Genomic DNA, 127,629 nt, shown 5'->3' with positions numbered 1-127,629 from the left:
TACTGGCGATTCCGTCCCCACCTCACACCGCCCTAGGCATCAGGTGGGCTCCTGGGCCCTGCTCTGGGCCACACATAGTGTCCTGGGCCCTGGCACAGTCACTGTCCCCCAGGGAGCTCACAGGCCAGAGACCCTGCACAGGAGGAAGGGGCTGCCAAGGCCAGCTCAGGGGGCAGGAGGAGGCAGGACAGCGGGGGAAGGGAGGGGGCAGAGGGGAGGCTGGCAGGGGCCCGTCCCAGAGAGCCTGGGAGCCCCAATTGGGAGTTGGATTTTTACTTGAAGGCCAGAGGGAAGTGTTGGGAAAGGGTGGTGTGCCTGGACTCATGTACCTGCAGAGAAGCACAGGTCCCGAAGGAACAGAGTGGGGCCTGGCCAGGCATGGGTGGGGGGAGGCTGGGCTGCTCCAGAGCGGCCTGAGGGGCTGCAGACCGCGACGGGGGGAGACATGGAAGAGGCAGCGGCACTCTGTGGTTAGCTGGGTCCCATTCGGGTTGGATGTACAGAAAAATCCCTCTTTCCTCAGTGCTCGCCTGGGCAGTCCCCCAGCACCCGCACTGGCCCCGCTCCCTGCCCAGGAGGTCCTGCTAACTCCTGGGGCTGAGTGCTCAGCTATGTCATAGGCCACAGAGAGCATCCAAAGTCCTGGCTGGCACCCACGTCACAGGGCCTCTCAGAGAGGGGCAGCAGCGTCACGCACCGAGAGGGAAGTCAGCCCTCAGGACCCCTGGGCGAGGCCTGGTGCCCCGAGCTGCTGGACAGAGGTCAGGGGCCACACTGAGCTCTGGGGGCCGCTCGGGACCGAGGGTGACCCTGGGCCAGGCACTACCCCTCAGGGCCTCATTTTCTGCAAGGCAGCAAATCTGAATCGGCACCTTGCAGAGCTTTGGTGATAACGTTGCAGTTGAAAGGCCCCTAGGAGTGGCCACACTGTGGAGGAAGCCCTGACCCCACCAAGTCACGTCCTTTGAAAGCAATATTAAGTTGACTGGGACAGACACTGTCCATGGTGGCATCCAACCCAGAGTCTCTTCCATCGACTCAGCCACCCACTCCTCCCTCAGACTCCCTCTCCTCATCCACCCATCCCTTCATCCACCCATTACTCCATCCATCCACTCATCCACCCATCCATCCATCCACTCCTTCACCCATCCACCCATCCACCCATTCCTTCCGACTCATCCTTCCCCCGATGCCCCCCTCACAGACCCCCACCCACACAAACACCCTGTATGGGGCCACAGAGACCCTTTGGGGCTGCAGCCATTGATGATAAGGAAGGAGGCGTTCTCGGCTCATGTAGGGTCTTCAGTGAAGACAACAGGTAGGAGAGGTGAGAAGCCTGTTTCTTTAATTGATTCCAGAGAGAGGGGAAGGGAGGGAGAAAGACAGGTAGAAAAACATTGGTTGCCTGTTGCACACACCACAAGTGGGGACCAAACCCACAACCCAGGCGTTTGCCCTGACCTTGAATCAAACCCATGACCTTTTGGTCTGCAGGACGACACCCAGCCCGCTGAACCACACCGGCTGGGGAGGGAAGCCTGTTTTTAGGATTCGAGTTAAAGTGGTGTTAACAGGGAAAATGCATTCCTGGTGTGAGACCTGCCTGGAGTTCTGGAAGCTAGTGAACAAACACCCTGTGCTCCTCGCAGATGTGGGAGCTGCTGACTTCGGCTGGCCCGCTGGGCATGTCACTGTCCGGGGCCCCAGTGGCTGGTGTGAGTCACTGTCCTTCAGAGTCCACGTTTGAAGGGAGAGAGACCCCTTTACTCTCCAGCTGGAGCCGGAGGCGGCAGAGTGTGCCCCAAAGCACGTGTGGGTGTGGGGTATCAGAAGGAGCTACTGCAGGGCTGAGGGAGGAACTCACAAGAGCCCCAGGAGAGAGAGAATCGAGGGGCTTGGAAAGCGACAGGGCAGCCTCCGTGAAGGTGCAGTGAGCCAGGGTGGGTGAGGCTCCCAGGGGGCCATATTGGCCCTGCTCCAGGACCCTGGGACCCCGGGACCCTGGGGCCCCTCCTGAGTCCATCAGAGATGCTTTTGTGCAGCTGGGCCAGCAAGCGTGGTCCCCTTGGAAAGGTCTGCCCTTCTTCCCAAGACAGAGGGCCTGGCCCCCTAGGCACAGCCGAGTACCACGGCCCCTCCTGCGGCCCCCCAGGGATGGAAATGACAGGACAGATTGCTACTAAACCCTGGGCTTTAGTGTGTGGGGTCAGCTCCGCACAGGGCCCACTTCGGGGTGGCTGTGAGTACGTCGCTATGGGGGTGGGGCCGTGGTCTGGAGTCGGGGCTGGGATACCCGCCCCCCACCTGGCAGGTGGCTCCTCCCAGCCCAAGTGTCTTCCAGTCCTGAGCAGCACCGGGCCTGGGAAGAGACCCAGGGGATCTTGCAAAGGTCATCAATGTTCTGAGCTATGTTTCTTCCAACTGGGAGGATGAGAGATCCACGCCCCCCAACCCCACCACAGTTAGGGAAACAGCACCGGCGGCACCTCCAATCCATGGGTGGTGGGTCCCCACCCAAGCCCAGGCTGACACATGTAAACTGGACCTAACTGTGCAGGACATGGCTTGGCCAGCACAGCCACTCAGAGTAGGGGACCCCGTGAAGCCTCACCGGAGGCTCCGGGGGACACTCCCCTGAACCTGAACCTTCACTGCTTGTATCCCCGAGAAAGACAGCTCTCTGAAAACACAGGCTTTCAGTCTGCCTTGCGGTGAAGCCAGGCTGGGCAGCTCTCCAGTCACGTTCACCAGGGTCCCCCCAGCAAATACCACGTGAACGGCACCAGACCCTGGCCCCGCCCCCCAAGGCAGGGCTCTGGTCAGGGAAGGGGCAGAAGGAAGTGCTCCCCGAGCCAGATCAATATTGACCCAAGTGAAGGAAGAGGACACGCTGGTGACACTGCCCAGGGCCCCGGGGCCCGGATAACCGAGCTATGAGGAAGAGGAAGGAGCTGAGGTGGGTGCTGGCAAAGTCATTGTGTGACCCCCGAGCAGGGCACCAGCTCTGCACCTGGCAGGTGAGCCCAGCCGCCCTCCCGTGCCGGCCCTGACCCTGGCCTGCTCCCCTCAGAGCCACGTGCAGGCTCCCCAGAGAGCCCTGGACATGCCCGCGGGCCCGCCTGTCCGTCCCCGTGGTGATGGCTCCTGGCTGGAGGGTGGGTCTCCTCTTGGCTGCTGTGCTCCTAGGACTTCCTGGGAGGGTGGCCATATGGCTGGGGCTCTCCCAGACGAGCTACTGGGGGGCTCTCTTCAGGCTGCCCACCCGTGGCACGAGGGGGCTGTTTCTGGCCTGGGTGGGCCCCGGCCACGCAGGCTGGAACAGGAGCAGGTAATGCTTGAGCGACACCACAGACGCATACCAAACCCCAGACCGTCCCGCTGCACGGGGGTCCAGCTTGAGTGGCTGCAAGGGGCCCACACAACGACGAGTTACAGAGCGGGCAGCAGGAGGGTCTCCAGGACCCCGGAGAACTCCGATGATGCTCGGTAGCCAAGCTGATCGCCAGGACCTGGGGCCCACATGTGTGGCCCAGAGTGGCCACATCCTCACTCAGAGGGGAACTGGGGTCCTCAGCCGCAGAGAGGACTCAGAAGCGGGGATGCGGGTCTGGCAGGGAGACAGAGAAGAGGCCAGGGAGCTCCCAGGACCTGGGGGTGCTGTGCCTGGTGGCCCCAGGCAGACACAAAGGGTTTGCTGGCCTTGCTGCCTGTGTCACGGAGTGGGGACAATTGCCACACACCCTCTGAAGGTGTCTGCTGACGTCAGAGCCACAGGAGAGGCCCAGGCTTCAGCTGCTGGCACAGGCCTTGGCCACACCCAGCCTGGGCGCCGGCTCCCAGGGCCCGTGAGCCCTGTGGCCCTTCCACAGCTCAGTTTGGTGTTGGGCCCATACCCCGGGGCCATTGATGTTCTATTCCACCTCCAGCACCTCATTCCCAGAGGGACAAGCCAGGAGCTGGTGTTTGCTTTGGCACCAAGGAGGCCCTGCAAACACTGCCCAGGACAGGCTGGCTGAGAATCTGCAGGAGGGCACCTCGGGGTCAGCCCAGCCTCTCCCCAGTGGAGGGAAGTGAGCAGCAGGGGCTGGGGCCCCCCCCGTGGCTGCTCACGGCCACTGCCCTCCCTACACCTGCTCCCGGCATTGGCTGGTGCTGACACCCACCCACTGGCCTGGAACAGGAGGAAGCCACCCAAGCTTGGGCTGTGGTGGGTTTAGGAGCACCCTACAGCTATCCAGGACCGAACTCCTGAACCTGTGGATGCCACCATTAGCGGACAGAGTCTCGGCAGAGGTGATGCAGTAATTTATCTGGAGGTGAGGTTATAGCCTCGATTATCTGGCGTGCCCTGAATGCAACCACATGCGATCGCATAGAGGCTGAGAGAGGTTTCAGAGAAGGGGAGGTGGAGACGGCAGTGATGCAGCCACAGCCACGCGGAGCGGCTTCCACCAGGGGCTCTGGCTCTCTGCTCGTGGAGCAGAGAGCCAGAGCCCCTGGTGGAAGCCGAGCCTGACAGCCCCCTCAGTTCCAGCCCGGTGACACTGGCCTCTGGTTGCAGCGCTGTGAGCAAGGAAGTGTGTTTATGTTCAGCCCCCGAGCGTGTGGTCAGTCGTTGGCTGCCCCAGGACACAACTGCAGAGGTGTCCCTGGCCCACGAGGCTGGCTGCCGGGCTCGGCCTGCCCCTCAGCTGCCCCCAACCCTGCTGCACGTGGTCCAAAGCCAAAGGGGCAGCATGGAGGCCCGGTGTGGAGCGAGGGGCTGGGCCGGGCTGAACTGAGTCCTGACCTTGACCATTAGGACTCAGGAGCCAGAGACAAGTCCCTTAGTCTCCTTGGTGGAGAAACGGGGACACAATGAGACACACTTTGCTGGGTAACTGGGGGTGAGGGGGGGGGGGCATACTGTGGAATTAGACATTCGTCCTGGCCTCTGGCTCCATCCCGGTCTGATCCCATCTGCTCAGTGGCAGGTGCCCCAGGTCGGCTCCCAGCGCCCTCCTGCACTGATTGCTTGGGCCCCAGTGTTCAGGGGCTCGGGCCCAGGCAGGGCTTGATCCGGAGGGGAGCAGCCCCACCCAGCACACCGCCCCCGCCCCCTCCCCCCGTGGTTCACTGAAGAATGTCTGACTCTGGTCCCCACAATGAAAGGAGACCCCAGGGGTCTGAGGTCTGTCAGCTACATCACTGGGAACTGCCTGTGCCTCCCCCCAACCTCACACTGGCAGGGATCCCGCCCCTTGCAAGGACCCCTGTCCCCAAATTTCAAAGGGATAAGAGGACAAAGGAGACCATTCCGGCACCCTCCCCCACCTGCACGCAGCCCCACTTAGGAAACTTACTGACAATTCGCAACTGCCCCAGCAGCTTCTCCAGGAGGGACCGCAGCGCAGGGCCTGCTAGCCCTGCAGCCCTGTGTCCAGCCGAGGATGCTGAGACCTGTGGTGCCACAGGCAGGGGCAGGGGGCAGACACTGTCTCCTGGGTTCTCCCTGAGAAGAGCTGCTCGGCTGCATCCACTTTGTCCTTACCCCTCTTGTGCTGACGTCTTGCCCCCACTCTCCCCCAACAGCTCCACCCTGGGGAGCCCTGCCACCGCCGCGGGGCCACAGCGAAACCCTTCCGGCCCTCCCCAGGCTCCGGGGCCCCCGCCTGTGGGGGAGGCAGCCCACAAGGCTGGCTCGGGCTTTTCGGGAGGGCGCAGGCCAGAGCAGCATCCTTCAGCAAGTGCTCCCGCAGAGGACGGGGCCGGGCACTGTGGGTGAGGCCGCCAGGCAGCGGGCCCCCACCCTGCCGCACACACCATGGCCGCACCCTGGCCTTGCCTGGCGAGCAGCCTTCCCCAGACAAAATCCCTGGGAAGGTGAATTTTTTTTTTTGATGCAGGAAGGTGAATTTTTACGAGTTGAAATGCGTGTCCTATTAAAACTACCTCCACAATGGCCAACAAAACACATATTTATAACGCAGGCCTCCCAACCCACTCATGGACAAATGGACGAGAGGAACGGAGCCTGCATGCACAAGCACACGCGTAATCCGGCTGCTGGTCAGCTGCACCCTGTGCAGGAGGGAGAGCTGGGAGCCCTGCAGCACCAGGGGGTGCTGGAGACCCCTGGGGACCCGGGTTGGGGTGTTCGGGACTCTCCCTGAGAAGGCGCACCCCCTGGTGAACCGCCTCACGGGTTAAGTGTGTTTTGCTCTGGAGGTGACAGATGTGTGCAACTCACGTCAGGACTGATTTCAGCCCTGGCCGGGAGGCTCAGTTGGTTACAGCGTCATCCTGTTAGGCCAAGGTTGTACGTTCGATCCCCATCAGGGCACATACAGGAATCAACGAAAGAGTGTATAAGTAAGTGGGAAAACAAATCGACATTTCTCTCTCTCTCCCAAAAATCAATCAAGCAAAAAAAAAAGACAACTTTCAAAGATGGAAAATGTCCCAGGCCTTACTGTTGACACTGACAGCTGCCCGTGGCCCCACCAGAGAGGTGGCCAGGGGGGCTGACCACCCCACCTGCCTGGTCTCGCCAGGACCAGCAGGAGCCGGGAGACCCCATCACATGACGCTCCCAGGCCCTGGGAACAGGGAGGGCCTGGGGTCACAGCCCTGTCCCTTCCTCCGCCACCCCCGCCCCAGACTGCAGAGGCCAGGTGGGGCCAGGCCAGGAAGCTCACGGGCAGGGCAGAGGCCTGGGTGGGCCTGGTGTAGACAAAGCCGATCCTCGCTGCTGCACTCACAGAGGGCCCAGCCAAGAGGAAGTCCCACACCCTGGGCAGGTGAGGGGCACGAACTTCCCAGGGCCCACCAGCCTGAGCAGGAAGTTGGCCAGGGTTTTGCCTATTAGCTGAGCAAACAACACTTTTCTCAGGAGGACCAGGTGGGGGAGGCCCGGCCCTGGGGAGGGGTGAAGGTGGGTATATGAAGCCCAGGGCGCCAGGCTCTGGGCAGCTCGTCTTCAGTTCCTGTGAGCCCCCGGCGCCATGAAGCCCACCGCCGCCTGCCTGGTGCTCTGCGTGGCCCTGCTCAGTCACTGCAGTGAGTATCCTTGGGCCCTAGTCCCCACCTGCCACAGGCCCAGCAGTGGCTCTGCAGTCCCCAGTCCAGCCAGTCTTGACCCTGTTGCCTCTGCACCACGGGCACCAGGCCCCTCAGGCCATTCCTGTGGGGTCCCAGGCCTGAGCCCTCCGGCCTCCTCTCAGGTCCCTGCCTGCCCCAGTTCCTCCCCGACTACAGGCTCTCCCAGCCTTGGGCTGGTGTGAGCACTGGCCCGGGCGGAGAACATCTCTGCATCCTCCTCCAAGGCACAGCCCGGGCGCCCCTCCTCAGGAAGCCTGCCCAGGCCCCCCTCAGGTGGCCTCGGACCCTGTGTCCAGCCAGCTCCTTGCTGGGCCACAGTTCTCTGCAGTCATTGAGTGAGGGAGTGGGTGGCCAGGGGTGCTGGCAGGTCTCAAAGGCCCCAGTCACCTCCTGGAGGACAGGGGCCCTCAGCAGTTCCCCCGGGGGCATGGGCACGCACAGGTGAGTGACTCTCCCCTCTTGTGTTTGCAGCCGCAGCCTTCTTCATGAGCTCCAGGATCAAGCCTGAGATCCCTGCTGTGCCGGTCCTCACCCCTGCCCTGGAGGCTGGGGCGGGGGCCCTGGAGGCTGGGGCAGGAGCCCTGGAGGCTGGGGCCGGGGCCCTGGCTGGGGAACTGCCCGTTCCCTCCCTCAACAGCTTCAGCCCCCTCGTGCTCCTGAAGCTCTTGCTGACCAGTCTGGGCATCCCGGTGCATCACCTGGTGGAGGGCTCCAGGAAGTGTGTGACTGAGCTGGGCCCCGAGGCTGTGGGGGCCCTGCAGTCACTGCTGGTAAAGGGGGCACCTGCCACCCCGCTGTGTGCTCCGCCCTCCCCTGTGGAGGCATGTCCTCCACTCCTGTAAACCCACCACAGGACCACCTTTTCCCCACCCCTGGGAGCTCGGTGGCCTCAAGGGGAACTGGGCGGACCAACCATATCTGAACGTTGTGGCACTGCAGAGGGCCCAAGGGGGTCAGGTGGGGATGCACCTGTCAAGGGGACGCCACCCATGCCTGCCCCAGCACAGCAGGCAGCCTGACCCACACAGAAACCCGGCCAGAGCATCAGCGGTGCCTTCCCCCACAGCCCCCGGCTGCACGGGCCTCCCTGCTCTGGGGACACGCTCACTCTTGGCTTCTCCTTCCAGGGAGCCCTGACGTTCTTGGGCTGAGCAGCGGCTGCGTATCCCTGCCTTGGGACAAGATGCTGCCACTTTCAGGCCGGGCACCTGCACCAGCGCCAGCCCTGCACCCTTTCGTCCTCTCAATAAACAGTTACGAGCAGTTCTGGGCTGATGTCTTCTTGCTTTCACGCCAGTCCTGTTCTGCCCCTGCTGTGAGCCACTGTGCGGCTGGAAGCCTGGGCCCGGACTAGGGAGGGGTGGAGACGGCCCTTACTCCTCAGGAGGGCCGAGAGCCTGGTCTGTGTGTGCATGACAGAGAGAGAGAGGGCCGGGGGGTGGGGGGAGGGAGAGAGAGAGAGAGAGGGAAAGAGAGAGAGAGGGAGAGGAAACCACTGACATCGGCATGGGCAGAGCTAGCAGTTGGAGGAGACAGACTGGGCCAGTATCAAGTTAGACTGGATTTAAAAACTAAATCGAGAACTTTTTTGCCGTTATGGTCTGTAATGGTTTATGAAGCGCGGGAGTTATCTAACTTTTGAAGAGTGGCAAGAACTCTCCCAACAAACAAAGCCGTTTGTTGCTAATGTTTCAAAGTGTTTTCCTCCCTGACTCCTGATTTCTCTGCTGGCAGGGGCAGGGCTGACGGCCGCGGGAAGTCTACTGAGGGTTTGCATCGCTGTGGTTCAGGGACAAGGCCCCTGGCTGCCACCCCTCTGCTCTGCCACAGGGCTGACTGACCCTGGTGCCGGTGGGGTGCCCAGACACGGGGGTCTGTCTCGGGGAGCACGTCCCAGCCAACACCGGTGTCACTGACAAATGACAGCCCTGTGAGAAGCACGTGTCCATTTCAGGTTTCCTGGGAAGGCCCCTCCCTGTCTTGCCTCTCAACCCCTGAGGTCAAACTGAATTCATTTTCATCTATTTTACATTAAACCATGGGTCTGACCATTTTCTGTTCTTATTTTGACAAAAAAAATGCAGGGATTTAGTTTGTGGCCATTTTGACGTATTCATAGTCAAGCTACAACAGGGAGGCCACTTGAATCCAGATTAAGTCTAAATCTCAAAGTAACATGAAATAAAATTAATTTCACTGTCACACGTTGCCCTGAGACTCGAGGGTCCTGAGTGTGCAGAGCTGTGGTCCGGACAACGATGCAGCAGGTGTTGGACAGGTCGCTGTGCACCCCTGGGGAAGAAGGTGGCGGGACAGGACCTGGCCCGTCCATCGCGCCCAAGGCGACACATCCAGGCTCTCGGCAGGTCGTCTGGTAGGAGTGGCACAGTTAACACAGAGTGAAAACACTCGGCGGAATCAGTGAAGCACACTGTCCGCTGCAGGAACTGCTGAGACTGCCGGTGGGCTTGGGGCCTAGAGGAAGGTCCCACCCTGAGACAGCCCGGCTACCGCCCACCTGGGGAGCCTTCCCAGGAAAACCCTAGAGGGGAAATCTGCCTGCCTCCAACAGGAGGAAGACCAGGGGTATGGTTTGAAGCCTCAAGGCTACCTGCCACTGTTCACATCTCACAGTCGGCAGATTCCCGAGGAGATGAGACCAATCATGACCATGGGGAAGGGGAGATATGGGGAAGAGAAAGCTATTTAAATACCTTATTTTGCCACCCTGGCCAGGTGATTCGATCAGTTAAAACCTCATCCTGGGCACCAAAAGGTTTCAGGTTTCATCCCCATTGGGGGCGTGTGTGGGAGGCAGCTGATCAATGTTTCCCTCGCAAATCAATTTTTAAAAAAGTCCCTGGGTTAGGATTAAAAAGAAATACCTTATTTTGCTAATTACACTTAGTAACCATGTAATGATTGTATATGATATAAAAGACCAAATAGACTTCCGGCCAAGATGGAGGAACAGGCAGACACATGGTGACCCCTTGCACAACCAAAAGGACAACAACAAATTTAAAAACAAAAAACAATCAGAACTGACAGAAAATCGAACTGTAGGGAAGTCCGACAAGCAAGGAGTTAAAGAAGAAACACTCATCCAGACCAGTAGGAGGGGTGGAGACGGGCAGCCGGGTGGAGAGGACTCGTGGCAGGCAGCACCTGGCAGACTGGATGGCCCCACATTCGCATGCAGATAAACCAGGGGGAACAACTGGGGAGCAAGACAGACCCACAACCCAGGGCTCCAGTGGGGAAATAAAGCCTCAACCTCTGACTGAAAACACCTGTGGGAGCTGAGGCAGCAGCGGGAGAAACTCCCAGCCTCACAGGAGAGTTGGTTGGAGAGACCCACAGGGGCCTAGAACTTACACAAACCCACCCACCCGGGAATCAGCACCAGAAGGGCCCCGTTTGCTTGTGGGTAGTGGAGGAAGTGACTGAAATCTGGCAGAGAGCGGAGCAAGTGGCATTGTTCCCTCTCGGACCCTCCCCCATGTACAGCGTCACAACACAGCCATGAGGGTTGCCCCACCCTGGTGAACACCTAAGGCCCCGCCCCTTACTACATAACAGGCACACTGAGACCAAAATATATATATATATATATATATATATATATATATACATATATATATATAGCCCAAATGAAAGATCAGATCAAAGCTCCAGAAAAAATACAACTAAGCGATGAAGAGATAGCCAACCTATCAGATGAACAGTTCAAAACACTGGTAATCAAGAAGCTCACAGAATAGGTTGAACATGGTCACAAATTAGAGGAAAAAACGAAGGCTGTGAAAAGTGAAATAAAGGAAAATGTACAGGGCATCAACAATGATGGGAAGGAAACTGGGACTCAAATCAATGGTGTGGACCAGAAGAAACATTCCACCAGAACAGATTGAAGAAATAAAAATTCAAAAAAATTAGGAGAGGCTTAGGAACCTCCAGGACAACTTTAAACATTCCAACATCTGAATCATAGGGGTGCCAGAAGGAGAAGAGAAAGAGCAAGAAATTAAAAACTTATTTGAACAAATAATGAAGGAGAACTTCCCTAGTCTGGCAAAGGAAATAGACTTTCAGGAAGTCCAAGAAGCTCAGAGAGTCCCAAAGAAGTTGGACCCGAGGAAGCACACACCAAGGCACATCATAATTACATTAGCCAAGATTAAAGAGAAGGAGAGAATCTTAGAAGCAGCAAGAGAAAAGGAGACAGTTATCTACAAAGGAGTTCCCATAAGACTGTCAGCTGATTTCTCAAAAGAAACCTTACAGGCAAGAAAGGGCTGGAAAGAAGTATTCCAAGTCATGAAAGGCAAGGACCTATATCCAAGATTACTCTATCCAGCAAAGCTTTCATTTAGAATGGAAGGGCAGATAAAGTGCTTCCCAGATAAGGTCAAGTTAAAGGAATTCATCATCACCAAGCCCTTATTCTATGAAATGTTAAAGGGACTTACATAAGAAAAAGAAAAAAAATATGAACAGTAAAAAGGCAACAAACTCAGTTATTAACAACCACACCTAAAACAAAAACAAAAGCAAACTAAGCAAACAACTAGAACAGGAAGAGAACCACAGAAATGGAGATCACATGGAGGGTTATCAGCGGGGGAGTGGGTGGGGAGAGGGGGGAAAAGGTACAGAGAAGTAGCATAAATGGTAGGTAGAAGATAGATGGGGAGGTTAAGAATAGGAAGTGTAGAAGCCAAAGGACTTATATGTATGACCCATGGACATGAACTATAGGGGGGGAATGCGGGTGGGATGGGGTGCGCAGGGTGGAGGGGAATAAAGGGAGGAAAATCAGACAACTGTAATACCATAATCAATAAAATATATTTAAATAAATAAATAAATAAAAGACCAAATAAAAAATGTTAAAGCAATGGCCAGTTCCAGGTCTGGAGCAGCGAATGTGAAAGATGAACCTGGGCCATTTCTTCACACCAGAAGAGAAGGAAGCCCTCCATTCTGTGCTTGAAAGACGCAGGGACCAGTTTCAATCAAGCTCCCACTGGCCAGTGATGGGTAATTTGAACATAATAAGGCAAATCCTTTACCCATAGTTCATCAAATATGATTAAATATCATGTTTTTTAATACCATGTTTTTAATACAAGGAAAAAAACCCTGTATGGTAATTTTTAGAGAACGCAAGGAATCAACCCATTATTTTGAAAACTGGTAAATATATTTTTAAAGAACGCTTAGCACTTTGAAATACACACGGATATATTTACAGATGAAACGACAGGACGTCTGGACTTTGCTTCACAATAGCCCAGCGCGGGCACCACGGAGGGCCCAGCGAATCGAGGGGGGGCCACTTGGTGGGAACCCGGGAATCACCAGGAAGTCGTTCTCTGAACTCTGGCATATGTCAGAGACACTTCCAAGTGCAACGTTTAAAAAGCATGAAAAGAAAACTCACACGGGCATGATAAGGGACAAGTAGTCCGAGAATGTAAAGAATTAGGAGTCAAATGGAAAAAAGTAAAATCCTCAAGAGGCATAAAATCATAAGGAAAACCTGAAAGAGCCAAAAAAAAAAGTGCCTTTTATCAATAAGGGTAATATACATTGAAACCATAATGAAATACTATTGTACCCACCAGATTACCAAAACTTAAGTCGGGAAAAAAAAAAAAGCATTGGCAAAGTTGTGGAACAATAAAAAAAAAGTCCCAAGAACTGCTGGGGGGGGGGGGGAGAGCAAGGGCAACGCGCACTGGGGCGCGGGTGAAGCAATCCAACACAGCACCCCCCGCTCCAGCAAGCCCCGCCCTCCCGCTCACACCCCAGAGAAGCCCTCCCTCCGCGCCTACCAGGGCCTTCCCAGCAGAATCATGTGTAGAGGGGCAGGGGCATAGGGAGAATGGCTAGATATATTTGGGAATATTGATACAATGCAATATGACACTAGAAAGAAAATAAATTAACTACAACGATGACAACGTCGTGCATTTACGTGAATGAATCTCAACATATTGACCAAATAATTCAAGCCCCCACAAAAATGATGCACGAGATTTCGTTTGCCTGTGCTCTTTCGTACTTTATATACCATTAAAGCCACCTCTTCAAATTGAGTTTAGAGGTTTTTAGACTATTCAATGCGGTACAGCCGTCATCACTGTCTAATTTAGGACATTTTTTATCACCCCAGGAAGAAAGTCCATCCCCGTTATTAGTCACCCTTCTCTGGAGAACTCGCATACTGCACCCACTTTTTTAAGCGGGGTTATCTGTCTTTCCATCGTTGAATTATGAGTTCTTTACGTATTCTGGAGGCTGGCTTATCAGAGAGATGACCTGCAAGTATCTTCTCCCGTTCTAGGAGCCGTCATTTTGCCTTTGAAGCACAGGTTTTCAGTTTGCTACTAACTTTATTGGGGTGACATTGGTTAATAGGATCACACAGGTTTCAGACGCCCATTTCTACGGTACATGATCTGCGTGTTACGTTGGGCGCCCACCCCCCCCCCCAAAATCAAGTCCTCCTCCATCACCATCTGTGTGGCCCCGTTTACCCTGTATTGCCCGCCACCCCCTTCCCTCTGGCAACCAGCATCCGCTCGTCTGTGTCTTTTGAGTTCCAGTCTCAAATCCCAAACGCGAGTGAAATCGCCAGGGTTCTTAGCTTTTCCTGCCCGGCTGCGCTTCGCCCGGCGTCATGCCCGCAGCAAGCCCCTCCACGCCGCGCACATGGCAGGGTTTTGTCTCGTCTCAGGGATGAGGAGTATCCCGCTTGCATATGTCCATCTTCCCACCCAGTCCCCTCTCCGAGGGCACTCTGGCCGGCTGCATGGCTTGTCTCGGCCGCGCGAAGAACGCGGCAATGAACACAGGGGCGCGCAAATCTCTGTGAATACGTGCTTTCGAGCGTTTTGGGTAGATACCCAGGACAGGGATTGTTGGGTCACGTGGTAACTCTGTTCTGAATTTCTTTAGAAACTTGCCACGGTGTTTTCCATAGTGGCCGGACCAGTCTACATTGCTACCGGCAGTGAAAATGAGGGCTCTTTTCTTTTTCTCCACCACCTGTCCAACTCTCATTATTACCTGTCTCGTTGGTAACAGCCATTCTAACAGGTGTGAGGTGGTATCTCATCTGCATTTCCCTAATAGCTCGTGAAGCTGAACATCTTTTCACGTATCCGTCTGTTGGCCATTTGTATGTCTTCTTGGGAGAAGTGTCTGTTCAGGTCCCCCGCCCATTTCTCCATTGGATTGTTTGGTGTAGATGTGGGTAAGTTCTTCATATATTTCGGGTATTAGCCCCTTGTTGGAACTGTGGCCAATGCCACCTCCCACTCAGTAGCTTGTGCTGTGCAGAGGCTTTTTAGTTGGACAGAGTCCTGTTTGTTTACTTTTGCTTTCCTTCCCTTGCCCTTGGGGTCAAGTTCATAAAACGTCCTCTATGACCAAGGTCCTTAAGTTTGAGCTGTTTTCTTCTATGTAACTTATTGTTTCAGGTCTTATATTTAGTCCTTTGATCCATTTTGAATTAATTTTTGCTCACGGGGTCAAACCGTAGTCTAGTTTCATTCTTCTGCATGTGGCTTTCCAATTCCCCGGCACCATTTATTGAAGAGGCTTTCTTTCTTCCATTGTGTATTTCTGGCAAAAAATTATTCACCCATATGCATGTGGTTTTATTTTCTGGGATCTCAATTCTCCATCGGTCTGTTTTCCGGCCGATACCATGCTGTTTTGACTAGTGTAGCTCTGTGATGTAATTTGAAGTCAAGTACTGTGATCCCTCCAGGTTTGTTCTTTTTCCCCTCAGGATTGCTTTGGCTATTCAGGGTCTTTTGTGGTTCCATTCGAGTCGGATGACTTTTTGTTCTATTTCTTCAGAAGATCACATTGCGATTCTGATGGGGATTGCATTAAATCTGTATTTTGTTTTGGATAATACGGCCACTGTAACTATGACTCTTCCAATCCATAACACAGAATATCCTTCCATTTTATTGTGTCTTTTTCAATCTTTTTAAATAGTGCCTAATTAATCTAGCCTTTTCCTTTGGTTGCTTATGCTTTAAGATGTCTTATCTAAGAAACTACTGCCTAAACCAAGGTCATGAAAAATTTATATCTATGCATTTTTCTAAGGATTTTAACATTTTAGCTCTTTAATTTGGATCTTTGATTCATTTTGAATTAATTTGTATATATGGTGTGAGGTAGGGGTCCAGCTTCACTCTTCTGCTTGCGGAGTTCCAGCTGTCCGGCACCATTTGTTGAAGACACTACTCCTTCCCCTACTGAAGTGTCTTGGTACCTTCGTCACGAGTACAGTGGCCGAAATATAAGGGTTTATTTCTGGGCCCCCAGTTCACTGCCATGGATCCATGTGACCTCCTTATGCCACCACACACGGTCATGTAACACCGCGGCTTTTTAATACATTCTAAAACCAATAAGTTTAAGTCCTCCAACTTTGCTTTTTCAGAATTTGGCTATTTGGGGGAAGGGCTATGAATTTTAACAGCAGCTTGTCGATTTCTGCCACGCACGGAAGACCAGCTGGCTTCCGAAAGGTGTTGCACTGAATCTGCAGATCGTTGGGGCCACTTCAGTGTCTTAACAGTGTTAAGCGTTTCAATCCATGAACTTGAAATGTCTCCCTGTTCATTTACATCTTCTTTCAACGTTCTATTCTTTTTCAGGGTGCAAGGTGTGTTTTCTTTTGTTAAATTTATTTCCAAGTACTTATTCTGTTATTGCAAGTAAAATCGTTTTCTTAATTTTTTTTGGGGGGGGGGTTGGTTTGTTCATTGCTAGTGAATGATTGATTTCTATGGATTGATCTTGTATGCCCTGATCCTGCTGAACTCGCCTATCAGTCCTAACAGGTTTTCTGGTGAATGGATTACTTAGAGTTTTCTAGGTACAAGGTCATGTCATCTGCAAACAGTTTTACTTCTTCCTCTCCCAGCTGGATACCTTTTGTTTCACTTTCTGGCCAATTTCCCTGGCTGAACTTCCAGTGCAGGGCCGAATAGAAGCGGCTGGTGCTGTGTCCGTTTTCAGACCTCAGGGCAAATCCTAGTCTTTCACCAGTAAGTAGGCTGTTAGCTGTGGGTTCTTTGTAAATGGCCTGTATCAGGTTGAAGTTCTTTCACTCCTAGCTTGGTGTTTTTGTTATCGTTAAGTGAAGGATTGTAGACTTTGCCAAGCAGCCCTATCAATTGACAATGGGGTACTGAAGTGTCCAACTGTCCGTTTCTTCCCTTCATTGTCAGTTTCTACCTCACGGAGTTCAGGGCTACTTATTTAGCGCTGGTCACCATTATAAAATGTCCCTTTAACTCTGGTAACACTTTGTTTTCAAGTCTACTTTGTCTATCAGTATAGTCACTCAAACTTTGTAAGAGCATGAAAGCTTCCTCCACCCCTTTACGAGCAACCTATTTGTATGTTTGAATGTCGAGCACCTCCTGTACCCAGCACACAGTGGGACTGCTTTTTATTCATTCCGGTCTTTTTATTGGACCGTTAATCTGCTCACATTGAATGTTATTGGATTTATGCCTGCTATTTTACGTTTTTCAATGTCTTTTGTTTCTCTATTCCTTCTTTCTACTGTTCTTTGCATTAATAGTTTCTAGTGTAACATTTTTTAAAAAGATTTTATTTACAGAGAGGGAGAGGGAGGGAGAGAGAGGGAGAGAAACATCAATGTGTGGCTGTCTCTCACACACCCCCACTGGGGACCTGGCCCACATCCCAGGCAGGTGCCCTGACCAGGAAATGAACCGGCAACTCTTTGGTTCGAAGGCAGGCGCTCAAGCCACTGAGCCACACCAGCTAGGGCTCTAGTGTAACATTTTAATTTCTTTATAATTTTCACACTCAATTTAATAAAATATAATGAAAAAGTAGATTCATATACCTTAACTGTTCCAAATGTACTCGTTTTCCCATAATGGAATTAAATCCTCAAAAATCATTAAAAAAAATTTTGGATCCATATCAAGAAAACGTCTCCTGTTTAGATGAATCTATTTAACTTTGTAACAAAAACTTACCAATTTCTCTCCAAATTAACAACTTTTCTAACCAAGTACTGACTGTCAACTCTAGATTAACATCAAAGGGGGCACTTACATAACTTGAAAAGCAACTCTAAACTTACCAAGTGTTCTTCAAACTTTTCTCGTACACTTTGCAGTCGATTTACAAAATGCTGGTAAGTTAAAGTCTGTGTTAGAAAATGTGTAATAGTATTTATGACGAAGTTTTAACTCAAATTCTCCTGTCTGTCTGCGGAAGTGACAAAGGAGCTTCCCCATTCTCTGGAGCGTCCGTTTTAGTTCCTATGCAGAGCGACAGCGGTAGGAACACGTGTTATCCCACCCACACGTTTTGCTTTTCACTACTGGTGCTCGGCAGGCAATCCTTTTGTTTCGAGATAAACTTAAACTGGAATTGGGAACAAAAAGAGGGCCACAGACCAAACCTATAAAGCTGAGGAGGCCTGTGCGGCGACCTTATAAACTCAGCCACCAGAAGTAGCCACACAGGGTGGCCCGCACGGAAGGACGTCGAACTGAAGTACGTGGCAGTCACGTCCTCAGCCTGCGGCTTCCTGGCAAAGGTCAATCCTCACCTGAAGTGAGCCGATTGTCTTTTTGCATCTAAGACAACATACCTTTGAAATGTCAAGAGTCACCTCCTTTTCAGACCCCTCACTGTTATCTGCTCCCTGCATGTCGTCACTATGTGCTGTAAAATAACTATCCTGTACCCACAAATGTTAAAAGTAGTTATGTTTCTCCTTTTTACCTTTTACCCAATTCTTGAGCGCTCCCCACTTGGCTCTCTCCTGCCGCCGGTGGGTTTCAGTAACCCAACCTTAGGTCTCCTCCTTCGACTCCGATGGATAACACAAGCCGCAGACCCGCTACTCTTGGGAGGAGTCTCTCACTCCATGGAGATCTCGCTTTCCGGTAACTGCCATCAGTTGACGCAAATAAACCTACAAATTCTCTACAGGTTTGGATGTTTTTTACCTTGACAGACAGTAAGCCACTGTTAAAATTCCTTCAAATCCCACCAGTGAGCATTAGTGCAAAGGACAAAATCGTTAAATTTGTCTTTCATTTCTATTCCTCTGAGCAGTTTCCACAAACTGGTGGTGGTCCTTGATTTAAACCTACACACACTGAACAATGCTAACAACTGTGGCACTTATCAAAGAGTCTGTTTCTGAAAACGGAGTGCATCTATTTTCAATAAGCATCATGAGGCTTTTAAAAAAGGGTGGGGGTAGGGGATGCAGTCTCCTTTAAACATCCCGGTCACTCAGACCTTGTTACCTAACATGGCTGGAGCACTATCCGTAGTGAGAATATTTTTTTCCATATCGAGCAGAAATTCTTTGGCAGATGTGAAATATGCAAAATACTTGTCTTAGTCAGGGGTGTCAAACTCATTGTCACCAGGGGCCACATCAGCCTCGTTGCCTTCAAAGGGCGGAATGTAATTTTAGGACGGTGTAAACGTAACTTCTCCTTAACAGTTAAGTGAGAACTCGGCGCTCCCCCCAGGGTAGAAACAAGGTGGAGGGCCGGATTTGGCCTGTGGGCCTTGTGTTTGCCACCTGTGTCTTCAGTTAAATTGCTTTAGGGTCAGAATTCACATTGCTTTGTAAACTTGGAAGTCCTTTAAGACAAAATATATACCAAGTACTAACCGGAGAGTGTCTTTTATATCACAGCGCCTTTTAGCTCACTCACCTAAAGCTAACAAGTACTTTCAACTGTTAGCTTAACTGAAGAAATTTAGTCTTTTCCTTCCGATTTTCTAACAAAATTCCCATAATACTTAAAAAAACCCCGTCTCCATTAAATTTTTTCTGTACAAGAACACAAGCCAAATATATAAGCTCATATCCTGTTATTAATTGTTTAAAAGCTTTGTTGGACATTTCAGTAATTAATTTCATTTATTCTTTTGAGGAAACAGTCATTTGTTCTTTTGCTCTGGTGCAGCAAATGGCAGTGGTCACTCACCATTACCAACTTCCAGTCTTTTCCAGTTGTGGTACTGACACAGTTCTGCATCAGAACTGACTTCCGATTGAGTCATTTGTCCATCCTTATCTCACACAGGTAGAGTTAACTGATGCTGCTTGCAGCAAGTATTCAACCCACACATTGTAACGTTACCTCGGTAAGTAACACATTGTTAGAGTGGAATCAACTATTTGACATCAACTGGTGACGTTTATGTGGAATACGAACAAGCAGTACACTAGTCCCACAATGCAACAGATAAAGCAAAATGTGGTCCTACGAAAACAATGTTTCATTTAACAGGAAACACTTTACAGTTCCAGTCATACCAGCCATATTTCAAGTACTCAAACTCCACGTGTGGCTGAAGGCGACCACACCGAACACCAGTCTCATCTGTCGCACGAGGGGAACTTAACTGGTTTTGGAGTTCTTGGGTCTTTCCCATTTGTTCTGTGTTGCTTTATTAAAGTACCTTGTAATGCCTAGTCTTACCTAGTAACCTCTGAAAGGCAGTCTTTGTACACTTAAATCACTTTCAAGAATATAAAAGAGTATACAGGAAACAGGTTAAAAAATTAAAGTAGCGTCAAATACTGTCTTTTATTGTTTTCTGGATTTACTCCACTGTTTGGTAGAGGCACACTGGATCTGTTTTGCAGACTAGAATCTGAATGGAAAAAAAAGGGAAATAAAGTTAAAATGCAGCTTGGGAAACAAAATTCTCTGACTGAATGTTTTTGTAAGCTCAGCAACGGAAAAACGAAGGCCTTCCTGGTAAAGATGTGGAATGCTGAGCCAGCCTGCCTGACAGAGACAGCGCTCACGTTCCAGTCTTTTCTCGCACCAGCGCACGGGCAGGAACCAAGGTTCCCATTGATCCTATCTCCTAAACATTTCAAATGCCCTTCCTTTCTACTCACTGCCCTGCAAGCTGCTCTCAGCTTGTCTTCTCCCAACGGACACACGCCAGCACCCAGCCGACCAGTCTCATTCTTTTCATCTGTCCTCCGTAGTGCTGCTAGAGAGATTGGGACCTTCCTAAAAGGCACACCTGGTAATGCTACTTACGTTCCAAACCCAGTGTGGCTCTTTACCGCCCCCTACAGGACGAAGCTCCAACTTCAGCACGTGGTTCAAAGTTCCGCAGCGCTCCAGCCACTCTAGTGACTCCCCGCCAGAAACCACGCCACTCACAGGCGCACACGTTTCCTATATCCATCATTTGCACCGCTGCCGGAGAGCCGGCCACGTGCATCAGTGTGAACGTTAAACAAGCAGCAAGCCCCCAGTTTTGCAGATTTCTTCTACCTGGCTTTGGTCGCACCGCTGTATCCACTTTCAGTGTATTTCACGGACCAGGCTCTCAAGAGTCAGGTCAACTCAGGACACAGAGAGCACCAGCGGGACTGCTCTGCAGGGGAGACACAGCAGTCCGCAGGGCCTCGGGCCGGCGGGGAGAAGCCACCGACTAAAGGAGGAGGCAGCCTCCGGCCCCGAAGCCCCGCAGGCGAGGCCTCGCGCCAAGTTCCTCGTGGCAGGCCCAGAAAATTTTCATGCGCTTTTGAGATTAGAATGACTTTAAGTTTGCAGTTCAAAGAAAATGAGAAAACTGGTATCTCCTTACTCATTTGATTAAAAATGTAAAGGTTGCTAAGGAAACATAGAAACTGATCTTCAAGGCACCTTGCAATCCAGGCATTTTCCCAATTCCCAGCTTTAGACTAGTTGGTTAGTCATCTGGAGAACAATTTACGTAGAACGTGTTGTCTTTTATTACATGGAGGAAGTTCACTTACAGGAATATTCCTCAAATTCTTGTGAAATTCTAGATTCTTCTAATATATAACTTGGATATGCTAAAATGGTCTTTACGGTATTTGTGAATTATTTCAAAACTCATTTTAGATTTGAATACCTAAATACTACTCCAAAAAGAGAATTCTCAGTATATACAACATTGTTAATGTTTCCTTAGGTATTTGTTCCTCTAAAGAACATTAACTAGGAGTTTATAAAGTAATATAGACATATTTCATTAATTTTAAATGTATTTTTTGACAGTTATAAGGTGGGACACGACTTCTGTTATAGGTAGAGGTGAAATTATATATTAAGGTATAGGTAGAAAATGCCTACTTTAAAAACCGGACATCTCAGCAAACATTAATTTTATCTAAATTGTCTCCTGATTTGAAATAAGTTTTCCAGCCTCTACATAAAAATTTACATTTATTTGTTATAGAAGTAGTTTCTATAAAGCAAATGGAGATAATATCTTGAAGAGTTGGGAAGTCACATATTTTAAAAGTTTTTATACAACAAAACATACATGTAACAAGTAAAACATTTAAAGTATTAGTATAATCCCACCAACACAATGTTCGCTACTATATTTAAAAGCATTTATTTAAAATGTCAACCTCCTTCCAAAAGATGGAAGACTTACGAGCTCATTATGAGGTATATGGTAACAACAACAACCCTAAATGCAGAAGGACCATCGGCTGCCTAAATATAAAGCTGAACTTTGGCAAAGATAGAGGTGCTAACACAGAGTAACAGCCATTAAGGAAATCTTTACGCTTACACCATTTCTACAGTATTATGGCCTGACCCAGACCACTCTTCCCTTTCGAAGGGTGAGTTGTAACCCTGTCCCAGATGACTTCGCATTTTAAGTATGTGGTCTGCGGATCAACATTTTTCTCAAACCTCAGTACTACCGCTATACAAATTACACTTAAAATATTTGAAACAGATATTGAATTTATTGGTCGGCTATGAGTAGGAAAATACATCGGTAAAGAAAAGAGACCCTGTATATAAATATAATACTAGCTAGTTACAATTTGACCTAGGAGGTTCCGCTGAAAAGAACAGTACAAGCCCTTGTTGCCTCCGGCCCACAGGTACATGCTCAGTTCCCCACCGCCCCATCGAAGGGCTGCCGAGGCAAACGCGACATTCTTTGAGCTTTAGTGCAGATAATGTGCTGGGTTTTGTTACATGGATGGTAAACAAAGGTCAGTCCAGTGCATTACACAACATAATGTACTGCGAATAAAAACTAGACACTCTACTCTTGGATACCACTTCAACATACTGGCTGTTAACATTTACGTAACCAGCGAGCAGAGCAGAGTGGACACCCTGAAACAGGGTGTGTGAGCGGGAGGAACACTTGCTAAAGGTGTCCTGCGAAGGGTCTGCAGCATTTGTTCCGGGCACTCTGACCAGTTCCTGGAGAGAACAGACTGCTGTGACTGCTTTGCCTCGGGTGGCTTTGTCCCTACATGACATGACCCCAAAACCTTAAAAATCACTATGGAAACAAATCCCATGAGTTTAAATAGTGAAAAGTGGAACACTAAAACTGAAATTTATTAGTGAAAACCTGCATATTAGAAGAGCTTTGAAATTTTAATTTCAACATTTAGAAGTGCATTCACCCTATAAGAGCGTCCTCAGGTTTCAAAGTGCTAACTCAGAACAAGTCTTCCTGGCTGCCACCGAGTCAGGGAAAAACAGAAACACACGCTGCTTGGAGACGCTCCTTGCCTATCTTCTAGGGTGATTACAGTTGCAACCAACACTTTATATCTACAACTTTCGTTTAAATTATGCCATAAATTAACTCTTATGAACATAATTTAAATTCGCAAAGTATAAATAATTACCACTAACAGGGTGACCTGTACTTCAAGAGATTTACAGCAAGGAACTGAGCGCCTCCAAATTTCTGATCGTCAAAACAGAAAACGCAGCCCAAGTCTTCTGTAAAACATTCATCAGATGGATTCATCCAGCAAGGACAATGAACCTGCAGTGTGGCGGCACCACATTAAACGTACTTGTTACAGAATCTTTGAAAAAAATCTGGACTGTGACAACATACTTGTTTTTCATTGCATTTTAGGGAGTATGGACTACCGGAAATTATTCAGGACGTAGAAATATTTAAAACACAAAACTCTGCTTAACAAAAGTATCACAATCTATTTTGGTGTTACTGTTTATTCCCTACAGACCCAAAATATTTCTTTCTCTTTTGAAGGTTCTAGTTGTAAATCTACACTCTTGGTTCAACTCAGCACTATCTCGGTAAGGTGGAGCGCTGTTCAAACTGACCCACAGAATGCAGTGCCCAAAAGAGGCAAGAACACATATTTTCAAGACATAACAGGCCATTGTATCTTACCATCCTGCCCCCCAACTCAAATATATTGAAGACAGTAACAAATACAGATGAAAACATTTTCCGTACAGCTCAAGCCTTTAGCATCTAACAAGTGCACTCTAGTTCCAGCATCTATGAAAAGAATACATCCTCCGTGAACAAACACAAAATGAGGAAGTGCCGCTCCCCACGCCTTCCACAAAGCTCTCTGGACCTGTTACTACATAATGCAGACCAGAGGGAAAGCAGTCTCCTTTGTCTTCTCAGTCCGACCAGCTCCAGCTCCAGCTCTGGCTCGCCCTTGCTGGACATCGCCATGATGCACATTACAACACAGTGTTTAGGAAAAATGAGTAAACACACCTTTATTCACACTTCATAAAAAAATAAAACAAAAAACCCATAAAAAGTTATGCACTGGTTTTACATCAATAATACCAACTATTAATGTACTGATTATAAACTGGACATGTTTGGTGTCAGCACAACTTAAACAAAAAGCAAAAAGAAAAAAGAAAAAAATCCATCACAACAAAATCTTTAAAAAACCTTAAAGGAGAAACCAGGTCCCAAAGATTCAAGATCAACAGTTTTAGGAGAACTTTTTTTAAAGAAAAAAAATTTCATTTATTTAAACAGTATGTAAATTTTATTTTCTCTTAAAAACAGAATAAGCACATTTAAGTGCTAAACATTTTTTCATAAAATTTTAAGTCATTATCCAAAATGACTCATTCTCTTGTAAAAATTGTTAATTAACATCCTACAATTTTTCCTTAGCGCTCACATGGTGGCCTTTTGCTGCTCCCTTGCCTGCGGCTGAAACAGAAGCAGGTGGAGCAACTTCCCGCTGAATTCATTTGATTTTTGAGCAAAAATAAATGAATGAGACCGGAATATATACAAGTTACTTTTGCAAAATTAGAGCTGGCTTCCATCTCTAATGTACTAATGGCACTATGGGCAAAATACACAGGGTGCAGTATAACTTTCGTCTTGGTTGACATATTAAAATGACGCAGTCACTTAAAAAATGATCTGAAGAACTGTCTTAAGGACCTGCTTTGAAAATACATCTTATTTATACTGCTTCATAAATGGAAAATTACTTAAGAAAAAAAGGAATGATTAAGAAAACAAAACGTGGAGACCAAAGGACCACACGGACAACAAGGAGAGCGCACATGATAGCAGTTCCCCGGCGGCGCTGCGCAGCGACAGCAAGACGCAGTGCGTGAGTCTGGGGAGCCGGGCCCAGGGGTTCACCCCTCGAGCACATTCCAGAACGCGATACTCGATGCTTCACAACGGGAAGAAAGTCACAGCTCGTACAAAAGCATTTTCATGGAATTCTCACGAATGTTCAACGGTATTAGAAACTGTAAAAGAGGACGCACAGGTTCTCTCTGCATGCACAGGCAGTGTCTGGTGAGGACGATTCGGGCAGGCACGGTGGGGACAGACAGGAGGTGTCTCGTGTCTCAAAAAGGAGTTAAAAAGCTGTACCTAAGCAGCTGTAAGTTTTTAACTTAAAAAAGTTAAAGGTTTAAAAATATCAGAATGTACAAATATCAGCCATTACATTCAGTCCATAAATGCCTACAGACCATCACCACTCAGCTCAGCTGTCCTGGTAGATAGTTTTTGTAAAAACCCAGGAATTCACAAATAAGGTTACCTCTGGTCCGAAAAAATGTCCTAAGCTTTAAACAGGTTTAAAAAGCAATGTTCTCCATTTAAAAACAAAGTAGTACAAAAGGGCCAAGAAAACCCCGACAGTGCAAATCATCAGCAGAGAAAGTCTGTTGCAACTTCTTTTACAAGCTGGCCTTTAAAATACATGAAAACAGGTAAAAAACAGAAACAAAAAAACGCCCAAAAACAAAACCAAAAAAACACCTTAGCCTTAGTTTACAATACAATCATTTCCAAATCTGATTTTTTAGTACAAAATTTCATAAATCAGGTCTTCTGTGGATCATATACAATCATAAAGGCTAAATTCAAATTCTGCATTTTACAAACGTCTGAAAAAGGAGGGAGTAAAGTATGGACCAATTGGTCTCTGGGTGGTATTACTGGCCTCAAAAAAGTAGTGCTACAGATTTCTGTGCAAAGAGAACATGCTGTTCAAACATTTTCCTATTTCAAGGCATGAAAATATTATTTTGGATAGAAGAAACAGGAAAATTACCTGTAACAAATTAAAGATAGGTGCAGACACACCAATCCCTGTCTAACAGTGTATAAAGCATACTGGGCTCAGAATTTGTCCATTGCTAGCACCTGGCTTTCATACTATGACCTTATGAAATAATCAGACTGAGAACTCAAATCATCATTAAGAAAAAAATCCCTAGAGGCCATACCTCACTCCCCTATATTCAGATTTTGTATAAGTTTACAAGTGAAATTGAGGTCATCTTCTGAAGGTACTTGACTACCTCCTGCTGGGAAGGTGAATGCCGTTAACTTGGGGCAGGAAAGGCAGTAAGAGCTCCAGTTGTGCAAAAAGTGAGAAGTGGTCGGAAGGGATGAGTGGGTGCGGGCAGCCGCTGATATTATTCTCAACTAGCCAATGGTGGTCCAGAGGTCCCAGGATGCCTAATGTGTTCAGCTGAGGCTTAGAATAGAAGATGTAGTCAATTATACCCTGAAAATCAGAAGGAAATAAAAAATAAGACCCCACGTAAGACAACTCTGAAATACTGAAGGCTCTCAAAACATACCCTTATGGTCATGTTTGGTAAACAAAGAAACTCAGCAATGTGTGGGAGTGGGCAGTACTACACTACCTAACACAAATGGTCCCCCCGACGTCAAATCCCACAAAACGCAGACCGCTTAGGCATGGCAACAATGCATTCTTCCTCCTATCTGGGTCCTTCAGAGTTTTTAATGAGACCTAAAGGATCTTTCATGATATGGTCTATGCTTCTTTTTGCTCACTTAATCGATGCCACTTTCCCTTGCTCACTACTGCTTTTTGGGGGGTGAGGGTGGGGGAGGGATTATGAACTGGGGCACATTTTCCACACATGCCAGTCTCCTTCCTGCCCAGGGCTTTGACACGTGCTGCACCCTGCCTCAGACACTTTTTCTATTTGTCACCTGGTTAATTCCTTCTCAACCTTCAAGTGCCAAGCTCAATCACTTTCCAAAGACCTTCGTCACCCACTTAGTACCTCCTACCACCTCCAACTCTCTTCCCTTGCTCAGGTGCACCCCACTACACATTCATTTACGTGGGTGAGACTGGGCTGTCCCTGCCCTGCGAGTCCTCGGCGGCACCAGGCAAACACAGCCCAGCACCTCTTGGTTTGCCCTGGTCTCCCTGTAACTTACTCCTCCTGCTACACGTTCTTGGCCAAAAGTATGTAAGCACATTTAAATGTCCCCTTTCTATCTCTACACCATCAACAGGAAAAAGAGAAAGAAAGAACAAACCCCAATCTCTCCCACCTTCTGGTTACCACCCTTACCTCCTAAGGACCTCCAAGTCGGTTGTTACTACTTCATCACTCAGTTACCTTTCAGGTCCCGCATGCTAGTCTTTCTGCCCAGCTCTCCAGGAAAATCTCTCTCACCCACATCTTTCTGAAGCTTACCCCTCACTCGTCTTTCCAAGAAAGGCCTTATTTCCTTGGCGGTTAAACTCCTACAGTCCTGGTTTTGCTCCTCTCTGGTTACTGTCATTTACGTGCCAGTTTTTCCGGGTCTACTCCAGCCTCTTCAACTTGACACACTCATCTGTTCCCAGCACTCAATCATTTTCTAGAGTACTGGGGATCCCCCAAAGTCAAATTAAAAAACCATCAATTTTCAAAAATTTTTAGAGTCTAAAAAGCCCTCCCCTCTAAAATTAAGACCTGGTCAACACTAGTTACCTGCAGTCTAGTAGACAATTGAACCCGAACGGTTCTGGTTCCGGCAGGTTGGAAGTGGAAAAACTAGCACTGAAGAAAGCAGAAATGCAAAAGCAGCTAAAAAGGACAAATAAGCCCTGAACAACTGCTGGTACCAAAAATGAGAAGACTCACTAATGAAAGGCTTCACACTGTAGGCTGTTAACTGTAAGAAGGCCTATAAATATATTCTAGCAACTTAAAAACGGCCAAAAAGCCAAATTTTCTCACTCAAGGAGTAGGTTCCAGTTAAATTAACATTACAGACCAAACACACCACCCTAACTGGCACCAACTTAGATACAGTGAGTCCACACATGACGGCCTGATGGGTCCTGTGACGTGAAGCAAAATGGCACGTGATGAAACCAATTTTAGCACAGGCTAGTCGATGTAAACCACAGCGAGGCTCCTGTGGCATCTCACCAGCACGGTAACGAAGTGATGCCGAGAGCCCTGAAGCTCTCTGGGACCTGCTGTGCAAACCCAGCTGTCAGCACTGAGTCTGTGGGAAACACAACCGCCCCCAAAGGTGAGACAGTTAACTCAGGACCTACTATGACTGTTTCATCTGATTTCTTACCCTGGAGATGATTCTAACACACACTAACTCGAAACGGCCTGATCTGAACACACATTCACATTTGAAAGACATGATGAAGTAGCAAGACTCTCCTTAAAAAAACGGAGGTTTAAAAGTTCATTGATGTCGAAAAGCGCACCTTGAAATCAAACGTGTAGTTCGTGTAAGGCATCAGGCCGCTCTCATAGGCACTCTTCAACTTGAAACCGTGCGTGATCCTCCCATTGGTCGTCCCGTTTTTCCCATTACAGCTGAAGTTTGTAAGACTTTCATTATATCTCAGTTCCTTGAAGTCCTTATGATTGGTTTCTACTCCACCAGTGCTCAAATATTCCACAACACCTGGAATGAAAATAAATGGACTTTTCCATCGGCAAGTATAACACTGTACAAAACATAACTACTTAAAAACATAATTACACATAAAACATTCCCACTTTCTAACATGGATTTATACGTTTGCCAGACTTGTCTAAATCCATTTTACATAGCTTAGTAACAGTATACTGAATATTTTACGCTTTGCTTTACTGTTTCACATGAACTTATGTGTCCTCTCAATCACCTTTTTAAAATGGTTGCACAATACTACAGGCGGGGCTGGTGTATAACATTTGTTAAACTAGTTCCTCATTTTCTTAAAAACAAAAACAAAACTCAGGCTGTTTCTACTTTTTAAAAAGAGTTAATACCACAATCAACATCTTAATATGTAGATTTCTACTTAAGCTAAATTATTTGCTTGCTACAATGCACCAAGCTCAGGCTCCACTGTCCCACTATATAAAGGCAGCGATGGCAGAGAACGCCACCCGCTGGTAACAGAGCACGTTCACCATCCCCGAACACTATCTTCCCAATCCCCAAACACAACCATCCAGGGAGAAATACTCAAGAATAAAGCTTTCTGTATTCTCCTACTTTGTGATAAAAACAAAAATCTGATTTTTTAAAAAGTCACTCGCCTGATTTGAGTAAATGAAGGATTTCAATTTCCACCTGAGGTGGATTTTTCTAATGAAGACCACCCAAATTTGAAATTCTGTAGTATATGGTTAAATTTAAGCTGGATATCGCACGCTGGAATACCAAAGAAGCGGTCTGAAAACCCTTGCAGTCTGGACCACACGCATATACAGGGGTGGGCAAAAGTTTACAGTGTGAGTACATGCAAAAGTTCATTCTTGTATAATTTACTAATTATGTTACTTTCCATATGAACAAATGTAAACCAACTTTTGCCAACCCCTACATAATGTGGGCATAACGAAACCTAATCATATGTCCTTTAGTGAGTTTTCTCATTACCTATGTGTTAATCAAAGATGATTAACGCCCTTCCTCCTGAGATTTCATGACGCCCTTTCATTTTCAAAATGTAACCCCTGCTCCACACAAAAAATTTTAAATCTGATTCCTGGCTGCCACTACAAACTGAATTTGTTTTCACTAACTTTGGGATTATCAGAAACAAGACATTATAAAAACATTCACATCTAAAAGCATTCTACATAAACTAACATTCTGCCCTGACCAGTGTGGCTCAGTTGGTCGGGCATCGTCTTGCAAAGCAAAGGGTTGTCAGTTTGATTCCTGGTCGGGGCACACACCTGGGTTGTGGGTTTGGTCCGGGGGGCAGGCAGACGGTAGGAGAGGTAACCAATCGATGTTGTTTCTTACATTGATGTTTCGCTAGTTCTTTTTCTCCCTTCCTTCCCCTCTCTCTAAAAATAAATAAACTCTTTAAAAAAATAAAAATGACATTTTCTTCTTACCAGAGTCTGGCAAAGAATTGAGATCTGCACACAACACTAGTGGAATATTTCCAAATTCTCCCAATACACTGGACTGGAGGCTTCGTGAGGCTTTATCAATAATGTTTTTCACTTCTGAGAGAAACATCATGGTTTGAACCAACTTCACATCAGAGTATTCAGGGTCCCAATGCATATGAGCATTAGCCACAAGAATAAGTTGTTTTTCTGTTCCAAGATGTGGCTTTCCAGCTACAGTAGATAGAAAGAAAACAGACAGAACCTGTCTATGAGCCCACATACTCCCAGAGTCTGAGAGCAAGCAGTATCTCAAGAGTCTTAGGGGTCAAAAAAGGACCCTAAAATTTACTTAACAATCTCTCAGCTGAGGACTGATTCGACCCCACGACAAACCTGAGCAATACACATCGAACTTCAGCGTGTGTACTTCTGGCCCTGAGCGTTCATTACTTAATCAAAGACAGCTCATTCCACTTGGGACAGCTCGTTTTTAAACAGCTGCGTCTCCTGGAAGCTTCTGATCTTGGCTCAGACGTACCAATCGACCCTCAGAAAAGTGGATCTCACCCCTTCCCTTAGCTCTATTTAGAATGGCCACTGAGCTCCACTTTCATCTTTTCTATCCTTCAGGTTAAACAGCCCCAGTGCCAACTGTTCCCAGGGTGACAGAAATTTCAGTTCTCAGCATGACAATCACTCTAAATAATCCTTTGTCATTTGAAGTAAGTGGTTGATTTCTCCAAAACTTGAGACCTTTAAAATAATGATTACAAGTAGGTCAGGAAGAGAAGTTAGTTTATAGAATGTCCTTGTTGCCAAGAAATTACAGAAAGTGCACGAAGTTCTCTCTGAGCAGTTATTTTAACAAATCATTATTTTGACTTTTCTTTTATGTGAAAAATTCTTGGGAACAAAAGAACTGTTTTTTTTCTTTGGCTTTCTGCCTTTCAGGGTTTGAAATACTTCTCTTGGCAATGTTTTCTCATCTTGAGCTTTTTGGTAGAGAAAATGGGATACGATATTTCAGAAAAGATTTACATTCTCACTGAGTTTCTTCAGGTGTTAGACAAGACTATTACTACACAGCAAGCTCTTTTTCCATTACGTTTCAGAGGTCAGTTTCATAGGAGGTGAAAGGTCACTCACAGGACACGTCAATCAGCTCCTTCCGAAGCTCCAGCAGCACCGCAACTCCAATGTTGTCCTTTGTCATGACCCTGTTCAGCATGGCTTCCGACCCCTCTGAGTTCGCCATTGCCAGCTGGTTGAACTCCACAGTGTGTTTCTGAACCAAAGTAAACCTAAAACACACACATACCCACACACACACACAAAAAAAAAAAATTGGGAAAGCCAGGGTATCAGCTTTGTGAGAAATGCAGATTTCTCACATTTCCTTAACAGATACATAATGGCATGTGCTCACATTATGGAAAACCCTCCATACTAAAACCGACTTCCCACACCCATTTACAGTTCTTCTCAGTCTGTGACTGATACAAATAACATCTTGATTGCAACTTTTACAACTTAATGTAGTCATCTTCTGTTTAGGCTTTGTGCTGGAATATTTCACCTTGTAATTTTTAAACATTCTTTTCCAAAGTACGGGTTTAAGAATTCCTCTACCATTCTGGAGGGAAGGTGGATTGCAAGGTGTTTCAATTAACAACTGGAGTTAAATCCTACTAAACACCTGAAGAAACAGCAGTACTTCCAGCATGTCTCCAAAACAAGATTATTTCTGATGATTCAAAACAAAAAGTATTGTCTAAGTCAAAAGCATCGTTTCCTTACGAGATGATACGATGCCTCATTCTCTTACTCTCCAACTCATTTCCACACTCTCGGTCCCCACCTTGCAAAGAAAATTTTCTGTTTTAAAAACTAAATGACTTACTTTTCTGTCTTGAAGAATATTGCACATCCATCAACATGCTTTCTTTCTTGTTCTGACATTGTCCTAGCTCTAGATTTAGGACTAAAGAATCCATTATAGCCACGTTCTTTCAGTTCTACCAGAAAAAAACTATAATACTGTTCTGTTTCAACCTCCTGAAAAATTGTAAACAGCAAAGTTATTTCATAAGACAAAATCAGTCACATGCATTAACTTTATACAGGTGGTGACGGAAAATCATTTCAAAATACTGATCTGCAGAGTGAAGAATGAAGTACTATCTTCTCAATTTAATTTATCTGAAACCAGTCAGAACACCTACTTGTCCATTTGACAGACAGCAGTTGATAAAGTCAAACCTTTGTTGTTTAGGAGTAAAGATCGGAAAGACACACACCTTTATGCATGTGTATTCCCTTATTTCGTAGGGCTGATGTGGAACAAGGATCAGAGGGGTAGAAGGAACTTTGTGGACATTAATTTCAGGCCACAGGGAGAGAGGGACTGTAAGGTCATGGAAGTTAGGAGATGGACCAAGAGCCCAAAGTTACTGTGCACCCAGGTTTAATGCTCTTTCCACTTCGCCCTAATTATTCCATTATCACTGGTAATAAAACAAAATCATACCTCAACAATGTCACCGGTTCAGTAACACTGCCACCCACTTCGAAAACAGTGTGCAGGGGTATTGGGGAGGGAAAGGTGAGTACTTAGCTGTCATAGCAAATGCTTAAAACCCAGCTTAACCCATCTGCTTAATCTGGCAACACAGTGCTGCAGAACAAAGCAGGCAGGGAATGCTCCCAGAATTCACTGAAAACAGAAAAAGCCACTATTTTAAGAATTGCTGCCCTGGCTGGTATGGCTCAGTGAGTTCAGTACCAGCCTGCCAAGCAAAGGGTAGCCAGATTGATTCCTGGTCAGGGCACATGCCTGCAATGCAGGACAGGCCCCCCAAGTTGGGGGCGTGCGAGAGGCAACCATTTGATGTTTCTCTCCCTCTCTTTCTCCCTCCCTTCCCCTCTTTCTAAAAATTAACAAAATCTTTTAAAAAGGAAAAAAGAATTGCTAAGGTGGGACTTCAAATGCGTCAATGTAACACACTCCCAGGATGCTCCTTGCCTTAATCAATGTTGGGGCATTCGTGCCGTCTAAACAAACACTCTTACGATGACTTACCTGAAGACTTATGATGTCAGCATTGCAGCTCAAAATTTCTTGAATAATGGCCTTTTTCCTGTAATCCCAATTTAGTGCCCATGATGGACAGTAGCCGTATAACTGGCGGGTCGCATATTTGTCACAGAGAACATTATAGCACATGACGGAAAACAAAGCTGTAGGAAAGATAACTTTACTTATTCAACACTGGCAGGAAAAAAAGCACACAATTACTTTTTAACAGTCTTCACTTAAATGCTAAGTTTGACTTTATTCATTCAATATATATTCATTGAAAAACTACTATATGCCAGACACGGTGGATATAAATAAAGCCGAATGAGGAAGGAGAGATGCACGAACATACTACGAAACGGTGTGTTACTGCCAGAGGCACGTACGAAAGGTTCAGAAGCTAAGAGACAAAGATCTCGAGCCCTCAGCCTCTGGCCCAGGGCCCCTCATTTCCATGCTCACTCCACCACCTCAGCCACCATTCACACAGAATGTGGCAATCTGACCGGTATTTTGCTCAATAAAGGGTAAGAGTATCAGAGACCAAATCTTGTTATACTTATCACACAAGCTCCCAAATGATTTTCACACAATTTAAGTTAAAAGGAGATTAAAGGTCATTAATTCAACTTCTCTCTCAAGTAAGTGCTGTGGCTACCCTACAATTCTGTAGTACCAAACACATTCGGAACCTTCCAGGTTTTAGAAACTTCCAAAGTAAAAAGATTTTTGTATCGTCACTGTAACTGAATTGATCAATCCTTTACTGGGGTCTCGACAGAGGCACTACCGGCACCATGGGCGGGTGAACTCTGTGTTGTGGGGGTTATGCTGTGCATTGTAGGGTGCTTTGGAGCGTCTCTGAATGCCAGGAGCACTTCCCCAGTTGTGCCAATCAAAAAACGTTTCCGGCTAGTGCCAAATGTCCCCTGGGGAAGAGTCACCTCTGGCTGAGGAGCACTGCTTTGCAGCACACTTTCCACAGCACAGCAGAGAGGCTGAGTGCAAAAATCCAGTCTTTCCCACTATCTCCCAAACAGCGCAACTGTAAGCACCCCACTGCCACACTGACCATCATCCAAAAGCGCGCCAACAATACCGTTCTGTTTATAAAGATCAAGCAAAAAAGTAAAAAAAATAAGGCTACCAACCAGTTGGCCTTGTTCTGTCTGGTTCTTGTAACATAATCCAAGATCTTGGAGGTGGTTGTTCTGTTGAAACTAGTTGAATATAAAACACAAAATTAAGCAACATTCTTACATGTCTTCCTAAAAACATGGTTTAAACAAGTGACCACTTACTTCTTTTTGCAGTACCTGCCAAATTATCAAGCAAATAGTTTAGTAGCCTTTTTGTTCCATCTGGTTCCAGATAGAGGTTCAATATATCCTGGGTAAGTGGATTTCCTGGAAATATTTTTAAAATAGGTAAAATGAAACCAAGTACCAAAATATTTCGAAATTGAAAAATACACCAAAGTTATCACATCATTCATAACAATGTATATAGTTCCTAGTAACATAGTAGGGAAAATACTTTTTCTGTTTTGATGTGGAGCGTGAAAATGACTTACACTCTGTTCCACAGAGTGTCCCAAAACGGCCATCACCGGGCGATGCCGATGCAGGAGGGCCCTCAGCGCCCCACCTCGGCGCTCTCACAGTGACCCCAAGCGAGTGGACCGGAGGGGAAGGAGCAGAGAAGGACTGTGCACAATAAAGATAACAGCCAGTGGGGTAGGTCAGAGAATCTAAATTTAGGAACCCAACAAAGCTTACAAGAAGTCTTCCTAAATAACAAATGTAGTCTAGTACTTAGATTTTTAAAAAGTTCTACTGAATAAACTAACAAGATGGGGCAGACTTGGTTTAAGAATAAGTCACTAAAGAAGGGGGAAAAAACCCGGGGCTGTGACCCACCTATAAATTCAGTAACTGTTTCTTACTCGCCAAAAATAAAGTAAAAGAAACGATTTCTGTGTACAAGCCCCAATCCTCTCAGAAGAACTTCTCACGCACAGGAGAAAAAACACCACGCGGTACTGTTTTTACCCACACTGTACTGTTGACGGGAGCTCCCACTCACACCACACAAATGGTGCCGTAGTTCAACTTAAAGACTAATAAATTCTACAGATGGAAGGCAGCTGAATTGACAGAACATCTTAACCATGCTAAATGAAAAACAACAACAGGATGTGGAATATCAGAATGATCACAGCCCAGAGAGAAAAGGTTTTTATTTTCTCTTCTTCTGTGAAAGACTAGACTCAAATGGCAGAATGAGGACCAAGGGAAAGGACCTAACAGGAAGCCAGCTCGGAATAGAGGCGGCTGGTAAACATGGGAACTATCTAAGAAGAAGAACCCTGCTCTGGGAGGTAGCGGAGCAGCCTTTGTAACAGCTGAACTACATGGAAGGGAAGAAGTTTCTGAGAAATATGAAGGTACGAATGTGCTCCTACAGGTGCAGAGCACGTCTCTGCAGGAAGAGAATTATAAAAGCACCATTCCTCGTATGTGCACAGTTCCTGACAGCTAATGAAGCCCTGAGTTTTTATGTAGTCACTGTCCCAACCTGCGAGTTGAGAGGACCACCTGTTAAAGAGAGCCTGAGAAAATGAAGTCAACTACAAACTTCTTAGCACCAGGTACTCAGCCCATTCTAACCAGACCTGTATTAATGTTATCTTTTTGCTACTCTCTAGTGCAAAAATATTTAGAGGCGACCACTGACTACTTGTGATTATGTGACCCTCCCTTCTAAGACCTTTCTTTATAAACTACAAACCACTCCCCAACACTAGCATCTATCTACGACTCCATAAACGCAGTTCTTGTCTGTCAGCACAGTATTTTTCAAGTGCTGAAAGAAAAAAAACTGCCAACCCAGAATCCTATACCCAGTGAAAATATCCTTTAGGAACACAGGAAAAAATAAAGACACCCCCAGATGACAATAAAGCCAAGAGAATCTGTTGCCAGTAGATCTACCCTAAAAGAACCATTCATGGAAATTCTCTGAATAGAAAGGAAACGATAAAAGAAGGAACCCTGAAACATTAGGAAGAGAGATAAAAATAATATGGTTAAAAAGGGGCAGGGTGGCAAATATAATAGGCTTTACTTATCTTAAATTTTCTAAATCATCATTGGTAATTAAAATTTATTTGTAACACTCATTTGTTTCTAAGTGTATGTAGAGAAAACATTTAAGACAAGAGTATCATAAATAGAGAGGAAATATTATAGAAGGTCATAAAGATTACAGAAGGTCATAAAGACATTTAAGGTGTCTGCACTTCAAACTAGCAATAACTCTAGCGGACTACAGTAAGTTGTATATGCATATAAAGCAATACATACAGCAACTACTAAAGAAAGATTACAAGTATGTATTTCAAACACACTACAGACAAACAAAATGGAAATGTAAAGGATATTTAAATAATCCACAGAGAGGTAAAAAACAAAATGAAACAACAAAAAAAGGGAGAACAACTAGAAAACAATATATGTATAGTGCAGACAAAAGTCCTAACATATCAATAATTACATTAAGTGTAAATCGTGCAAATATACCAATTAAAAACAAAGATTGGCAGAGTGGATTTAAAAACATGACCCAATATATTCTGTCCATAAGAAACTTAGTTCAAGTATAATAATATAAGTGAGCTGAAAGGAAAAAAGTGGAAAAATATATAAATCAACAAAAAAGATACAACTCGTACAAATACTAATTAGAAAAGGTAGAAGTGGTTACATTAACATAAAAAAGTGGATTGCAGAGGAAGTAAAGTTACCAGTGACGGAGCGCCGTCACGCAATGTTAAAAGAACACACAGCAACTCGAAAAGTGTGTTCACCAAAGAGCAGAATTACAAAACATTTTAGACAAAAACTGACAACTGAAAGGACAATTATAATGGTAGATTTTTTCTAACCCTCTCTAAACGATTGATAGAACTAAACAAAAAAGTCCATGACACCATTCTATCCATTAAGAGGCAAATACACATTCTTGTCCAGTGCTCAAGGGACAAACGCTGGGATAGACCATGTCCTGGGTCATAAACGTAACAGAGCTGAAATTCTATAGAAGACATTCAACCACAGCAGAACCACACTAAACACTGACAACCAAGAGACAACAGGAGAATCTGCAAACACTTTGAAAATCCTAAATAATCCATGGATCAAAAAGAAATTCTCATGGGAAATTTTAAAATGCACTGAGCTACTGAAAATAAAAATATATCCAAATTGTGGCTGGATATAGCTAAAGCAGCGCTAAGAGGGAAACACATAGCATGAAAATGCATGCATTAGAAGAAAAAAAGTCCCAATTCAATAATCCAAACTCCATCCTAAGAACCAGGGGCAAAAAAGCAAAATAAACCCAAAGCAAAATGAAGGATGAAAACCCTAAAGAGCAGAAATTAATGATGTTGAAAACAGAAAAAGGAGAAAAAAAATTTAAGCCATTTCTTTGAAAAGATCAATAAAACCGACAAACCTGTACCAAGACTGACAAAGAACAAAAGAGGAGACAAAATTTACTAATATCAAAAATGAAAGAGAACCACAGACCTTACAGAAATCAAACAAACAAAGGAATACAACGAACAACTCTACAAAAATAAAGTTAACAACAGAGAAAATGGGCCACTTCTCTGAAAAACACAAACTGTCACAACTCACCCAACAAGATAATTTAAGCAGTCGTTTACCTATTAAATAAATAAATAAATTTGTAATTTTAAAACTACACAAATCTCCAGGCCCAGACTGTTACACTGGAAAATTCCACCAAACATTTAAAGAAGAATTAACTCCAATTCTACAGAATCTCTTCCAGTAAGAAAATGAGGGAACACTTACAACTTCATTCATAAGGCTAATATTAGCATACAAAAGTCAGCAATGAATAAAAAGAATTATACACCATGACTAAGTAGGGCTTATTATTCCAGGAAAGCAAGGCTGGCTCACAATATTTGAAAATCAATTACCAGACTAGAGAAGAAAAGTCACATGATCATATCATCTAATGCAAATGACCATTCATGACTAAAAACTCTCAGAAATGAAGGAATAGAGGAAACTTTCTTAAGTTGAGAAAGAGGATCTACAAAATACCTACTGCTGACATTGTACTTACTAGTGAAGACAACAGTTTCTTTCTAAGTGGAGGACAAAGCAGGGATGTCTGCTGCCACAACTCTCAGTCAACAGAGTGCTAGAAGTTCTAGTCAGTGCATGAGGCAAGAAAAAGAATACGTACTGTAAAGGAACAACAAAATTTAAAATACAGTATCATTTACAATCACTCAAAAAAAACCCCACCGAAAAACTTAGATATAAATATAACAGAACATTTATAGGACTTATGTACCGAAACTGCACAATGATGAAAAAAAGCAAGAGCTAAATATACGGAGAGACAGGCACGTGCATGAACCGGAAGCCTCAGCATAGTAAAAACGTTAATTCTCCACTATTTGACATGCGGGTTTAATACAATTTCAATTGAAATCCCAGGGAAGTTTTTGTAAACATAGACAAGATTATTTTAAATTATATATTGAAAGACAGGAGAACTAGAGCAGCTAAAATCATTTTGAAAAAGAAGACTGTACAGTCGTGCACCGCACAATGACCTGTTCTGAGAAACATGTCCCTAGATGATCCTGTCCCTGTGCGAACAAACACCCTAGTGTGCACTTGTTCCACAGACCCAGACAGTACAGCCAATCACAAACCGAGGCGCAGGGTGACCACCACTGTATACGATGACGTGCTCCGTCACCAACTGAAACATCATCCTGTGGTAGGTGCGTGCCAGCAGTGCAGGAAGTGGCCCATCCTACATCAAGACATTATTTCAAGACTCGCTACCCTGTTTCAAGTTTCAAGTAACCACGAGGCACTCATTTGCAGAGGGACACACATGTAGCTCAACGGAGCAGAATAGAGAATCCAGAAATAGGTCCACACACAAATATGTCCAACTGATTTTTCAAAAAGCTGCAAAAGCAAAACCAATTCAATAGAGGACAGATTTTTCAACAAATGGTGCTGAAGAAATTGGACATCCATCCACAGGCCAGTAGGGAACAAGGACCTTGACGTAAAACTCGCTCCTTTTAACTTAATTTTAACTCAAAATGGTTCACAGACTTAAATGCAAGGCATAAAACCATAAAACTTAATACAAAAGATAGAATCTTTGGGATCTAGAGCTATTCAGAGTTCTCAGACTTGATACCCAAAGCAGGGTCAATAAAAGGAAAAACAGATAAACTGGACTTCCTTGAAATTTTTGTTATGTAAAAGACTCTGTTCAACTGTGATTTTCATAGTAAGAAATATACAGGGGACAGCGGTGTGGGGGGGGGCAGATTTACAGTTGTGAGCGCACAAAACAGACTTCATTCTTATATTGCCTATCACTCACTGTATTAAGTTCCACACAAACTGTAAACCTACTTGAACCCCACCCTATTTGGTCTCCCTCCAGTGTTCCTGGCACAGAGCTCCTAAAACGTTTGAAATTTCCTATGTAGTTCTATAATGTTCTACTTCTTTTGTAATAAAAAACTTGACAAAGTATTAATGGTTAATTCTTGTGGTCAGGATATGGGTATATTTTGTTACATTTATATTTTTATCAGATTTAAAAACAGAACATTTTTCCATTTCATTTGTTTTTGTATTATTATTTATATGACATAAACTTATAGGAATAAAACCTCATTTTAAACTGTATTTTTTAAGAAAGAAGAGTACAATTTGTGAAGACTTCATTATGTGACTTCTAAAAGTAATCAATCATAAAGTAAGCTACAAGCCTGGTGAAGAAATCCATGTGATAAAATGTCTGTAGGTATTCACACATTATAATGTAACTTTTAATCTTGATGGTTTAAAAAATATACTTCCCAACAGTTCTTACTGGATCAAATTTTAATACATTAGGGAAGTCCTAATAAATCAAGTTTTGGAAAAAATGCTCCAATACTTTATTAGCAGGTCCAAATTTTCTACTTACTGTTTTCTATACTTTGTAAGAGTTGCAATTTTTTGAGATTTGAACATAAAAAAGCTGCAGGATGACATAAGTAAAGTACAACCACCGGAATGTAACCAGAACAGAGGCAACTGAAACGAAGGGGAGCACAGCACTGCTGGGCTGGAAGTGACACGGGACACAAAGACCAGCAGACAGTTTACAGGTGGGCAAGAGAGAAAAGCACTCAGTGCACCTAAGAAAGTAATGAAGTTTGGGAAGAGTTAGCCTGTAAATCCCCAGGTAAAAGGATTCCCTCTTCTGGCTTCTTCAGACTCAAAGACATACATACAAACCAAAAGAAGCACAAATATGGGAAGTTATACCTTTCAGGCCTAAAGTCTGCAACTGGAACAGTTTCCCCAGCTCAAAAGGTAGAACTCGTAACAGGTTGTTATTTAAATGGAGTTCCCTGTTGATGTAAAAGTTCCAGAAAGTCAGAAGATGTATTAACCTTTAACTAACAGCTAACATCAACAACATAATTTCTGGGAATATAAGATCCAAAAATTGACAAAATTTTATATTATCTTCCAATGTCTAGTACAGTACTTCTCAAATCACATGTGGTAAAAACACACACAACCCCCCACCCCAAACTTCCGTAAAATGATACATTTGTAAAAAATACAGGGAAACAATGAGTTGCTAGAAAAATGAAATGAGGGAGAAAAAAAGACCAGCAAAATACAAGCCTTAATTTTTTAGAGTATTAGGTCCAACAGACACAAAACCTCTCCCACAGGCTGTATGTGAGCGGGCCCCCTGGCGGTCCACAGGCCCTCCTGAGAGCACAGCTCTCCCCCGCGGGAGTCTGCTGCTGGGCACGTTGAAGAAAGTGAAAATGATAAGCCAGCCTCATGTGCATCGTTAAAAGAGAATGAAAACAATCATGTAATACCAACTGAACACAGCTACTGACAGCTGCACAACTTAAAATTAACACTTCAAAATTACTGGTTTCACTTTAGAAACAATGGCAGCTATATTAACTATTAATGGTGATTGTAATGACTTGTTTTGTACAGATAACCACAATATAAATACCAAAGGACTCTGCAATAAGGGGAAAAAACCCTCGAAGACCCAACATTGAGGTTCTGGCAACTTCCTTCAAGTTGTATTTATCAAATTTTATTTGTGAGTAAGAACTGTCTTTATAATCCTTGGTTCTTGTAATTTAAATAAACCTTGGTTACTAACGAGTAAACAGAGGTTGGTATGGTCATAAAACAAAACAAATAAGAAAAATGTTCTCATTGGTTCCTGTTTATTTCCAAATATAACGCATGGGAAAGACGGTCCTTTAAGTAAATTTGGTTCAGGAGAAATGGTCATAAGACGACACTCAATAATTAAGCCTAAAAATAATGTCAAAGGGCTGGACAAGGAGAGCAACAGAGGTAAAGGGACTGTCGCAGGTCCTTCCTCCTTTTTACTGCACAGCAAAGACAGTGGGACCACCGAGCACAGGCAGGTAACATGAGACGGGGAGAGACTTTCCATTGGGGTTAATATAATAGTCAGAAATTGACTTTATATTCAACTTGAGTAGATCTCATCTACCTTATAAAACACAGTAACAAAAACAACAGTGATTCTATTTATTAAATATAGTATGTGCCAGGCTGGCTGCTAGTTGGTTTTTAGCCATTATCTCAAATACCTTTAATCTCAGCCTTGGCAGGGTAGGTATTACAGCAACTCTACAGATAAGTGAGGTTACAATTGTACTACCTGTAAAGGGCAAAGTCAGGATTCCAATCTGACCTCTGGGCGACTCCACATCCCACCCGCCCCCTGTGCTTCCCCACGACAGCTTCCCCACTCAGTGACTGCTTCCAGCTTTCTTCCAGTCCAGGCTTTGTTACCAGCATGCATATAAGCCCTGGAATGCCCAAAAAGGTTCCACTAACTGGCCGCAGTGTCCAGGACCCTGTGTTAAGGACAGCATGGTGCCCAATTTAGGGGTTAAGGCACCACAACTGTCTGCCACAGGTGAGTGCCTATGTGGGGTTCACACGGGTGCCTTCTATTGGTTTATGTCCACTTTCTCCAGAAATTTTGATTCAAGAAAAGTATATAACACAACAATTCAAGAAAAGTATAACAGCAATAAAACAAATTTTAAGCATTGGATCTACTTGAGTTATTATTTATTAGCTGACATTCAATTTTCTAGGAAACCTTTATAAAGGATATAGTTATGTTTACTTTTGGTCAAATACCATCAAGCTGATAGTGTTGCTTCCTAACAAAGTGAATGCTCTGTTTCATCTAGGGGATATGCAGTTAGATACTAAGCTGAATCTGCGAACCTGAGTGATACCATGTTTCCGAGTTCTGCTGGTAAACTCCGGATTTTGTTTGAAGACAGGTCCAGATACACCAGATTGTGAAGCTTGGCAATATCTGAAGGAATGCGGGACAGGAAATTGTCACTCAAATGCAAAGCTGTCAGGTGAGTTAATGACCACAAAGATGAGCTTAAGCTTCTTACTCTACCTGTAACAAAAGAAAAACAGGGCAAGGATTATAGTATTCTCTACCATTTGGTCCCTGGATCAAAGAATATTTAGGTGTTTCGATGAGTAATAATTTACCATACAACAAATTATGAGAAATGGGTTAACAGGAGAAACCTTACCTGTTCTAGGATAATTCACAACTACGATAAAGTTATAAACTCTATGGTTAGCAGAATGAAAAACCCATTTGAGGCAATATATCAATATTTAGATTGTATCATTATTTTTAAAAGCACAATAGCTAAGACTTTTTAGTGGCTTCAGCTATGACGGGGGTGTCAAACTCATCTTTACCGGGGACCACATCAGCCTCGTGGTTGCCTTCAAAGGGCCGAATGTAATTTCAACTCCTTAACAGTTAAGGAGTTACATTTATACATTCCTAAAACTATTTTGGCCCTTTGAAGGCAACCGCAAGGCTGATATGGCCCCCCGTGAAAATGAGTTTGACAACCCTGAGCTATGACATTAAAAGAAAAAGTATGAATAATTTATACTAATGATAAACCCACTATTTCAACATGGTTGATTTGGATTTATGCAAAAAAGAAAAAAAAATCAAATCCAGCATCTCAGAGGCGGTTCATATCTATACTCTACAACAGGAATTATGTTGGTAAACGAGACACTCTCAGTTGAGCAGTTTTAAGACCAGATTACCCAAGTGATAACTGCATCAAGAACCTTGTAACTAAAATAATGAAGGGTAAAATACTTGCCCAGAAACATTTCAGATATGAAGTCACAGCTATATAATCAATCAGACACAAGAGTCAATGACTAAGAACAGAGTAACTTCTATCAATGCAATATTAAATCCATACTTGGACACTTCACGACGAGATGCCACTCATTCTACAATCTATCTAGGAACTTTCCCCATAAATCTCTTTAAAGGTCTAGGACCTAGTCTGAGAGAAAAACAAACAAACAAATGTAATGAAAATATACTAGTCTTTGAGAACTGATTTCCTCCAGGCTGAAAAGCAATCTTGAGACTTCTAACTTTTAATCAGGATGAAGTAACAGAGACCAAATTTACCATCCCATGTGAATGACAAAATTAGACGATATACAGGAATTAACAAATTCCAGGCATCGGGACATCAACCAGTGCAGGAGAGTGAGCCCTGAAGGAAGGGAAACAGTGTGGGCCCTACAAGGGTCTTGGCTTACTTCCTGACAGCCAGCACAGGGAGGGGGTCTCAGGGGAAACCCAGAGGTTCCTCCACCCCCAACACCAAGTTCAGGAGACAGAGAAGGTCCAGGGAAACAAAGATGGCTAACGTTTACAAAGGCAGAGTACCACCAGAGAGGACAGATAAAAAGACAGAGGGGTCAGGTGATAAGTTTTCAGCAGAGGACTGATCCACGTGTGTAGGTGAGAAACTGCCCGAGAGGGGAAAGAAGGAAACACCCAAAGGGAGTGTAGGCAGCGATCCCCAGACTCTCACAAAACTGAGGCTGGCTGGGGTTGCCCAACGCCAGAGGGAAGATCCTGCAGCTCACACGACATTCAGTGGAACAAAAGTCAGCTATAGACTAAAGGTTACCCTCTCACCCCTAAGAAAGTTTAAGAGCAAGTCTCAAAAAAAATCAAACTGTTTCCAAGTAACTGGATCCCAGAACAAAGCTCAATACTAACTACAGGAATATAAAACTATGCATCACCCCACAAAGATAAAAATGCACACGATCTGGAATCCAGTAAAAAATTACCAGGCAGCAAAGAAACAGGAAGATAACATTCATAATGAAGAGAAAAAATCAATCAAAACCAGTCCAGACAAGATGGCCGTGAAAGTAGTAGACAGACACTCAAAGTCACCATGACTAGAGCCCACACAGTCAGAGGCCAGACGACCAAACGAGTCAAGCAGAGGTACCAGACCGCATATCCCCCCAGTCTGGACTGCTAGAGCCGAACACTATGTCTAAAGTGAGGATATAGTAACAGACCTACCCCAGATGAAACAAAGAAAGAAAACACACTGGAAAAATTACATCAGTGAACCCTTGAACAACTTTAAAGAGTCTAATATATGTATGTGTAACTGGAGTCCCCCAAACAGAGGTGTGTTAGGGACAAAAAAAATCTTAAGAAATAAAGGCAAGAGTCAACTGGCTATATCTACATGCGAAAGAATGAAGATGGACCCCTACCTCACACCATATACAAAAATTAACTCAAAAAGTCTTGGAAGAAAACAGGCACACACACACACACACACACACAGGAAAAAAGAAAAAGAAAAAGAAAAAAAAATCACAGACATAAATTTCTGTGACCCGGGAATAGGCGATGGCTTGTTAGATACAACACTGACAACACGAGCAACAAAAGATAAAACAGATAAATTGTACTTCATTGAAATTCAAACCCTTTGTACCTCAAGAGACACCATTAATAAAGTAAAAAGACAACCCGAAGAAAGGGAAAATATATTTGAAAATCATAAAGCTGATAGGACATTTGTATCCAGAATGTATAAAGAACACTTACAACTCAGTAAGAAAAAGACAAACCAATTTAAAAATAGGCAAAGATCTTACAGAGCTCTCCAAAGACACACAAATGGCCAATAAGGACATGAAAAAAATGCTCCACATCATCAGCCACTAGGGAAATGCAAATCAAAACCACAACGGCACACTACTTCACATCCACTAGCATGACTATAGTCAAAAAGACAGTAACACGTATTGGCCAACGTGGAGAAACTGGAACCCTGACAGGCGGACGGTGGTAGTGTAAAGTGATGCAGCCACTTTGGAGAATAGTAGAGCAGTTCCTTTAAAAGGTTAAACACAGTTACCACAGAGCCAGGAATTCACTCCTAGGTATGTACCCAAAAGAGATGAAAACTTGTCCACATAAAAACTTATACATAAATGTTCATAGAGGAATTATTCTTAGGAGTCTAGAGGTGCAAACAAGCTAAATGTCCATCAAATAATTAATAAAATGTGGTGTAGTCACACAACAGAATATTATAGGGTTACCAGGGGCTGGCTGGTTGAGAGAAAATGGAAAATGACTGCTCATGTGTATAAAACTCTATGAATACACAAGAACCACTGAATGTACATTTTATAGGGAATCGTGTGAATTACATCTCAAGCTGTTACCAAAAAAGAGGTATATAATTTTCACTTAATGAAGTTTACGAATCCACAATGAACCCTAAGCACATGAAAGCTCCAGGAAGAACAAAAAAGAAAAACTACACAAAGACACATTTTAATCGACTTAAAACAAATGACAAAATCTTCAAAGCAGTCAGAGAAAAAATAGATTTCACACAGAAAAACAAAGATAAAATGTGTGTAGATTTCTAGTTGTCACCAGTGTGAGAGAGAAGACAGTGAACAAAATCTTTAATATACTGAAAAAAAAAAAAAATCCCTCCAACTTAGAAACCCAGCAGAAGCACCCTCCAACAAGGAAGGCAGGTCACAAGGCGACAGAAAGCTATGGAGACAGACGGTAGCAATGGATGCCCAACACTATGAATGTATTTGATAAAAACCTCCCACAAAGAGAATTCTAGAACCAGTTGGGTTCACTGGTGAATACTGGCAAACACTTAAGAAGAACTAATACCAATTCTCCAAAAATTCATCCAGAAAACTGAAGACAGGAAGACACTTCCCAACTCCTTCTACGAGGCCAACATCACCCTATTACCCAAACCAGGCAAAACTAGTACGAAAAACCTACAACTCAATATCCCTCACAAACACAAATGCAAAATGTAACAAAATCTTAACAAATCAAATCAAATAATATATTAAGAGGGTAACTACCAGCAAGATTTGTGCCAGGACACAATTGATCAATGTTTTTCTCCCTCCCTTCCCCTCTTACTGAAAATAAATAAAATCTAAAACAGACAAAAACAAAAAATACAAAAAAAGATGTGCCAGGAAATTCAAGGTTCTTTGAACATTTTTAAAAAGTCATTCAAAAATGTTGTTCTTAGATAAGGAAATCATCTAAATAAATGCAGAAAGGGCATTTAACAAAAATTAATACCCATTCCCGATTTAAAAAAAACCCTCGCAGTAAGCTAAGAATGTAAGAGAACTTCCTCAATCTTGATAAAGGATAGCTACAAAAAGCTCAGTGGCAAAGGAATGGCTGCCTTCCCCCCTAAGATCAGCAGCAAAGCAAGAACGTGCATTCACAACTCTCATTCAACATTATACTGGTGATTTAGCCAGACAGGTGACAAGAACAATTAAAAATTGGAAAGGTGGAAGAAGTAAAGCTATTTGGATTTGCAAATGGTACAACCATCCATGTAAAAACCCTATGAAATCTGTAAAAATACTACCAATAAGTGAGTTTAGCAAGGTCATAGGGATAGATCAATATGCAAATATCTATTATATTTTTATACACTAGCCATGAACAATCAGAAATTAAAATTCCAAAATGGCAACATTTACAATACCATCAAATTTATAAACTACTTTAGGGCAAATGTGACCAAAAAACAAAGTGCAGGACTTGTGTATTAATACTTGTCTTCCTGTTTTGCTGTAACAGATTTTCTAAAACGCTTCTAAGGGTAAGAGATTCTAGAAAACATGAGAAAGGTGAGAGTTTTTATAGTTTTAACTGCATGCTTTGCTCTTAAACTTGACTTTCTAAAATGGAAAAGAAAGAGATCATTTTACACTTCCTCCTACCCAACTCATTACATTCAAAAGTTTATGTCATCTCCAAGGAAGACAAACAAATGGCCAATAAAGACACACAAAGATACTTAATGTCATGAACCGCAAGGAAACACAAATCAAAAGCACAATACGATACTTCCTCACACGCACTAAGATGGCCAAATCAAAAAGCGTTGTCGAGAAATTGGAACTCTCATACACACACTGCTGGTTAGAAAGTAAAATGATGCAGAAACTTTGGTTCAGAACAGGCAAATCTTTAGATGTAGAAAGTAAACTACTGGTTACCTAGAGCTGGAGGGTGGGGAGGAAAACAGGGAGTGATTGCTAAGGAATATAGGATTTCTTTTGGGGTGATAAAAATGTTTTAAAAGCAAAGCAATAATGGTTGTACAACTCTTGAGTATAATAAAACCCACTAAATTGCACACTTTGGTGAGTGAATTGTATGGTATATAAATTATTTCTCAATAAAACTGTTACATAAAAAATAAGTTTTAGCGTAACAGAACAAAGGACAAAAATAACATGAAAAACAGTATTTTGCATGTATAAAATAATCAGATGGAACAGAAGATAAGACCCTATTTATAATAAGAACTTGAAGGTAAAATACCTGGGAATGAATGTACTAAGTATATTAGACTTAAGGAAACAAAAAAGAGCAAATAGAAAAACATAAATCATGCCAATTTATAAAATAACATGATTATTTAAAAAATGTCAGGACTAGATATACTGATTCTGAATTTCATTATTAAAAAAAAAACAGCCAAGCCCCAGCTGGTGTAGCTCAGTGGATTGAGTGCAGGCCTGCAAACCAAAGGGTCTCCAGTTCAATTCCCAGTCAGGGCACATGCTTCGGTTGCAGGCCAGGTCCCCAGTTGGGGGCGCGCGAGAGGCAACCACACATTGATGTTTCTCTACCTCTCTTTCTCCTTCCCTTCCCCTCTCTCTAAAAATAAATAAAATCTTTAAAAAAAATAGCCAAATACAGCCAAATATCATCTGTCAAAATTACAAGTGCATATACCCTTTGACCTATAGATACATTAACAGAGATGCAAAATAACCTACGAGGTTACTGTGGCACTGCATGTGGCAGACTAACCATCAACACAGTACCACTGAAATACAGTACACGTAATGACACACGTGACGGAAATATTATAGAGCTTAAAAGTACAGGACATCTGTCTATGTACTTATTTAGAAATCTCTCTAAAATACCATGTTACGTGAAGAAAAAGCTTATCTTTTCACTTAAAAATAAGCTGTGGAGCAAGACTCTGTGTGTGTATTTGTGTATGCACAGGACTCCAGCGAGACGCAAAAGCAACGGGTAACCCTGCGTGTGAGCGCCCAGTGCGTGTGCGAGCTCAGAGCTGGAACGGGCGCTGAGAGAGACTTGCACTGTGTGCTTGTTCACACTCCCACGTGTCCCCTCTTCCTGAGATGTCCGTACCCCACGTCCCCCGGGGTGTGGGGTAATTGGTAGTTTAGCTAAGCTAGGATGCGTTTCCTGACCCCACCAGGCTGGTTAAGACAGTCTTAAAGAAAAGACAACAGTTTTGGTTTTCTGTCCAGCATGTATAATGGTTTTTACCTTCTTTACTTTACCTCTCACAGTCTGAACGGATCCTGAAAACCTGTCCGATGACCCGACCCATCACATCAGAAGTTTCAAAATGAGTAAATGAGGATGTAAATGAGACTTGTAAATGTTTTCCAGTGATGAGCGATGGCCTCAGAACTACCATTCTTGGGTTCACCCCCTTCTCCTGGTTACCCATCCACAACTCTGAACAACTTCCATAAAGCAGACACCAGTGTTATCTGGAGGACGGTCAGCTCCACAAGCTGGTGACACACTTAAAAGTCGACTGACTCAAGTTACACATATCATGATTATCAAAAGAGCCAAATATCTCAGTCCTAAAAAAAAAAGAGGGAGAGAGAGAGAGAGAGAAGAACTTGATCCAGAATTTGAGCTACATGGTCTATTACTCTTCATGGGAAAATATCACAACGTAGAAAAGGCTACAGCCAAGGTACCCGACTCAAAGGTCATTTAATGACTCCCAAGGAGTCCAGACCCACTTCATGGGAAGTGCCTGAGGCGGCCCGGTAGGCACTCCTCTCCCTGGCCCACACTGCCACCTCGAGGGCCCAGAACAAGTGGCTATCCGGGCTACAGACGTACGTGAAAGCAGCAGCCACAGTGCTGCCCCCACACAAAGGGCAACAAGAACAAGATGAAAATGAGAGTTGCTTGTTACCTGCAGAATCTTTTTCTTTTATTTTCTTTTTTAAGATTTTACTTATTTTTAGAGAGAGGGGGAGGGAGAGAGAGAGGGAGAGAAACATCAATGTGTGGTTGCTTTTCACAGGACCCCAACTAGGGACCTGACCTGCAACTCAAGCATGTGCCCGACTGGGAATTGAACCGGTGGTCGTTTGGTTCACAGGCTGGCACTCAGTGTCCTGAGCTACACCACCCAGGGCTGTTACCTGAAGATTCTTAAGCAGAATTTCATAATCTGTACACACATGAACTTTAGCTTCCTGTAACAACAGAGTAATTTGGTGTTGACCAATGATCCCTCTAGAGGAAGAAAAGTAGATAAAAATAGGGGGGAACACACAAAAATGAGGGTGAAAACCTTGGAGAACTACAAAAACAGCACAGATATGAGCAAAAAAGAACTTGATTAAGGGAAGCAAAGAGAGGGTGATAAGCAGGACACATCCACCAGGTCACCTCTGGAAGAACAGGTTTAATCACGAGCAGAGAGGCAGGCAGATGAGGTGGAAACTGCGGCTGAGAGGCTGAGGGGTTGAGCACAACGGTAAGCCCTCTTACACAGCCGGGGAGACACAACGGGAATTCAGGAACCACCAGAGGAGATCCTGGTGAACCGCTGAGGTTCCACCTAGACTGGCAACGGAACAGAGGTGGCCTGGAGTAAGCCAGCCCTCACAACCACTGCTAACCAGACTTAAGAGTGATGAGTCCCTGGTGAGATCAAGGTCACCCACTTCTACCACAATTGCCTGGCGAACACAAAAAGCAACTTCACTCCTAAGGAAGAGAACACCATCTAGGTCATCAACCTAATCTAGCATTTCATATAGAACTGCTATTGTTCAATAAAAATTCTAAAGAACTAAAAATCAGAGAAAAAGAGAAACAACAGAACAGAACCACCAGGAGATTCAGATGTCGTAATTACCATACACAATCCTTTTAAAAACTGCGCTAGAACACTTTCAGCAACATGGAGTGACAGGGACTGAACTTACCCTCCCACCCCAAACAACCGAAAAGCCAGTCAAATACTGTCTATGAAAACGTGGGTTCCAGACATTGGGCACAAGGCCGTACAAGACAGGGACTACTGACAGACGGAAAACAGACAAGGTGAGCCCTAAGACTGGTCAAGCTTGCTGCCCAGAGGGCAGTGCGGGGAGATGGGCAAAACCCAGACCAAGTGTGGCTGCCACGTCAGGTGGAGGAGGTGCGGGTGACAGTCTGGAGATGCCGAGGTAGCTAGAGTTCACACCAGAGTGTAAAAAGGAAAGAGCCGCAGAGACAGAAAGCTCTGGAGATCTGAAGAGGACTCCTCCCCTTGGGTCTTTAGCTGAGTACTAATGAGCAAATACATGTGAGGAACAACCCAAGACCTGGGCGGGGGAGAGCGGAAACACAGAAGAGGCGGGAGGGAACAACACTTGGGACCACTCAGGGCCAGGAACAGTCTGCGTTCCCACCAAAGTGGGAAATCGAACTGGCAGTGAACTCAGAAAGGTATTATTACTGGAAAGCGAGCCTTGAGAGAATCAAACTGTTTCTAAATAATTTAACTGTATCCTAGAACAAAGCTCAAGAGTATAGAAATACAAAAATATCCAGCATCCAAAAAGGTAAAATTCCCAATGTAATGTGTCCAATAAAAAATTAACCAGGCGTGGGGGCAGGTGGGAAGGCGGTGGGGAGAGAGGAGAGAAAGGAGGAGGGGTGGGGAGGACTGCTGTGGGTGAATCAAAGCCAATCAAGAAATGAAAAAAGACAGAGGTAGCAAATAAGACACTAAAAGGTATTAGAACTTTACTGCATTTGCTCAAAAAGGTAAAGGCAAAATGTTAAATAAAGGCACCATGATATAAAAAATACCCACATTTCACTTCTAGCTTTGAAAAATACAGTTACTATATGAGATTAACAGCAAATTAGATATTGCAAAGAAAAGACTAGTGAAGTTGAAGACACAGCAATAAAAACTGTTCAAAATGAAAAAAAGAAAAGACAGACAGGAGTTAAATTAAACAAACCATTAGTGAGCTATGGGGCTTCAAGACAAACAACTGTATTCCCCAGGGAGCTGAGGACTGAGAGGAGCATAAAAAAATTATTTGAATAGTGGCCTAAACTTCAACTTTCAAGAAAGCTATAAATCCACAGATCCAAGAAGCTCAAGAAAAACCTAAGCAAAAGAAAAATGAAAAAAAAAAAAAACCCTCAACGCATATCACAACCACACTGCTAAAGCAGTGATAAAGAGAATATCGTAAAGCAGCCAGAGAGAAGAGCCACACATGAAAGAAACAAGGGGAGGGAGGGAGGACAGCAGACTTCTCATCGGAACAAAGCCAGCAAGAAAGACCGGGGGCAGGACCTTGAAAGTGCCGAAAGGTAAAAACTGTCCACCTAGAATTCCACGTCTAGCAAAAGTGTCTTTCAAAAAACAAGGCAAAATAAACACGCTTTCAGATATAAAATTATACTATATAAAAATCACCAGCATACCTTCATTATAAGAAACATTAAAGGAAATCTTTCAATCAGAAGAAAAAGAACAGAAAGAAACCTGCTCACACACAAAGGAATGAAGTTCATGGATAAAAAAACTTGTCCTACTATACGACTGTTTAAAGGAAAAATAACAATATCGTGTGAGATTTATAACATATGTAGAAGTAAAATATGTGACAGCAACAGCACAAAGTCCAGGAGAAGAGAAACAGAAGTATACTGTCGCTAAAGCTCACACTATACAGGAAGTGGTATAATATTACTGATATATTTTATATTACAATGCCTAAAATAACCATTATTAAAGAGTTACATAAAACTTATTAGTCAACAAAGGAGATAAAATGTAATTTTACAAAAAATAGAAAAAAAAAGGAATAAACAGAAAATACAGTTGACTCTTAAGCAATGTAAGGGTTAGGATTGCCAACCTCCTCAACACAGTTGAAAAGTGCATAAAACTTTCTTTTTCAAAGATTTTATTTACTTATTTGAGAGAGAGGAGAAGGGAGGGAGGAAAACAAAGGAGAGAAACATTGATGCTAGAGAGAAAACCCCGTGGGTGCCTCCCATCCGCGCCCCAAATGGACAAACCCGCAACCCAGGCATGCCACTCCCTGACCAGGAATCAGACTAGCAACCTCTCAGTTTGTGGGGTGATGCCCAACCAACCAAGCCACACCAGGCAGGGCTGAAAACTGAACATAATTTTTGATTCCCTCAAAAACCTAAGTGACCCCCCGGTATCCAGAGGAGTGGGGTGGGGAGGGGTGGTTCCAGGCACCAAAACTGGCACGTGCTCAAGTCCCTGATACGAAATGGTATATAGATCAATGCACAGTCAGCCCTCCACATCTGCAGACTCCCAACTAGAGACTGAAAACAGTACAGGTATTTATTTACTTCTAAAAATCTGTATCAGACACTACTATGCTGTGAGGACGGCACGCCCGGAGAGGGTACCCAGGCTGATCACCCCTCTCCCATAGCTTGCTTGTGCATCTCTTCTACATGGCTGTTCCTGAGATGTATCCTTCATAACAAACCAGTGACAGTAAAGGTAGAAAAAAAATCTGTGTATAAGTGGACGCACACAGTTGAACCCTGTATGTTCCAGTGTTCACTCTAAATCGTGTGACAGTCCACTTAAACCCAACCATATCAATAACACCATTAACTGCAAATCCATCTAAAGGAACTGAAAACAGAGAAAGCAACTAGTGTCCACTGGAAAGCACCAGCCTGAGAACACGGCAAGTGGGAGTTTCGTGCAAGTCAGCAAAAAGTGCCGAGCGTCCACAATAAGCCTGAAAGCAGACTCCGCCCGCAGGACCCTACAAACCCGCCAGAGAAGGCCCACACTGAGGACAAAATTCAAAAAAATAGAATTAAAATTGAGTAGGACAGGAATAAAAGACATGGGGGGGGAAACGGTCCAGATAAAAATAAGAGAACAAAACCAGAGAGTCTCACACACTGCAACAAAACAGAAAAAAAAGAAGCAAAAACTCAAGTAGTTAGAGAACTTTCCTGATCATACCTTCTAGTTCAGAAAACTAAATTTAAAAAAAATAGAAAAGTTCTAAGGTCAAATTTCATAAAAGTTATATATTTTAAGAAGTTATTTTAAGAAAGAAGAATAAAGACCAGAACAACTCCCTACAAACAAAAGCATACCTACCACAAACACCAAAAAACCTATTACAGACATCTTCAAAACAAGCTAAAATGTATTAAGAAAATGATAAAACACTAAAAGAACGGAAGATTTAGAAAAACTCAGTAAAGGAAAATCAAACTACAAAGAAGTTCATAATGAATAACTGTGTAAGAAAATATGCGCGCATGGCCTACGTGCGGGCAGCTGCGACACTGGCGGCGAGACTGGAGGGCTGAGTGAGGGAGAGCTGCCCCGTGCGCTCGGACAGGAGCACCCCTGCCGATAGCTCCCCTTTCAGGCTCCATTCGGTCTATGGACTCAACGCGGTACCAACCCAAACCCAGCAAATGATTTTGGGGATATCAACAAACCAATTCTGAAGTTTATACCGGGGCAATAGACACAAAATAACCAACACAAAAGTGAAGAAGAACAAAGCTGGAGGCCTAACAGCATTCAGTTTCAGACATGTATAAAGCTACAGCCATCGAGACAGCCTATTACTGATGAATGGACAGACACCTCACTGGCAGAACAGAAAGCCCTGACATAAACCCATACAAATATAGTCATCTCATCTTTCAAAATGGATTTTATTTATTTATTTTTAGAGAGGAAGAGAAGGAGAGAAACATCAGTGCCAGAGAGAAACACTGATTGGCTGCCCCTCATATGTGCCCTGACTGGGAATCGAACCTGTGACCCTTTGCTTTGTGGCAGGATGCCAACCAACTGAGCCGTCCTTGTCAGGGCTAGTTACCTGATCTTTGACAAAGGAGTAAAGGCAATAAAATAGAGAAAACAGTCTTTCAACAAATGGTTTCACAACAACTGGACATCCACGTATTTCCTAGCTCTGTCCGGTGAAAAGATCTAGGAAAAAAAATGACCACCCCAGTAGCAATGAGTATCCCTAGCTACAGATATGGTCTGAAATAGCATCTCCAACTTAAAAAACAAAAACAAAAACAAAACCCAAAAAACAGTTTTCTTGGGGAAAAAAATGATATTCCAGTTTTGAAGCAGGAAACATACAAGATGAGCCAAGAAAATCTTGCTATACCAGATAGCGAGACAACTAGAGTGTGTCAAAGAACTCCGAACTCCTTTTTAGCAGCTCTCCTGTTAGCCAACAACAGGCCAACTTAAGCATCAAAACAAGAGTAATTATAATTCACGACACGTGCTTGAAATCCAAATGTTTAAAAACTCTAGTTAATGCGGGAAAGCTTCTCTTTATAGATGCACTATTCCTAATGAAAAGAAATTACAGAATTATAATATCATTATTTCACAATCCTCAAGGAATTAATGGCTCTAGGCAATGAATTATCAGTATTGTCAGAAAACGAGGCATTCACAAACTTTACATGCGTCCCAAAGTGGGGGGCGGGGGAGACACAATACCTCCTACACACCACCACCTTCAGTCCTGCCAAAGGGCTCAAGTCTGATCTGAGCAAGCCTCTACAACCAGCTACTCATTTGCAGAAACGCCGAAGACGAGAAACATGCCAAACTGCATGAGTATCATCAGGTAGCTAAACACGGACTGAGGGAACCAACAGGGCAAACCTCCCCAGCCCACAAAGATTTGTAAAAAAAAAGGATGTGGGGGGCCCTGCAAATTAAGACATACCAAATAAAAAGAAGGGTGGGTACTAAATCATAATACTTAGGCATACATAATTTGCTGTTAAAGGAAGTAGTTACTATAAAAGTCAGGATAATGGTTGCTTGTGGGAACAGAGGGGGGTTGTGATTGGCTGTGGCATACGGAGGGGATTCTACTAAATCTTGACCTGGGTAGTAGTTACAAGGCTTCTGGCCTTACAGTAATCCATTAATATATTTTGTCTGTGTGAATTTCTTTACCTGTGGCTCATTTTACAATTAAAAAGGCTCCCTTAAAAGCAAATGATTAACAGTCACTTGGCTTAACTGGTTACCTCCAAATGGCACAAAGAACTAACCAATCATCCCCCTGGAACCAAAGGAGCGTATGAGATGGTTTCCGGTCCAGGATCGACGACCATAGAATCCTACGACCTTGTAATACAGGACCTTAAGGAACTGATGCTAGAGCAAGTACAGGATGTAACTGCCTCAGCATGAAATGAATTCAGCCTTGACAACTGCTACACACAGGAGCTTATGTATTAAGGACCAAGACTGTAAGGGAACCCTCGTGCACTGCTGGTGGGAATGCAGCGGACTGGGGCAGCCACTGTGGACAGCAGTAGGGCGGGGCCTCAAAACATTAAACATGGAACTGCCTTATGACCCCGCAATTTCACTTCTGGGAATGTATCCGAAGGAACCCAAAACACATATTCAAAAGAATATACAAGAGGAATGTACCCCTATGTTCACTGAAATGGTATTTACAATAGCCAAGATTTAGAAACAGCCTAAGTGCCCATCAGTAAACAAGTGGATAAAAAAGCTATGGTAGGGGGTAGGATTGTGGGTGGGGTGGGGGAAATGGTGGCGGGAAAATGGAGACAACTGTACTTGAACAACAATAAAAAAAATTAAAAAAGAAAAAGCCGTGGTACACTTACACAATAGACTACTCAGCTGTAAAAAAAGGAAATCTTATCTTTTGCGACAGCATGGATGGACCCAGAAAATGTTCTGCTAAGTGAAGTAAGCCAGTCAGGAAAAGACAAGCACCATATGATTTTCACCTTGTGTGGAATCTAATAAACAAAATAAACTAACTAAATAGAAACAGACTCATAGATGCAGAGTGCAGACTGACAGCTGTCAGAAAGGAGGATGGGTGGAGGGCTGGGTGAAAAAGGTGAAGGAATTAAGCAAAAACAAAACAAAACAAACCCTCAGAGACACAAACAGTATGGTAATTTCCAGAGGAAGAAGAGGGTGGGGGAGGCAGAAGAGGGCAATGGGGGGATAAACAGTGATGGAAGGAGACTTGACCTGGGGTGGCGAACACACACCACAATATACACATGATGTATTGGAGAACTGTGCATGTGAAACCTATATATTTTATTAACCAATGACACTCCAATAAATTCAGTAAAAATACTTTTGAAAAGACTACAGAGTGCCCTTCCTGATAGTGGCTTTGTGAACTACAAGGTCCTGTGCCACAGACTAGCCAACCAATAGTTTATCCTCGATTACAGCTGGTAAAGATAGGACTACTTCGCTTAGAGGGATCTCTTCTCTTCCTTCCCATCCTGGATAAAGATTACTTCCCAAAGTCCAGAGTAAACAGAGAACACTAACCCCAAAATCTCCTATTTTCTAGTTTATCCTGATGTTTTAAGGGGAAACTTCCCTACATGCAAAGAACTGCAATTCAAAAACTGCTAATAAGGCTGAAAAAGAGAGAGAGAAACGAAGTTAAATACTGGTCCTGCAGAAATTAAAAGAGCAAAGTGGGAGTAGTGTCTGCCTGAGATCTGAGGGCAACTGGCAAACCCAGAAGTCACAGAGGACAGAAGGGAAAGAAGAGGGAAATGTCACTGTGGTCAGCTTAGTTAAGGCCAGCAGGCCTTAAGGAGATCAGGAGAAGCCAGGAGACCACGCGGGTACCAACCTCTATGGCTGCAGAAGAGGGAGTTTGGGTTTACTAACTCATTAGGTTAACCAGAAATTTTCAGCTGGAAAGGGAAGAATGTTATCATCACTACTTCCTTTTTGCTTCCTATATAGTGCTTTTCTACCTGGCCCTGGCAGTTTCATTTTGTCCGTTAGTTATTCATACTGGTATACTCCCTCTTCTCACCCCTTAACACGCCATAAGCTCCAGAACAACAAGGACTGTGTTTTTTCATTTATGTATCTTCCATATGCCTAGTATAACACCTGGCAAAATGTTTTACACATAGCACCTGTCTGCTTCATTACATTAAGAAAAAAATCAAGGACAGAAAGGGAACACTTTGTATTGTTTCAGGGAAGTATGGGGAGGCATATTAGGCCAACATTACAATGAACCTTGGTTGCTTCAGAAGTAATGTCCCTTCACCACCTCTGGAGCATTAAAAAAGGGCTGTATACCCCCTGGCAGGGATGCTCAGGATATTCTCTGTGGGTCTGGGGATTTACATATTTTCCAAAAAATGTTTAGGGATCACTAAGGGTAGAAGAGAATTTTGAGATCTACTTTGAGATTTTGTGTTTCTGAGTAGGGCTGTCCTCAAAGGCTCAGATCAAAAAGAGCAAACGAAGAAGTGAGGAGAAACAAACCTGCCCCAGAACTTACACCGGAACAAGCAGTCCCCACCCCATTACAAACCCGTAATTTGAAAATGCAAAAGCTCAACCCTACTGCTTCAGAGAATTACCAGAACAAACTGCGCGCACAAGGCATCTCCCGGGGTATTTTCACTTCATCCTCGACACGATTACCCTGATTTTACAACAGGACACTGACGCTGAGAGAACAGCAGTGAATGGATTTGGAACTTTGAGTCAAAACATCTTCTTCCCACTGGACCTTCCTGCTTCGAAGATGGATAAGCACTGGTAAAATACAGCATTGCTTCTGTTGTGTGCCGACACTAGAAACTTAATTTTCTACCACGTCTCAGTCTCCATGCCATAAATTTATGCTTGCGTGTCTTACCACTTATTTCAAGCTCTGCCCAATGTGATCTCTTCCCATTCGCTGCTTCCTCAGAGGACATAATTGTGTACATCCTCCGAGGGTCAGGGGGCTCGTATTTTTCTTTGGGCATGCCTGTTAAATTAAGAAAAGAAACCAATCAGATTATGAAGAATCAAATAACTGAAAATAACAAGATCTATTTAAAGGTAGACACCCACCCTAGCTGGTGTGGCTCAGTGGATTGAGTGCTGGCTTGCAAACCAAAGGGTTGCAGGTTCAATTCCCATTCAGGGCACATGCCTGCGTTGTGGGCCAAGTCCCCGGTAGGGGGGCACGAGAGGTAACCACACACTGATGTTTCTCTCCCCCTCTCTTTCTTCCTCCCTTCCCCTCTCTCTAAAAATAAATAAATAAAGTCTTTTAAAAAAAAGTAGACACCCGTATTATGATCTCTAAATACCCTTCCCATTAGGAGCTTCTTGGAGAAATGAAGGATTGAACAAATTAACCATTAAAAAAATTTCTGAGAATCGGACAAATTTGAAAAACTAAATATATATATAGATATTAAAGGACTATTGTTCATTTCACTTGTTGGCTTAAAAAAAAACCTTATCTGTTATAGACATATTCTGAAATATTTAGGTGGAATGAAATTTCACTCTCTTGCATATTCCCCCAAACCTCTTGCCCAGTCTTATTTTACCTTATTCATTTGGATGAACCACATAACCCACTTAAACCAACTCTCCACCTACTATGAATACCTACACAGCTAAACATAGCTGGAAAAAACCTATCTCCATGTGAATTTAAAGAGAGCTAGTCAGCGACTATTTCCCTCAAATGGACTCTTCATACTGACCAGAAACTGTACTGTAAATTCTCCCAGTCCCTTATCCTACATGACTTCTCCAAATTTCCAACACCCACTCCTCCATCTTCCTGCTCTCCGATTTTCTCATGAAAACAGAAAACCAGAAGAGGCCTTTGTATGCAGTCCGACCTAGCCCATCTCTCTATACAACTCTGTTTCACTCAGGACAAAATGCCTGCCCTCTTTGCACATGATCCCACCCCATCATTTTGCCTATTCAAGGACATTGCCTGGCGATTTTCTCCAACATCAAATTTCCCTTCCCTATTGGATCTTTACCTTCTTTTCACATACATGGTATTACTTTGTCTATTTTTTTTAAAAAAAGTCTTAACCCCATTTCTCTTTCCAGTTACCACACTTCTTTCTCTCATCTCTTTCAAACAAAAACTCAACAGTTGTGCATGCTCCCTGTCTCCTACACCTATTCTCCCAGTTAAACCCATTCACACCAGTACATGCTTTTCACATTCCACCAAAAACTGTCAAGAAGAAAACCAGTGACCTCACATTGTTATAACCCAGAGATTTTTTAAAAACATTTTTAGAGAATGAGGAAGGGAAGGGAGTTGGGGTGGCGCGGGAAAGGGAGAGAAGGGGAGAGAGGGAGGGAGGGAGGGGAAAGAGAGAGAGAGAGGAGGAAAGAGAGAGAGAGAGAGAGAGAGAGAGAGAGAGAGAGAGAGAGAGAGAGAGAGAGAGATTTGTTGTTCCATTTATTTATGCATTCATTGATTGATTCTTGTATGTGCCCTGACTGGGGGTTGAACCTAAGACCTTGGCATATCAGGACAACATACCAACCAACTGAGCTATCCAGCCAGGGCTTTCCCAGTGATTTTCAACCTTTTTCATCCCATGGCCCACACAAACTAATTATTAAATTCTGCAGCACACCAAAAAATATGCTATATTTTTTGCTTATCTGACAAAAAAAATTGGTATAATTTTGACTTAGGCACACTTAATGGCTATTGTTGTGTTGACTATTGTTTTGACAATCGAAGGGAAAAGAGGTCAGAGACCCTGACTAAATAGTCAGGTGTTGCGTGTTTTAAACGTTCTTGCAGCGCACCAGTTGAAAATCGCTGTTATATTCAAAGGTCATTTCTCAGACCGCCTTTTATTTATCCTATGATCAATACTTGATGTAGATGATCACTCCCTCCTAGAAACATTTATTTCACTTGGCTTCCAGGGTATCTTTTCTCTTGGTTTTTCTCGTACTCTCTCTAGATTCGGTCTTTTGCTACTTCTTCCCGCAGAGTTGAAATTAATTCCATTTTACCAAGGGAAAGCTGAACACAAAAAGGTTTAAGCAATTTTACTAGTATTATAACACTGGGAAGTAGCAGAATCAGGCTTTGAATATATCTGATTAAAAGTTAAAGCTACTTTTTAAGTGAAATAAGCCAATCACAAAAAGACAAACACTATATAATTTCACTTATATGAGGTACTCAGAATAGTCAAAATCACAAAGACAGAAAGTAGAATGGAGGTTGCCAGGGCCTGGGAGAGAGGGAATGGGAAGTCACTATTGACTGGGCACGGAGTTTCTTTATTACGAGAAACGTTATAAAGATGGTACGGCTGCACAACATTATGAATGTAATAACAGTGAGCACCACACTTAAAAATGTTGCTAAGATAATAAATTTTATGTTATGTGCATTTTCCCACAATGAAGAAATGGAGAAAAGGTAGTTATTTTGTTCGTGCTGCGCTATCTCCCTACTGATGGGGCGCATGCTGTTTTTCAAACACAGACAGGGGCTCTGACCACGCGGTCAAAACGCAGGAGGAAAGTCATCCTAAAAAGCTGCTTGAAAAAAGAATACAAATGGTGAGAATAATCACGTGTACAAGAAATAACACTATTTTCGGTTTTGTTAAAAACTGTCCTCTTCTAAATACAACAACTGAATTTATAGACCACTACAAAATACCCAACCCGGAGAACTACACAGTCAAGAAATGTCCCCATTCAGTCCAGAGGACAACTGGTCAAAGCCAGTGACCTTTCGGAACACCATGACTACACCAGTAACAACCTAGAAAACACAAAACGCTGTGCAAGGCTACCAGAATTTGAAAACTTTCCTTAAGATCAGCCAAATGCCATTTTTCTGATCGGATTCTACTTACAAAACAACCACTTGCTCTTTATTGCCTTTTCCAAATAGAATTTAATAATGAAGAAATTACTCTGTCCAGCGGAGGTATTTAGGTCCTATTATTAATCAACCTGACTTCTCACTGAAAGTTCAGAAGTCTGATTCACCAATATCATGTGAGCTGAGTGTGAATCAATATCCAGAGTTTGATCGCAGCTCTGAGAACCGATACAAGTGCTACTGAGCTAAGAAATCTGAAAACCAAGCCCTGGACCTGGAGTCATTCCATCAGAGACGTGATTTCTGCCACAGCAGCCAACCACTCCCTTTCTTTGCTTTTTATAACAGAAGATGGGTTGTCTTAAAATTTGAGACACAGGCCATTACTCTAAACTCAAAAGCAGTGAGCTCTTCTCTATTTCCCAAATCTGTGGGGATAAGGATAAGGTGGAGGGACCGGGGACTTGTCAGAATAAAAACGGCAGCGCACCGGACGGGCAAGCTCCTCTGAGGAGCAGTACCAGCAGCACACCCCACCCACTTTCCCGGGAGTGGACACAACACAGCACTGGAGACTAGGCAGAGACAAGGATGTACCAACACATATAATTTAAGATTTCCCCCCAAGGCTTTGAAATCAACAAAGCAGATCTCACTCTCTAAAAAATACAGTATTTCACTGTAGATTGTCATCTACAAAAAAAGAATAAAGGGTTTCCAAAATAGACTTGAAAACTGTCAAGGAGAATTACAAGAGACTTTTTAAAAATAGCTAGGCCAGAGTCAGCAGGTGTATGGCACCTGACTAGTCCACCTCCTACTGCTCCAATCCAGGGCCTGACATCGCTGCTGATCCTGCAGCGTAACACCACCCCCTGCTAGATCTCAGAGAAACAGTTTATTACGCTAGAATCATTACTTGTCTTGAAGAAACAGGACTTTACTTACCAGCATAGAAACATAAGCTTTCATAAATATTTTATGAAATGGATTAAAAATACAGAACCACCCTAGGAAAGTCAGTGTTGCGAAGATGATTTACAAACCATAACACAACAAATAAAGGACGTTTGTTTGTCCTGAAGCATTTAAACTAAGGGTGGACTAACTGCATACCATCAACTTGGAAAAGACTATCCTCTCCCACAGGGAAGAATGCCAGGAACCCACAGTCTCTGCCCATTTCAGAAGTGCCGAGTGTGTGCGTGTGTGTACACAGGCACAATGCGGTGAAGAGCTGGGGCAGGATTCACGGGGGGGTGTAAGGAATTTATCAGACTCTAAGGTAAAGAGGAAAGGTCTAAGACAAGAAGAACTAAGGAAGCAGCCTGGAATGAAGACCTCCACAAAGGCCTGGTGTGAAAAGTTACACCCGACCCCACTACAGCCCCCAAGAGATGAACAGTTCCCGAGTTACAGCCCTTAACTTAAACCTGTTTTAACCATCCTCTGACTAGGAGTAAGTGGAAAGAAAGAGCTGCTGGAGACAGGAACGTATGGAAAGGAGATAGCAGCCTCTGGCCTATATTTCTGTCAGGAGTCAAACTTATGTTCAGTCAAAACTGGGGATAAATAGTTGAACATTTCCCATGGGAAAAGGATATGTAATGACAAACCCAGAGCTGAAATCGCCAATCACAACTGCCCACAGCCAACGCGTGTGCCACGGCCTGCCTCTCACCCACCCCAGGCATACTTAGCCTTCAAAACGAGGTACCTAAGAACCCATCCACACCATTAACTGAATGAGAAGCAAACCAACACAGAGCAGGCAACGTCAAACAAACTTAACACGGCATAATGACTATACAAACATCACTACCAAAAAAACCCCCAAAGTACCACAGAAACAGAAAACTATTTTGCAAAAAAATGTGCTTCTCATGCTAAAGAACATGAAACTCATAAACAAAAACAAGTAAAGTATATGGAACAAGACAAACTGAGACAAAAAGGGAGAGTGTAAACCTAATGGGAAAAGTATAAGTATCTGAATATTAGAATCTCTAAAACAAGACTGAGACCCCCCCCAAAAAAGGGCAAGTCACAGAATATATAAACATATTTCCTTTTAGTAACATAAAAGGCAAAATGACAAAAGCAAAAAAAAAAAAAACGATCAACATAACACTATGATAGTAATTACCTACTCAGTAACTCAGCAAATCTACCCTTCAGTACTGACCCAAAAGAAATAAAAATGTCCACAAAGACATCTATGCAAATGTCAGCCACAACCCCTTTATTCCTACTGCTAAAAACTGAAAACACCCCAGGGTCCATCAGCAGTGAAAGGCTGATCAGATGGCAACGCAGCCACGTACCTGAGTACTGCTCAGCAATAAGCAAGGGCTGCGGATGTGACACACACATATGTGAATCTCAAACATTATACTGAATGAAAGAGACCCAAAAGACATTTAATTTACATGAATTTTGTAGTGATAACAGAGGCGGCCCTTTTCAGGAGTGATGAAAATATTTGGGATCTTAACTGAGGTGTGGTTTATATTGGTCTATATAGTTAATCAAAACTCAAACTGTACATTTGAGATTATACATTTCACGTATATTTTATCTCAACAAAAGAATATTCCAATCTCAAAAAGTTGGTTAAGTGTGAAGACAAACTAAAGGGCGTTTTCAGACAAGCAATTACTAAGAGAACAAACAACCCATGTACTTTTTGTAAATAAGCATTGTTTACAACAAAAAAAATTGCAAAAACCCTAAATCACCATCACAGAGAATATGGGGTGGAATCAGTCACTGGGCAGCCACGCTACGGACGGTGACGAAGCTGTGAGAGGAGGTGTTAATAAACAACTGGTATGACATTGAATTACTTCACATTGTAGGCATAAGCAAGCAAGTACTCAATGATGTTAAGAACCATGATTTTCAGGGTAAGGGAATATTTATAAGTAAATGAAATTAAATGAAAACACCAATACTAAAACTGACTTGAGAATATTAACATAAACTCATGATTTTTTTGTTTGTTTGTTTCTAAGGAGCCACTGAAGGGTTCTAGAAGCAATGTTACCTCTGAAACAATAGCACTCCCAATCCTTGATTTTGATCTCTAATATTAAGAAAGCAAAGAAAGTTCTTTGCAAAATGCCCAATTAGAAGGTCGAGGCGGGAATTTTATAAAATGAGCCTGGGACTTCCTTTAGTGCCGAAGAGCTAAGCCTAATGGGGTTATCATGTCATGTCAACATGGTACAGGAGCCAGCTAGAAGGAGCCCTCACTGGCCAAAGCTGTGACAATTTGAGCAAAAAGAACCATAATGATGATGGAATGAAATACACTAAATCAGTATCTGTGTTGCAGAGAACAGCTGGCAATGATGTAAAAGATGGATTAAGTAACAGAAGACAAGTGTAGTAATCAAGGCAAGAAGAAAAGCAAGAGGGGAGGGAGGGAGTGAAGGGAAGGCCATAAGCACAAATCAGCCACCAAAACTGGGGCAACCATTACACTAAGACAACTGGTAATCTGAGAAAGACTTAAGTGTTTATACTTTTAGCAGGTACTGCACTTCAGAGCAGTCAAATAGCCCCAGTTGAAGGAAAAGTCCTACTTTACAAAAGAAGGACAGCTAATAAAAGAAGAAAGAACTTTTTTTTAAAAAGCAACATCATTTCGTAATTGCTAAGGACCCTCTTTAAAGCAAGGATTATAAACTGGGTTAAAACCATTATATGAATCACTGGTGTAAAGCTGGGGTAACACCACCACCCAGACTGTCTTCTGATCGTAAGGTGGAAAACGCTCGAGGAGAAATAAACTGTTCCCTTCTTCAACAAGCTCTGCAACCGCTACTGGGGGGAGGTCCAGATACTGCTGTCTCTTGATGTGAGGGAATACGAAGTACACACCAACAACGCTTACGATGACACCAAAGAAGCGATCTGACAAAATGAGGATGCAGGACTCTCTGCAGGGTAACTGGTCTGCTGACTTCAGCAAGCCAGTGCCAGGACTATTCTAGGTTTGAAAAAAATCAAGAGATATCATCAGATGTGATGAATAGTCCCTATATAAGATCCACAGATCAGCAATAAAGGACATTTTGTGGACAGTTGAAGAAACATTTCATACTTAGCTCCTATTTACAATATTAATGATTATGCAGTGTTATTTAGGCCATGTACAAAAATGTGTTCGTTAAAAAGCACTCTAAAGTTAAATAACCTATTTTAATTATACTACCCAGATTTTTTTCAAGAGAAATGAGGTTGAGTCACAGCCCATCTCAACTAACAAAATAAAAAGCTATATTTAATCTGTCTTTTCCTTTCCATGCTTTTTATATTCTCTCCTTCATTCCTGTGCTGTACTTCTTTCTCAAACATTAAGGAGACAAAAAGGGGCAGAGGAAGAAGAAAGGGAAGCAAAACTCATGTGCAGAACGACCCTTTTGTTTGACCAGGCTCCTCGCAGAGCTGCAAGTCAGGGCATATATAAAAAGCTAGTGACATTAACCTTGGTACCAATTTACTTCTCCCTATCCAATTTTTCAATAGGTCTTACCTAATTTTTCACTAAATCTGACTGACTTTTTACACCTTCAGGATTTTTAACCCATTTTCTCCATTTTCAAAGCTCCTTTAAGTTAATTTAGACCCTCCTCACTGCTCAGTTTCAAATATAAAACGACTTCCTCTACATCTATCTTCCTGAAGGATGCTCACATCCTTTCCTACTTAATAACCTACAGTGGCCCTTCCTGTCCACCTACCTAATGTCCAAACTTCAAAGTCCTTTACAATCTGGACTTAGCATTTTCTCACTCATCTTCGGCCACTCACATAGCACCCTATGAAGTCCTAAGTTAATTAGAGCAAGCCTACTTCTAAGACACAGTCTTTCAATGTATATGCTAATCCCTTCAGCAAAGACAATTTTTGCACTCAACTCCTACTCACTCTGCAAGACCACTCAGGTCACACTGAGAGCCCTGTAAGTCCTTCTTGACAAAGGCACAACACGCGCTCCCTGTTCTCTCCTCTGCACGTCGTGTATTTACTCACTAGAGCATCTCTTTCCCAAGCAGTTTGTATCTCCTGGGGTCCCATATAAGGCCTAGCACATCACACTCATGAACTGGTCTAAACATTCTCTTTTTCATGACCCAGAATCAGGTTTCCATAGAAGAACAAGCAAGAAAAATCCAAAAACAATTCAATACACCCAAACCTTTTAAGGTAGTTTTCTTTATAGAATCATTAATTCAACAAATATTTACTAAGCACCTTCTATGTGCCAAGCACTCTGCCAAGGTGCTAGGAATAAAGAATAAAAAATTCATGATCCTGGATTTCCATCTACTAGGGAAGCAAAGAAAAAAATCCCACAACCATATAATCACACTACAACTCTTTCTTATTTTAATAGACATCATTCTAATTTAGTACTTCTGTGTTTTAATTTTTTTAGAATCCTCACCCAAGGACATTTTTTCATTATTTTAGAGAGAGGAGGGAGAGAGAGAAACATGATGCCAGAGATAAGCACCAATGTTGTCTCCCATAGGTGCCCAGACTGGATATTGCAGGCGCCCGAACTGGGGATGGTATGCATCCGGACCAGCGATCAAACCTGGAACCTCCACGTGCCCTCACCAGAAACCGAACCTGGTTATGCGATAACACTCCAACCAGCTAAGCGACGCTGGCCAGGGCTAACTTAGGACTTTAGTTCCCTTTTTTCCAACTATTACAATAGCCTCTAATAATTGGTATCTATGCTTTAAGATTATATACACCTAACCTACATACCACTCAAATTATTCTTCATAAAGCCAAGTTCTAATTACTTTACAAAATTCAGAGGAAAAAGAAATCCTTTGTTGAGAGCAGACTTCAGAAAAAAGAATTGAAAAGCTTATCTGAATTACTTCTGGCCTACACCAGCTTTAAAACTATGATTCCATGACCTCCTCTCTCCCCCACCCAACTTACTACTGCTTAGAAAACAAATTTGAATTCAAAATAGCCTGCCTTTCTAGACTTTTGTCCAATATTTTTTTTAAAAAAGATTTTATTTTATTTTTAGACAGAGGGGAAGAGAGGGAGAAAGAGAGGGAGAGAAACATCAATGTGTGGTTGCCTCTAATGCACCACACTGGGGACCTGGCCTGCAACCCAGGCACGTGTCCTGACTGGGAATCGAACCAGCGACTCTTCGGTTCACAGGCCCGCGCTCAATCCACTGAGCCACACAAGCCCGGGTACTTTTCTTTTTCTTTTGCATGCATTTCTTTTTCCAACCTTTTGATGGAACTGGCAGATAAACTGCCACCCTTCAAATAAGTTCCATGTTTCCCTGTCTCCATGCCATTCTCACACAGAAATTCTACCCACACTTCCAAGCTAAGCCCAAAAACTATCCCCTACCAGCACCCACCAAGGCCTCCACAGTGGGCCATACATAAACTGCTCACAAACTGTTTCCAATAGCACTAGACCCAGGAACACCTTTCACAAAGTGAGACCAGACAAAATAATCGTCCATTCCGTGTCCTCCTTCAAAGACCAATCTAAAACCGACAGCTTTCAGCGGATTTAAAAGTACCACATAACTCATGTTTCTAATAATCTGACACCAAGTTTATTACAGCCCATTATTTCATATTTTACAGTGAAGACACACTAATAACTCAATGAAAAAGTCTACAAATTTCAAAACATTAGTTCTGCATCATGCTTTTGATGAACAGGGTAGTAGGAAAATGGTGGTTATTTTAAAACAGAAAAGGAAATATCCAAATAAAATCAAATTCTAAACATGAATTAAAAATAACCTATTTCCCATTACAAAAACACCAAGCCACTACTCTAATGCCACAAAACTCTAATACCACAAATGAAAAAAAAATTATTCCCTCTTTGAATACAACCCAAATGACATTTAGTCACAGGTACACTAAGAAATTCTGTGTAACAACAAACCTGTTGCCACCAAGACATGAAGACATTTGAAATGTCATATAAACATAATAATTTGGTATTTTTAAACAGATGATAATATTCTGGGATTTTTTATTGATTTTTTTTTTAGAATGAGATAAAGGAACTATGAGTGGGGTGGGACAGGAGACAGAAGGGAGGGAGGGAGAGAGGGGAGAGGGAGAGGGAGAGAGTGAGAGGGAGAGAGAGAGAGAGAGGATCTGTCGGCCCACTTGTCTGTGCACTCACGGGTCGATACCTGCATGCGCCCGGACTGGGTTCGATTGAACATCAGCACTAGGTCGACCATCTATAACCAAAGGGGCTGCCCGGCCAGGGCCTGGGATTTTAAATGTATATTAATTATGGCCGAGATGGTATATGTACCTTCTGCTTTGCCAAGTGTGTTAGTTGAATTCTACAAATGAAAACTATGTTGTGGCTCTACTGTAAATAAAAACAGATGGCTCCCCTGGACTCCAGTTCCAAGTCCTTCTTACAACCTCAGTGCAGTTCAGGTACTTGTACATCTCCCTTAAACCCAAATCATCCTTACTCAGTGTCACACCCTTGCTTTCTCCTCTTTCTACCCAGCTTTCCACCACAATTAAATGTTTACATGCATGATTAACCTCATTCCGGAGCTGTCCTTAGTGGCAAAACAAACAAGTATTAAAACTTCTCCAAAAGATGACTACTCATCTAAAAAGCAAAACTTAAATCCTAACTGTGGATTTCTGGACTTTAAGGTTACTATTATAAACAGTCAACGACACTGTGGCAGGTACCTCACAACTCAAGACACCTCTCAAATCCAGGTACCTGAACTGCACCAGATGGGTAGAATAAACAGCTAGTGAAAGAAACAAGATACTGGTTAGATCTTACATAAAAGTGAAACTGTGGTCTTGCTTTTCAATCCTGTCCCTCTTCCTGTAATCACCACCCAGCTTTCCAAACCAGAAATACGAGCATTATCCTTGACTCTTCCCAGCTAACCAAAGCCTTCACATCCAGTCTCTATTCTAGCCCATTTCACCTCCTGAACCGACTATCCACTTTGCCCTGCTTCCCCAGACCCTCACCTGAGCTACTCCACCAGTCTCAGAACCTTCTTCTTTCCTCTACTCTCCCCACTTCAATGCATCCTAGACACTGTCCAAAATGGTCTTCTGAACACCCAGGTTCTCAGCTCGTGGTTCTGAACCCACATCTCCTTCATTTTTGTATCCTTGGACTCTAACAAAGCATGTGACACAGAAGGGGCTCAAATACACGTTGAACTAACTGAACCCAAGCACACCTACCAAACAAAGTGTGCCCACAACCAGGTCCTCGTGTGCCTGCCTCTCCAATTGCATCATCTGGGTCTCCCCCGCTCCCGGTTACCTCTCACAGAGCACCACGCCTCAGCATGTGCTAGTGCTTCTGCCCTCTGTCCCTCTCCCCAAAAACCGTACTCACTAATCATCCTTCAAATGCCAACTCAAGTAACCAGCTTTAAAAGGCCTTTCTTCTTTATCCCTCCCAAATACAGGAGTTTATTATTCCCTGCCTTGGGTTATTCCGAATCTTTAAGATAATTCCTACAGTTCTATTTATTCTTTAATCACAATGTAATTTTTTTTCACATCTCACTTACTGATCCTCTAGTATAGGTATCTTGCACTTTCTCATATTTTAAATACTTTTATGTCTTCAGAGCCTGGCAAATATTAAATACTTGGTGAACACTTAAAACAATTCAAGGGGAGAGGCTGTGATAGGGAAAAAACAGAAGAGGAAACATTTTGCAAGAGACAAGTATGCTTAACAGAAGCAGTGCCTACCTTACCATAAGCAAAAACTCCTATCTAGGCTTCTAATCTTGAAAGCAAAATCCAGAGAAACCATAGAGAAGGATCTCAGTGCCCAAAGGCTGAGAATCTTGGCGCTCGGAGAGCCTGGGGTAAGAAACAAGGGGACAGACCTAAAAGTTAAACTGTGTGGAAGTGATCTCGGTGACATGCTGACAAAACAAGAGCAGACCTCGGGCGAGAGTGACGGTGAGGCTGTGCTGAGTGCCCATCTGCCTCGCCCTGCCCTAGGCACGAGCTAACATTCAGCACTCACCGCCTGGCAGGCCCATCAGGCCCTTCATACGCATTATCACATTTTAATCCTCTGGACTCCAGCAAGTAATTTCTACTTGGTTGGCCAAAAAGTTTGTTTGTTTCTTTCTGTAAGGAGGATCTTAATAGCACTTAGTTGTCTTTAACTTCATTCGAAACAATTTTGTTAGATTGTATTGTGACAGCTGTCATATCAGCATGCATTTAAAAAAATCATTCAAAACAAATTGGTGAATTTTGTGTAGCCATTTTAATATTGAAGACGGAAGAAAATAAGCAACATTTTCAGATATTATGCTTTATTATTTCAAGAAAAGTAAAAATGCAACTGAAATGACAAAAAGAAAAATTTGTGCAGTGTGTGGAGAAGGCACCATGACTGAATGTGTCAAAGGGGGTTTGCGAGGTTTCATACTGGAGAGTTCTCGCTGAAAGATGCACCAGGGTTGGGGAGACCAGCTGAAGTTGATAGCAATCAATTCAAAACACTGAGAACAATCAATGTTATACCACCCAGGACACAGGCAAAACAATCAAAGCAAGTGTTGAAAATCATTCACACCATCTTGGTTATGTTAATTGCTTTGATATTTGGGTTCCACATAAGCAAGAAAAACCTTCTTAACTGTATTTCTACATGCAATTTTCTGCTTAAATGTAACAAAAACATTCCATTATTAAGACAAATTGTGACAGGCGATGAAAAGAGGTGGTACCTTACAATAATGTGGAACAAAGAGATGGTGGGGCAAGCAAAATGAACCTCCAATCACAACGAAAGCCGGTCTTCCTCCAAAGAAGGTGATGTTGTGTATATGGTGGGATTGGAAGGGAGTCCTCTATGATGAGCTCCTTCTGGAAAACCAAATGATTAATTTCAACAAGTCCTGCACCCAATTAGACCAACTGAAAGCAGCACTCGATGAAAAGCATGCAGAATTAGTCAACAGAAAATGCATAACCTTCCATCAGGATAATGCAAGACAGCATGTTTCCTTTATGACCAAGCAAAACTGTGACAGCTTGGCTGGAAAGCTATGATTCATCTGCGTGTTCACCAGACATTGCATCTTCAGATTTCCATTGATTTGGGTCTTTACAAAATTCTCTGAATGGACAAAATTTCAATTCCCTGGAAGACTGCAAAAAGGCACCTAGGACAGTTCTTTGTTCAAAAAGATAAAAACTTTTAGGAAGGTGGAATTATGAAGTTGACTGAAAGATGACAGGAGGCAGTGGAACAAAACGGTGAATGTTGTTCAATAAAGTTATTAGTGAAAATGAAAAATGTGCCTTTTATGTTTATGTAAAGCAAGTGAACTCCTTGGCCAACCCAATATTATTCTCCTTACATAAAGAAAGGGAGGTCCAGAGAATGAGTAATTTGCCTGAGGTCAGATATACAAGGGTCACAATTGTGACTTTTTACCACTCCAATCCAAAGCCTGTGCTTTCACTCACAATGCAATAGTTTACCTGATTATCTCATTTTAATTATCATAGCAACCCGCTGAGGTAGCTGCTATCCTCATTTTATTTCAGTTGAGGAAACTGAGACCTAGGGTTTAAATAACTTGCTCAAGGTCACACACGCTTGGTTAAGTAGCAGAGCTGGGATTTGAACCTGGGACAACTTGAAAAGGGGCAATCTAGCCGCAAAGCTACAGTCTATTACATGTTGCACATCACTGCCTCACACACCTCTCGTATTCTGTCCCTGATAAAACCAAAATTTCACCTTCAGTCTTCCCAAATCACACCACAAGCCCTCTAATTCCCTTTTCAGATGCATCATTCTTTTTCCAAGCTACTCTCCACCTGTGCTCTCCCAAATCCGCCTAATACTCTAAGACAGGAGACCTCAAACTCTGTCATCTCAGGACCCTCGCACATTCTTAAAAATTAATGAGTACCTCAAAGAGCTTCCATTTATGGGATTTTATCGATCAATATTTATCACAGTAGAAATTAGAACTAAGAAATTTTAAGTTATTAACTCTGCAAATATAAATGTTAATAAACATTTGAAAACTATCTATTTGCAAAAACAAAGTAAAATTCTGTGAACAGAATGACATCATCTTACATTTTTGCAAATCTCCTTAATGTATGACAGACTAGAAGACAGCTGGATTCGCTTAAAATTCAATCTGGTCAGACACTACACATTTTGCTTGCCCCTGGAAAGCTCCACCCATACACCTGGAAGTGAATGAGAATGAAGAAGGCAAATAACACTTTGGTAATATGTCTAAGAACTTAAGGTTTCCTAAAAAGTGTGTATTTATGACATCCAAAAATTACCTGCCCCCAAAATATCTCATATCAATTTCCTTAAATCCTTTCCTAAAGTAACACAAAAATAAATTTCAGAAGAAAATGATTTAACTAAGACCTCTGTGACAAGATTTTTAGATTATGGTAAAATACTCTTCCAAACATAGAGCTGAAAGAGCAGGTGTCGTGATAAGACACCGCAACAGGACAATGCGGCACACCCATCTGCACCCACGACGCCCAGCCAGTGTCAGTTTACTAGACTGCTGTTAAAATGCAATTCTACCCACGCACGTGTGCCCAATAACACGAGTGATCATGAAATGCAGTTGGAGGAAGCACAGGATGTAACTGCAACCATCACAGCTTTGAGGGTCAAAAATGGTCAAAACTAGCAATTTCATTAAACCAAATAAATTAAATCAAATACAACCACAGGTCATCCACAATTCCAACTCAAAATAAACAGAAATATTTATTGGCTTAGAAATGTTCATTTTTATATTTTAAGTCAAATATATAGTATAGAGCAAAAAATATTAAGACAGAATTTGTGGACTAATCGGCAAGACCGGGACTGCGCACTACGATTAATCATGATCTGTGTGCTAACACCTCACCAAGACAGCCCTGGCCCGTGGGGCTCAGTCAGTCGGAGCGTCATCCCATAAGCCACGAAGTCGGGTGTCTGATCCCAGCCAGGGCATGTACAAGAGGGTGCAACCAGTCTCTGTTCCCTGCCCCTCTCCCCCCCATCCCCAAAGCAATTAAAAAAAAAAAAAAAAAAAGTCCTTGCGTGAGAATAAAAAACAAAACACATGTGGTGGGAATTTTGGCCTTTTGAGGGAGTCAACATTTATTCTAGCTTCTAATTCACACATAGTCATTTTACCCACTAGTCCTTTCCCCCCGCTCAAACCAAGAAATGAAATTACTCATGAAATGATGACCTTACAAAATTTAAAAAAAAAATCAAGAAGGCTTTAATAACACTAGAATATTGATATAAAGTCTCTTAGGGACGTTTCAGAAGATTTAAGAAAGAAATCTAAAGCAAATGTGTTTTCAAATGCAGTTCTGTTGTGCAGTGCTTTGACTACAGATGTATAGGTGAAATGCTCTAAAACTGGATTTTTGACCAGCAAATAGTATTCTCACATGAACTCTCAGGAGGTTTTTGACCCACGACCAAAGAGAGAATCAACAATATTAAGACACATCCCACCCACTAACTCCACTACGTCTACATGATCAGCTGCTAACGTAAGAGCTTGTACACATGCAGCAGCAACTGGGTCTCCCTGTATTACCGAACCCGCATCAAAGGTCCATTCCAAGGCACAGCGCCATGCAGTGTGTCAGGAGGGAAGAGGGGGGTACGGTACAATGTCATCTAGGACGTAAACTAGAGCCCTGGCTGGTGGACTGTCCCACACACCAAAAGGCTGTAGGTTCGATCCCTGGTCAGAGAGCCTACAAGAGGCAATTAGTTGATATTCCTCTCTCACATTGATGTTTCCCCCCCCCCACCCCAAAAAGCAATGAAAAAAATGTCCTCAGGTGACGACCGAAAAGCACACAAACTAGAGCCAAACAGATCTATCTAAAGTCCCAGTTCTGCAAGCGTGAGTTTCATCTTAGGCTAAGGTTCTCTCATTTACAAAACTCCCACCTGGCAATTTTGGCGTGATGATTAAAGGAGGCAACGCACGTAACGCACGGTGCCTGTGACACCATTACCATTTGACAGTTACATTTTCCTTGTGACTACAAACCCCTAATCTGACTTTCTGTAAATTCCCCTAAAATTAGAAACCAAATGACAACTCTTTAGGTGTCCCAAATAACTATAGTTTCACTTTCAACAACTTTAAATGAAAATACATGAAGCTACTGGTCTGAAACAAGGCAGTTAGCTTCATCGGATACAGCAGTGTTTACATGCAACTATGCACTACCTTAGGGAAGAAAAAAATTTGCCCCCCAGGGAGCTAAGTGCAAATATATTTTTTACTTTATTTTAGTAAGTCTTCATTTCTGTTTGGTCTTTACTTAGTAGGGACTTGAAATATCCCCCACTCAAAATCTAACTAGTTTAAAAAATCTATATGCAACTTCTTGAGGTATCTAGAGAAGCACTGTTTCTAGATGTAAAGACCACTGGCTAATGTTTTTTTTGTTAGATCTCGTTTACTTTGTGAGTATATACTGCTAACAAATAACTTTGAAAGGAAATTACTATGTCTAATGATGCCCTTTTTGGTACTATTTTACATTTTAAAGTGCATCAAATATTTAACTGAACTTTTTGGGAATACAAGCCTAGCACAGGGAATATGAAAAGCAAATTTTATTCTTCTAGCAACTAAAGACTGAAAGTTCTAATAATATGATTTTACATCAACTAATTTCCACCTCCAATGAGTAAGAATTCCCTTTACTGTTTCTAAAATAACAAAAATCCCACAAAGTTTATGTGACCAAATAAAAAGTCAATCATTTCAACCAATATATCAGGGAAAAGTTTGAAGCTTACATATAATACATATTAGAAATTTATTTTCTTAAGTTTTGGACTTAAAGGAAACAGAAGGCTGACAACTAACATAGGTGCTTACCTTCTTTCATGCCTGTCTCCTCTGTAAACTATGACCCTTTTTTCCTTCTCTTCCATTTTAAACTTTTCAAAATATAACCTCCCAGGTGCTCCCAGCCCATCCTGCATGACTTCTACTTCGCTGGTGCCAGAAAATTTGCTCTGCTTATATTTATCTAACTGCCAAATCCTATCAATCAGTTCTCAGAGCTCATCCTACCCTAACTGGGCACCATCTGTCACCACTGACAACTCCCTCCTGCCCAGCACTCTACCTCTCTTAGCATCTCTTTGTAACGTCCTCTCCCGTTCTCTGGCCTCTTTAACCCCTTTACTGCATCGCATCGTATTCCTAAGGGTTCCCTCAGTTCTCTCCTCTTCCTGTATTAACCTGTGGTCCATGAGTAAGTTTGCACCTGTATATACATACTTTCATTCTCTTCAGCAGGGTCCAGAATTCACAACTGATTCTCAGTTGGGGACCCTACGTCCCCCAAAACTGTAAAAAGCATTTGTTCATACACTCTCTCTAAATGATCTCCTAACTTCCAATGCCAATTATTCAATGGCCAAATGTTTTAAAATCCCAACCACCTCTGGTCAGACACATCTACGTAAATATGCAACAGACATGTCAAACACAGTCAAAAATCAAACCATACCCCTTTCCTTGCCAAATCTGCTCTTGGTCTACTATTTCCCAAATGAAATCATACAAGCAGTTCCCTATGCTGAAGAACATCTGAATCCCATCATCTCCTTCCCACTCCATCAGCTCACTGCTTATCTGCCCCTAATTCTGGTATCTTTCACATTTATCCTATGCTTTTTTAGCTCTTATGCTGATGGCCTTGACCTCCCACAAGGACTTAAAATGAATTCTCTGACCCCAGTATCCTGACCCCTTCCATCTAGCCTCCGCATTTTCCCTATGTGTCTTCTAAAGAAAAAGCATGTCACACACACAATTTCCCCACTCCTATCCATCTAAACTCTAAATGTGTCCCCATTAAATACATACAGAAGCCCAACACATTAAGAAAAACCCTGAGTATTTACAAACCGTTTCTGACCCACTCCTCCTGTCTCATCTCCTTGCACCCTAGATTTCACAGCCGAAGTTGTACTTCACATAACTTTGCACATGCTGTTCCTTTTACCTGAAATGCCTTACTCAGCCTGACAAACCTATTCACCCTTCAAAACTCAGTTCAAAGGCCTGAGTCAACTTCTTCAAGCTTCCTAATCAGAAATTTCTTGCTCTTTCCTTAGCTTGCCCCAAACTTTGTATATTCTTTGTTACTATATAGCCTGATGAAGGCTTTATCGGTTCATTTGTCTTTTTCTCTACAACCATTATTAACCTACTTGGGACAAAGACCTTAAGCTCCATAAGGGTAGCAAATCCACATAATGCCTGACACATGAGTGTTCAAGTGTTTCTGGAACTGAGTTTTACAGGACTATTTTAAAATGCTGCATTCAAATATAATCAGGTCTGCTATACTGCTTGTTCTGAGAATTTGAATCTGTTCCAACGTGATTGGTAAATCAGGGAATCTGCATGTGACACAGAATTCCCAACTACTTGTCTGTGAAAAACCCTAGACGAAGGGAGAAAACTGCAACCCAATGAACTGGGCTGCGCACACACACAAAGCAGAGAACTCAAACGCCTGCTGACGGCATCAGTTCTGTGTGTGCGCGCGTGTGCATGTGTGTGAGACTCGCTTACGCGCGTCTGTTGTTGATACAACATTCCACGTGAGTTCAGGTAAACTTCTATCACTTCACAATGACTCATAAGCAGTGAACACTCTTACGACCATTTCCACAGGCAATCCAGGTCTTGTTCAAGGGAAAGTGCCACGTTTACTGTAGTATTTACATACTGCTTAACCATTTAGCATGCAAAACTGTGCCACCATTTTTACCATCAGCTTCCCTTTTTGAAAACAAGTCACTGGCAAAATTGTTGGAGTGTTGGGCCCCAATCCCCTTTTTCCCGTAATACCTGCAGGTTTTCTGCACAATTTTTCATACTGTAACGATACTTAGGAACCTATGTTGCTTTACAGCAGATTTGACTATACAGAATTCGTAGGCTTTAAGGAAGTTTCAAGTATTCTAATTCCAGTAATTTATTGGGGAAAAATTGGCCCCACCCAAACTTCACAAAATGTTTACAGCCCATATCCCACTGACTACAGGGGTAGCCAGAACCTGCGGGCTTGGCAGCTCTCGCTTCCGGTAAGCAGAGGGTTGACTTTCCCACTGTAAGGTCTACAGCCACCCTGAGCCTCACTGGAAGACAAGTTCTGAACGCCTGAACTTTCGCTGTACCATTCTGCGGGCTTCATTGTTCTGACTGCTTTTAACTTCTTCCAAAAAACCCTGGCATTTTCACTGTAAATTGTTCTGTGTTACAGAGCAACTGGGCAGAGCCCTCAGGCCTACTATGAAAGGGGCCACAAGACACTATATCCAAGTTAAAACCGATTCAGTCATTAACTCCATGAGACTCCAATGTGACTTTTTTATATGCAGGGCATCCCCATGATGCTCCACACTAATGCCAAAGTCATCTCTGAATCACCTTATCCCCCTACTAAAGACATTTTGGCTCCCTCCTGTGCTACAGGATAAAGATACAAACCTCCTTTTTAGCTTAGCAAGCAAGGTCCTTCAAAACCGAGGGTGGAGACACTTTCGCAGGTTCATCCCCGCTCACGCTCCACACTCTGGCAAACCCTCCCCACTGACTGGCCTCACTCCCGCGCGTGGCCCCTCGGCGCACCCACCGTTCCTTCGGTTTGAAATGACCTCTCCCCAGTTTGACAAACTCTTCTGTGGCATTTTCTATAAACTGCTTGCACACCTTCCACAGACTTAATCACTCATTCTTCTCCAGAACTTTGTACACCTGACTAAGCCTATAAACTGCAAGGCAGAAACTTGAGTGTCAATTCCAATAAACTACTCCTTCATATGTAGCTTATCAAGAAGATATAAAGGGATTAGGGAGAGGTAGAGCCTGGAGAACAGTAAAGGGAGCCTCAATGAGCCCCCACCTTGGAGGCAAACAACCTTCTCCTCTTTAATTACCAGTTAAAATAATAAAATGCAGTACATTCCATTGTCCTCTAATGCGCACAGGCTATGCATACAGTAAGTCTTACAGTTTAGTTTATACAGCATTTTAAATTTCACACAGTATTTTATTAATCACATTTCGTTGTAACCTTCCTAAAGTGAGTGGCAGGTTAAATAAAACAATACATCAGTAAAAGATTTCGTGGAAGCTAAGGACTTGAAAATTAAGATTGGAACTTTTTCCAAACATTAAGTTCCGATCACAAGAGTGTAAATAGTAGCGTTACATATCCACAAATCCAAGTCTTTCCTGCACTAAAACATGTTCTTCGCTGAACCTATTTGGACTTCCCCGAAGTGACAGTTTGAAAGCGCAGTCTCCCGATCAGGGTGCTGGCACCCGGGAAAGCTGCACGTGTGCTGGAGGAAGACACTGTCCCTCACTCTCCGCAGCCCGAAGCCACCGACAGGAGCAGCCTGGTCCCTGCGGCCCGGTGTGCCGTCACGTCCCTCCCTCTGCGGCACCACACGAGAAAGGTTTACGCCCCAATACAAGAGGGGCCCTGGCGGGTGTTGCTCAGTGGACTGAGTGCCGGCCTGCGAACCAAAGGGTTGCCCGTTCCATTCCCAGTCAGGGCACATGCCTGGGTTGCTGGCCGGGTCCCGGTAGGGGGCGATCCAGAGGCAACCGCACATCGATGTTTCCCTCTGTCCCTCCTTACCCGTCTCTAAAAAATATAATCTTTAAAAAACATATACGAAGGCTAATTTGGGCACAGCAAGATGCCTAAGCATTAACCAAAACGCACATTTACAAGCCAGAAGCACAGCAGTTGGAGTCTCACAATGCCTTTATTTGTGGTCGGGACCCAGTGCTGGAAACGCCTTCACGTCTGCTCAAGAGAAAAGGGTCTGGAATTTCCCAATAACGTTACTTTGCCACCAGGACTCAAGAAACCCAGCGCCGCTCACCCAGGCGCAACTCAAACTGCGCGGAGACCGACTTTCCAGCGAGTCTTCCGAGTCTCCTACGAACATCTGCGTTCGTCACGTCCCGGTTTTGCACGACTCCGTTACGAGTCTGGCTCGTCCGCGGAGACGTGACAACCACCTGGCACAGCTGCTCGCCGCCGCAGCACCCCTCGGCTCGGCCGGGCACCTCCCCACCGGCCACGGGGCACACGAGGCCACTGGCGACGATGCACCAAGGAGGGGGAACAGCCGATGCTTCTCCCTCTCCCTGCCTCTATCAGATCGATCGATCAACCGACCGACCGATCGAACACCCTCCCCAAAGACCTGCACCCCAAAAATCACACGCATGCCGGTCCTCCCCCGTAACCGCAGCGTGTCCCGGCGAGCCCTTGCGACCCCGCGAGGCCTCCGTTCCCTCGCCGGCAACCCCGCAGCCATCCCGTTGAAAGCGGGCTGACTGACCCGCCCAGGTCGCCGGTCAAAAGCTACGGAGCAATTGTCACCCTCAGTCACACATTCTCAAGACCGTGGTTAACTGCTGACAGCAATTACCGGAAAAAAAAAAAAACAAACAAAGTGTGCGGACCTTGCGACCAGCGGCCTCAGCGGCGGGGACGGCGCCACCGCAGGCCGCTCAGCGCCCCGTCCGTCCGCGCCCACTCGCGGCCGCTCCGAAACCGCGCCCCCCGACAGCCGTAACTCAGAGTCCAGCGGCTCCCGGGAACAGCGCCAGCCGAGCGCCGGGCGAGCCCGACGGCGTCCGCGCCGCGGCCGGGCGGCCCGGGGGTCGGGGAAACGTCTCCGGGACAGGATGGGCTTTCGGGGAAAACACGCGTGACTCGGCCACCGGAGGAAACTGCTGTAAGCCGTCGGGGGCCTCAACGTACCTCTGAGTCCTCCGACAGCCATGCCCCCCCCCCAGTCGGCGTTAAACTGAATTTCAAACCCTGGGGGGGAGGGGGCGCAGCCGTGGGCCCCCCGCTCTGCGGTAACTACCGGGTCCCGCACTCCGCAGCCCGCACACACACACGCAGCCACTCCCCCCAGGGGCCGCCATCCCGGCCGCGAGTCCCGGGCAGCCCCCCGACCCGCCCCCGGCCCCCGGCGGGATGGCGACCGCGGCGCGTCGTGGGCCCCCCCAACAGCCGCCGGCTCGGCCCGTCTGCCCGCCCGCCGCCCGCGAGCCGCCCTCGCCGCGCGCGCGACGGGGACACGGCCGAGCGGGGCCCGAGCGCGGCCAGTGCGGGAGCAGCCCGGCAGGCCTCGGGCCGGCTCTCTCACCTCTCGGGGTGCGCCGCCCGCCTCCGCCGCTGCCGCCTCCTCCCTGTGAGTGCAGCGGGGTCTGACCTGTGGAACCACCATACCAGTCCCGCCCGCTGCTGCAGCGCCGCCGCCGCTCCGCGTCGCCTCAGCCGCCGCTCTTTGTTCCCCCTCCGAGCGCCTCCTCCTCAGTCGCCCGCCTCAGCAGCCCCGGCGGGCCGCCGCTACGCCCCCCCGCTCTCTCGACAGCCGGCCTCGCCCCCCTCGCCGCGCCCGCCGCCGCCGCCTTCGCCTCCCCGCCGCCGACGCCGCCGCCACCGACGCCGCCGCCTCCTCCTCCGCGCCCCCCTCGCTTTCATTGAAAGCAAACAAGCATCATGGCGGCGGCCGCCGTCCCCCAGCCAGCAAGTGCCCCCCCGCCGCCGCCCTTCTAACATCCCGGCCGCCCATTGGTCGCCGCCTCCGGGCGCGACCATTCGGCGCCTCGCGCCTCGCACAAGCCCCGCCCCCTCCCCCCGCGCTTGGGTAGTGAGCCGGCCCGGCGCGCCGCGGCCCCGCCCTCCGCGCCGCTTCCCGCTCTCCTGGCTCCGGTCCTGCCAGTCTTGTCTTTTTTCCGCTTCTCAACGTTCATCTGTCTTTGCAGCCCGCTCTCTTTTATTTGACTTGAGCTGTTCACTTTTGTCTCCTCTCTTCCCTTTTTTTCCTTGGTCTTCCTCCCCTTCGCTTTGCCTGTCAATCATGTGGAAACACGGACAAGCTTTCAGAGTTTTGACCTTAGCCAGTATCTTAATTTGCCTTAAAGACCAGACATTCAGTTGCCAACAGTTGCTTGATTCTTCCCGCCTGACATAAGCAGAAAAAATTACTTAATGGCCAGTTGCGGTGCATTAATAGTCAGTCGGTCCCGTAAACTGAGGGACAGTTCTGGTGGTGCCATCCAGTGTCCCATTCAGGTGGTGACTGAAGGTGCTCAGAAGAAGAGCTGGCTGCTGACGGTGTGAGCACCTTGGTGGACTGGGGCCTGGGCTGGGAGGTGAATCGAGCCCTACCCCACCCTGAGCGAGCTCACGCAGTCTAGAGCAAGAGAAACACCCGGCAGACTTGAAACCCATTTGCCAAACCAGAGCACAAGCGCAGCCCTAAGGGAAAGGAGTAGCCGTCCGTCTGCTCACCTGCAAGGCAAACCAGGCTGGGCTCCTTCCTGAAATGTCAACCCTGAAGAAATGAGCGTGAACCGGTTCCAGTCATTAACAACAGCAATAAAGTGAGACAGCCCTTGATGGAAGGCTGTCGGGCGAAAGTACTCGGGAAATGGGTGGCTTCTGCGGCAATGGAGGGCCAGAAGGACAAGGAAGAGATTGAGGGACAAAAGCTCCTTGTGTTCAGTGCTTGTTTCTCCCCGGCGTGGCCCTAGCATGGTCATTGCCTGCCCTTTGCCAAAAACTCAACACGGCAGCCCAGTCCTCCGGTGCCACAGGAGGGCAGCATGGAAGCCCAGCAGGGATAAGGGGCTGACAAGAGAAAGTGCAGACAGCTGCCTGGGCACCCCTCCACATCGCCCGCCCCAGGCCTGCGCCCTGGGGTTGTGCAGCCTGTGCAGTACCTCCAGCTGGGCCTCTGCCTCCTGTGTGAGTGCTGTGTCCTGGCAACCTGTGCTCCCACCTGGAGAGAGGGGTATCTTTTTGTAATTCATCTGCCCAGAGGAAGCTACTTTTTATAATTGGAGGAGGGGTAGTCCAGCTGCATAACAGAAAACTTAGTGGCATAAAGCAAGTTCACTGTATCTCATCATTTGAGTGCCTGGCTAGACAGTTCTGCTGGCCTCACTTGGGATCTCTCAGGCCTCTAGCGAGATGGTCGTTGGAGGCTAGGCGTCTGTGAGGCCTCTCTCTGTGCGGCATCTCATCCTTCACTTTTCTTTGTGGGTTCTCCCTCCAGCAGGTGATCCTGGACATCTTACATGGCGACCCAGGGCTCCCTGAGGGAGGAAGTAGAAGCTTCTAAGCCTTCCAAAGAATGTCACTTTTGGAGTCTGTCAATCGTAGCATCAAAGCCAAGTCCAGATTCAAGACGAGAGGACATAGGCAATGCAGGAGCTGCATGCACAACGGTGTGGGGCAGGCTTGTTTGGGGTCACCTGGGTAGATTTGGGGGTGGCCTCAGGGAGGGTACCAATGGTGGCCCTGCCTGTGCACGTCCTGTTCCTTCTAAATATCTGAAGAATATCCCAGCAAATGCCTCTCAGCTTTCCAGATCCAGATCAACATGCCCCTCATGGCATGCAAGACCTCCTATTGCAAGGTATAAGCCCCCAACTCAAGTAGACCTGATGTAGAAAGCAGTCATTTATGTATTCAGATGTCGCGTAACTGAAAAATTTGGGAGTCATAAGATGCCATCAAGAACCAATCTCACAGCCCTGGCTGGTGTGGCTCGGTGGATTGAGAACCAAAGGGTTGCCAGTTCAATTCCCAGTCAGGGCACATGCCTGGGTTATGGGCCAGATCCCCAGTAGGGGGCACGCAAGAGGCAACCACACATGATGTTTCTCTCCCTCTCTTTCTCTCTCCCTTCCCCTCTCTCTAAAAATAAAGAAAGAAAGAAAGAACCAATCTAACATATGAATTCACATGTATGTGGAATTTAAAGAACAAAATAAGCAATGAAAATAGAAACAGACTCATGGATACAGAGAACAGACTGATGGTTGACAGAGGGGGAGGGGATGGGGAGCTGGGTGAAAAAGGTGAAGGGATCAAGAAGTACAAATCAGTAGTTACAGAGCAGTCACAGAGATGGAAACGACAGCATAGGGAATGTAGTCAATAGTATAACAACTATGCACGAGGCCTGGTGGGTACTGGAAATATCAGGGAGAGTGCACTGTAAAGTACACGATTGTCTAACCACTCTACTGTCCACCTGAAACTGATGCAGAATAATGGTGAATATAACTGAAAATTAAAAAGAACTGATCTCACTCTCCTACAACTTAACTCTGCTCTCCTCCCCGCTGGCTTCTTCGCACAGGCTCTGTGACCAGGGGAGATGGCCACTACCAGCTTCTCCACTTGCGTAGAGAGTCCTTCTTTCCTAATCATCCTAGCAGCAGCTCTCACTGGCCTGGGCAGAGCCCTGTCCCCACCTCTGCAGCAAGGTGTGAGGTCAGCCCCCTATGTACTGAGAGTGGGAGAACTGAGGGTGGGCAGAAGAAGGGAAGCAGATTCCACCTCACCCCCCACCCCTCCTCTGCAAAGGCTTCCCTGGCACGGCTGGTCACTGTCTCCTCAGCCTCCCAGCCCCTTTCCTCCCATCACGGCAGGTTCACTATGCTATCCTGCAACTGATTGAAAAACCATCTCAAACAGCTTTAAAAAAAAAGAAAAAGAAAGAAAGGTATTAGTTGGCTCAAATCACTGTAAAAAGTCAGAAAGAATCCGTGAGCTTCAGGTGTGGCTTGATCTGGGGCAATCCCTGGTCAGGGCAAGAATCAGTTGATGAATCAGATGAATGCATAAACAAGTGGAAAAACAAACCCATGTTTCTCTCTCTCTCTCTCTTTAGTCAATAAATGAAAAAAAATTAAAACAATAGTTTTGGGTCATGGTTTTTAAAAAATTAAGAATAAATAGCAGAAAGGCACGAAGAAGAAAGTGGAGGTGTCATCCCTGGCCCCACCCTAGCCACACCCTCAAAGATTTGAATTAATTATGATGCATTGTTTTTTTCTTTCTTTCTTTCTATTGATTTCAGAGAGAAAGGAAAACAGGGAGAGAAACATCATTTATTTCTTTCCATACATCCATACATCCATTGGCTGCTTCTTGTATGTGCCTTGCCTGGGAATCAAACCCACAACCTTAGAGTATCAGGGCAATTCTCTAACTGAGCTCACCACCCAGCCAGGGCTATGATGCTTGGGTTTTAAATAACCAGCCGAGCAAATAAATCAAACACCTTCAGACATACTGAGTGAGTAAGGGTACTGCCTGACTCCCGTGACAGGAAGTACAAACCTAGGGTAGCCATTAGGGGTGTTTGACTGAAGGCCTATGGGCACATTTGTCACCTCTCCTGGGCAAAAAGTGTTTTGTTACCTTGCTACTCTTTATGGAATATGGGATGTTGGGAGGTGAACAGGATGCTGAACTACAAGGGGAGTTGGAAGAATGTTTCTTATGGAAATTGACCTTAAAAATATGTAGGGAAAGTTGACTCTTGTTTGAGACAGGTAACATGAGGCCTGTAGAGTTTCCAAAAACTGACCTGGTCTGTGGGCCTTCCAGGCGCCCGGGGAACCAGAGCGGATGGTGTTCCTGTAGAGGACGCCCACACGGGCACTGCCCTGGGACTGATGCCCCGCCCCCGGGCGGCTCCTCTGCCTCCGTGGGCATTTTTACCAGCCTACGAGGAACTGTTGAAGTATCATGTTCTTTCATTTACTACTTTGAAAATGTGGCAGACATCAGACTCACCAGTAGGTCTTCTTATTTGATATGCTATTTAAGTGCATATATATTGTTATTATCATAATATTTAAAATACGTTGTTAATTATTTCAATATAACTAGTTTCCTTTGTCCTCCTATGTGTTTTATTTTATGATTTGAAGCAGCACTATTCTGAGCAGGGGTCTGTCAGCTTTGCCAGATTGCGGACAGGGCCCAGGGCGTAAAAAAGTGCCGAGGACCCCTGCGCTGGGCTTCGGAGCCCTCCCCTCGCAGTGCAGAGGGTAGAGGTGGACAGAAGGGACAAGTGCTTCTTAACAGGCTCATCCCAAAGTCACCCTTCACGTGTCTTCTCACACTGCATCGGCAAGAGCTAGTCACTTGCCCCTTCCAAGTGCAAAGAAGACTCGGCAAAGAGTTCCACCAGCTTGGAAATAACTCACTCGATTCTGCTGAGCAGCTGCTCCTCAGCCACAAACTTACACAACGGAAGGAACAGCAGACTTTTGTTGAAGGGGCGACCATCTCTGCCCTGCTCCACCCCTCTGCCTGCCCAGTACCATCATGGACACCTCTTCCAGTAAATGGCACCTCCTCTTCCTGCCCCCAAGGAAGCCTCCATCCATCTATGCCTCTTTCCCCGGGCCCTTCCTCTACCCTCCCACCTGAAGCGTGGACATGCCATCCTGGACCATGGGAATGAGGCCTAAGAGAGCACACTTAAGAGAGGGAGCTGGATGAAGCCTGTCTTCTGAGCACTCGGTGGAGCAGAGATGTAAGGAGGCTACCAGTGGGATCCCACTGCTCGAGGCAACAGGGAAAAACTCTGGAGGAAGAGTTCGGTGAAAAGGGAAAGGAATCTTTTATTCAAAGGCTAAACAGTTTGAAATAATGGCAGGTTTCTGCCTCAAAGCCAGTTTCCTCTAAGATACCCAAAGAACATCGCCCTGCCACCCTCTCCCCACTCAGTTCAAGGCTGAGCCAGGAACTCTTCTCCCACCCAAAAGTACCATCCTTTAGGAAACACACGTGGCTCACCTGGTTTCCAGTCGCTGTCTAGCTTCAGGCATCTTTTGGAGTCTGTGTCCCACACCCTCATCAGGGCGTGCTGTCCTCTTCCTCCGGCCTCCGCCCTCCAGGGCGTCTGTGCGCCTGGCTGGGCGACCCGTGCAGCGCAGCTCCAGGCACCAGCACCACCGAGGCTGCCCCTGCAGGGGAGGAGTGTGGGGCTTGTCACCTGGCCATGCGGCTTCCAGGGCCAGCCGACCCGGGTTTCCTCCCTACCAGCCCAGCACCTGCTGTGTTCCTGGCCAGGCAGGCCATGGGCCACGCAGCCTCCAGGGTGGCCCAGGAACTCAAGCCCCCTCCCCGACAGTGACCGGGAAAGAAGGGGGAACAAAGAGCAGTGACTCCGTGCTCTGTGTATAGTCTGGCTCAAAATCCTCCATGTAATGGAAGCACGTAGGTGGGTATTTCCCTCTATCACATGTGCAGCCCTGCCAGGTCGCTAGGGCGACTGCTCAGGCACAGACCTCAGCGCTTCCCAACCCCTGCCCCATCTGAGTGGGGGCGGGGGTCAGGGTTGGGGCTGTGGGTGGTGTGCAGCCTTTTGTGCTGCTCCTGGGGTCCCTGCTCCCCCTGCCCAGTGATCCAGCCAGAGCCCCCAGCTGCCCTGCCATTGCAGAGACACTCACCAGCTGCGGGATGAGCTCTTCTGGAATCGCGGTCCTGTTGGGCAGGACGGAAGACTGACGAGCAGAAACTGAACTTGTGCTGGCAGAGAGTGGATTGAGGGGGTTGCCTGTCAAACCAAGTTGATTATTTCAAAAATGGCCTCGGATTCATTAATCTGTGAAAGTGGGTGGTGAACAGACCACAAAGACAAATGACCCAAGGATTAAAATTTTAAAATGCTGTCCAGGCAAGATCTTGGGCTGTGGGCACTTTCCCCGGGACCTGGTGGGGTGAGAACAGACTGGAAGCCTACTAGGTTTTGGAGGGAAATGTGAAAGAGACCACCGATATGGCCCACGATTCCATAATTACTTATCCCCCCCCTCCAAGTAACACCCAGTCTCCCAAACCCACGTCAACAAGAAGCACGTGGTCTAATTCCCAAGTCTCCTGTGAGCGTGAAAGGGAGCATGCCTTCCGGAAGGCAGGGACAGAGCCATCAAGGCCAGTGGACGAAGGACGTCAGGCGGGCTGACAAATGAGTTACTCAACCTCCCGAGAAGGGAGCCCCCAGTGTTCCTGCAAAACCAAACAGGTGCGAACCTGTGACTGGTGTGCATCTGCCCCCTCCCACATTCTGAATTCGATTATGTTTCCTGGTTTGCTGCGATGTGCTATTTCTACTGCTGGTTTGTATCTGCCTAGGTTACTGGACCATAGAAAACCATATTGGGAGCTGCTGGCTACTTGAGCTGTGAGGCCCCCTGAAGGCTGGGGCTATATCAGAGGCCAAAGGGCTAAATAGTACCAGGACTGCAGAATACCTCTTCTTCCAGAATAAAGAGGAATCTCCCAATGTCCCTTTACTTGCCAGAATCCTTCGAGCTGAGTAGGAAGAAACATCTAGAAACCCTCTGCTGTACTCTCAGCAGAGAACAAGCCCCTGGCTGGGGGAGGGGCAGGCACCTGGCTGAGTGGGGTGGGGGGTTAGGGTCTGGGGTCTAATTTCTTCTCAGAGAGCTTTCGCCTGTCCTTCATTTTATCCTCCCCACGCTTGCAAAAAAAAAGTGCAACTTAAAGCTGTAGATGTAGCCGATACCAATTTCTGAGACTTTTGAAAGTTTTTTTTTCATTTTTCTCCTTCTCAGGAGTCCTCTTCCCCTTTTTAAAATAATAACTTTTCATTTTGAAATAATTATAGATATACATGGAGTTGCAAAGAAATGTACAGAAAGGTCCCATGTAACCTTCACCCTACTGACTCGGTATTAATATCCTGCATAACTGTAGTACGATATCAAAACCAGAAAATTGACATTAGGTACATGTTGGGAACCGCCCTGCCTGGTTTCAGAAGGTGTAACCCCCCATGGCTAAGGCTTAGTAAAAGACCTTGGGACCATAAGCCACTAAGGAGACAAAGCTTATCTTCCCAGCTGGGACACTGCCTCTGCCTCCTTTACTTCACTCTGCTTGGCCCCAGGCAGATGACTGGTTAACCAATGATGGGTAAGATTCCTCAAGGGAGAGATGACCTAAGACAGGCACGGTCACAATGGGGCCCTCAGGGAAGGACTTAGGGGGCTATAGAAAAAGGGGGTGATGGACCCTCACCCCTCAGCTTTGACACAGCCTGAGTCCTCATTCTGTCTGCAAGAAGTCTCCTAATCTCTTGGCTGCCTTACTTTTCCTGCCTGCCTTAAGCCTGAAACAATGCCAGAAGACGGTGCAACCCTGGGCAGGAACAAGCGGTTCCCCAGGGCGATCAGGCCTAAGAAAGAACGCATACAATCCTGTGAAACCTGCTTTGCTAAGAATGCTCTCAATTTGAATGATAAGGGTCCCAACATGAAATGAGTTTGTTTCCCAAAGTTTTAAGGCCCGTTAGCTAGCTGGCCCTGACTCAGAATAAGCCCTCAGAGTTCTTTGTTATCTATTGTTTGATCCTTACTGCCTGACAGTGATTGATGAGCTTTACCTATATTCTTGTGCAAAATGAACCTAATAAAACCCCACTGAGGAACAGGCTCAAGGCCCTTCTCTGAGAGATGGGCCACCTTTCCACCCCCAGCAGATCACGTCTTGGTGACTTATTTTCATCCATGGTAGACCAGGGGGCTCTGTGGGCGGAGCCCCCCCACAGGTACAAACTATTGAACTTATTCAGATCTCACCAGTTACACATGCTCTGCAATTTTGTCACACATATAGTTTCATGGAACCACCAGTACAATCAAGACATTAACTGTGGAACTTCTCGTCAAGACGGAGGCCTAGGTAGACATGCTTCACCCCCTCACACAACCATAGAAAGAATTACAACCAGATCTCAAAACTAATAATGCCCAGAACCATCAGGAAGTTGAGCTGCATAGAAGTCTGACAACGGAAGACTTAAAGAAGCCACATTCATCCAGACAGGTAGGAGGGGTGGAGTCACAGAGAAGGGTGCAAAGGCGGTGTGGTGCAGAGAGGCGGTGGCAGTGGTGGAAGAGACGGCCCCACGTGCATGTGTGATGGATAAAAATCGGGAGGGATATCTTGGGAGTGAGTGATCCCAGCCTGAGACCAGACCACACAGCCCAGGGTTCCAGCACCGGGAAGATAAATCCCCAGTTAACTCTGGTTGTAAAAACCAGTGGCATTGGGGTGGTGAAAGAAACAGCTGGATTTTCACCACTTAAAGGGCCCACATGGATTTAGAACACATGCAAACCCACTCACTCTGGGTTTCACCACCGGGGCAGCAGCTACAGGAAGTGGGTGAAGTGACTGGAAACGGGGCAAGTGCTGGGCTAACCTCCAGGCAGCATTGCCCCCTCTTGGAGCCCTCCCCACAGAGAGAACCACAAAGTGGTCCCCTGCCCTGGCAATTACCGAAAGCTCCATCCCACACAATTTATAGGTGCCTTTTCTACTTAGGCCACGCTGCTAAGACAGAGAGTAAAAGCAGCACTACCTAACACAAAGAAACAAACACAAAGAGGCCGCCAAATTAAGGGGACAAAGAAATATGGCCCAAATGAAAGGACAGAACAAAACCCCAGAAAAAGAACTAAATGAAATGCAGATAAGCAACCTATCAGATGCAGAGTCCAAACCACTGGTGATCAGGATGCTCAGAGAACTCACTGAGTACAGCAAGATCATAAAGGAAGAAACGAAGGTTACACTAAATAAAATAAAGAAAAATCCACAAGAAACCAACAGTAAAGGGAAGGAGTCTGGAATTCAGATCAATGATTTGGAACATAAGGAAGAAATAAACATTCTACCAGAACAAAATGAGGAAAAAAGAATTCAAAAAAAAAAAATGAGGATAGGCTCAGGAACCTCTGGGATATCTCCAAACATGCCAACATCTGAATCATAGGGATGCCAGGAGAAGAAGAGGAAGAGCAAGAAATTGAAGACTTATTTGAAAAAATAATGAAAGAAAACTTCCCTAATTTGGTGAAGGAAATAGACATATAAGTCCAGGAAGCACAGAGAGTCCCAAACAAGTTAACTCAGAGAGGACCACACCAGGACACATCATAATTAAAATGCCAAAGGTTAAAGATAAAGAGAGAATCTTAAAAGCAGCAAGAGAAAAACAGAGGGTTACCTAAACAGGGGATCCCATAAGACTACCAGCTGATTTCCCAAAAGAAACCTTACGAGCAAGAAGGGGCTGGAAAGAAGTATTCAAAGTGATGAAAAGCAAGGACCTACAATCTAGATTATTCTATCCAGCAAAGCAATCATTTAGAATGGAAGGGCAGATAAAGTGCTTCCCAGATAAGTTCAAGTTAAAGGAGTTCATCACAACCAAGCCCTTAAATGAAATGTTACAGGGATTTATTTAAGAAAAAGAAGAAGATCAAAAATGTGAACAGTAAAATGACAACAAAGTCACAACTGTCAACAACCGAACCTAAAAAAACAAAAACAAAAACAAACTAAGCAAACAACTAGGATAGGAACAGAATCACAGAAATGGAGATCACATGGAGGGTTATCGGGGGGGGGGGTGCAGAGAGAAGGGGAAAAGGTACAGGGAATAAGAAGCATAAATGGTAGGTAGAAAATAGACAGAGGGAGGTTAAGAATAGCATAGGAAATGGAGAAGCCAAAGAACTTTTATGTACGACCCATGGCCATGAACTAAGGTGGGGGAATGCTGGTGGGAGGGTAGGTACAGGGCGGAGGGGAATAAAGGGGAGAAAAATTGGACAACTGTAATAGCATAATCAATAACATATATATTTTAAAAACCATTCATGTACAAGTTTGTGCATGAAAATGTTTTTATTTCTTTCTGATAAAGTCCCAAGAGTGTAATTGCTAGTTCGTATGGTAACTTTATTTTTAGTTTTAAAAGGAACTGCCAAACTATTTTCCAGAGTGGCTGTATGTTTTAGCCATACACACCTTGCGTGAGGTCAAGAGAGAAAAACTGAGAAGAGTTTTATGGTTTTGTCACTCCATGTTCAGCAGGAAGTACACAGCGCTCCGTGCAGACAGCACCAGGGCCCGTCAGGAGGCAGAGGCAGGGGGAGCAGTTTGGGGCTGACTAACCCCAGTGATTTCAGTGGGCTCTGGGGACTGGAGCTGTCTTCGGTTGTCTGGTGTCAGGGCGGGTGAAGGGGGGGCAGCCGTGTGAGATCCCAGTAAAGAAGGTGCTCGGGAATGTGGGAGCCATCGAGTTTCTCCCCGTCCTTGCTAGCATTTCTGCTATCGCTGGTTTTTATCTCGACCATTGTGACAGGTACGCGGAGATGCCTCATCGTGGCATGAATGGGCATTTTCTGAATGGCTAATGACGCTGCCCGCCTTTGCATTTGCGTATTCGTCATCTGTGTGTCTTCTCTGATGAAGTGTCGACGCACGTATTTTACCCAACTTCTAATTGATTGATTTTCTTTTTCTTGTTGTTGGTGGTGGGTTTTCAGAGTTCTTTATTTCAGGTACAAGTCCTTTATTAGATACGTGATTAACAAGTATTTTCTGCCCATAAGTAATTTGTGCTCTTATACCTTTAACAGGGTCTATTGTTGAGTAAAAGTTTTTGAATTTGATGAAGTCCAATTAATTGATTTTTTTTCTTTTATGCATCATGCTTTTGGTTTTTTAAAGAGAACTCCCCGCATAATCTTAGGTCCTGAAGAGTCGTCTATTTTTTTCTAGAAGTGTCATAGCTTTACATTTTACATTGAAGTTCATGGTCCATTTTGAGTTAAAATTTGTACAAAATGGGAGGATTAGTTCACGGTTTTTTGGTTTCCATTTTGCTATGGGTATCTAATTGCTCTGGCATCATTTCATGAAAAGGCTACCCCTCCCTCATTGAATGGCTCCGTTCCTTCATCAAATATTGATTAAGCATATTTGTGTAGAAGTACCTCTTCATTCTCTACCTGTTCCACTGATCTGCGTGCCTGTCTCTCTGCCAGTACCCCACCCTTTTGATTCCTGTAGCTAACAGTAAAGTGTTTTGTTTTGTTTTAATATTTATTTTCAGAGAGAGGGAAAGAAGGGAGAAAGAGAGGGAGAGAAACACTGATGTGTGAGAAACATCGTTGGTTGCCACTTGCACACCCCCATCCAGGGACCCGGCCTGCAGACCAGGCATGTTCCCTAAGTGGGAATTGAACCGGCGACCTTTCAGTTCAGACCCCTCAATCCACTGAGCCACACTAGCCAGGGCAAAACTTTAACATCTGGAAGAGTGATTACTCCTACTCTTTTTCTTTTTAAAAATTGTCTTGGCTATTACACGGCCTTTCCTTTTCCATATAAATTTTTTAATAAGCTTTTCTATATCTATGAAATTTTTATAAGAATCATGGTAAACCTGTAGATCAATTTGGGGAGAATTAACACTTTTTCTACGTTGAGTCTTTCCAGTCTTGAGCGTGGTATGTCTCTCCAGTTACGTAGCTCTTCACGGTCTGCTCGCATCCGCATTTTATGAAGTTCATCATGTAAATCTCGTGCATGTTTTGTTAGATTTATACCTAAGGATTTAATTTCTTTGGAGCGATTTTAAGTGGCATTTTTGGTTGATTTTGATTCCCACTCCTTCATGGTGAGTACATAGAAATACAGTTTTTACATGGTAATTTTGTATCCTGCCTCCTTACCGAACTCACTGACTGGCTCTAGATGATTTTTTTAGTACATTTCTTGGAGTTTTCTATGTAGACAATCATGCTGTCTGCAAGTAGAGGCATTTTCATTTCTTCCTTTCCAACCTACGTGCCTTTTTTCTTTTTTCCTTTTTCTTGTCTTTTCACCTTGGTAAGAACTTCCAGTTCTCAGTGTTCCAGGGAAAGCAGCCTTCGCCATTAACTATGCTGCTGCTGCAGGCTTCGTGTGTGCTGTTTATGAGGTAAAGGGACCCTCTCTATTCCCAGGCGCACTGAGAATTTCCATCACGAAGGGCTTGGTTGCTGACTTTAGTCAAATGCTATTCCTACATACATTGAGATAATCATATGATATTCCTTCTTCAGTTTCAAATGTTGAACCAGCTGGAATACATACCTGGAATGTGAACCAACCAAATTTACGTACCCGGTTATTATTCTCTCTGTACATGATTTTTATTCTTCCTGCACGTTCTTGGATTTGTTTTGTTAACATCTTCTCAAGCACTTTTGCATCTAAGTTCATGAGGGATATTGGTTTGTGGCTTGTCTGGTGTGCTGTCTTCATCTGGCTTTGGTATCAGAGTAACACTGGCTTATAAGACGAGATGGGAATGTCCCTCCTTTCCTACTTTCTGAAATGGATTGTGTGAAATTGGTGGTAATTCTTTGAATGTTTGGTAAAATTCTAAGCCAGTGAAACTATCTGGCTTAGAGGTGCTGTTGTTCCATATTTTTACTCTGAACCTACCTGTGCGATGATGTTTGAAGTGAATTTTTTGTAGACCATATGCATACAGTTAGCTGGGTTATTCTTTGCTTCATTCGCAGTGCCAAAGCTCTGTCTTTTAGTTGACGCACTCAGGCCCTTTACATCTAAAGCAATTGTTGCTCTATCGGGACCAAGCGTGTGGCTTTATTGTTTTCTGCTTGTTTCCTCACTTTCTCTTTCCTCTGCTTCTTTTTTTCTTGCTTGTTGGTCACTTGAACAATTTTTTTATGGTATTAGTCATCATTTATTGTTTGGCCATTTTATAGAGTTCCATTTGCATTGGTTGATAAGGTTTTTGAGTGCTTCAATTGTATAGTTTTCTTCGTAGTTTGCTCTAGATATTATCATATTTGCAGGTAGCTTAATCAAAGCCTACTGGTGTTGACGGTTCACTATTTTGAGTAAAATGTAGAACACGTATCTACATTTACGTCCTTTTACCCTCCTCCCTGTAAAATGTAGTTTTCTTAAGGATTTGTTCTACATACACCGAGCATCACATTAGGTGGTGCTGTAACTTTTGCTTCAACCTTAAAATATGGTAAAGGAAACGCAGGAGGTGAAGGCTAATCTGTTGTGTTTAATTCTGTTTATCCATTCATTTGTTCTTCCTTCATATCCGAGGGCCCCTGCCTCCTATTATCCTTTCGTTTTTAGAGAACTTCCTCTAGCCGTTCTTTAAAGAGAGGGTTGCCAGCAACAAATTCTCTTCGCTGTCGCTCATTTGCACACATCCTTATTTCCTCTTCACCAGATTTATGCTTCCGAGTCGACGGCTTTTCTTTGGCAGTTGGGAGATGTGCCGCTTCCTTCTGGCCTCCATGGTTTCAGTGAAAGGTCCGCTGTCGCTTGAATTGCTGTTCCTTTCTAGCTGTTTCTAGGATTTTTCCCCCTTTGCTTTTAGTTTTCGGAAGTTTAATTTTGTGTCTTGTTGTGGATTTGGGTTTTTCTCTGATTCTTGAATACATAGGTTTATGTCATTCACCAAGTTGGGGAAATCTTCAGCTGTTATTTGTTCGAATACCTTTCAGTCTCACGCTCTCTCCTCTCCTTCCGGGACTTCGGGGACATTTCTTTACTCTAGACCCTCAGGTCCCTGAGCCTCTGTTCGCTCTTTTGGTTTTTTCGGTCTATTTTTCGTCTAATGTTCAGAATGAGTAGAGTCTATCAATCTGTCTTCGAGTTCACGTGCTGTCATTTCTGCTCTACTCTTGAGTCTACCCAGTGAGTTGTTAAACTTGGGGTACTGTATTCTTCAGTTCTATAATTTTCATTTAATTCTTTTGTTTATAACTTCTTTGCTGAGATTTTCTATTTTTTTCCCTTGTTTTAAGGGAATTTGTAATGGATTGCTCAAGCGTTTCTATGCACTGCTTTAAAATCCTTGTCAGATAATTCCATCAATTCCAACACGTGATCCATGTCAGCTGATATTCTTCCCCCATTTAGACTGTGCTTTGCCTGGTTCTTGGTACACGAGTAGTTTGCTGGAACACCTGCCATTCAGCTGATTATGGGACAGGACTCTCAACCCCACTTAAATCGTCAATGTCAGCAGGCTGTCACCCAGTTCGGCACGCAGGTTCTGTCTGCTTTGTGAACTTAAGGTTTTTTAAGTATATTTTATTGATCATGCAACTATAGTTGTCCCAGTATTTTCTCCTTTACCCCCCTTCACATGGTACCCCCAGTCCCTCAGGCAACCCCCACACCATTGTTCATGTCCTTGGATCTTGGGTACAAGTTCTTCGGCTATTCCCTTTCCCGTACTGTACTTTACATCCCCGTAGCTATTCTGTAACTACTTGTTTGTTCTTCTTAGCCCCCTCACCTCTTCACCCATTCTCCCCAAGACCCCATCCCCTCTGGCAACCGTCAGAACATCCTATGCTTCTGTCTCTGTCCTGCTTGCTTACTTAGTTTGCTTTTTAGATTCAATTGTTGATAGATATGTATTTGTTGCCATTTTATTGTTCATAGTTTTGAACTTCCTTTTCTTAAATAAACCGCTTTAACATTTCATATAATATGGTTTGGTGATGATGACCTCCTTTAGCTTTACTTGTCTGGGAAGCTCTTTGTCTGCCCTTCTATTCTAAATGAGAGCTTTGCCGGGGAATCTCGGCTGTAGTGCCATCTGCGGTGCCATCCCTCGGCCCATTTTACAGATGTAAACCGAGTAAGTGTCTGTAAACAGAAGCCCAGAAGAAGTTCAACGTAACTTTCCAAAGTCACAGGGCATTCTTTGTAATTGCAAAAACAAAACAAAGCAGAACAGAGTCAACTTCAATTTAATTCAATAATTGTGGAACATGCATACAAAGGAATTTTGAAAAAATTAACTACTGGATTCATTCACGATGAATAAACCTCAGCAGCAACACTGAGAGGAAAGAGCAAGGTGCAGACAACGTTTAAGTGAGGATGAAATACGCAATATTGTCTGTAACCACTCTGGGGACTCTGGTTGGTGTTACCCTTGGAGACCTCTTTCCCATCCCTAGCGCTGTCCTGTGTTTGCAGGGGTCCTGGTTCCGGTTCCTGACAAAGCTGGCTTTCCCTGACTGTGGCTCTTGGTCTTCTGTTCGCGTGCAGGGAAGAAAAGGCTGGGATACTGGGGACAGGGCTTGCTGGCCGGCAGCCATCACCGCAGGCCTGGCTTTGTCGCTGGAGCCCAGGGTTGCCAAAGGCAGATGCATCTGGCCTTGGCCAAGCTGGCAAGCTGAGCCCCACCGCGCAGCTGGGGAGGCCACCTGAACACCCCCTGGGCTGGGTGGCCTTGAAAACTCCACAAGGTGTGGCCCCAGTCCAAGTCACCCCCTCCCCATTCCTCTGTGGAAGCCTTTAGCTGCCAACACTCCTTTCTAAAAAAAACTGGGACATAATTGCCCTGGCCGGTGTGGCTCGGGTGGTTGGAGCGTTGTTCTGTAGACCCAAAAGTCCCCAGTTTGATTCCCGGTTGGGGCACATGCCTAGGGTGTGGGTTCAGTCCCCATCGGAGCAGCGTGGGCAGCAGCAGATGGGTGTTTCTCTCCCTCTCTCTCCCTCCCGTCCCCCTTCTGTAAAATCGATAAACATGCCTTCAGGTGAGGATTAAAAAAAATAAAATAAGTTAGAGGTGTCATTGACATATACCGTATTAATTTCAGGTACACGACATAATAATTTGATAATTGTATATACTGCAAAATGATGACCCCAGTGTGCCTAGTTCATAGCCGTCAGCACACACGGTCAACACATCTGTTTCTCGTGATTGGACCTTGTGAGGCGTCCTCTTTTTGCAGCTGTCAGAAGCGCACCACGGCATCGTCAGCTGCAGTCACCGCGCTGCACGCCCACACCCGGACTTGTTTACCGTGTAACTGGAAGGGCGCGCCTTTTGAGCCCTCACCCACCCGCCCGCCCCGCTCGCGTGCTCTGGCAGCGCACCCCCTGCTCTCCGTAGCTGTGAGCTCAGGGGTTTGTTTGTTTCATTTTGTTTTGTTCATAAGATTCCACGTGTAAGTGAGATTGTGCAGCATGTGTCTCCCTCTGTCGGACTTAGTTCACTGAGCAGAATGCCGTCGGAGTCGATGCACGTTGCTTAAAAGGCAGGATTTCCTCCTTTTTATGGCTGAGCGATGTCCCTTTGAATGTACACCACACTTCCTTTGTCTACTCGCCTATCGACGAGCGCCCCCTTTCTTTGCGTTAGAGTCTCATAGGGCTTTCATTCCTCCGCTCTCACGTTAACGGGGTCCTGGGAGAGCGCCCAGCCAGCGCAGTCTGCTGGGTCAGTTGCCGCTCAAGTATCTGCTTTCCAGCGTCCAAAACTGTGCTGCTGCTGTTCCCTCTTTTGTTCTCCCTGTGCTTTAGGTATGTCTTTAAGTATATGTAATACACACATATATATAATTTATATATGAAAATCAATTTAAATATATATATGGCAGCCTAGGTATATACACACACAGTTGTTACAATGCTGAAATATTTCCTCTCTGGTTGATAAACAGATGTTACTAGGAGTCCTCAGGTGTCCCTCATAGCTCCTTCCCTGAGACCCCCAGGCCCCTCCAATTTAGCAACTCACCGGGTAAGGTCTGGCTTAGCAGGGAGGAGCCCCGGGGGCCCCCAGCCCCAGGCCAGCCTCTGCCCTGGCTGGTGGCAGACTTCCTGCCTTTGACTATACTGAGCGTCACTCTTGCGTGGGAGCCTCAGTTTTAGTTTCAAGGGGCTCCCTGGGTGACTGCTAGCAGCCAGATTTCCAAGCTCTTAGCATGGCAGGGCTGGGGTTCAGAGAGCCTCGGAACCTAACCCTGACTCCTCTACTTTCCACGTGTGACTCTGGAGACGCACTTCCACTTTCTCAGTCTCAGTTTACCCATCAGAGAAATGGGGATGAGGGTCTGTCAGGCAGGGAGGTGCTGGGAAAATGAGAAACGATGCTGTGTGCGGAGAGCTTCTCCCCTGTCCAGGTAGGGGATGCGCTAGTAACCTCCCTTTGGGAATGCTTGTAACTCGACTAAGGGCCGCCAGGTGGAGCTATTGGCTTGGTAACGAAGCACAGCCTCCTTGGGACTAGGGTGGGCCCCTGCATCTCCTGGGAAGGTTTTTGTTTGTTGTTTTTCCTTTTAAAACGATGGCTCCCCAGGGAGACAGCATCAGTCTTGGAGGTTGGGGCTAGGGCGTCTGTATTTTAACAAGTGATTTTAGTCCACGCGTGACGGTCTGAAACCCGCTGAGCTCCGGTGCGGGGTCCAGGCCTCCCCCCACTCTTCTCGGGAGTGGGGCCTCACCCTTGGCTCTCCATTGCATTGGCCCAGGACCTTTAAGCCCACTGGGGAACGAGACCCCACGGTTGACTGGATGACCTCGTTAGAGCTCACTGCCTGGCTTTGAACTTGGCAGTCCCTCCAGGGTGCTGCTATGCGCCTGTTCCTCAACCTCATGTACAGGGCCTATACTGAGTCCTGGACCCTGCAACCTGCCCTTGGCCTGGACACTCCCCTCCCCCCACTGGAAGCCGACTGAGTAAAAACTTACCACAGAAGGAACATTCAACCTCTCCCAGCAATACCTCTCAGCAACAGGAGCCAGAGGGGACGGGTCAAGAGGTGGCTGCAATGATCCAGGTTAGGGAGGATAGGACCTGGTGTGTGTGTGTGCGCACGGGGGATTCAGGAAACATTCAGGGTGTTTGGGGAGGGGAGACAGAGGGAAGCCTGGGAACAACCACACGCTTCCAGCTGTGCTCCAGGAACCAGCAGCAGCTACAGCACCTGGGGGCTTGTCCGAAACGTGGGATCTCCGGTCCCAGACCTGCTGGGTCAGAACCTGCTCTTTGACAAGACCCCAGGTGGTTCATGTGCACCTCCAAGTCTGAAAGCCCTGGCTACCGTGCGGGCTACCCTTCTGGCTGCCGTGACATCGATCGGGGGGGGGGGGGGGGGGGGGCGCTGCGGGAGACTGGGTAAGTCCCATTTGGGTCGACAGGGTTTGTGGGTGCCTGAGGACACCCAGCTGTGGAGCCTGGGAGGCACTGGGCCTGTGCTGGGAGTGCATGTATGGGATCTGGGAGCACAGCTGTGGTGGCGGAAGTCTCCATGCAGACGAAATCCCTCTGCCTGGTGGGTGGCAGTGAATGGGTCCTGGTGGCCCAGCTGATGTGTGGTGGAGTAGACTTGAACTTAGCTCTTCTGATTCTGCGGTGAGTGTCCCCTCAAGTTCACATCACCTGCCTGGAACTCCTTCTAGAGTTGCAGATCCTTGTGACAATTACCCACCTGCCATCTCCACTCGTTCCTTGACTGGCAAGCCCCACAGCTGTGGCCCCCCGAGAGCGGACAGCCTGCTCACACTGGCCCAGGTCTGCTGTGGTCTGAGCTTCCCCTCCGTGGACACAGCTGCACTGGGAGTTCCCCTTCCTTCTCCCCAGGTCTTGCTGATTCCGCGCCCCAGGTCCAAGCGCTTCTGGTTCCCGCCCCCATCACCTGGTCCAAGAACACCATCTTCAACCGGACGACTGCGAAGGAGTCCAAGTGGTGTCCTGGAATCCACTCCTGGCCTCTCCAACCAGCTCTGCCCACAGCAGCGGAGGGGGCTCCCCCGACACAAACTGTCACTACACACTTTCACGTAGGCGCGTTGCTCTTAGAACAAAACCCAAACCCGCTGCTGGGCCCTGGGCCCCAGTCTCCCTCCCCTCTGCATCCCAGGCCTGCTCCGCACCCCCCTATTTCCACCGCTGCTCCCTCCCGCCTGCCTCGGCCCAGAGAGGCTGCAGAGCGCTGAGCACTCCCTTCCCCACAGGACCAGGTTGCTCCTGCCTCTGGGGGTACTCGTCTCCCTAGGACTGCCATCTCCAGGAGGCAGGGACTGTGGGCGCCCAGCATTCCCTTGTATTTCTGCCAGTGTTGAGGGACTGGCTGACTTGTTCCAGGACCTAGAGAAACTCCTGGGCCCTGTGGCCGGCGCAGCCAGCAAGGGCTTCCTGGAAGGCCTCCCTGAACGAGGGGGGGCGGGGGCTGCGCTCAAGGGGGCTTCGGTGAGCTGGATTTGCATGGGTAGGCTCTTTCAGGCGGGGTGAGCTGTGAAAGGGGACTGAAGGGTGCTTAGAGACTGGCAGCCTGAAGGGAAGGCGAAGGTGAGGACAAGGGGTCCCCACCACCAGGTGACCAGGCCAAAACCCCAAACCCAGGAAGCCTGGAAGCCCCAGAGGGGGTTCAGGCAGTGCTCCCCGGCCGCCCTGCTTTGGCCCTGATGCCCAGCCTCCGGCCTGCGGGCCAGCCCTGTCCTCTAAGCCGGTCCCCAGCCCAGCTCTGCCTGGCCAGCCTGTGCCCCGCCTGCGCCCGACCTCCCCTTGGCTTCTCTGCCCTGACTCTTGCTGGGCCTTCCTCACTCTCATCCTCTAGGTCACCATGGACACCTGCCCCACCACAGGCCCACAGTCAGCGACCAGGGCCGCATTCCTTCGCAGCCCAGCCCTGAGGGCGCTCTGTCCTCTCTCTGAGCCCGTTTTCTTATCTGCAAACTGGGGTGAGAACATCTCCTGTAACGGGTATGAAATGCTTCCTCCACCTCCCCCACTCCAGATCCCCCAGGCCAGTGGGTTGAGGACCTGTGGGGCTGCCCAGGACCAGAAAACAGTCCCCGCTGGCCCTGAAATCTGACCAGAGAGCAGCCTTTCGTCTTGTACAGCAGATGGAGGGAGAGCGTGTTGGCCTCGCTGTCTCTCCATCAGCTTTCCCGATGCTTATCTTGCGTGCAGGGCCGATCCTTGGCCCAGGGCCCCGGGGTAACTCCCTTCCCTCCCTTTTGTCCTCCAAGCTTACCTCCAATCTCTGCTAACAGTGTAGTGTGCCAGCTGCCCATGGGCGCTGCCCAGGGCGTTCCGGCTATGGCCAGTGTAGGAGTGACGAGACAGGGGGGACAACCCACCCCACCCTAGGAGTGACGAGACAGGGGGGATAACCCACCCCACCCTGGCTCTCTGGCTCCTGGGAAGCCCTGAGCTGCCGCACCCTGACCCCCAACACCATCACAGCCTCCCCGCAAGCATGTCTGCTGCTCCCCATCCTCTCAGCCCCAGGCCTAGCTTCTGCCTGGGGGAGGGTGAGCCTCCTTGATGACCCGGAGCCCCAGGGCTCTCCCCTCCTCTAAGGACAGGGCTCCAGCTTTCCGTGCCCTTGAGACAGCTCTTGGAAGGGATAACACTGGGCCTAACGAAGAAGTTCAGTTATTGATTTGATGCTTTGTGGGGTGTAGGGTCTCCCTTTGGTACCTGGCCCAGTGCTATTCTCCTGCCAGGGTATCGGGCCTGAGATTTAGAGTGTTGAAGCTTGAGCAGGGGCTGACCAGCTGTGGAGCCCAGAGCTAGCAGTGCTGTCCCGGCTTCGCCAGGGCCACGAGGCAAGGCTCCAGCCAGCCCTCCAGTTGTGGCCTGTGCTGGACCTATGTGGGTCTTTCTGAAAATGAACAGGTGAGCACCTGTTTCTCATGGACCGCTGAAGCCTGGAGCTGCTGGTCTGGGACCACACCCCAGTCCCAGGTACATTCTCTGAGCTCAGTGCTGGTTTAGGGGAGCTTCCCGGGAGGCCCGTTGGCCGGCTTGCATTTGACAGTGTCTTTGGCCTACAGAGCATCCTCCTACAGCTATCCTTGCCACGCCCGGGCAGGTCAGCAGGAATGACTACCTCCCGTTTTGAAATCGGAGAGTTTGCGACTGAATTCTCCAGGGTGTTAAGTGGCAGATGTGTCTCCCTGTCCTGCTGCCCTTCATCGCCTCTTCCACCTGGGGAAGGTGAGGAGGGTCCTGCAGTTTCTGCAAAGGGCTAAGACTGTTGAGCTGAGGCTGGGGCAGGTGCTGCCCAGTGCTGTGAGGCCCTGCGGCCTGCATGGCACGTGCAGTGGCCCGGCATGGCCCCGTAGCCCGGTCTGGGCAGCCTGTTGACAGTGGGGACATGGAGAGTGCTAGGGACGCCACAAGGGCACAGCAGCTGGAGCATCATTTGGTGAAGCACTGCCCTCTCTGCCTACCCAGCACCCTCTCTGTCTTAGCGGGTTTCCCTTGAGGATTGTCCCTGCCCACTCTCAGTAGAGGAGGCTCCTCCCCTTTCACAGCATCCCCACTCTGGGCCCTGGACCGAGACCCACAGGCTGACTCAGAGAATTCCACCCCCTGCCAAAGTTAGTGCTTCTGCTTGGGCAGGAGCTCAACCCAGGGTGAGAGGACACCATCTGGGGACTTTTGTGGGGACTGCTTCCTGTGGGTTTGTAAAGCCGGGCTCACGAAGTCTGAGTGCGGGGGCCTGCCTAAGAGCGCAGCCGGCACAGGGCTGGCGGCAGGCAGGATGGCAGGGGGATGCACAGGCCTGGGCCAGAGGCCAGCCCTTGACCATCAGCGCCTGCGGTCTGCTCGCAGGGTTTCAGCTAACTCAAGCCACACGTGTCCTTGGATCCCGACTGTGCTGGGCTCTACCCTTGCCCAGAGGAGCCCAGTGGGCTGAGGCCAGAGCTTGGGTATCCTGAAGCGAGCGTGGGACACAGCTGTGGGAGCTCTCAGGAGGGGTTCCGAGTGAGGCTAGAGGCAGGAGGGTGGTCTCAGAGTGTGTGGGGGGGCGGGCACAGGGGGAGACAGGGCCTGAGACAAGAAATAAGGGGAGCTGCTGATGGGGCCAGAAACCCTGGAAGGGGTGCTGGGGAGGTCTAGGGAGTCCACTCAGAGGGGGAGTGCCAGGGTCCCCACCCGCTGCCCATGCCCAGATCTTTAGCTAGAGGCGGGGCTGCAGGAGGGGCTCAAGCTGCGGAATGGGAATATGGCCCTGATGCTTTCCTGAATAAACCAGCTTCTAAAAAACACTTTATTTATTGATTTTTAGGGAGAGAGAGGGGCGGGCAGAGAGAGAGAGAAACATTGATTTGTTGTTCCACATATTCATATATTCATTGGTTGCTTCTTGTATTGCTCTGACTGGGGATTGAACCCACAGCCTTTGCATATCAGGGCAATGCTCTATCCCACTGAGCTACCCAGCCAGGGCCTGAACCAGCTCTAAACCAGCTTTCCTAGGGTCTGCAGGACTGCTCGTTCCGAACACTCAGGCTTAACCTGTCCCTGGGAGTCTGTGGGTGCGGGAGTCCAGTCAGACTTGAACCAGGGCCAGCGTGGGAAGAGGAGGAGGGCCTGGTCTGTGTGGCTCTTCCCACTCCCAGGTAAGCCCGTTGCTTACATGTGGTGTCCTGTGAAGATGACACACTGGCCACTGTGTGGCCTTGGAGCCACCCCAAAGGAGACTCAATTGTCCCTTCAGGTGGGTTGCTTAGTGAGTGGCCCCACAAACACAAGGGGATGAAGCACCTACACCTGTCAGGCACAGCTGTGGGCACTCAGGACCCCTCAGTGAACAGAAGAGACAGACCCCGGGTCCCATGCAGCTAGCCTTCCAGGGAGGGGCCTGTTTAGCTCAGAGCCGCTCCGAGTCTGTGCTGGAGCAGCAGGCGTGAAATCCCACACCCCTTCCGGGACCCAGTGGGAGGGAGGCTGGGCGCCACGTCACGAATCTCTATTCGGTCCTGCCTGGCCTGTGGCCCCACCTCGGCCTGTTCGCCAGGTGCTCAGGGGCTCCCCTGCCTCATCCCCACCACAGCCTCAGCCCCACCACAGGTCAGCTTTCCACCCGTGAGAGAGGAACGTCTCAGGCCGGACAGGTACTCAGGAGCCCATGTGGCTTCACCACTAACCCTGCGGGGGAAGGGCTGGGTGGCTGCCTGCTGCCTCCATGGGCACGGCCACCCTCCTTCCCTACATTTGTCGCTCTTCTCTCTTCCCCAGGGCCCCAGTCGCTCTGTCCCAGGGAGAGGAGAGAGTGCACAAAGAGCCTTTCCAATGAAGGGTGCAGCCTGAAGCCCAAGGGGGCTCTGCTGGCCCAGGGGGCGGTTTCCTGGACCCCGCACCCCATGGGAGGAGACACCACTCTGGAGTGTCTCCTCGCTTCCTCAAGGCCACAGCCCCGTGTCTGCACTTCTCCTCCTTCTTCTGAGGAAATTCTCCTCTGCCCACTGCCTCTACCACACGGGCTGTACGCTGCTGACCACCTCCCACGCTCCAGGCCCCGTCCTAGGCATGGGGGGCGCAGCAGCAAACAACCCAGACCACGGCTCTGCCCCTATGGCACTAATATCTCTGGTGGCGGTGGGGGGGGGGGGGGAGACAGGACAAGAACAAGCCCACAGGGACACATGTGGGGCAGATGGTGACATATGTTCCACGGGAAAGCAGAAGGCCAGGTGGGTGGACAGTGAGCACCAGCGGTGGGAGAGGAGGCCAGGAAAGGCCTCGCTGAGAAGGGGACATGTGAACGCAGACGCAGGGAGAGCAAGCGAGGGCACCGTGCCATGTGGAGGAAGAGCCGTCCGGGCAGAAGGCAGGCCAAGTGCAAGGTGTGCCAGTGGGACCATGCTCGGCTCTACTGTATGAGTTAGCACCAACTGGGAATCAGGCCTTTGACCCCTGATGGCTGGATCACAGTACTCGCCCCCAGTCACAGAGGTCTGCAGTGTGTGAGTTTGGGGGGCGCGGGGCGGGGGGATACTTTTCACCTAAGCTGGGTCAATGGGAGCACTTCTCACCTGGCGAGAACACCTTTCTCTGACGTCATGCTGCGGCTGCCCCGTCCCCCCAGGGGAGACCCTGGTCACTGGGCTGGTCAGCGTGAGGGAAGCCCACAGGCCCTTGGCTGGAGATGGAGACAGAGAGGTGAGAGCACACGCTGGCCGTCCTGCCAGCGGCTCCAGCTGTCCTTAGGGCTGGTGCCCCCTGCACGTCTTAACTTGAGTCAGTTTTTGGACTGTCCAAATTTTTATTTTCTGTTTATTGAGAAAGTTTGAAGTCTTTGAGAAACTCTTCTCTGCACACAGTGCATGTGACCACACGCTGACCAGTTCGAGGCAGATGCGTCCTTCCTCCTGGTCATCCCGGGGCCAGGGGCCGGCCTGAGGGGCCGCACTGGAGCCTCGAGCCCCCCCAGCCACCCTAAACCCCTCCCTCGGCCCTGCGTGGCTCTTCCCTAGGAAGCCCCATTAACGGCTTTGCTTTGACCTCCCCCTGCCCCTGTCTCCTGCCTCCTGACCACCCCAGTAACTGTCCTGTGGGCCCTCCCTCCCGCATCTGGAACCCGTGAGGACGAAAATACACTGGTTTTCCCGAGTCTCGCCTAGGCCTCCTCTGCGAGCAGCAGCACCTGACAGACCGGCTCACAACCGAACACAAAGCAGCTCCCTCTCTCTTCCTGCTGGGAGCTCTGCCTTATTCTTAACACACAGCTCCAGCGTCAGCTGCTCCAGGAAGCCTGCTGCCACCCCCAGCTGCGCAGCCAGCCGAGCTTCTGGCCCCCGGGGTGGCCTGGAGCCCCGTGCGAGATGGGCAAGAAGCGCTTGCATGTGTGAGTCAGAGCAGGCCGCTCGGGGCATGGAGCTGGCACAGCCCTGTGGAGAAGAATGTGGCAACATCGGTGACAGAAGTGCACCATTGCCCCCACACATCCACTTCCAGGAACCGACCCTGTGGGGGTCATCTGAAATACTAAAGTGAGCTGGTGGGAGTGGCTGGAATCGGGGATTTAAGGGAGGAGTCTCTAATGGGGACACCGTGTTGAGGGACGCTGTTGGGAGTGGCTGTAATAGAGGATTAGAGACAGTTTCTAACACTGACGTCCCCGGCAGAGGCGCTTGTGGGAGTGGCTGGAATCGGGGAAATAAGGGAACAGTTCTTTGTGGTTACGTCGTACGCAGGGGCACTGGTTGGAGTAAGTGGACTCGGGCATTTAAGGAAGCAGTTTGTAATGGTGACATTGTGGGCGGGGATGCTGGTGGGAGTAGCTGGAGTCAGGGATTTAAAAAAAATACAGAAAAAAAATTAAAATTAAAAAAAATTCTGCCTGGAAGGGCTCGTCACAGTTAGCTATTTTAAATTTGCTGTTGGTCATCCAAGTTATGCACGCACATGGGGTGAAGACATCAGAGATGGGCCAGAATCACACCAAGAACAGCCGTCCCGCCGCTTCCCGTTCAGCTCGTCCGGGCGATTCTTCACGTGTTAACTTTCAGATCTCTAAATGGCGTGCTCATACTGCTACTTCTCGATTGCTTCGTTTTAAGCTCCATTTATTGTGTTTCCACAGTGCAAGATGAAAATTTAGCTCTTCCATCCCCTCTCTGAGCCCAGCTTCCCCCCCGCCCCCCACCTTCTCATGCCTCATCTTCCCACTCTGTACAGTTTTACGGTCATCCTGGTTAGATTGCTATTCAGGACACGTCGTTAGGCCGGTGAGCTCACAGCTGAACGTTGTAGCATCGTAACTACTTTTCCTTTTCTAGAGCAGCTTCTTGTTTGCCCTGGAGGTGACGGCTGTCATCAATTGCTCTGTGCACCTATCACTAATGTCGTCCCAAACTCCCCTCCCATTCGGTAAGCCTCCTTTTGACTGTGTGACCAGGTACCTGATGTTTTCGCTGCTTAGGCTTCTTGAGGAACTCCCTCCGAGAGTCTCCCGGCCCCTCCGGCCCGGTCAGAGGGCTCTGTGCCTGGTGTGTGGCTCACGCCCAGCGGCTTCTCTAACCATTACCCCGGGCTCTCCTTCCCCTCATTCCAGGCTTGGAGCCTCTCCTTTTTGGATCCTATGTTTTCCTCTTTTCTGATTTTCTTTCTTGTAAGACAAGAACATTCGATAACTGCTTCTAGAAATCAGAAACACGGGAGGTAATTACTTTGAGACCTTGCATGTCTGGAAATGTCTTTGATCTGCTCTACACATGACCAGTGGCTTTGTTGGAACAGACTTCTTGGACTGGATTATAAATTTTTTTTTCCTTATATCTTCTCTTTGTGGAACTTTATATTTCTAAAAATATTTTTATTTTCTAGGTGAAGTTTTACTGTGCAGGGACCCTCTGCACAGAGCAGGACTTCCTCCAGGAGGGCGGTGGTGTTTGCTGAGTCCGCCCTGGAGTGTGTCATTGGTGGAAGTGGTTGGGTGGCGAGACTTCAGCGTGGTCTGAAAACTGTCCGCTGGGGCGCTGGCTCCAGGGCCTCCTGGCGGTGCAGGCCGAGCTCAGCCGCTACCTGTGTTCTGCCTGGGGCCACCCAGCGTGAGCTACAAAGCGACCTGCATGTGGCTGCTACTTGTGCTGGGCTTGGAGGTGCCCAGCAGTGGCCAAGCTGTGAACCAAGGCCGGCTGCCACTATTACCTGGCCTGGGGCCCCTTGGTGAGCGATACTGGGCACTCCGAGGCCAGATTCTAGGAAACTATGAATAACGAGCCAAGACCGGCCATTTGTGTGGAAAAGCCACTGTAAACAACTTGGAAGGGCCCAAAAGTTGGCTGGAGAGGGGTCTCGAGAGATCAGGGTGGGGCAAACAGTGTGAGCTAAGTTGATGGAGTCTCAGATATGGCTTCTGCTGCCTGCTTTGTGGGGGGAGGGCTCAGAAAAGGAATAACGGCCAGCACTTCTGCCTGGGAGAAAGCCGCCCCTCAGCTCTCACCCTGATGCAGGACAGTTCAGTTCCTCCCTGTATGTCCCTGGTGCCTTTTGAGTGGCTGCCCCAGGAGCGCAGAGGGAGCGAGGCCGAGCAAGCCCCTGCAAGCCCCTGCACGGGCCCTGTAGGAGGAATGCCTGGGGCTCCAGTAGCCCTCATTGTCGCTCAGCCTCAACCCCCACTGATTTTTACAGCCAGAAGTTATGGGGATCTCTCTTTCTGGCACTGAAACCCTGGGCTGGGGGGCCTGGCGTACGTCTTGGGCCCCTCGCTCTTCAGGGGCGACCTCTGAAACCAAGATGCCCCTCCTGGTTTTTATCCACCGCACAAGGGTGTGGCACCGGCCCATCCCGTGTCTCCGCCCCTACTGCCAGTCTCTTGTGGTTTCTTCCCTGTGTCCTTAGTTGTAGGGCTTCCACTCAGCTCAGTTTTGGGTGGTTCTGAATGACGGTTGGTCTGTAGTTCAGTCGTCATTCTGAGGCGGTTGTGCGAGGAGGCAACTACCCCGTTTACGACGCCTCCATCTCGACCAGAACTCTCATAGGTTTATTTTTTAACTTTTTCCTTCCACGCCTGGTTCCTGCCTCTCCCTTTGTTTGTGTGTTTGTTTACATGTTAGCTGTGGTCTCTTGACTTGATAGAAGAAGCTTTCCTCACATGTATGGTAATCCTAGTCTCCGTTCATCTTTTAAAGGGGAGAGAGCAGCATGGTGAGTTTTCGATTCCGGCCATCACGGAGAGGCAGGGGTTAGGTTTACCTTCTTCCCTCAGACAACCGTTGAACTGTGAAAGGACAGGAAGCGCACTCCCGGGATCTTCCGGAAAAGGGAAGTACGTGTAGCAAGATTTACCCCAGCTCTCTGCCTGGGACACTTTCCAAACCGCAAAGTGTCATTGAAGTTGGGGTCCGTGGTTTCACGGGGTGGAGGGAATGGGGGTGGGATCTTAGAGCTGTGGCAGCAGCTGGGATTTGGGGGACAAAGCTGTGCCCGGGGGAAACTGAGGAATCTGCATGGTGGTTCCCCTGAGCCTTTGGCCAAATACAGGGGTGGGTGAAAGTAGGCTAACAATTGTAAGTATGCAAGATAGAGGTTATTCTTGTATTATTATTTTTATTAATTATCGTATTATTATTGTCATTATCATTATTAACTACCTTGCCCACCCCTGTACTAAGCTGGAACACTGAGGGTGAGACTCAGGCCAATCGGAGAACAACGACTGGGAAACTAAGCTGAATGGAGATTCCTGAGCAAGTGGAAAGATATACCTTCTTCATGGCTAGGAGGATTCTACCCTGTGCAGCTGTCAAACTTCCCTAAGTTCATCTAGCCAATCAATCATTACACCCAAGAAAACATGGATGTTAAGTAAGCACGGGAACCAATATTCGCCATCATCAGTTATCAGGGATAACTAATTCACCTCTGTGCATTTCTTGGGCTGGACAATATAGGAACATGTTATGGTTCTTGCTGCTTACGGCCAAATCATCTTCCCACAGGCTTGTACTATCAGTAAACGAAAGTCCTGGTGTCTCTACAGCGTGGCTAGCTTGATTCTCGTCATGGACTTCTCAAAACTTTTGCAAATAGCTTTATTTTCCATTTTTAGAAGTAAAAATCTGTTGCCACAATATTCTTACAAACAGACAAACAGAGAGGCAATTGGTAATTAGACGCCTTACACAAAATGACTGACGTTTTGGTCTGCCAGCGCTCTGTGGGCTGCCCCTTAGCTGTCCGGCACCCCGCCACGGAAGCCAGGCCCCGTTCGCGGGGCAGCCGGCCCTGTGCCCTGCGCTCCTGGGTCTGCGGGCACTTCTCACCCACTTGAGCTGGCCTCTGCCCTCTGAGTGACACTCTCCCCCGAGTTCTGTCTTACAGTCCCTGCAGGTGCTGTTGGCCTGACTTCTGTCACTGCTGTGTCTGTGTCCCCTATCTGAATTCCCATCCTGCCTCATGGGGCATCTGTAACCTGAAAAGCATGCACTTTCGTCCTCATCAAATGCCTCTCCCCACAAAGTCCCAGAAACCAGCCCCCAGCGGGGCACCCTGCCTCCTCCACTCCCTTCCTCTCCACCTGCTCCAGCTCCAGGTCTCTGTAACCCCAGCAACTATGAAAAATGCAAATAAAACAGCAATTCGCGTAAGCAAGTGCACACATCCATGAGCCAGCAATTCAGCTGACTGTGTGCTCTGTATCCTGGTTTGGGCTCATTCTAGATGACTCACCGGATGTGCAAGTTTCCCAATCCTGTGCCCCAGCGCACGAGAGAGAATCTCCATCAGCCGCCCCATCTCCACCCACCACACCTTCTCCCTTCAGCACCTTCCACCATCTCGAGGGACCCTCCCATCATCCACCAATGAGTGTAACACAAACAGCAGAAAACAGAGAGACTGCCTCTCACCAGGAAAGAGATAGAGTAATTTGTGGCACAACTACTTCATGGAAGTTTAAGCAGCCTAGAAAAAAAATAATAAATTCAAGGCAATTCATTTGGAGGGATTTCTACACTGAGCTATCTGTTCAATAAGAAAAAGAAGGAAGTAGAGAACTAAATGCACCATCCCATTTTTGTGAAGCGAACAAAACAAAATAAACCACAAACCCTCCCAGGTGTGTGCCTGATGTCTGAATGCAGAGAGAAAGGTAAAGAGAGTTATACATCATGTGGTTAGACATGGAAGCTGGTGGGTCACTGGGAGAAGGAAGAAGGGACGCTGGGAGCGTGGGCTCAGCAGGATGCTGATAGCAAGTAACTGGAGCTGTGCAGGGAGGTCCCGCCACACGCTGAGGGGTCCTGTGATCATGACCCTCTGTGAGGGGGCCTCTGCCCTTCAGCTGTGAACTTCACCAGTGCCTCTCATTCTTCTCGTACTCCGGTGGGAGGGGATGGGTAGAGTGAAACGTGGTTGGCTATTTCCCTTCCCCCATATGGAAGGCTAGTGGGGGCTGGTGACAGGTGTTTTCCTTCCCCCAGGTCAGTCAAACTGCTAAAATACACCAGGTTAGGCTCTGGAATAACAGTTTTTCTCGAGGCCAGGCCCTTGTGGAGAACAGGGTGCTCTGGTATATTTCCAAATGATTAGTTTTCCCTGTTCCTGCAGGAAGTGTTACCGAACAAAAACCAGAGGTTCATCCACCTGCTGCCACAGAAGCCAGACTCACGAGGCAGAGGCTGGTGAAGAAAGGAAAGCGGTCCTACGCAGGGGGCGTGCAGTCCGGGAGAAGGGCAGATTGCCGTCTCAGAGCCCATCTTCTCAGCCAGGCCAAGACAAAAGCCAGCGTCCAGAGTTCCTGCTCCATTTTAAAGTGGTGTCTTTTGGAGCCAGGGGTGGCTGCTAAGTGGTCATTAATCCCCATCCAGGTAGCATGGCTTGTTCCTAGCTGCTGTTCATTTCAGGCTCCCGCACTGCCACGGGCCATGTGGCTGCTAGGGCCGCAAGGCCGTGTATTCCCGGATGAGAGAGTGCGTGAATACACCATGCAGCGCATCATCAGTTGGGCAAGAGAGAAAAAGAGACTTCCCCCTGGAGGCCGCGTGGCCCATGGAGAAAACAGGCGAATGCACCACATGAGTTCAGGTCACGAGCCAGGGAGAGCCAGGGACCTTTCTTTGTCCCCCGGGATTATATTTTTGGGGGTGTGGGATGGAGCAGGTGCTTTCTCAAAATAACCAATCAACTTCCCAAATTTTAATGTGCTTTCAGTGGGCCCACCTCCCAACCAATCCCTTCTTTCCCCAGACTACACTGATAGGCCCCTCTGGGCTGGCACCGCCCCCTGCACCATTCTGACTTGCGAGCTGGGGGTGCCTGCCTTTCCCTGGTCCCACCCCCAAATTGGAGGGGGGCGGGGCTTTTTCCTCTATTCAATTATCTTGCCAGCCTGTTGGGCACTCGCTCAGTGTTAAGACCTCCCTCTGCGGCCTCCATTCTGGCTCATGGGAGAGACTTGCCTGGTTCTGACTGGAACCATCCCCTGGTAACAGGCACATACAGGGCACCTATTTCCCGGTGATAGTCAGTCACTGGGAGAACCTGGTAGAGCTCCAGAGGTAAAACTCACAGAAGTGTGTGCACCCCCCTAAAACTGGGTCCTGCTGGAGTTTTTAACTCTTGGACTTGCTCACGCTGAGCTTCCGTTTCATCAGCTACAGTTCAGATGTTTCTGCCCCAGCGCTGGTGCCTGTGGAGGTTTCTGCCCCTGGGCTTCTACTCCGGTGAGCTGTGATTCTCTGTACCCCCCTGTCTGTCCAGTTTTGGAGACTGCAGTTTGCCCCGTGACCTCAGTTCTCTGATGGATCTAAGAAGAGTTTTGATTTTTCTGTTTGTTTAGACTTTAACTGATGGAGCGGTGGCATCCAAGTCCCTCACAGGCCAGACTGAAAACTGGGTGTCTCATCTGGTTTTCGGAGTCCTCACCCATGGCTGCTCTACACAGTCCGCCCAAGAAGTTTGACTGCATTTGGTGGGAGAGAGAGAGCAGTGTGCTTGTTCCTTCTTCAGCAGAACCTGTGCCCCCGACTTGTTTTCTGGAACAAAATGCAATTAATATGTGTGTGACTGGAGAAAATACCGAGAAGGTATTTAAGAAAATCTTACCAGTTATTTCTGGGAGGTAGGATTTCGGGAAGTTGCTTATTCGCTTTTCAGTCATTTCCAACTTTTCTCTAATGAGCATTATTCCTTTTGTAATGAGAAAAAAATCATTAAGCCCTCTGAAAATGACTCGGTCACGGTGAACTCACACTCAGCGGTAAGAATCGTTTCTAAGGCACAGTTGTGGACTGTTCGGACGGATGGAAAGCTCACAGGAAGCGTGTGGATGGTGTGAGCGTTCTCACTGCAGCCCAGAGCACCTGGTCTGCTGGGGCCGGAGGAAGAGAGCAGGTGCGGGAGGAAGAGAGAGGTGTGGAAGGGGGCCCACGCTGCAGAGCCCTGGGTTCCGTTTCTTTTACTTTCATTGTCTGTTTGCCCAAACATCCCATTAAGATAAAAACGTAAAAACCAAACAAAAAACTCATTGTCATGGGCTCTCACAAGGGATCCCATCCTCTCGCCAAACTCCTTGGGCCTGTGGACGCACAGGGTGCTCTGCCGGTGCACCCAAAAAGGCGTGTCTGTGCCCTAGTCCCCAGACCCAGGAGCGTGACCTTATTTGGAAAGAGGGATTTTGCAGATGTCATTAAGTTAAGGGTCATGACAAAAAGAGGTATTTATGGATGATCTAGGTAAGCCCTAAATCCAATGACAAATGACGCGCAGAAACGGTCAGGCACAAAAGAGCAGGTGACGAGAACGTGGAGACAGATATTGCAGTCACGGGCCTCCGGCCCAGGAAAACGGCAACAACCAGACATGAGAAGGCAAAGAACGCAGTAGGGAGTGTGGCCCTGCGATGTTTGATTTCAGACTTCTGGCCTGCAGACCTCTGAGAGCATACACCTCTGCTGCTTTAAACTGCCAGGCGTGTGGCAATTCGTGACAGCAGCCCCAGGAAACTGACAGAGCTGCAGACGGGCCAGGCTCCCGGCAGGTCATCCGGCCCGAGCGAGCTCAGTCCAGCAGTCAGAGCCCAAACGGATGGGTGAAAACTCCGGTACAATCTGATGAGGGAAGAGCAGGAATGTGCGGGGAGGGGCCTTGCTGGAGACAAGACTTAGAGCCAGGAAGGAGCCCAGTGTCCTCTGAGAAGGGTTCCTTGGGAGACCTGTGGAGCTCCTGTGGAAGTATCTCGGTGGTGAATGTTATTCAACTTAATGCTGTATCCTTTGGCAAAAGCGTGCATCAGTCCGCATAGGGGAGGACAGGCTGCAATAACAAAGAGCCCTAAACTCATAGTGCATTATAACAACAAAGGTTTGTTTCTTCCCATACACATGTGTGTGATGGGTTGTATATGGGTTCAATCCATATTTTCCGTCTCCACGACTCAGGCTGAAGCAGCAGCCACCATATGAAACATCAATAGTCAAAACGGCAGAGGAAATGAGAGATTTGGCAGATCCCGCATAAGCCATTAAATGTTCCAGCTCATTGGTCTGACTCACTAGTCACTGAAATCCACCCAAACAAGGAGGCCAGAGAGTGTGACCCTGTCGTGTGCCCAGAAGGTGGAGAGCTAAGAATATCAAGTAGACACATTGACAACCAGCACACTTTCCATGAATCCAGAGGCCCCATGTCTCGTTGTCTCAGTGATCACTGCCCAGCACAGGGCCTGGCTCAGAGTGTGGCCTGGTTCAGGTCCTGTTGAACACAAGGGAGGGAGGGAGGGAGGGAGGAAGGGAGGGAGGGAGGAAGGAAGGGAGGGAGGAAGGAAGAAAGGGAGGGAGGGAGGGAGGGAGGAAGGGAGGGAGGGAGGGAGGAAGGGAGAGAGGAAGGAAGGGAGGGAGGGAAGGAGGAAGGGAGAGGGGGAGTGAGGGAGGGAGGAAGAAAAGAAGGAAGAGAGGGAGAGAGTGATGAAGGGAGGGTCACCAGAGAGGGACTGGGACCGAGGCGGGTCTGCCCTAGAACAGTCTGGGATGTGTGGGTTCTTGAGTTCATGCAGGGAAGACTGCACAACAGGAGTCCAGGTGATTTTGAGAGTATGTTTCTTAAAGCTGGGGACGGTGAAAAAAAGAAGGGCTTAGGATAGAAGAGGCAATATCCCAGCAACAGGAGTGAGCCTAGGCAGAGCTGCCTAGACACAGGAAAGGAAGTCACAGCGACAGAAGTGAGCCACGCTTCTGCATGTGCTCAGAAACAAGTTCCGGAGACAAAGGAGGGCGTTTACTTGGAGACATGTTCTGGGTCTTAGCCTGAGATGAGCTGCAGCTGCCTGCTGCTTCCTCGGTGGAAAGTCTCTTGCAAACCCTTAGAGTTTAGGAGAAAAAAAGCAAAGCACACGCCCGAGGAAAGGGGTGTGCAGGCACGCTCAAGGGAGAGTGCTCATCGGCATCCTTTGTCTTAAGGGTTTTCATCTGTTTTCTTAAGGTAGGGAGTTTTAAGGGAGGTCTCAGGGGAGAGTCTCAACACAATATTCAACAGCTTTCCAGGCATGTCCTTGAATATGCTGATGCTTCAAAATGCATATGTGGGGGAGTTTGGGATCATTCTCATCAGCTTCACTTTTATCTTGGGTTTGTCTGGCTCTAATCAGGTTTTTTGTTACCTATCTCCCTGGCTTCATCCTTTCTGTTGAAAACGGATTCCTCCCGGTTTGGCCAGCAGGAATGGCACTGACTCTGTCTCTGTGATCTATGTCCTTGACTCTCTGGTTGGGGAGGAGAGCCATCTGCTCCTGAGTGTGCGTGGTTAGGGAAAATAAGGTCTTGGGACTTATTAGTAGGCTGTTAATTGCTTGGCCTTGTTTAACTATTGTTGTCTTCGTTTCCCTCGTTCCCACTTGCTAAAGAATTTTCTGGCGTCTTTCGATCCTGCCTCCAGAGGAAGGGTGGGTCAAGGTCGTGCGTGTAGAACGTGTTCAGGACCGGTCTTCCAAAGCAGCAGCAAAAATAGGACATGGTAGGAGCACTAGAAACACGTGCTGAGTTCCTTCGGTTGGCTTTCATTCTTCCCCTTCTGGTTTTGACATGTAGTCTTTCGCCAAATCCAAGCCCACAGCCAGGCATGGCCCGGGACGCAGCCTGCAAGCTTGAGGCCGGAATGAGGCTGGTGCTGGAGGAGCTTGCCTGAGCAGTCGGAACGCAGGCTGGGTGTTGGAGCAAACCTCAGCGCTAGGTTCAGTGCCCGGCACTGCTCTCCCCCACCCCCCGTCTTTGGGGGTGTGTTCCAGTGACCCAGGGCGAGTCCGGTCCTGCATACCGTGTCATTTGGGCCCATTTGCTCTTCTCTGGCAAGCTCTGTCTGGGCCAGTATCTGCACCCTGCGTCTAATAAGCCCATCTAGATGACAACACAGACCTGTGACCTTATTTTATTTCAGTCTGGCCTTTGAATTAGTTGTGACTTCTTCTGTGCAAATGTAAGCAACCACTCAAAGTGGTTTACAACAAAGAGTGCAGTGGTTTCAGGTATGGTTGGATCCAGCAGTCTAAGCCGATGCTCTGCTTCTCGGCTTGACTTTCCTCTGTATTAGCCGCATTCTCAGACTTCCCCACTGTGCAGCCCTGGCCCGTACGTCTAGGCCAGTGCCAGGAGGATAGCAGAGGCTCAGTAAATAATTGTGGACTGAATGAATAAATGATAGGCTTAGCCCTGAGGTTTACATCCTATCAACGTAGCAATTCCAGGAAAAAAGAGTAATGCTTTCTGAACCAAAGTCCTTCGGGCGGGATTTAATTAGTCTGGCCTGGTTCTGGATCATATATTTGTCAGAGCAGCCTAGGCTTTGCCATGGTAACACATAAATCTTAAAATCTCTTACTACTTACTCACATGGGCTTCGGGGAAGAAGGCTTTGCTCCGAGTCTTTAAGGTGTTCAGGCTCCTCCCGTCTGAGTCCCTACCATCTTCAGCGCAAGGCTTCAAGGTTATCAGAGGAAGACAGGAGAGAATGGCCCAAGAGGGAATATGCTAAGGGCCTGGAAGGGGCGTCCCCGGCTTCTGCCTGTATTCCACTGGCCAGAGCTGGCACAGGGGAGAGTAAAGCGGTTTGTAGACCTGCAGTACTGCAGCCTGCTCAGGCAACCTGACTCCCTGAGCCAGTCTTGGGGCCAGGAGGTCTCACTGCTCTGGTTGGCCAGGCCTGGGTCACACGCTCGCCACTGAGTCAGCCCATCCCTTCCTGGGCCAGCCCAGGAGGAGGGCCACTCCCCTGTGAGAAACCAGGGGCCACTGCCAGAATCAGGGACAGGTGCTGAGAAGCATCACCACAGACACCCAGGCCCTGGTGTTGATTCTTGACACTGCTCAGCCCTGCACAGTCCCACACAGGGCCCGCAGACTCCGCCAGAGCCTCCTCGGCAGGGTCGGGCTGGCGAAGGGCCCAGAGCAACGCTGAGAGTGTGTTCAAATAACTTTCAGACCCTGGAAAATCTCACTCAGAATATCCAAGGCTTATTTTTATAACAGACTCTGGACAGATAAAAAGATTTGGGGCAACATGTTAAGTATCTATAGAGCGACGTGTATTTTAATAACCTTGAGACACAAATTTTAAACTCTTGCATGTTACTTGTAGAATACTTGGAAAATAAAGGGATGTGTCAGCTTTCATGGAGATGCGTTACGGTAACAGATGATCAACCATGTCTCCGTGGCTGACGCAGCAAAGGCTCACTCCTCCCTGGTGTTTCACGCTGGCAGTGGTCAGCCAGGCTCTGCGCCACATGTCTGCACTCCAGGACGCAGGCTGGAGGGTCAGCCTTGCTGGGATAGGATGTTCTCATAGCGAGGAAACAACCGCGGAGCCAGGCCCCTGTCGCATCTGCCAGGTTCCTCTGGCTGAGAGATCAGCTGTCAGGTCTGAAGTCGGCAGTGGGGGGGGGGGGGGGGACGGGTAGTGTGTTCCTCCCAGAGGGGCCACATCAAGGTCACTGCAGTGGGTGGGGACCTTTCACAGTGTAGGGGGGAACAAAGCGTAAGAAATGAAATACGATGATGGTAATGCCACCACGCTGAGATAACCTCTGTCACCCTCCTGGTGGGTCCCATTCACCACCTTTCCAGGCACGCACAAACCATCATCCTTGTCTGACCACAAAGGCAACCAGACCCAGCTACTCAAACCAGCTGGAATACGAATCGCCAGTCAGGCAACCCAGTCGGCCGCCCCCCCCCCCCCAACTGTTGAGTCCCCTTGCCCACTCTGGCTGGCGAAACAGGTTATTAGCCGACCCTGTGGAGGGCCCGCTGCACACCCGACGTTGGTGTTTGCTGGCTTAACTGTGTTGACTTGATTATGTAAATTGAGTCCAACATTTGATTTGATGTGTAAATATATATTTTCTGAATATCTAATTTTTATTTTAAACTTATTTTGTAAGGATTTTTCTGTGTTGCTAAAAAGTTGCAAGCATAATTTTAACGACTGTTATGTCGGAGTCGCTCAAGAAACCGGATGGACGCAGCGAGCTAAGGAGGGCAGGGTTTATTAGCGGGAATAAGAGGAAAGTGGAGCCAACCGAGGGAGGTTGAGACTTGCTTGGTTGTTCTTAGGTCAGGGTTTTTAAGTGCCAAAACCTGCAGTTGGGGCACCAGACTCTGATTGGCTAGAGCCGGTTGCCGGGTGAAGGCTGCATCCTGTTGTGCCGAGCAAGCGAGCGGGCCACCTCAGGCCCTAATCTCCATCTGGTTTTCCTGGGTGGGCTCTGCAGGCAGCTTCCCACAGTGCATTTTCTCACCTGGCGATTTTCATTCCTCCTCGGCCTGCCCAGCTCCAACAACGACGACATCAGGGTTTATTGTATGGCTCTATTGTAACTACTTAACCCACGTCTTGAGCATTTTAAATGATTCTACTTTCTGGGGTTTTTTAATAATAACTGTTACGATCTACATTTGTGTTTGTAAAGTGATCTCGTAATACAAAGTAACTCCTTTTCATCACAGAACATGCAGATGAGGAAACATTAAATTTGCCTGTAGTTCTGCCCCCCAGAGACAATTATCTGGATATAGCAATACTTAAATGTATGGTTTCATTTATTAAAAAAATGGGATCCTTACAAATGTATGTCGTGTGACTTTCCCTGATGTGTTCTCATGCTCACGGCTCAGACGGGGAGTTAACGGGATGAGCGCCGGCCTGTGTCAGTCTCTCCACGTGTTTGGTAGTCCCAAAGTGCTGGGTTAGCGTGGACTTCCTCCAACAGCATGTGACAACAGGCGCCTGCCCACTGTGGTCACGGTGTTATGACTGCCACCCGCTTCCGTCTTGCCAGGAGAGACCGCGGCTGGAGCCCCCCAGTGGAGCCCACACAGACACGGTGTCTAGGCGGCAGGCAGCCCCTGGGAGGCAGGGTGCTTTGGGACCATGCCAGCATCTGTGCCGCCCAGGCAGCCTCCCTCCTCTGGGCGCGAAGGGCCTGCTGGTTGCTGCCACCTTTGATTCTTGTCTCCACCCGGGGAGTTTGGGTGCGAGCACAGTCCTGCAGCTCACCGCATGGAGGGCTGGGCGTAGTGACTGGCTCCGAAAAGAGAAAACCCAGCCACAGTGATGGAGGTCCCTTCTGAGACTGGGCTGTAAAAGACAGCGACTCCCCCTCTTGCTCACACGCTTTCCCCGGCCGGCACACTTCCATGGCCCCCTCTGGCGAAGACTGCTGCCTTGCGGCGAGCTGCCCTGTGGAGAGGCCGATGTAGCACCACAGTCGGGGTGGCCTCTGGCAGCAACCAGCAAGAACCTGAGGCCCTTTGTCCAACACTCCACAGGTTCTGCTAACAATCGTGTTCATGAGCTCGGAAGGGGACCCTTCCCCAGTCAGGCCTGCAGATACCTCGGTTGGAGCTTTGCCAGTGACCTTGAGCCAGCAGCGCTCAGCTAAGCCACACCCGAGTCCTGAGCTGCAGTCAGTGAGATAATGACACCTGTGGTTTTAAGCCGCTAAGCTTGGGCTCATTTGTTACACAGCAGCTGATAACTAAGAAGAGCTCCTGCTACTCTGAAATACTTGGCCTTAGAAAATGAAAATACCTTCTAAGAGTAAGTGTTGCAAAGCATTGCTCTAGGGAAGAGGTTACAAAGTGATGAACCACAGCCGAAACCAGGCAGCAGAAGGGTTTGCCTTTTCTCCTTCCTGTGGAGAAGGGCATCGGCACAGTGTGTACGAAACACTCTGGGTCAGCATTTGAAACGTGGGAGATTGCGTGGGCGCACAGACCACTCGCCTCTCTGGACTGTGGACAGTGGAGGCCACGCAGCGCTGCACTGGGGACGGGCACGGGGTGTGTGTTCTCCTGTCTGTCATAGAACACGCTACCGCTCGCTGTCCCCGTTTCTGCGGCCAAGTGCTGGCTGCACTTCATCGCTGCATGTCTGCCATTTCTTGTGGAGCAGTAAGAAGAAGTTAAGAGCACGGTAAGACACAGCGGAATATTGTTCCCTCATCATCATCTGAGGAAGGCAAAGGCCAAGAGGGTCAGGAGTTCAGACAGAGCACAGCCGAGGCCTCCAGTCTGCACCGCCTGCTGTCTGCGGAGGCTGGGTGTCCAGGGCGGGTCTGGTGGTGCTTCAGTCAGGGCTGCCCCACCCACCGGGGACGGGGGCTCTGGCTCAGCCACAGCCGCCCTGGGTGCGGCCTCCATCCACACTGTTCATTCAGTTCCTCACTCCCCTTCCTGCCACCTCAGGGCCTCTCTCTCTCTGGATGGTCTTTCCAAGTCGTCTTTCCAGCAGGAAAGTCGGACTTCTCCCAGGACAGCTCATGGGTGCGAAGGTGGAAACTGCCAGGCCTTCCTAGGGCTCGGAAGGGTGGCTGACCCAGGAGCACGGCTGACTCACTCCGTTGCTCCACACAGGTCGCAGGCTCAGCTCAGATTTGGAGGGAGGGGACTGCCTGGGGTGTGCGCGCTGGAAGGCCTGCTTCGAGGGCCGCCAGGGCTCTGGGGCGAGTGCAGCCCTCCCCGGGATTCTCAGAAACATGGCAGCAGGGGCCACCCTGACTTACTTCACTGAGAAGTGAAAGGAGGCAGGGCCAGGTGGCCCCGGAGAATGGGAAAACAAGGAGCCACTTGGATTCCACATCGAGACCAGGGCAGACAGCCTGGTGGCTGGGGGCTGCCGCAGAGGCTGTGACGGGCCCTGCTGAATAGAAATCACCTCGGCTGGGTACCATACAAGGATCACCGGGCAGGACCGCCCCGCACACATGGGGGAGCCAGACAGAGATAAGCCCACCACCAGCCCCTCCCCGCGTGACTGCTACTTCCTCACCAGGGACGACCCCCACCCTCTCTGTCTCTCCTAGGTAACTAAACACTGAAGAATCACCAGACTGGCCCCGCTTCCCCACCGCACCCAATCCAGAACTGACTTGTGCTCCCCAAAAAGCTTCTGGGAATCCCCCAGCACAGGCCCCATTCCACAAGCCCCTGTCAGCCCCCACAGTCCTGGCGCGTGTGCCCGCCCTTGCCACTGACCTCTTTGATTGTATGCTCCTAGAGGCTTTAATGCCATTCATTCATTCATTCATTCATTCAACAAGACTCACTGTCTTCCCTCCTTCCCAAGGTTTCAGGCCTGCCCCACGCTCTGAGGGAACTGCTCCCTTTCCGGCACTGTGGCCCCAGAGGACTGGCCCAGTTGCCCCAACCCCTGCTGGAATGGGAGCACCATCTTGGCATTGGCCAGAGAAGACCACGGGAAGGTGTGGCCTCAGCATGTCCAAAGGGAGGATGTTTGTTCAAACTCAGCAGCCTTCTGGGCCCTTTCCTTCCCTTGCAGGTCTGCTCGCCTGCCTGAGAAACACCTAATCACCTCACAGGGGCAGGCTGCACTGTGGAATTGACTGGACAGCACCCATCAGGTCACGCGTCCCCAAAAGTTTCTTCCTCCCAGAAGCTCTCTCTGACCCTCCGGCAGAAACCTCTCATTCTGCTGGGGGTCCCCAGGGCCTTGGACGTTGCTAGGTTATCCCGTCCGGCAGCTGCGGGGTACTCACGTGGCTGTGTTCCCCACCAGGCCCCGAGAGCTGGGGGCAAGGCCACCCCTGTGTCCGCAGCCGAGGCCTGGTACAGAGAAGAGCCTGGTACTTCCACGGTTCGTGGGGCAGGACCAGCGTGTCCTTTCCGGGTGGCCACGTGCCTCCTGCCCTTGTGCAAGCCGCAGGCCCACCCCGAGAAGCACATGGCCTGGTGGCGTCAGGGCCTGTGCGCGGCGGGCCCAGGGGACGGGAGGGGTCTGCATGACCTCAGAGGGGTGTGTGCGGGACGAGTGTGAGGCCATGCTGTTTACGAGGCTCTGACACAGCGCCCGTCATTTCCTCCCTGCCCGGCACACAGCCCTTCCCCTGCTCAGTCGGCCTCCGACTTACCCTCTGGCTTCACATGCTGTCCCTCTGGCCGCCCTTGCGGCAGGGACAATGGGGTCACAGCTGTTTGTCTGCCCTTTGCATCAGGAGTTCAGGGAAGCACTTTGGCCTTAGGAAGAGAGACCCTCCTAGCAGCTGTCCCCTCGGGGGTACAGGCTGGGGGGGTGCCCCCACTGCCGCTCGGCCTCTCTGCAAGGAGCACAGGGCAGGCCTAGCCAGGCGGGCCGGGGTCCCTGACCACAGGGGTGGAGAGGGGGATGGCCAACCCCATTCTGCCTTCCTGGCCTGGGTCTCTCAGAGAAGGGCCTGCAGGGCCCAGAGACAAATTCTCTAGTAAGGAGTACTAGGGAGGGGGCGGGGGGGATAGGAGCCCACATAGCTCAGGTGGGGGCAAGGGGCTGGCAGGGGGCAGAACCAGGAAACAAGCAGACCCTGGAGTTTCCCTGTTGAGAATAGGAGGGGCCCCGATTCCACCTCCCCCACCTGCAGTGCTTACCTCTGAGGCAAAATGCCTTGGGGACCACAGAATGGAGAGAGACACAGACTTCACAGGCTGGATGCTCTTCACACCTGCTCTGCCTAAGGGCGCCGACATTGGCAAGGGGTAAAACACTTTGCTAGCTGCCCTGGCCGGGTACCTCAGTGGGTTGGAGCGTCATCCTGAACACCAAAAGGTTGTGGGTTCGATCCCTGGTCAGGGCACACACCTGGACTGTGGGTTTGATCCCCAGTTGGGGCGTGCGTGGGAGGCAACAGGTCGATGTTTCTCTCTGAAACACTGATGCTCCTCTCTCTCTCTCCCGCTTAAGTACGTGCGTGGCGAGGTTTAAGCTGTGCCCCACCCACGTGACCTCCCCCAGGCCAATATAAAGAGCATTTCCATCACTCCACAAAGTCCCCCCAAGCCCATCCCCAGTCAGTACACACCCGTCCCACACCCCAGAGGCAACCACAGTTCTGATTTCTAGTGTCGTACCTTCGTTTCGACTGTTGTTGAACTCCGTGTAAATTGAGTGCTGCTGTGTAAACATTCTCGTACAAGACTGCACACACTCAGGGCTTTGTTTCGCTCAGGGACACGCCCAGTGTGAGATTTATGGGTTGTAGAGCAGCAGTAGGCTTAACCAGCAGAAACTGCCAAGCATTTTCCAAAGCAGTCGGCCCACTCCCCACTCCCACCAGCAACGCACGGGAGGTCCACTGTTCCCGGGTCTTCTCAGCCCTTGCTGTGCTTGGTCTTCTCCGTTTAGCCATTCGGCTGGGGGTGCAGGGTAGTATTTCATGTGATGTTAAGTTGCATTTTCCTGATGACTAATGAAACTAAGTATCTGTGTACACGCTTATCGGTCATTTGGGTGTCCTCTTCCGTGAAGTATCTATTCAAACATTTCTTTTCATTTTTTATTTGCTTTTATCATTTTTTAAAGGTTTCAAGAGATACTTGATTGTTTTACTTTTAAGTATATTTTATTGATTATGCTATTACAGTTGTCCCATTTTTTTCTCCCCTTTACTCCCCCTGCCCTGTACCCACCCTCCCGCCAGCACTCCCCCACCTTAGTTCATGGCCGTGGGTCATACATCTAAGTTCTTTGGCCTCTCCATTCCCCACACTGTTGTTAACCTCCCTCTGTCTATTTTCTACCTACCGATTATGCTGCTTATTCCCTGTACCTTTTCCCTCTCTCTGCCCCTCCCTCTCCCCACTGATAACCCTCCATGTGATCCCCATTTCTGTGATTCTGTTCCTATTCTAGTTGTTTGCTTAGTTTGTTTTTATTTTAGGTTCAGTTGTTGATAGTTGTGAGTTGGTTGTCATTTTACTATTCACATTTTTAATCATCTTCTCTTTCTTAGATAAATCCCTTTAACATTTCATATAATAAGGGCTTGGTGACAATGAACTCCTTTAACTTGACCTTATCTGAGAAGCACTTTATCTGCCCTTCCATTCTAAATGAAAGCTTTGCTGGATAGAGTCATCTTGGATGTAGGTCCTTGCCTTTCATGACTTGGAATACTTCTTGCCAGCCCCTTCTCGTCTGCAAGGTTTCTTTTGAGAAATCAGCTGACAGTATTATGGGAACTCCTTTGTAGGTAACTTTGTCTTTTTCTCTTTCTGCTTTTAAGATTCTCTCCTCATATTTAATCTTGGCTAATGTAATTATGATGTGCCTTGCTGTGTTTCTCCTTGGCTCCAACTTCTTTGGGACTCTCTGAGCTTCCTGGACTTCCTGGAAGTCTATTTCCTTTGCCAGATTGGGGAAGTTCTCCATTATTTGTTCAAATAAGTTTTCAATTTCTTGCTCTTCCTCTTCTCCTTCTGGCACCCCTATGATTCAGATGTTGGAATGTTTAAAGTTGTCCTGGGGGTTCCTAAGCCTCTCCTCATTTTTTTGAATTTTTGTTTCTTCATGCTGTTCTGGTTGAGTGTTTCTTTCTTCCTTCTGGTCCAAATCATTAATTTGAGACCCGGTTTCCTTCCCTTCACTGTTGGTTCCCTATACATTTTCCTTTATTTCACTTTGCATAGCCTTCACTTCTTCCTCTATTTTGCGACCACACTCAACCATTTCTGTGAGCATCCTGATTACCAGTGTTTTGAACTGTGCATCTGATAAGTTGGCTATCTGTTCATCGCTTAGTTGTATTTTTGGAGCTTTGATCTGTTCTTTCATTTGGGCTTTATTTTGTTGTCTTGGCACGCCTGTTATGTAGTGAGGGGTGGAGCCTTAGGTATTCACGGGTGTGGAGCAACTTGTGTTACTGTTACTTTGTGGTGCTGTATGTGGGGGAGGGGGTCAGAGAGGGGACAATGGCATGCACTTGGCCCTTGGCTGGCTTTCAGTCACCTCCCCCGATATGCACAAGTGGGTTGTGCCCTTTCAGTTGCTGATTCCCAGGTGGATGGGTTTGTATACATTCCAGGACCCTGTGGGTCTCTCCAATGAACTCTCCTGTGAGGCTGGGAGTTTCTCCCGCAGCTGCAACCCCCACAGGTGTTTTCCGTCAGAGGCTTTGAGGCTTTATTTGCCCGCTAGAACGCTGGGTTGCACAATCTGTCTGGCTCCCCAGTTGTTCCTCCTGGTTTATAGGCACAAAAATGTGGGACCACCCGGTCCACCAGCTGCCACTTCGCCTGCCCTGGTCCTCTGGCCACTGCCTTGCTGTGAGTCCTCTGCACTCCGGCTGCCCATCTCTGCCCCTCCTACCGGTCTGGATGAATGTTTCTTCTTTAACTCCTTGTTTGTTGGACTTCCATACAGTTTGATTTTCTGGCGGTTCTGGTTATTTTTTGTTTTTGCATTTGTTGTTGTCCTTCTTTTGGTTGTGTGAGAAGGCAAAGTGTATCTACCTACGGCCTCCATCTTGGCTGGAAGACCCTGGTTTCCAGGTTTTATCAATTTTTGATGAGTAGGAGCTCTATTTATGTTCCAGATATTCTAATATATTCATGTCCTTTGTCAGATCCATGTAGATCCATGTAGTATGGCTATTTCCTCCCAGTCTGTGGCTTACCTTTTCACTTTCCTGATGGTATTTGTGGGTCAGCGGAAGTTTTCCATTTTATTGAAATCAAATTTGTTATTTTTTCTCTATGATTAGTACTGTTTACATCCAGTTTAAGAAATCTTTGTCTACTCTGAGATCATGAAGATATTTTCTTTTTTTCTCCTAGAGATTTTATTGTTTTATCTTTCACATTTAGGCCGATGAGTCATTTCAAAATAATTTTTTCTAAGGTCCATTGTTTTATATGGATTTCCAGTTGACCCAGCTCCATTTGTTGAAAATACCTGCCTTTTCCCATTGACTTGCACTAGAGCCTTGGGTGAAAATGATGTGACTGTACACAGTCATCCCGTGGTACCCACGGGGAATCGCTCCAGGAACCCCCCAAGGATATCAAACTCCACAGAGGCCGTAGTCCCTTGTGTAAAATGGTGTATTACTTGCATATAACTTATGTACAACCTCTCACATACTTTAAATCATCTCTAGATTACTTATAATACCTAATACAATGTAAGTGCTATGTAAATTGTTATACTGTATTGTTTAGGGAATAATGATAAAGCTGAAAACTATGCACATGTTCAGTATAGATGCAGCCATGAGGACCTAACTCCACAGCACACATCAGCAACAATGAAAAATATTTTTTCAAGTATTTTCAATCTGCAGTTGGTTGAATTCCTGGGTGTGAAACTCATGGATATGCAGTGCGAACTGTATGTGTGAGTCCGCGTCGGGGCTCTGAATTCTTTCCATCCGACTGTGCATCCACCCGTACACCAACACCACGGTGTCTTGATTACTGTAGCTTTGTGGTAATCTTGATATCACATAGTCTTTTCAGTTTGTCTTGGCTTGTTATATTTATATATATATATTAGGATAGTTTCTCGACTTCTACAAAAAGCAGATGCTGAAATTTTTGTATGAATAGCATCAAACCTATAAATCAATTTAAGGACAACTGCCATCTTAACAATATTGAGTCTTACAATCCATGAACATGGTGTACCTCCCCATTATTCAGATATCTATCAATTTCCTTTTGCAAAGTTTTGTAGGTTTTAGTGTAAATATCTTGTACCTCTCTCATTACAATTTTATTTATTTATTTATTTATTTTTAGAGAGAGGGGAAGGGAGAGAGAAAGAGAGGGAGAGAAACATCAATGTGTGGTTACCTCTTGCTTGCCCCCTACTGGGGACCTGGCCTGCAACCCAGGCATATTCCCTGACTGGGAATCGAACTGGTGACCCTGTGGTTCACAGGCCGATACTCAATCCACTGAGCCACACCAGCCAGGGCTCATTAAAAATTTTGATGCTATTATACATAGTATTTTTTATACAATCTTGGTCTCTTTCTAATGCCAACTCTCATCTCTTCTCCTCTCTCTCTGTCTCCCATCATGTACCTATTCTGAACCCAAATTGTAAAAGGAGCCAGTCAATTGGCCTATTCAACACCACAGTCTTCCTAATGGCTTCCCTGGAGTCTGAGGCCAACCCTGTCCCATCACACTCAACACACTCTTTCCCTGAGCAGAAGGCTTCAGGTGCAATCTGTTTTCACAGGAAGGAGGACTTGTGTGTAGCAGCCAGTGTGACTGACGTGCCTGCTACAGTTCTATAGCAGGCTGAACGCCCCCCCCCCAAAACGTGTGTTCACCTGGAACCTTAGATGGTGACCTTAATTGAAATAAAAGCTTTTGCGTATGTAATTAAGGTGAAGCTCTTGAGATGAGACCATCCTGGATTTGGGTGGGCCCTAAATACAGTAAGAGATGTCTTTACTAAGACAGAAAGGAGAATACACCCAGAGAGACACAGAGGATAGATGACCGTGTGAAGACAGAGGCAGGGACTGGAGTGACCTACCAGCCAAGGAACACCAAGGCTCCCCACGGCCACCGGAAACTGGGAGGGGCAGGACAGATTCTCCCTCACACGCACCAGAAGGAACAAACCTCTGCCGACACCTTGACTCTGGCCTCCAGACCCGTGAGAAAACACACTTCTGTTGTTTTCGGTCACTCTGATTGCGGTCATTGGTCACTCCGATTGCGGTCATTGGTTATGGCAGCCCCAGCAAACAACGACAGTGGACGGATAGCTGACAGGCAGTCACGGCCTGAACTGACAGGGGTTCCAACCAGTGCGCCTCACTGCAGAAGAGCTGCGCGGCAGAGGGGGTGGGCAAGGCTCTCCCTGTTTCACCCCGCACCTCGCTCCATGCTGGAGAGACTGCCCCTGAACTCCAGCAGGGCCAGCCTCATGCTGGGGTGCCTGGCTGCTTCCTTCACTGCTGTGGGCTTCCTGCTCCTCCAGGGTGGGAGGAGTGGGAGGGGAAGGAGGAGAGGCCCTGTTCTTTTTTATAGTAATAATTTTCTCCTTGCTATAAACTTTTATATCATTTTGTCCAGCTCTTTATCTCCCCTCCCATCTCTTGTCCCTCAACCCCAAAAGGCCAAAATACATTAAATTAATATTCTAATTTGGGGAAAAGGTCATTTTTATGATGTCTTTTCCCATCCAAAATTTTAATTTTTCTCCATTTGCTAAACTTTTATTTTGGGTCTTCCTACTCAATTTTATAGGGTTACTCCTATAGGTTTTGTATCTTTCTTTTAAAAATTATCCCTAAGATTTTATATTATTGTGAATGCATTTTTTTGTTTTCATTTTTAGCTATTTTAGAGGAAAACATAGATTTTTTAAAAATGTATCATATTTTTGGCCACCTTAAATTCTCCTATCAATCCTGGAAGCTATTTCCAAAAATGTCTTGGCTTTCTGGATGTACAATAATTTCTTTTGCAAATAAAGATAATGTTGACTTTTTTCCAAAATATTAAACATATATAAAATTTGTAAAGTGAAACGGCCTTGAACTTGATGGTGA

General features: G+C 46.7%; 2 protein-coding genes across 8 annotated transcripts; one reads left to right on the top strand and one right to left on the bottom strand.

Annotated features, from left to right (window-relative positions):
• The first annotated feature begins 6,886 nt into the window (after window positions 1-6,886).
• SCGB3A1 (secretoglobin family 3A member 1) lies at window positions 6,887-8,349 on the top strand. 2 transcript variants are annotated; one of them, XM_045188307.2, is made up of 3 exons: window positions 6,887-7,044; window positions 7,558-7,804; window positions 8,214-8,349. In XM_045188307.2, exons 1-3 carry the CDS (start codon window positions 6,990-6,992, stop codon window positions 8,221-8,223), a joined length of 312 nt encoding a protein of 103 aa, XP_045044242.1. In that variant the 5' UTR covers window positions 6,887-6,989; the 3' UTR covers window positions 8,224-8,349. The 2 variants fall into 2 exon arrangements, with proteins under 2 accessions (XP_045044242.1, XP_024407016.1); XM_024551248.3 differs by having other exon boundaries at window positions 7,558-7,856.
• A 13,527-nt stretch (window positions 8,350-21,876) lies between these two features.
• Window positions 21,877-80,409, bottom strand: CNOT6 (CCR4-NOT transcription complex subunit 6). 6 transcript variants are annotated; one of them, XM_053913013.1, is made up of 14 exons: window positions 80,271-80,398; window positions 72,135-72,250; window positions 70,765-70,903; window positions 58,008-58,121; window positions 42,036-42,222; window positions 40,044-40,129; window positions 33,948-34,052; window positions 33,798-33,866; window positions 32,650-32,807; window positions 31,471-31,625; window positions 30,717-30,871; window positions 29,571-29,801; window positions 27,935-28,137; window positions 21,877-25,960 (listed from the first exon to the last, which is right to left on the bottom strand). In XM_053913013.1, the coding sequence occupies exons 4-14, from the start codon at window positions 58,117-58,119 to the stop codon at window positions 25,748-25,750; spliced, it is 1,674 nt and encodes a 557-aa protein (XP_053768988.1). In that variant the 5' UTR covers window positions 58,120-58,121; window positions 70,765-70,903; window positions 72,135-72,250; window positions 80,271-80,398; the 3' UTR covers window positions 21,877-25,747. The 6 variants fall into 6 exon arrangements, with proteins under 6 accessions (XP_053768988.1, XP_053768983.1, XP_053768985.1 ...); XM_053913008.1 differs by lacking the exons at window positions 70,765-70,903; window positions 72,135-72,250 and adding an exon at window positions 78,659-78,756 and having other exon boundaries at window positions 80,271-80,402; XM_053913010.1 differs by lacking the exons at window positions 70,765-70,903; window positions 72,135-72,250 and adding an exon at window positions 78,659-78,756 and having other exon boundaries at window positions 33,963-34,052; window positions 80,271-80,402.
• Between the last annotated feature and the right edge of the window lie 47,220 nt (window positions 80,410-127,629).

The sequence above is a fragment of the Desmodus rotundus genome, chromosome 10 (genome assembly GCF_022682495.2).
Source record: "Desmodus rotundus isolate HL8 chromosome 10, HLdesRot8A.1, whole genome shotgun sequence".
NCBI classification, from domain to species: domain Eukaryota; kingdom Metazoa; phylum Chordata; class Mammalia; order Chiroptera; family Phyllostomidae; genus Desmodus; species Desmodus rotundus.
This window is presented reverse-complemented; position numbering and strand designations above follow the sequence as displayed.

Bases quoted from the DNA above. Each gene is read 5' to 3' on its own strand.
- SCGB3A1 (XM_024551248.3), top strand. From the start codon at position 6,990: ATGAAGCCCACCGCCGCCTGCCTGGTGCTCTGCGTGGCCCTGCTCAGT. The intron at 7,045-7,557 runs GTGAGTATCCTT...TTGTGTTTGCAG, and splicing joins GGCCCTGCTCAGTCACTGCA to CCGCAGCCTTCTTCATGAGC. The intron at 7,857-8,213 runs GTAAAGGGGGCA...TTCTCCTTCCAG, and splicing joins GGGCCCTGCAGTCACTGCTG to GGAGCCCTGACGTTCTTGGG.
- CNOT6 (XM_053913008.1), bottom strand. From the start codon at position 78,710: ATGTGCGGTTGCCTCTGGATCGCCCCCTACCGGGACCCGGCCAGCAAC. The intron at 42,223-58,007 runs GTAAGACACGCA...CTTTTGTTACAG, and splicing joins GGCAGAGCTTGAAATAAGTG to GTAGAGTAAGAAGCTTAAGC. The intron at 29,802-30,716 runs GTGAGTGACCTT...TATCTACTGTAG, and splicing joins GGAGCTGATTGACGTGTCCT to CTGGAAAGCCACATCTTGGA.